Source organism: Tachypleus tridentatus, chromosome 7, assembly GCF_004210375.1.
Source record: "Tachypleus tridentatus isolate NWPU-2018 chromosome 7, ASM421037v1, whole genome shotgun sequence".
In the NCBI taxonomy this organism is placed as follows: domain Eukaryota; kingdom Metazoa; phylum Arthropoda; class Merostomata; order Xiphosura; family Limulidae; genus Tachypleus; species Tachypleus tridentatus.
The window spans coordinates 14476577-14600312 of NC_134831.1; the positions used below are offsets into that span (position 1 = coordinate 14476577).

General features: G+C 35.5%; 1 protein-coding gene across 3 annotated transcripts; it reads right to left on the reverse strand.

Moving 5' to 3' along the window:
• Positions 1-44909: 44909 nt before the first annotated feature.
• LOC143255173 (venom protease-like) lies at positions 44910-93529 on the reverse strand. Of its 3 annotated transcripts, none has more exons than XM_076510424.1 (9): positions 93355-93529; positions 81827-81912; positions 79653-79846; positions 77397-77847; positions 75609-75682; positions 64573-64688; positions 52333-52613; positions 51550-51689; positions 44910-46519 (listed from the first exon to the last, which is right to left on the reverse strand). In XM_076510424.1, exons 1-9 carry the CDS (start codon positions 93384-93386, stop codon positions 46358-46360), a joined length of 1536 nt encoding a protein of 511 aa, XP_076366539.1. In that variant the 5' UTR covers positions 93387-93529; the 3' UTR covers positions 44910-46357. The 3 variants fall into 3 exon arrangements, with proteins under 3 accessions (XP_076366539.1, XP_076366538.1, XP_076366540.1); XM_076510423.1 differs by having other exon boundaries at positions 79653-79849; positions 93355-93528; XM_076510425.1 differs by lacking the exon at positions 81827-81912 and having other exon boundaries at positions 79653-79849; positions 93355-93518.
• Positions 93530-123736: the final 30207 nt, after the last annotated feature.

Consider the following 123736-nt stretch of genomic DNA (forward strand, 5'->3'; position numbering starts at 1 on the left):
TGATTAATATTAAATGGTAACCTGGGAGCATGAATCATTAAAAGTTCATCCCAGGTCAGGGGCTACAGCAAGATAGCAATCACGAGCTGCAGCAGCTAAAAGTAAAACATCCAGAAGAGAACTTCTCCTACGTGCAACTGCTTTCTAGAATGACTATTTTGTCACCGTCACTGACTCTCTTTCTAAATCGTACGCCGTTCTTGATGTAGAAATTTTTATTTCTAAACAAAGAAGTTTCTTCAAACATTTTGATTAAAGAAATCAAGTTAAGATCAGTTCACATTTCAGTAACATTCAACAAATTTTGCTATAAACCGATTAGCGCAGTCATGGCCTAAAATGTCTTATTTATCTTCTTACATTCAAGTGGGTTGGATATAGACCTGAAATTCAATTGGTAGGTCCAACAGGAGATTCAGCAAATAGTATATTCAAGTGGGTTGGTTATAGACTTGAGATTAGCTGGTAGTTTTAAAAGGACATTTAGTGAGTGATATATTCAGTTAGATTGAGTATAGGTTTGAGATTTATCTGATAAGTTCAACAGGAGAATTAACAAGAAAAGGTATTATGAAACACTGCTGAATGTATAGTAATTAGGTTTAAAAATAATTGAAATTAACAAAAAGTATACCATACAAGGAACATAATCTTTATTAAATGCAAAGACTGAAACACAATGTGTGTGTGTGTGCCCGCTGTTTATTTACTTTAGACTGCAGCTTCTACATCAGCTCAGGTTTTGGTCTGATTCAGTTGAGACTTGGAGTATACTATGTAAATGAAAGGTTACCATCGAAAACCAAACCTCGCATTCACCTAGTACGACTGTAATACAACGTCGTTGGTTATTTTCATTCCACATTGGTGGGGCCGTAATCTCTAGACTTCAGCTGTTCAAAAGAAAAGCACATGTTTATAATATTATACAAAATCGTATGTGTCAACGATTTCCATGAGCAATAACAGGTGTCACCTTTTTGGAAAATGACACAGGAATAAATGTAACTCGAAACAAGACCAACTTAGCTGTTTTATTTTGTGCAACCTGCTCATATTCAGAACAAAGAATAAATGGTACTTCATGTTACGAAGAAAGGAAACTCATGATATGTTCTTAAATTACGCGTTCTTGGTGGATATGTGATTTCGAAATCTGTTTTAGTGGTTACATTGTTTTGGTTTGTTTTTAGTTAAGCACAAAGCTACTCAAACAGCAATCTGTGCTCTGCCCACCACGGGTATCAAAATCCGGTTTATAGCGCTGTGCCACTGGAAGGCGCATGGTTTTGGAGTGTGTTACATAACCTTGATCCTGTTTGTCGCGGTTACATTGTTTAGTAATTACTCTGAGAGTATGACTAAAATGTCTTATATACAAATCTGGAACATTATGTAGCTTTTATCATTACCAATATCACAAAAATATTTTCTACACAAACATCTCAGCTCGTGTTTTATTATGACTGGAATTAATTCCACAAACCAATTTTTAGAGTTGATGTTTTAGACAAAACTCTAATTTTTGTCATTAAAAATGACATTTCTGGAAGACATATATAAATACTAGAACACTATTTTCACACTTGATAGTGAGAAACAACTTCTAAAAATATTTCAAACATCCACTTTGTTGCGCATGAAGAATAACGGTTTTATTTGTTTGTTTTATGAATTTCGCACAAAGCTACTCGAGGACTATCTGTGCTAGCCGTCCCTAATTTAGCAGTGTAAGACTAGAGGGAAGGCAGCTAGTCATCACCACCCACCGCCTACTCTTGGGCTACTCTTTTACCAACGAATAGCGGGACTAAACGTAACATTATAACGCCCCCACGGCTAAATGGGCAAACATGTTTGGCGCGACGGGGATGCAAACTCGCGACCCTCCGATTACGAGTCGCACGCCTTAACACGCTTGGCCATGCCGGGCCGGTTTCATTTAATGAATTCATTCATTACGCTTGAAACCAAATCATTTCGTTCTATCGAAATAGAACCCATAGAATGGAATGGATTACATTTAAGAACCACAATAGTTATAATATATCTAGCTCAGAAAAGTCAATGAATATTTGTGTTAAAGGAAAGTCTTAAGTTAGCGCATTCAAAATTTTATTTACAGTTAATTTGTCAAATAATTCGAAATTAAGCCTAACATTGACAAGGATTATTTGTAGCGCTTGAAAGGAATCCTTAAAATAAATGTAAAGTATGGTATTAAAAAAGAAACCATGATATGTTTTCTGAGAAAATAACGACTGGTTAAGATAGTGTTTTCCAACATTTCCCAGCCTAAGGCACATTTACTTAAAAAAAATAGTATGAAACATTAACCTCTTCCCTCCCTCCAGTACCTATTGAAAACTCGGCCCAACACACGCCTCATATTAACACATGAACTAAATATTCACTAGAGCAAAGTATGACGTAAAAAATGTCATTCCTCTACACCAGAAGATCAACACTTTGGTTCTACACACAGATCTCATTTATATAAATAATGTGTTTCATTTGTTTATTTGTTTCTGTATGACTTTCCGGATATTCTGCGGCACACCTGTTCCTGTCTGGTAACACACCGGTTGGTTTAGTTTGTTTTGAATTTCGCGCAAAGATACACGAGGGTTAAATGCGCAGGCTATCCCTAATTTAGCAGTGTAAGACTAGAGGGAAGGAGCTAGTCATTACCACTCATCGCCAACTCTTGGGCTACTCTTTTACCAATGAATAGTGGGATTGACCGTAACATTATAAAGCCGCCACGGCTGGGAGGGCGAGCATGTTTGGTGCGACCGGGATGCGAACTCGCGACCCTCAGGTTACGAGTCGCTCGCTTTAACACGCTTGACCATGCTGGGCTTATATATCAATGACATATGGTTAAACAGTGAAATGTACGTAGGTTTTTATTTAGTTAAAATATCGGTATTTCATGCTTTGAATGACAGTAAAAGTGACTGACATGTAGTCATGCTATTTAATTTTAATTAGAGAATGAGCCTGCCTGTTAACTCAGCTTTATAAAGTAGTCCAAAGACATGATTCTTTTCTAGAAGGTGACGGTCAATCCCACTATTCGTTGGTAAAAAAGTTGGCCGTGGATGGTGATGATTAACTACCTTTCCTCTTGTTTTACACTGCTAAATTAGGGACGGCTAGCGCAGATAGCCCTCGTGTAGCTTTGCGTGAAAATGAAAATAATCAAACTCTATTAGTAAAACAAAGTTACTTTTAGAAACGCGTGTATGTAATATCATAAATATGACCCCAAAGTGGTTCAGTGGCAGATTATTTATTTATTTATTTTTACTTATAACACTAAAAACCAGATTTCTATACCAGTGGTGAGCACAGCACAGATAGCCCGTTGTGTAGCTTTATGCTTAACTGCAAACGAATAAACATAAACATGGATCTTTGTTTAAACATCAGTAACACCTTGACGTTATTGAACTGACAGTTTTAATCTACGAATTTAAGGGATTCGTGTAATAATGAGAACTGTTTGCAAGTGTTTTACTTAATGTTTCCAACCGGTGTGATGGCTCGGCATGGCTAGGTGGTTAAGGCACTTGACTCGTAATCCGGGGTTGTTAGTAAAAGAGTAGCCCTAGAGTTGGCGTTGGCTGGTGATGAAGAGTTGGATTCTTCCTAGTATTACGCTGCTATATTAGGGACGACTAGCGCAGGTAGCGCGAAATTCAAAAACAAACAAACAAAGTTATTGATAGAACTAAAATAGGCAAACAAAAACGCAACTATAATCAATTGTTGCAATTCAACTACGCTTTTAGAATACATACGGCTCATGCGTGACTTCAGCAATTGTAACCAGTGGTGAAGGAAAGGAGATTCATAACCCTAAGGCTTTAGGCGGGAAAACAATGCGCAGTAAACGTATATACAGTGTTAATGAACGCCCTTTTTAAGTGTATTCCTTGTGTCGAGATTGTACAGTGCTTGTTTTATGGGGTGATATTTAGAATTGTTTTCATTTGAAACGGTTTTATTGTTATCCTTTGCACACAAAATAAACCAACTTTCTTACCAGATTCGTTAGAAATTAAACACATATAACGGAGAGAGATAAAAAAGAAGTCGAAGAGACTAAGTGAAAAAGTTAGAACAGAACATAAAAAAGAACTGGAGAGAAGCTAATATTAAATATATCGCTTGTCTTAGAACAAATGGCACTGGTGGCTGGCTATCCGCACGTATACTAGGTTATTAGTAAGTCTGTAATACATTTGTTTGTTTTTGAATTTCGCACAAAGCCACTCGAGGGCTATCTGTGCTAGCCGTCTCTAATTTAGCAGTGTAAGACTAGAGGGAAGGCAGCTAGTCATCACCACCCACCGCCAACTCTTGGGCTACTCTTTTACCAACGAATAGTGGGATTGACCGTCATATTATAACGCTCCCACGGCTGAACACCTGAACATGTGAACAAAGAGTCCAGTAAATAAAGGAAAATATGGCTAAATATGTCAGATATGGCCCACTACATTGTAAACTTGTCGGCCGTATAACAACGTAAACACATTATTAATACATCAAATGTCACGTGGGTGCTCACAAAACTTAGTACCTTAATACAAGCCGGTCAACAATGACCTCATCACAATCATCAACACGTATAAATCGATTGGTGACGTTGAACAAATTGTCAGATCACCCATATCAACAGTAGCACTTGTTTGCTTGGTAAAATCATCGTTTACTAATGTTTTATTATATTATATCGGCTTAATCGCGATTGTTTAAATATACGTTGAGGAACTCATAGAAGTCATCGATGTAGGAATAGATAAAGGAAGTGAAAGTACGGTTACGTACAAGTAGCCATTCTATACAAAGAGAGAAACTGATCATATACAGCGTTTGAGGAGAATATTTGAGTAGAGTGTATGTGTTTTCTTATAGCAAAGCTACATTGGGATATCTGCTGAGGGAATTGGACCCCTGATTTTAGCGTTGTAAATCCGAAGACTGTACTAGCGGGGCATATTTGAGTAGAGAAGCACATTGTGCTAAGATAATAATAGGTAGGCAAACAACGATTTACAAGCAAATTTATGCTTATAAATCGTTATGATTATAATTCAGAGGGAGGAAAGATGATAAATATTTATTACGTGTAGACAGTATTACACAATGTGATGACATTAGTAGAAGACAAAAGAAAAGGAGAAACAAAAGGAAACATAAAGGGAAAACATGTAAAAAACAACAAAAATATATTACAGAACGCATTTAGGAATGTGGAAATATTCAATACAGAAAAAAAAACTATTAATATCAGTAGATTGAACACGAGAAAAGGTGAAAGGTTATAAATATTTGCTGCTTTGTTGTTACGCGCAAAGCTATAAAATGGGTTACCTGTCCAATGTCCATTACGGGTATCAAACCCGGTTTTTAGTGTTATAAGTATGCAAACTTACTCACCTGAGGGAAGAGAAAAAGAATGTGTTTGAAAGTTTATAAAAATAAAGAAAAATATCCGTAATTATATGGAAGAAAATTGGAAAAAGGAGTAAAACATTGACAGTAATTATGTAATGAGTTGCTTTTTTACATAGGTTTGTTATGTGATTGTCGCTTATGAGCTGAATTTGATTATTGTTTTAGGAATTATGAACATTTAGGAAGATTTGCTGAGAAGTAGTTTTATTGCATAAATGACAAACAGCGAATTCACTCCAAGTTAAAGAGAAAAAAATGTGTAAAATATATTTTTACACTTTTTATTTCACTCATTTGAATTTCATATATTTATATCGATCATGTGAGTTTTATCAACAATTTTAAAAGTACATTTTATATTCTCGACTTGCTCAATTTGTATTTTAAGTGCATAAACTAAGCCTAAAAGACGCATGCTATTTTCCCTTAACTTTGTATGAAAGGATTTTCTCTTTACGAGTGGTTTGTTTGTCTGTTTGTTTTTTAATTTCGCGCAAAGATATACGAGGGCTTTCTGCGTTAACCATCCTTAATTTAGCAGCGAATAGTGGGATTGACCGTCAATTATAACGCTCCTACGACTGAAAGGGCGAGCATTTTTGGTGCAACGGGTATTCGAATTCGCAGCTCTCATATTACAAGTCGAACGTAGTTGGTAAAAGAGTAGCGCAAGAGTTGGCGGTGGGTGGTGATGACTAGCTGCCTTATTTCTACTCTTATATTGCTAAATTAGGGACGGCTAGCGCAGATAGCCCTCGTGTAGATTTGCGCGAAATTCAAACCAAATAAGAAGTTGAAAGTTAATTACGTACTGGAAACAATATAATGTATGGTCTGTAAAAATTAGACGTAACGATGTTTTTACTGAAAAGAAAAGATGTGATGTGAAAACTTTTGATTTTAGTGGACAGTTTTTCAGGAAAAATAATCTAATATTCAAAAAATAATCTAAATTTACTATAGAAATGTTTGAAAAATATTGTATTAGAATAAAAAAATTGTTGAATCAGGAAATTGGTTCCGTTACAGAACACGTTTTAAATTGTTTAAATTGAAAAGTAACTGATTAATACTTATCACATATTTTGTTTTATTAAGTTTTTGTACAGTTTTGTATTTATAGTCTATATTAACAATTATTCGCAAAAGGAAAAGAAAAAGTAAAATATCTCTAGTTTCATAATGCTAGCCAAAAGAGGGTGTTTTTGTTGTTATGGGAACAAAGAACTCTTTATTTCGAGCTGCTAATCGCCTTTCAGCGTACCCAGCAGGAAGCCTCGTCTGGCGGAAAAGCTTGTTTTGAGGAAAACTTTAACCCAAAGAAATGAATGGAAGGCAGATTGAAATTATCATATCGTTAATAGTTGAAGAAAAAGAAAGCTAAATTCCTAGATAACTTAACAAATCACTTGAGAAAGTTTATTTTAATAAAAATATCAGAGGACTAATTTACAAAGATTTCAATGAAGTAGTTCTAAAGTAGGCCTTGAACTACGTTTACGTATCGGGACTAACTGTTAATTAGACTACTGTTAGTAATGCCTTTTTAATCAACTATTTGTTTTAATAATTTGTTTGTAGATAAGCACAAACCTATACAACACGGATATCGAAATCCGGTTTCTAGTGATGTAAATCCGCAGAAACTCTGCTGTACCACGTGGAGGCAAGGACAGATTTGTCGTAAATCAGATAAGTATGCATATAAAGGTAATAATGTTTTTATTTAAAAACTGTTGCTGTTATAATTAGAAGTAATTAGTCAGTAGTTATCTAATTTATTTATTAACGTTGTTTTAATAGGATAAATATGAAAACAATAGTAAATAAGAATTTGAGTCACCAAAATATTTTGCAGTTGCATACAGTAGTTACTTGTGTGAAACGATATCTTTACTAAGTTTTAAGCAACTCCTGTCTAAACTACTTGCATCAAACTATGACCTTACCTTCTGTCAGACGTCAAAAGTAATGACTGTGTTAAAATTGTAATAAAGTTGTCTTTGTTTCCCATTGTACCAGTCTCTAAGCTGTATTAGCTCACTTCAAGTTATCTGACGAATTCTCATAAAAAACAATTTCCATAGCTTTCAGTCCTGCATATTTTATTACACCCGTCATTACATATTAGTATTAGGCCTATTATTTTTTAAAACAATCTTCATATCGCCCGTTAGAGAGTATTAAGACTTAGAAGAGTGAATAATACCACTGATAGTAGTGTTTTCAACCACGCTGTATTCGCTATATCCATTATTGACTGGGATACACCAAACACATTAGTAGCCGAAATATTGTTTATGCAAGCCATTTGTTATAACAACAATTGTTATTTTGTGAAGACATTTACACACTAACAAAAAAGAACGTTTACAGAAACAACAAACACTTTTAAACCTATATATCTATTTTAATGTGACAAACTAATTTAATTATTCTCTATCCAATCAAATTTAAGTTGTTGCTTTTTGGCTTAACCACTTAACACCACAACAAGGTTTAAACTAAGGCCTATATAAAAAGAAAGAAGAGCTTGAAAAATCAAGTTTGTTTGTTTGTTTTTGAATTTCGCGCAAAGCTACACGAGGTCTGTCTGCAGTAGCCGGCTCTAATTTAGCAGAGTAAAACTAGAGGTAAGGCAGCTAGTCATTACCACTTACCGCTAACTCTGGGGTTACTCTTTTACCAACCGTCACATTATAACGCCCTTACGGCTGAAAGGGCAAGCATGTTTGGTGCGACCGGGCTTCGAACCCGCGACCCTCAGATTACGAGTCGGGTGCCTTAACCACCTGACCGGGCCAGGCTGATCAACTAATGGATATTTTCAAAGAGTGAGAGACTGGAAGCAAAAAATAAAGTTATTCTTTGATGTGAACACCACATTTCTGAAAAATAAAATCGATAAATACGTTGTTTACAAGTGAAACTCTTTCGACCTGTATGTAAATTAAAATAAATAACAAAATATTTATTTTTCTTTATGAATTAGTCTAAAGAAATGTGATAAAATGAGAAAATATCGATTCTAAAATATATCTGAGTTAAAAGTTTGGAAATATACTTAAAATTAACATACGGAATTGTCTTTAAAGTTTGTTGTTCAAAAAAACTTAAAATGCCGAAAAATTAATTTAGAGAAAATGGAAAACCTGGTAAGATTGGCTCAAGATTTCAGCTACATTAATTTAGAATAAGTTACCTTTAAATCAGAAACTATATTTACTTGATAATGTATTCACAGAGTGTAAATTAAAAATGGGGATCCGAATGTTTATTTCACAGGTGGAAATGTGCACTACAGGCGCATTCATTACGTCGATAATATTATAAACCCCCCACGACCGAAAGGGCGAGCATGTTTGGTGTGACGGGACTTCGAACCCGGGACCCTCAGATTATCACTCGAGTGCCTTAACCACATGATCATGCAGGGCCACAGAAGAATAAACCTACACAGATATTATTTAGACAATCAAGCACATAATATTTTAGGCGTATCTTCACTATTGAAAGATACAACAGACGTAATTAAGAGTTCATTCCACTTCAAGTAACAGAGGATAATAGGTCTATTGTGTTATAAAATTAGTTATTTTGTACGCAACAATATTCCAGTATAAAGTGAGCCAAAAAAATATTGATGCTACACATCTCTATTCATATTGTATATCTAATTATCGCCAGACATTTTGAAAGCCGTATGAAGATAATGATAGCTTACATAAACATAATTAATCTCTGGAATATGTTTTTTTTTTATAATTTATTCTGTGTGATATAAGGAAACAATGAAGAAGGGAAACAATATACATACATGTTGTGTTTGTTTTGTTAAACTAAATAAAATAACTGACACTGGCAAATTTTAATGCTTAGTAAATCATTGATTTTTATTGTTTATTGAAAATCGATCGATTAAATTAGTAATTTATCAGATAGTGCTTTTGCACATACATATGCTGAGTACAACTTTTTTCAAAGTATTTCAGTGGCAAGAACGTGGGCTTCTAACGACAAAAGTGGGTTTCAGTATATGCAGTTTGGAGAGCCCAAACAGCCCATTGTAAACGTTTGTGCTTAACAACAAATAAGGCCCGGCATGGCCAAGTAGGTTAATGCGTTCGACTTGTAATCTGAGGGTCGCGGGTTCGAATATCCGTCTCACCAAATATGCTCGCCTTTTCAGCCGTGGGAGCGTTATAAAATGTGACGGTTAATCCCACTATTCGTTGGTAAAAGAGTAGCCCAAGAGTTGGCGGTGAGTGGTGATGTCTAGCTCCTTCTCTCTAGTCTTACACTGCTAAGTTAGGGACGGCTAGCGCAGATTGCCCACGAGTAGCTTTGTGCGAAATTAAAAAAATAACAAACAGTTACATACAGATATAGTTTCAGTACTCCAATACGCAATCAATATTTTATTATGTTTCTCCAACAAGGAAATAAACGTTACTGATTCTTAAAAAGAAAGAAAAACAGCTACTTTGATTTAGAATAACAACTGGTATCATAAATAAAATTAGTTTCTTTTTGAATAGGTTTCAACGAGAATTAGATATTTGTATAATTAAAAAAAGGTTATTTTCGATTTCCGTCCTATTGTTTACATTTGCTATAAATACAATAGTAATTTTCATAAACGTCTCGTGTTTCTTCCTTAAATAAATGATTTCCAAAAAAATTGGTGTGATAATATATGAAATTATGGTCATTAAAGTGCATTTGCGCCTTTATATTTGCCATTTGATTAATACAAGTTTGTTATCGGAAATATTATTTCCTTAACAATTTAGTAAATGTGGTTCAAAATGTCTACAAACAATCTTAGCTAAAATGTTTAGAATAGTTTTAAAATAAATTATTGTATCCAAACACAAAGCTTTGTGTCATGTTACACGAACATCTTACTGTTGTTCGTTCACTTTATTGAAAGTTTCATTCAACTGAACTTTTTCTAAGTACACGGTTCATGACCTATTGTGTATTTAAGACTGTGAAAGCTGTAAAGGAATATACGTTCAGTTTTCTGGGTAAATTACACCTTATTATCAACACCTTATACAACAATAGCCCTAAGGTGCTATTTTACAATTCTTGAAATAATGTAATTCCATCCACTGTTACTTGGCATTCGTCAGAATTATTGTTGCATAAGTGATGTGATTTTAATAATGTCCAGAAACCTCGTGTGTGCGTTGGATCGATACCACAGTGTATATGTATATATGAGTATTAGAAATTACAGTATCTTTGTTTTGTATTTTAATGTATCTCGGATGAGTCCCCAATTTATTATTGTTACGTATTATAGCTTAGCTCGGATGTTTTTACACATTAAGTGTTACGTTTTGTGTTTTCAAATAGCCTGAAATTTTAATTTTAATTAAAAATTAATTGAATGTCGATATGTATCACTTTTAGATATTTGCCAACAAGATTGATTCACACAGTTTTGGTTCTTATCACAAATATATTTTAATATACAAACAGTAATCTAATTTATAATAACGGTTATTACAAATAAAAATTTATACACAAATGTTTTACAAACTTAAATACAGCATTAAATCTTCTATCTGGTCTGGAACTGAACATTTTATCGACGGTTCACGATGAGCGAATTAATTCCATGTTGATATACAGGTATGCTTCACTTGACAGTACATCAGCTAGTTTCTTCACACGTGAGTTTTTATTTATTTAGAATTAAGCATAAAGCTACTAATTGGCTATCCGTGCTCTGCCCACCACGAGTATCAAAACCCGGTTTTTAGCGGTGTAAGTTCGCAGATATACCGCTGTGCCACTGGGGGGGGGGGCCGTGAGGTTTTCCCGACACAAATATCTAATGCCTTCGTAGAAATACTAACGTCTGAATTCATTTACTGAAGTTAAAAGATTTGTAATATTCGAAATATATATAAACGTTCCTGGTCAAATTCTGTAGTTTCCCAGTTGGCAAGTGTTTATCATAGTTATAGTTTCCGAGATTTACAGCATACTAACTGTAGCAGACCATCAATATAAACTGTCTATCCGCGTTGCTTTGGCTATCTTTTATAAACTTGATAGGAGATTTTCTAAAATTTCATCTAAGACAGCAATACTGGCATTTACATACACAAACGTCGTACCAAGTTAATTGTTACGCTCAACATTCTACAAATTTAGTGAATAGGCGAGAATTTCAGAATACATGTTTACAGTATAAGTTACTGCATTTCTATATCTATATATATACATTAGTCGAGTTCATTTGTGTGTAAATGATTGATTTTGGAGGTCATTAGATACAGTATCTCTAATAAGCAGCTCGTTAACTTGCTTGAAGGTCAGGCTGTACTTGGACTACAAAAGGTATTACTTACTGTTTTTCTTTCTCAGTACTTTACTTTTTACTTGATTTCAGGGCTAAAAATGGCCACTGTGGGTTAAATCCTTTATCTAAATATCATGTTGTGCATAAGAGAATTATAGGTTAATGTGAAAGACAGAAATGTATTTTATTTTGAAAATTCACTGTTGATTAAAAAAATAAAACATCTTTTTCTTTTCATAAAAATGTTTGCAGTGAATAAATTCACCACAACATTGACATGTCATAAACTGTACTTTTGGGTTAAACAGGAACATTTTCAGTTCCAGTAAATGATTAAAACTATTTCATTCTACTCAAACGCGTATTATTCTTATAGGGCATTTCTACGTTGAAATTGTTAATATCGAAAACTGGCTAAGGCAATCAGTTGACGTTGTGAAGTATATACCTGCGCGAGAGAAACAAGTGGATCATCAAGACATAATTGTTAGCGGATGTATGGTTGGTGGTGTGATTTTCAAGAAGTTTCTCCCATTATCATATCCAAATTCAGTGTTGCTATAATGGACTGTAATAAGAACTTTGAATAGCAATCTGGCACCTTCAAGTTGGTTCATTTGATTAAAATACTGCAACCTGTACGTTACTAATCACAGCGTTGAATGCAATGTGTGGGCTGTCATGATGCGTTGGGAAGTGTTGTAATTGGGATGAAAGAGAATTTTAAACTATCACGTTGTGGAACGATACATTTATGTTCTCTGCTTTTTGGGAAGGGAGGGTTATTTATTCTGTCTTCTAGAAATCTTACCACATCTCATTTGGAACCATGTTAAATAAGTTCTTAATAAGGTGATTTGAACGGATGTCATCTGGACTTAATGCAAAACAGGAAAATATTTCGAATGTGTCTGTTTCCTACTAACTCTGGACAAAAGTAGGATAGTATTATGGTGTGGTCTACAATAGTTGGTTTGAAGTTTGCCCATTGTTGAGTTGAGCGTGGTCAAAATGTTAACGTATTCGGAATATGAATCTGAGACTTAATTGTTTGAAATCTATTACTCCATAAACGCACTATGGACTTTTGAGGTCGTTGGTGTGCTATAATACTGAAGATCAAAGCCTACTATTCGGTCTGACAAAATAAACGAAGCGTTGGCGGCTGGTGATATTGACTAGCTGATTTCTTTCTTGTCTATCAGCTCAAAATTAGGTATGGTTGTGTGCTGATAGTTCTTTGTGTAGTTTTGTAGGAAATTTCTCAAGTAAAAGTGGTTCTTTGTTAACAGTTAAGCAGTGATGAATATTTTTACATATATTGTTTTCTGGGCAATATTATGCCCAGCAGCGTTCTAAGCAAATAACTCCCAGAACATGCCTTGACCAGCTGAACCTCAATCTATTTGAATTTGAACTATTTGTGAATATATAGAGAACGTTATCTCATAGCTATGAAAGATAGATTCCAGAACCTAGCTGTGCTCAGAGTTGTTTTAGAAGTGGAATAACGGTCAATTTGGACAGATGTGGGCCAAACGTTGGTGTTAAAAAAAAACGAGTTCAAGTTGTAAATAATGCCAAAAATGGGCCTTCGCTTTATTAGCATGAGGCCAAGAGGCAAAACTTAACCCAGCCATTGTTGTAACACATAATGGCCCAATAGTTTCCACATACTGTGCCCAATATTATAGTGACAAGATATGTATTTATCTTATCTTCGACAGGCAAATCCAAGTAACAAAACAGCGTTTCTTAGCATTTCTGTTGCAAACACAAGTGACAAAGCAGCGTTTCTATAGCAAAATGTTCATTCGAAATTAACTGCTGAAAGTAAGATTAATGTTATTGTTCGTGACATTAATATGACAGTCGCTCTTATAGCATATTCACGGAACCGACGTGTGGCACATGTTTATGTGACGATTAGATGGGAAGCAAGAACCTCCAGACTGACATTCTAGGCACACTAACTTCTAGGCCACGCTAACAGTTTCTACGGCTACATGGTGCTATTTTGACTGGCGATATGTTTTAAGCGAATTAATCGGGTGTCAGATATCGACCCGTAATTATTCCTTTACGTCGGATGCATTAATACGTTTTACTATGAACTTCATAGATTATCTGATTATTGTAGTTAAAAACGTAATAGAAAATTCTAAAATATTACATTATTACGTGCAGCTTTAAATAAACGTGGCCCTGACATTCCACTACCAGTCTAATGTCTGTGAGACAGCCTCGGTGATACACAAAATATTTAAGTATCTGAGCAACCAAAGGCCAACAGCTCAACGTAGTGTCCTTCACAAATACGCATTGTATAATAAAATGGATTATTACTACTCATACTTTAAAGTTTCTCAAGGTAACTTGGCACACATAAAAATAAGAGTAAAGTAATTTTTCTTGTCTACTATTCAGGTCCGAACGACCTTTCCAGGCGTCTGTTGTTGTTTTGTTTTTTTAACATGTACAGAAGTCTGTTTAGGAAAGATTCATTTTGAAAATAAAATTATATATTTGTTTCTTGAAATAACTGTTTATTCACCTTGTTTACAAAGGTAATTACGAGTACGTTATCTGTATAAAATTTAAATTTTTCGAGCAGTGGAAATATTTACTGTTCTCATATACATTACATTATAAAGTTCGTTGGATCTTGAAGAGTTTTATTGAACTGTGTAAAAAAACACACCATATAGAGTTATACAAATGTACTTCCGCGTGGTTCCTGGAGAGAGTAAATAAAACAAAAATAAAAGTAACAAATATTGTGCATTTCCTGCTTTTCACGTTCATATATCATGCTGTGTTTTAGCTTAAGTGCATAATCCTTGTCGTAATTCATGGCACGTGCACGTTTTACTGACGTAACGATAGTACAAACTGCATCGTTAAGCATCCATTATGTGACTTCTTTTTAGTGGCTACTGACTTGCTGACAAACGACACCCTACTGTATACTGGTATGAGTGGCTATAATAAGTGATCCCTGCAAGCGGCCTTTGGCTCTCTTTCGGAGAAATAATTTTTAACACAGCGAAATATAGAATTAATTGAATATTTAATGCAGTTTGTTTTTTACATGCAGATAAAAGATTAAACAAACAGTGACTAAGTGGATTAGTATCCAAAAGAAAAGGAAAGCGATATTGACAAAAAGGTCACTAGGTGGTGTTACAGTTTTCTCGGGTTCACTGATTGTTTTTCGAGTAATTGAGTGGGTAGTGCAGATTAACGAAATGCTCACCAGAAGTTCTAGTACGAAGCAGAAATATAACTTTCTCAAACTTCAACATAGTTTGAAGAAAAGAAAACGATAAGACTTAAGTCATACAGTAAAATAACCTTTATTTCAAATACCCAAACACTGTAAAAGTTAAATGCAAGTTTGAAATTTGGCATTTTTACAAGAATGAGATGTAATCTTAGGAAGAATATTCTGGTGAATTATAAATTGTTTCAAACTGGGTCTTTATAAGTTGTTCCACACTGAGAAAAACATGGGAATATGTAATAGAAATAACAATGCTATCGTATTCAGGACGGAAGCGCTACCACGTGACTAACAGTCACTCTCCTTTTTAAAACAAGGAACGTTGTATATCTGTGGCATCACTTGACTTCCCAGTGGAAAGAGTCACTCTGCTTTTTATATATAATAGTTTCAATCTTATAGAAATCAGAAATCTTTCCTACGAGAAAGTACATATGACACTTTAACTGCTTGACCAAGTTCCGTGAGTAACTAGAGCGAGAGGAACTTGTGGGCTCTTTTTATCGACTTTTCCACATTAAAAAAAAACTTCGATATGTACATGAATAAATAGTGTTAGTAATAGAAGTAAAGAAAAGGTGACACTGAAAAATAACTAATTTCACAACAGCAGAAAAGGAAACAATCATCAGGTGACATCAGAGATGGAGTTATAGAAAATGAGACATTGACAAAAGAAACAATTACTAGATGCTGTCAACAGCAGTAGCAAAAATCAACTTTCAAATCACCTTATTTTCAAAACCTTTAGATTCTTAACTCAAAAATTGTACAATTTCTGGTTGAGAAATCACTGTTACAGAAAATGCTATCGTAGGAGATTACTTTATTTCTTAGATTGTTTAAAATGTACTCAGAATATTGTATTCTAAAGTAAGCAGTACATAGGCGATGCTAATACTGCTATATATTGTTCTAACATCTTACATTAAACATTAGAAATACGCGTTAAAACCTCAAGTATTAACATTCTTATTTTTGAATATGCACTAATGATAATCCTTTTGCAGCTTTGTTTGAAGTAGTATTCTGCAAAGTCATCAAACTATCCTATTGTTGAACTGACTGGAAGAAAACCTGTCAGTTAACGTCACCCACCATGTGAGATAAAGGACTGACTGTCACACTTATAACGGACCAAAAGTTGAAAGTGCAAAAATGTTTTATACTACTGGATGAATGGGCCCGGCATGGCCAAGCGCGTAAGGCGCGCGACTCGTAATCCGCGTCGCGCCAAACATGCTTGCCCTCCCAGCCGTGGGGGCGTTATAATGTGACGGTCAATCCCACTTTTCGTTGGTAAAAGAGTAGCCCAAGAGTTGGCGGTGGGTGGTGATGACTAGCTGCCTTCCCTCTAGTCTTACACTGCTAAATTAGGGACGGCTAGCACAGATAGCCCTCGAGTAGCTTTGTGCGAAATTCCAAAACAAAACAAACAAACAAATTGGACGAATATCAATCCAACTGGCCAACTCCCAAATCCAGAGTTCTTCCACGAGGTCAAGATTCTGCAAGAAAGAATCCTTTATTAATATATTATTAATCATTTATTATATATTGATTTATATATGTGTGTGTGTGCGTATACAAATTTCTGTCACTGGTATTGACAGTCTTCAGCTATGCAAACTTGAAAAATCCGGAAAAGTAACGAGATGGATACGGTGTTCATTTTAATATTTTAAAACATCATTTTTAAATGTACATTTTTTAAATACACTATGACAAATGACAATCTCACAAACAATATTCCTGATTTTCTTATAACTTGTAGGTGAATAAATATTTTTTGTAGTTGTTACTTTGTTATTTTCTACAAAAAAGGAACCTTTAAGAATTTAACACTTTTATATATATATATATGATGATTGTCTTTCTTTTGTAAAACATAATAAGTGTCATCCTACGAATTCACTTAGCATTATAGTGCTAACTTTGAAAATCATTATGGGAAGAAAACGCACTGGTACAGGTGTCATTTCAACCAACTGGAAATTGATATAAAATGCGATGTGTTATGAATAACTAATACAGAATTTTTTTTTTTGCACAGTGACCAAGTTCTAGTCTTTGGATTTACATCAACAGCCTTAGTCATTTGTAACTGTCCTGTTTACTTTACCACACCTACTAAAAATATTCAAAAACCTTGAACAAGCTCGTTTAGCAATCTGTGAAGTAAAATAAAAAAATGTCATAATAAGTTATAGGATATCAAGGAAATGCTAAATGTCAACATTCACAGTTTCATCGTTTGAAACAATATTTATTACACACTGGTTTGTAAGAGCGTTCTGTATGCATTTTTGGCCGAGTCATTGTGGCTCATATAATGGCTTTGACTTTTTTTTTTCTTTCAAGTACAAACTTTTAACTCATTGCTGGATCTCTTGATCGATTTGAGATCTAATTATAGCCGCAGCTATTGAGGACTCCTCTTGTTTAAAGATAGGAATTGATATAAAAACCGTCATAGTCACATGAGCAAATAATTCGATACATTAGAAACTTTAAGTGCTCTTAGATTATAGACACAACTAGAAGGACATCAACTGACCGAGTACCTTCGCTACGCAGCGTTGATCATTTTCGGCTCTCAAGAAATGTAAAAAGGTGTTTGCATGTTTGTTATTATCAACGTACACGGGTCACTTTTGGTAGGATAATAAATAATAATATATTACACATGTCCACTATGTTTTTTAATTAAGTTATAGAGCAAACATAGTGTAAAAATCGGTCCCCATGTTAACAGATAAATATTTGTTTTTATTTTGTGACCTTAACCATCCAAAAGCTAATCAATTGTAAGTTGGATCATAGTCCAAATGTATATCGACTTTCGTTTAACTACATTCAGCCACTTTTGAAAACACATACATACACACAGGGTGAAAACATAACTGGCTGAAGCAATAAAAGTGTATTTTAACCGCGTAGAAATCACGAGTAAAACGTTACAGAGTCTAAACATAAAGTAGAATTAGTGTTTTTAAATTAAGCAACAACTCTATGGGCTAAACCATCATGCCAGAATACTCTTTCTACTATAATATAATTGTGAACTAATCTTATCAGAAGAAGGGTAACCAGAAATCTACATCTGCAACCAAAGAGTTCTCTTAAACGAATAATGGGACAAACTATAACTTTTATCATATATCCACAAATACAAATATGGAGTGTGTTAAAGGGTACCTGGTCTCAAACTTTAGACCTTCCCCAATCCACAGCTTATTTTGTTGATCATTACACCACGCCCAGTACATAATGAAAAGGAACAGTTATTACTTGTCTGTGAAACGGGGTAACATGTTTATTTCTTCAAACTGAGAGATTCATCGTTATTAATGTTGCAACTCTTTAGAGAGACACGGTAGTTGTTCTACAAGTTTCAAATGTGCATAATATTATGCACAGAAAGTAGGTCCGTTTTATTACTGTCATAAATGGAGATATCACATGACAAGTTTAACACAATATTGAGTAATTTATAAAACTACACGTTTTCACACTTACCTTATTGTACTTCCTCAAGCGCCCTTTTTCTTTGCTTCCTCTGTGTAAGGCCCGGCATGGACAAGCGTGTTAAGGCGTTCGACTCGTAATCCGAGGGTCGCGGGTTTGAATCTCGGTCGCACCAAACATGCTCGCCCTATCAGCCGTGGGGGCGTTACAATGTTACGGTCGATCCCACTATTCGTTGGTAAAAGATTAGCCCAAGAGTTGCCGGTGGGTGGTGATGACTAGCTGCCTTCCCTCTAGTCTTACACTGCTAAATTAGGGACGGCTAGCGCAGATAGCCCTCGAGTAGCTTTGCGCGAAATTCAAAAAATACAAACAAATATCCTTTATGTATAGTTCCAAACATTTTTGGTTTATTGTAAAAACAAACACAATGAGTGAATGTGTTTATTACAGTAAAGTTTCCCTAGTTATTGGTGTACAGTTACTTTCCTATTTAAGAACCCAACAAGCTATTTGATTCAATATATTAAAATTTGTTTACGCTATTGATCGAGCAACTAATAATTAAAGAAACAGTTAAATCCACTGGTGACTTAATAATTTAAGAGACGACGTGAAAACGAGGATGAAAGCAGATTAAAAAATGATATTGAAATGTTGAACTTGAATAGCGTCTGTTTGTGCAGAAGGACTGAACGACAAGATAGAGACACCTCTAGGATTCAAGTGTAACTAACCCTAATGTTCAAATGTTTACCAAAGGTAGGTAAGCCTTTAAGTACTAATTGTCACAACGAGGTATGAATTTGATTCCTTGAATCAAGGAAAAACCTCACTAACATATTTGTAAGTCTCTTACCAGCTGGATGTGTGAGCTATGTTCAAAGACATAACGTCTCGAATCCTAGACTTATCAACCACTAGCTTACGCCAAAATCTAAAAATAAAATAAAGGTAAAGAAAAATTCCACTGAAATGAACAACCAAAAATTAGGAAATGTTTCCAAGCTATTAAAGATCACGATAGAAGGAAAGTCTATGAAAGATTCATTCGTGCTCCGTAGAGAAATGTAAATATAAGTTTAAACCTTTTTCGTACAGAGGAATTTCTAAATGTACGCAGAATCGTGGGTCTATTATAAGAGAGATGGTTAAATCTCACTGTTTGATTATAGTAGCTAAAGAGTTGGCGGTGGGTGGCGTTGACTAGCTGCTTTCCCTGTAGTTTATCGCAACAAAATTAGGGATGGCTAACGCAGATATCCATCAAGTAGATTAGCTTGAAATTCAATACACGACATGTAGGAATGTATTTTTTTTTCCTTGACACCAAAATTTACAATTTGATTACAGAAAGCCACAAAACAACAAAAAAGAAAAACGAAAGGCCCAATATACTCTTTGATTTTTTCAAGAGCTACTGCATTGTGATGAGTTCTGAAAATTTCACCCTTTTTTTGGTAATCATAACCACAAGTAAAAAAAAAGCTAAGCCTTATAGATTAATAAATGTCTTTCTCTCCTTCCCCCACTGACATAGCGGTGTGTTTACGGACTAACACCGCTAGAAAATGGGTTTCGATACCCGTAATGAGCAGAGCACAGATAGCCCATTGTGTAGCTTTGTGCTTACTTCAAAAAAACAAACAAATAAACTCTTTCTCTCCACCCCCTGTACGCCTCCAGCTAGTATAGCAGTAATTCTACTGATTTACAACACCAAAATCAGCTATAAGAATAAGAAACCCACTTTGCATATTTGTGGCAATTATAAAACAATCTACACAAAAATACAAACATTGCATGTTACTGTTTTAAAAATATGTATACTTCAAATCCTCTTAGCCAGTGTTTTATAAACATTAAATAGTCACATCCACTCTAACACATCCGAGGATCACGAGTTCGAATCCCAGTCACATCAAACTTGCTTGCTCTTTCAGCCGTGGGGGCGTTATAATGTGACGGTAAATCCCACTATTCGTTGGTAAAAGAGTAGCCCAAGAGTTGGCGATGGGTGGTGATGACTAGCTGCTCTCCCTCTAATCTTACACTGCTAAATTAGGGACGGCTAGCGCAGATAGCCCTCATGTAGCAATTCTCCCTAACTCAACAAAGTCACCGTTGTGCCCTCTTCTTCACATTAACATAATTTTCACAAGTGATAACAGTAAATTCAATATTTTTATGATAAAATGCTTGTAAGGAATGAGTAAATGCGAGAGCAAAATGATAGTTTTATTAGGTTATCGTCGTCTACAACTTGTATGTTTCTTTCGTCTTTATTTTTTGGCCGCACCCTTCCGAGGAGGGAGCCCCTCTACAGTTTGGAAAACATTGCTCTAAGCATTATATATTAAGGTCTTGAGTGTTGTTAGTTGTGAAAATGATGTTGCTGATTTACAAAAGACTAGCTCATTTAGTGAGTTGGGCTGTTAAATAGCGAATGGGTTTTAATTTTTTGTTTGTTTTATTTGTTTAGATTTAAGCACAAAGCTACACAGTGGGCTATCTGTGCTCTGCCCACCACGGGTATCGAAACCCGGTTTTTAGCGTTGTAAGTCCGCAGACATACCGCTGAGCCACTTAGGGGGGCTACATATATATATATACATGCAGTGATATTAGACAGGAATAGACAATTTTAATGCAAAGATAAAGGGCTCCAGTTACCAAAATCCAAGTGGTTAAGGGTGATTAAACTCAGTTTTAAATTCCTGGGAGAGTCTCAAATTTTTGTGTTGCCCGCATTAGTGTAGCAACAAAACTCACAAAACATTCACTTAAAATTTTTTTCGATTCCTCTTACTGTGATTTCCTGCAGAAAAGATTAAATGAGTGTAAAGTATTGGTACAAATCCTAAATTTTCTTTCTAAGGTGAACTGGGAGTTGTAGTGTAGTAATAAAACATTCTGCAGAGCCGGAGAAAGATATAGAAAAGTTTGTTTGTTTTGAATTTCGCGCGAAGCTACACGAGGGCTATCTGCGCTAGCCTTCTCTAATTTAGCAGTGTAAAACTAGAAAGAAGGCAGCTAGTCACACAACCCACCGCCAACTCTTGGGCTACTCTTTTACCAACGAATAGTTGGATTGACCGTCAGATTATAGCCCCACCACGACTGAAAGGGCGAGCATGTTTCGTGTGACAAGGATTCGAATCCCCGACCCTCAGATTACGAGTTGAACGCCTTAAACCACTTGGCCATGCTGGGCCTATATATCAATGACATATGGTTAAACAATGAAATGTACGTAGTTTTTTTATTTAGTTAAAACATTGGTCGAGCGCTTAAACCACCTGGCAAATACAGAAAAGTACCAGACCCATCAAATCGTTTCCCTCATAGTAGCTTCTGTATGAGCCAATAGTAAGTCCATGTTACAGTGTGGGAATTGAATTTCAATTTGCACACACTTGTTCACATCGTGAATAGCTTGTCGTTCATACTTTGTTTCTCAGTCATGATTGTCAAATTAGTAATGAACATGTAATTAGTATTGTTTTTATAATATTGCTGAACAGTTGCCGCCATAAGGTAATTTCTGTCTATGATGAACTTAAAAACAGCGGAAGAAAAACGTGAAATGGAAAACGTGCTTCAATACAAATTGACTAACACGAAGTTCAAACAGTTTACGAACTATAAGGTACGGTGTTTATCGTTCAATATGCATCGGCAACATGTAAAAAGTAATATTCAACGTCTATTATACCTCTAATCATCTTGGTACCATAATCTGACTCAAAATGTTTGGTTCTGAAGTTGACTTCTCCGACTTCATTGAATGAACAATTTGCTTTTATATACTTGTTCTATTATGGTGTTTTAGAAGAAAAACGCATTTCTATAGTATCGTAACATATTCCAACAAACTGAACCAGAGAACCATCTCTTACTTCGTCTGACAAGAAAGTGGCACATATAATTACCGATTACTACGAAATATATAATATAAAGCCTAACATACAGGCGCTCGAATAGTAATCTGTGGGTCACGGGTTCGAATTCCTATCACACCAAACATGCTCGCCCTTTCATTCGTGAGGACACGATAACGTACGGTCAACCCACTATTCATTGGCAAGAGAGTAGCCCAGGAGATGGCGGTGGGTGGTGATGACTATCTGCCTTCCTTCTAGTCTTACACTGCTAAATTAGGGACAGCTAATGCAGATAGCTCTAATGCTTCTTTGCGCAAAATTCAAAACAAAAAACTTAACATACAAACAATGGTGTTAAGGAAAGCGATAATGCCAGTATTAAAACTTACTTATTTCAAATAATTCAACAAATTACTTCGTATGTATTCAGTATTTGCAGTTAAAATGGCTCAGTATTCAATCTCATAGCATTAACTTTTAAAAAAGTTTTCGGGGGAGCATGCCCCCTAGACTCTCCTAGAAATGGCAATGTGGAAGTGGCCTGACCACTTCCAAGTTGCTTCCTGCTGCAATGGAAGATACAGCGTCGTATCTTCGAAAATCAAGTTGCATAGCAACAACTTCGTATTGTAGGAAACGAATACTTAATCCTTTCTTAGTATTTTTTTTCTGAAAAATTATTTAAATTTATTTATACATATAGAACAATCAAGCCCGCATAAAGTGACCTAATGCCGAATCTACATTTTTGATTTTCTGGTAGACCTTATACTGGTAACTTACTTAAACATTTAGGATATATGTTTCTTACATTAGCTTTGGCCTCCACCGGGGGAGAGGGGTGGTAATAATTCCTATTTGTTTCCTATATAATAATTTCGTACCCGGAAGTGATATACATCAAATAAAAACCAAGAGAAGCTGGTACCATATTTAGTTTTAAAATCTCGTTATTTTCTCACATTTCGTTTTCTCAGTTGAGTGGTTAATGTGCAATTACCCTAAAGATAGCACATTAAGATAAGAAAATAAAACAAACAAACAAACAAACAACCAAAAAACCGTGATACAACTTTCCCTATCAGCTGTACCAAAAGTAACGGCACGTGCAGCACTCGAGTTGTGAAAAAAGAAAAACTAATAACAAGGCTGAAATACATTTTTTTCAGATGTTTGACAGTCAAATTTAAAATTTCGTTTCTTCTTTCTGTTGAAAAATGAAACATTTCCGCTCTCGTCAGTTTGTACATTTGGTGGATTTGTGAAGAGTACACTGGTGATCTGTCGAGATCTTTAAATCTGGATCATTTATTTGTTTTTGAATTTCGCGCAAAGCTACACGTGTGCTATCTGCGCTAGCCGTCCCTAATTTAACAGTGTAAGACTGGAGGTAAGGCAGCTAAACATCACCACCCATCCCAACTATTGGGCTACTCTTTCACCAATGAATAGTGGGATTGACCGTAACATTATAACGTCCCCACTGTTAAAAAGGTGAGCATGTTTACTGTGACGGAGATTCGAACCTGCGATCCTCAGATTACGAGTCGAGTGCCTTAACCACCCGGCAATGCCGGGCCATATCTGGATGAATCCAATTAAGAGTGTATAAGTGAGAATCCGAATGTACTGAAAATACATGACTGAGCGACCGAGAAACTGGTTTTACTCTTATTATCATTCGTAAGATTTGTGCTCTTTTTAAAGGCTTTTGGAAGTCTTGCATTTGTTTGAATCAAAATTCTTGTGCAAAGCTAAACAGAGGGTGCTGAGCCAACCTGAATTTTGAGCTGATGTACTAGAGAAACTTAATTTTGTGTGAGCTCGAAATATTTTCTACATTTTTTTTTAAATTTCGTAAACTTGTTTTTAAATTTGTTGTTATCTAATCGGCTGTATTTACCTTTCTACCAATTTCAGTGTAAATTTAAAAGAGTAGTATATTTTAGTATATATTATGCCATCTACCCCACTCCAGTGGTAAAACGGTATGTCTGCAGACTTACAGTGCTCAAAACCGTGTTTTTATAACTCATGGTTGGCAGAGCACGGGTAGTCCATTGTGTGGTTTTGCGCTTAACTACAAACAACCAGTATTAATTACACTTGTTGCTTGCTGATAAAACAACTTCTAAAGAAAAAAATTAATGGAGCAAGCATGCGCTTCCCTTGTTAGATGTTATGTGTTGAAAACCTGAGAGGGTCAAATGCGTTTGACTTCTTCCTTCTTTACTTATCTCTGGCCATCGTATTTAACAAATATTTAATTTATAATCACTCAATGAGAAAATTACTCTGCTCAATGTATATAAAAACTAACCAACAAAGGTTAAATCTTTACTGAGTTTTCTTAATTAGTGGAAAGATTAAGCAATGTTTAGGTGCTGTTACTTCCTTACTCATAAATTAATTCCTAGCTGTAGCAGGAAACTATGAGGACAACAAACATACAGTAAGGGTCACCCTATAATTACAGAACTTGTGGTAGCAACCACTTTTAACTGGGTTCCTGATACAAACGAATTAAACCAGCAGCCTTAGCTATGACAAAATACCCAGAAGAGCGTACATACAGTTCTTAGCTCCTGTTAACCATGGATAACAAAAGTTAGAGCTATTGTTTGAAAACCACCTATTTATTTTTAAATCTGAGAATTCGACTTATTTTTTGTGTTTATTCAGGATATACGTTATTTAATATGAATATTGATACAGTTAAAAAAAGCCTCATTATTTGCTTAATTCAAGCGCTAAAAAAGATGTATACATCTTAACTACGCTATGCCCACTTCAGAAGTCGAACCAAGAGTTTGGGAGTCATATGTCCCCATTCTCACTGCTGAGCTATCAGGAGAAAATAATCCTGTTGCTTTAGCGGAATGGCCAAAATGACGTATATATGACAGCCTTAAAGAGGTTTATGCTCCCTTAGTGGCTCAGGGGTAAATATGAGAGCTTGTAATGATAAATAAATAAACAAACAAGTAACAGTTTTGTTGTTAAAAAGAAAGTTACGCAGCGGGTTATCAGTGCTATGCCCATAACGGATATCGAAATCCGGCTTTTGACATAAGTTTCAGATTTACCGCTAAGCCACTGGCTTCTTCTGTTCAGGAGTTTTTCAATATGTAATACTTTGTTCGTCAGCAGTAAAAACAAAAAAACCTATTAGACAAATGAGATTTAGACGAAAGCTTTGATATTACAGTAGATTGTTTGTTATCAATTTCGCGTAATAGCTACACGAGGGTTATCTACGCTAGCCGTCTCTAATTTAGCAGTGAAAGACTAGAGGGAAGGCACCTAGTCATCATCGCCAAGTCTTGGGCTACTCCTCTACCAACGAATAGTGTGATTGACCGTTACGTTATAATGAATATAAGGCTGAAAGGCCGAGTATGTTTGGTGTGAAGGGGATTAGAAACCGCAACCCTCTGGTTGCGAGTCAAGCGCCCTAACAACTTGACTACACTGAGCCCATTTCAGTAGAATACAGTTGCTTGCTTAATCATTAAATCCTATTTAAAAAAATATTACAAACTGGTTTGGCGTTTTCTTTAAGTTGTGTAAAAATCACTTATGGAAAACACGCCTTCCATTTTCTGCATGTTCTCTGAAACGTATCGAAAACATTTCGTGGTGCCGGCGATTCAAATTTCTGTTTGCCTTCATTTAACGTGAAAACATCGTTTTTGTCTCTTCCTATTACAATGGTAGATTAACGATAAGCTTGGTGGTTTATAAGGTTAAAAATGGGGATCCATACCAGTTGTTGTCATAGCACTATATATCCCACTGTATGGTTCTGCGCTTTAAGAAAAAATCCTACCATTAAGAAAACTCAAAAGTAACTAAAACAAAATTGTTAAATTGCGATACTTCTTGTTTCGCACTATTTGATTCGAATTATTTCTAACTGGCCCTGCATGGCCAGGTGGTTAAGGCGCTCGACTCATAATCTGAGGATCGCGGGTTCGAATCCCCATCACACCAAACATGCTCACCCATTCAGCCGTGGAGGCATTATAATGTGACGGTCGATCCCACTATTCGTTGGTAAAAAAGTAACCCATGAGTTGGCGGTGGGTGGTGATCACTAGCTGCCTTCCCTCTAGTCTAACGCCCTCGTGTAGCTTTGCGCGAAATTCAAAATACAAACAAAACAGACTAACTCTTTCTAACTATTGAAACCTGGTTCAAATTACGTTTATTTTTATTTTTCCCTTTTATGAATGTATATACAACAAAAAATTATCACGTTAGTGCTTTCATTAAACCTCACGTGTACGCTTACTGGTAGGAACAAATACGGACAAAACACGTGTTATACAATTATTGGCGCCTGTGTTCTTCCTTTTTGATGTGCAAATATATTTGTCGAGTTGGGCCTTCCAGTGGCACAGCGTGATGTATGCAGACTCATACCGCTATAAACCGGGTTTCGATACCAGCGGTGGACAGAGTACAGAAAGTCCACTGTGTAGCTTTGTGTTTCATTTCAAACAATCGTCGAATCGGTTACCAACATTTCCTATTGGAGGTCTACAAATATAATATTAATAAAGTAATGATATAACAAGCATGCAGCTTAAACTTATTTATTGTTTGCCTCCATATGTATTTGACCCGGCATGGCCAAGCGTGTTAAGGCGTGCGACTCGTAATTTCAGGGTCGCGATTTCGCATCCCCATCGCGCCAAAACTGCTCGCCCTTTCAGCCGTGGGGGCGTTATAATGTGACGGTCAATCCCACTATTCGTTGGTAACAGAGTAGCCCAAGAGTTGACGGTGGGTGGTAATGACTAGCTGCCTTCCCTCTAGTCTTACACTGCTAAATTAGGGACGGCTAGCACAGATAGCCCTCGAGTAGCTTTGTGCGAAATTCAAAAACAAACAAGCTTTGTGGGAAATTCCAAAAGCAAAACAAACCATATGTATTTAGTAATACGAGAGATACCATCTGGACAATTTTAATCTGTCTTGTTTGGTAACGCATTTATTCAAATCAGTATCCATTCATTTCTTTTATTTTTTATTAAAAATTACATAATCGGTATTTATGGCCAATCAACGCTTTATGACCTATAATAGAAGGGTTCGAACGAGTTTTTATTTATTCTAGTTAAACATTTCCTTACCGATATGTTATTCGAGAACTACGTGAAAATTTTGACATGGGAAAAAGTAACATTATAATCACTCTATATCAAGAAGCATGTTTGGTGCGACGGGCATTCGACCCGGCGATCCTCGCATTACGAGTCGAACGCCTTAACCACCTGGCCATGCCGGGCCTAATATTATATGATCTAGGAACAAAATAATATTACATTATTTAGATAAATTGAGCAATTAATTAAAAACACTATGTAGCAGAAGAAATAAAAAGAGAAAAATTCGAAAACCGATTCTTAACTCTGATTCAGTGTTTTCGTTCTCCCAGGTTGGAGGTGTTATTGGAATTTGTGCTAAATAAGTTGTTTAAATTTTACTAAATTATTGGAAGAGTAAACGTGAAATTAAAATGTTTATTCCTGGGGAAAAAAAATGATTAAATGGTTTCTTTCTCTTTATTTTGAAGTATTACATAAGACATTTCTTGGAAACGGTGGTCTCGTACCCTCAGAGCTTATCACACTGATTTAATAATCACAAATCCATGTTCAAAATATCTGTCTCTATGGGTTAGTTTAAACTTCACACAAAGCTACACGAGGGCTATCTGTGCTAGCCGTCCTAATTTAGTAGCAATAAAAAAGAGGGTTTGTTTTTTGAAGGGAAGGTAGCGAATCATCACCACCACCGCCAACTGTTTGGCTACTCTTTTACCAACGAATAATAGGATTGGCCATCATATTTATATCACCCACACAGCTAAAAGGGCGAGCATATTTGGTGTGACGGGACTCATACCCGCGACCCTCGGATAACGAGTCGAGCGCTCTAGCCAACTGGTCATACCGAGCTAGACTAGAGGGAAGGAAGCCAATCAACACTACACACCGCCAACTATTGGGTAACACTTTTACCAACGTATAGTGGGGTTGGCCATCACATAATAACGCCCCCATAGCTGAATAAGCGTGTATGTTCGTTGGTAGGGGTCTGTATCGGAACCAATATGTTAATCAAAGTAACAGTGGAAACTGAATAGCATTAATCACTCAACTTATTGTTATATCTATCATTACCATTAACCCATCGTTGATAGCAAAGATATTTTGTTTCTTGACTGTGTCTGTCCTCTTCTCCAAAATAAAGCTGCACAACAACCCTCGTTGTAAAACAAACACAGCAAAGAAAGAAAACTGGTGTAATAAGTGCTGCTAATTAAAAAATGAATTCTATAGTATAAACAACAAAATACTTTTCTCCAAAAGAATTACAAACTTTGTTGTATTCAATTCTATTTTGGAAAAATAAACAAACAAGAAAGCCTAAAGGCAGCAAGAACACTAGTCTATAAATGTTTTGCCCCCCCCCCTAGTCAGCGGCACAATGGAATATCTGCGGATTCACACAACTAAAAACCGGATTTTGATATCCGTGGTGGGCAGAGCACAGATAGCCCATTGTGTTGTTTTGTGTTTAATTATAACACAAAACAAACAAACATAAACGTGTCGTATAGCTCTGGTTGCGAACTATATTTCTTCTTTAGGATTGAAGGAAACCTTTTTTTTATAACACAATGAGAATGCGCCACAAATATCGTTTTTCCGGAGCAATAACCTGAGTATAGTCACACTGTTCTTAATAGAACCTTTGAAACTGAAGTCGATTCCTTTACATTTCTTGTATCGATAATTGTTCGTGAGTTTTCCCTAAATAATCACTACTAGAAAAAATCTGTGTCATTGCCTACTGAAAATAAACAATCTATATTAGTCACAGTTTCAGTACATATAATGCTTCTTCACACACAAATTGTTTGCTCCTGACGAAGAGTTTTAAAATATATATATCAGTAATCACTTGCAACAACTGGATATTATAACCCTCATAGACACACCAAAACAAGTACAGTTAGATAAGAAAGAAAAATCATTGAAGCATGGTTAAAATAATAATCACTCATAGCAATATTTAGGAAGAATTTGTTTGTTGTTGTTTTCTTCAATATTCGTGTAAAGCTGCTCAGGGGATACTTACGCTCGCTGTCCTAATTTTAAACTCGTAAAAAAAAAAAGGCAGAGCGCCATTTTGTTTGATTGTTTGGTAAGATATTGGTCAGTGGTTTATTTGTTTTGAATTTCGCGCAAAGCTACACGAGTGCTATCTCCACCAGCCGTCCCTAATTTAGCAGCGTAAGACGAGAGGAAAGGCAGCTACTTATCACCACCCACCGCCAAGCCTTAGGCTACTCTTTTACCCACTAATAGTAGGATTAATAATGACATTATAACGCTCTCACGACTAAAAGTGCGATCATTTTTGGTGTCATGGGGATTCGAATCATTGACCCATAAATTGTGAATCGAACGTTTTAACCACGTGGCTATGCTGAGTCAGCGATTAATGGGTCCTCAGATTCGTAGTCCGTCATGTTAACCACTAGACTACCTTCGGTCCGTTTAGAAACGAAATGTTTTAATGTACTTTAATCATTTGCTGAAAATAACACGCGCATACTGTTCTTCAGTTTGTATCAGTTAATCATATAATATCGTTCTTGTGTTTGAATTGAAAATATCTTATACCGGCGGTAGTCCCTCGATAATGTTACAATTTTAAAACGTAAATATCCATTCTTGATTCGATCAACCACGGTAGCACAGCAGGTAGCTCGATGTAGCATTCCTCTAAAACAAACAAGCTTGTACAAGTATTTAAAAAAAAATTAAAACAAATGGATGAAATTTTCTTTATCAATGGATTTGAATCATAATTCAGCTAGACAAGTTTGCAGTCTCTGAAACAAAGCGCGATATAATCATTTATTAATTGACAAATAATAAAAAGAAATATGTTTCAACTTTGGAATGCTATTTCAGGAGTTAGCGAGCTGAAAACTTCCCAGCATCTGTGGTAAAACGTTACCTTGTACGTTCTGAAAAGCGTTTTTTATTGTCAACCTAAATTAATTCCAAAAAGACTGACTGAATCAAAAGAGTTACGTATATATTAAGTCAAGACAAGTTAAAACAGTAGAAAACTTGATGATGTTATTCGTTATTGCTATTACATGGTTGCGTTAACACGGGATCTGTTGGTGGCAAGGATAGAATGTATAAAAAGAAATTCAGGAATTATCCGGTTTTGACTACACTTAGTCAGAATGTAGCACACAATTAGATAAGACGATTATAAACAGTTTTCAAATTGCATACAAATTTCCAAGATAGTACTGGCCAAATAATTATCAGAAGCCCCAAAGTAAATGCCAGTACTTCTTGTTGTAACTGGTCGCTACATCTGTGTTTCAGACTAGAGCACAATAGATGTTCACCAGATAGCCCCAAGCCCCGCTGACGATGACAGAAACTTTGCCACTATTTGGCATCTCATCATAAATGAGCATTATCCATTCGGTTATCCACAGTTGCAAAGTTTTGAAGTGTTAGACTTGGAAGCCGTGCAGCTGTTGCAGATAAGATCACTATAGACTTTCTTAAAAAATTTTGTGTGTTTTTGTTTCCGATGGGTAAGTACTAAGCAAGGTATTTGGAAGAAACATAATGAAAATTTGATTAAATGAAAATCGGCCAAAAGAAAAGAGGCTGGAGTTGTTTCACTATGAAACAAAGCAAACACTTTATTTACAATGTTACAAAACATAACTGTAGTTAGTTCTCTTCACACGTTCTTCTCTGGATCTAATTCACAAGCAACAACTGCACAGGACATTGTTACTTTGTATGAGAACAGGACAAAATTACTAAGTACCCTGACAGGTTTGCAGTACATTAGGACAGGCCAAGTCAGCTTTGTACCAAAATAGAACAGGGCAAGATTACTCGGTACAGATCTGCTCTGTTCCAAAACATGACAGGTTTGCTTTGTACCAGAACAAGACAAGATTACTCTGTACCAGGACAGGACTGCTATGTATCAGAACAGGACAAGACTACTCTGTATCACAACAAGCCTGTTCTGAACCAGGACAGCATATGGCTGTTCTGTACCAGTTTCACAGTCATGTTATTGTATACGGTATTTTCAAGTCGTGAATGTTCTTTCTGTAGGCTTCATGAACGTTCACAGCAGTGAGAACATCCAACATTATAAATAACTCAGGATATGTATGGTTCTTTGTCTCAGGTTCGATAGTCGAATATATCTCGTCGCAATTTTATTGAAATTTCTCCATAAAGCCTTTAAAAGATCAATAAAATTAATAAAATCGGTTTTTCAAAATAATATAAAGTACAGAGAGAGGTAAATGCACAAAACAGGAATTAAAAACGTAATAAAGGCTTTGTCACTACAAAGTTAGTTTTGATTAATTAATCAGTCAGATTAGTCGGTCCCCACGTGATTAAGTGACTTGAGTAATTGTAAAAGATTATACACCTAAACGATCTGAATGTATGTGCCAGTTTGCACTTCGCTTAACAAACTATGGATGGCTTGAGGCAAATAAGTATGATTAATGTTGACAAGTGGATACCGAGGTAGCAATGTAACTGTGAATGCTATGCTGGGATCTTTTATTCTCAACGTTTCGACTACGAGACTTATTCTCCTGAAGAAAACCTGTAGTCGAAACGTTGAGATAAAAGATTCTGACATAGCGCTCATAATTACATTCCTACCTTTTTGTTTGTTCCTTAATTTCGCACAAAGCTACACGAGGGCTATCTGCGCTAGCCGTCCCTAATTTTGCAGTGTAAGACTAAAGCGAAGGCAGCTAGTTATCACCACCCACCGCCAACTCTTGGACTACTCTTTTACCAATGAATAGTGGGATTGACCGTCATATTATAACGCTCCCACGGCTGAAAGGGTGAACATGTTTGTAGCAACGGGGATCGAACCCGCGATCCTCAGATTACGAGTCTAACGCCTTAACCCACATGACCATGCCGGGTCCATTCCTATCATCGTAGCCAAACTACGGTTTCTTCGGCCAAGTTCTTAAATAAAATGAAGTGGTAAGGAAAGGTTTATGTCTTGTAATAAGAAACGTTCAGGTAAAACTGCAAATAAAGAAGTTGAAACCCCTTAGCTTGACCAAATTTCTGACGCGTAAAAGAGATCCTTGGAACTTATCACCCGGTATTGTTACGTAGTTATCCAGTAAGCAATAAGTATTTAGTAACCCAGGAAAGGTGAAATATTATTTATCTCTCATACAAAGCTCTACTTGGCAACTTTGTAAAAACCAAAAGAGCTAGGTCAGCGCAAATCGCAGGAGCATCTCCTGTTAAAGAGAATCGGGGGGCGTGTTTCCCTGAAAATTTTGAAAAACAAAATAGGGTGAAATAATTCGATTTCCTGCATTCTGTGCCACAAAATTAGCGCAATTAAAGTTTCAGTAATCGCCCCAGTAAACTATGCATATCTGTATGTTTCTTGCATGTGTGAAACGGTTACTTGTAATATATACCCGAAAAACAAAACTGGCTAACATATTGTCGAACGGTATAATTACCTCATACGATCAATAAGCGATAGAAGGGTCCTGAAATATATAGGACATTAGCTACACCGTGGATAAATAAAACAGGAAAACACCCTGTAAGCTACGGTTAAAAATTTCTTCTTAATACTTTAATACTTTAGTAATGTAACTCTCGAATAAAATGAAACATGATAGACATGCTTGTCAGCTTTGGCTTAAAATCATTATACGTAGACTGATACTTCGTGATGACAAGAACCTCACTTGAAGTAAAAATGTATCTCAGGACGACAGGTATGGTGTTAGAACTTTTATTAAAACAAAGTATAGAACAACGTTTTGACCTTCTTAGGTCATCTTCAGGTTAACAAAGATGAATAAGTAGTCATAAAGATAGATGAATCTCTTAGTTGCAAAACAGGAATCGGTTGTACATATTTGTCAACTCTAGTTTAAAAATCTTATATGTAAGTTGAAACTTATTAATATAACTCTCCTAGCAGTAATACTGAAACGAGTTAAACATGTTTGTTAGCTATGGCTTTAAAATCCTCACATATATGTGTATAATTTGTACTTAGCCATATAAAAGTTTTAGTGAAAGAAACAAAAACAAGGCAAATATGCCTCTCAGCTTTGACGTGAGAATCTCAGATATGCTTAAGTGATTTTGTTTGTTTTAGAACAAAGCCACCGTTTAGAACAAGTCTACCTGCTGTGTTTACCACGATGAATCGAATCCCGGATTTTAGCGTTATAAGTCCCTAAACTTACTGCTGTCCAACTGAGGAACACTTTTAAAATAGTTAGTCATAGATTATCTTATAAGAGAGAGTAAGTTTGGTCAACATAACACATGTATATGTTTCATAACTGGTAAATGCATTTCATTTTCAGCTTTACGACTAGTTACACTAAACAAAGGTACGTGTTAATCAAACAAGCCCAAATGAAAACGCCAATAAGAATAGTCACCTGTTTGTGACAGGTTCCACGAACTAGGAATATTTCACCAAATTTATATGATTAAGAGTTGTATTAGCTTGATACTCATGAAACATTATAATTACACAACTATTATTGAACTAGTAGGAAAAACGATAATAATGATTGGAGCATTCTGATGACCTTTCAGTTTAAGGTCAACATTTGAAAACACTGAAGTAAAATATGATTATATCGAGAAAGGTGTGTCATTTTGTAGGAATCGCTGTTTAATCATGAAATAATGCCCAACAAACCTTTGACATATCAAAGACAAATAACCTTCAGAGTTTTATCCTTGTTTTTGTGGCTAGTGGGGATCCCCTCACGATACCACAGATATTGAATGGCTGGGAAAAACCTTTAGAGATAAATTCTCTTTCGTAATTCTTCAGATATTTGTGAAATCCGTACTTGTTTTATTGATAAAAAACTATCACTTCCGGATGACACACTTGTTATCGCTTATATTTTATTTAATATCAGGGGAGATACGTTGCCAAAACCAATTCCAAAATGAGAAATAGTGTGTTATGCTTGGTTTCTGAACAAATAGGTGTGTCAATTTCAATTGAAGATAAAAAAAAGAAAAGAAATTTAGATGAAATACTGGGCTTATTTTCTGAAAACTAAAATGATACAAAACAATTTGCCATGATATAAAGCAAAAACTAATTCCTGGCGAACACCTTACTAAAAGCCACGTGCTCCCTGTATATTCTTATATGTCAGTCAAACTAGACGTCCTTGAATATGACAAGGGTGTTTTCCATCTCCATGGTGACTAGATAAACGTGTTTCCTTCAACAAGTGATGAATGTCTTGCCACGAAACTCCCACTATTTTTGTATACAGTAACACGTAACTTTTAACTTTGGACTATATTTTGCTTGTTACCTTTAAGTATAGTTGTAAGTTGCCAGGTCTTATCACATATAAAGTATTCTTTTAAACTATATTTACCTCATTCTGTTTTATTTTCTCTGCAATAAAACATAGTTCTATGTCGGTAGATAATTAAAGATAAACAAACTATGTAGGACTACTTTGTACACTTTTAAATCCAAAATAGCTGAAATTAAATCTAAGTCCTATTCAAAATGTGCTGAGGTCCGCATTAATGTACATTATTGATGTGTCATTGTCGAATTCTGATAAAAAATAAATATTTTTTCTTGTTAGTATTTCGTTTGACTTATAAGATCATACAGCAATCTAGAATTGTTAATATTTTTGTCATGGTTAAAATGTCGTTTGAGACGTGATTAGACAAAAATCTAGAATTGCAAACATTTTTGTTATTAGTATGCCGTTTGAATCATGTGTGTGATCAGCCAAATATTTAGAATTATAAATATTTGTGTTGTTTGTATTTTTTGACTCATGTGATCATACAACAATCTAGAATTGTAAATATTTTTGTTATTGTTAATATGCCGTTTGAGCCATATGATCAGACAACATTCCAGAATTGTGTTACTATCAATAAACCAGTTATAAAGTCCATTGCCTAAAATGAATGTAAATACGAGGGCTGTTCAAAAATACGCGGACTGTTTGAATTGCGCGGCTCCAGTTGGTTCCAGGGGAATCCGCTTGGTGTCGCTAGGTTTGCACAGATCAGCTGATTACGACGCCATTTCCCGATTGCAGATATCTTCATTTGTGTATTAGCTACGCGGTTTTAAGTGAAGTGCGATTTTTTTGTTTGGCGGATTTCAGAATGAATGACCTGAAGGAGCAACGACTTGCTGTGAAATTTTGTGTTAAACTTGGAACATCTGCGACTGAAACTTTGGCTATGCTTAACACGGCTTACGGTGATGTTGCTATGAAGCGTACGGCATGTTTCAAGTGGCATGAACGTTTTAAGGATGGTCGACAGTCCATTGAAGATTATGAGCGTCCTGGACGTCCTTTCACGTCAACTGACGACCCACACGTCGACAAAATCAACACCCTGGTGCGGGCAAATCGGCGTCTGACTGTCAGGGAGCTTGCTGAAGAGTGTGGGATATCAGTTGGATCTTGTTACGAGATTTTGTCCGAAAAATTGAAGATGCACCGCGTTGCTGCGAAATTCAGCCCTCAGAACTCGTGAGTTTTTGGCCAAACACTCGATCACTGTTCTTCCCCACCCTCCCTACTCACCTGACCTTGCTCCTTGCGACTTTTTCTTGTTCCCCAAACTCAAAAGACCCTTGAAAGGAAGAATATTTGAGACGATTCCCGAGATTAAGGCAAATGCGACGAAGGAGCTGGAGGACATTACAAAAGAAGCGTACCAGGATTGTTTCAACAAGTGGAAACACCGTTGGGATAAGTGTGTGCGTTGGGGAGAAGAGTACTTTGAAGGGGTCCCAGACCTGTAACTTCTAAATAAAGTACATTTTGTTTTATGACGTCAGTCCGCGTATTTTTTGAACAGACCTCGTAATATGTATTAGAGCGCCACTAAAAATGTTTTGAATAATAACTTTCAAACGATTTTTAATGTGGAAATCAGTAAGTCAATCACAGAGTTATTAGGTCGGAGCACACGGAATGTATCTGAACTATATTTTGGCATTTCGTAGGTAATGTGATACCGCCAAATAGTTATTCCTTTTGGGAAGAGTGTATAACAAAGCTTTTTGACACAAACTGCTCAAATATAGAATTTTATAGATGAGAACTTCTTTCGTATTTAACTGCATTAGAAAACAGAAAAATCTGTATCAACTTGGGTATTTACGACCAATTCAAAAGAGACCTACAACAGGTCGTACTCCATCTGTGGTAGGCACTCTGTGGCGTCTTGTATCCTCTGTGAATTCATAAACACATAGTCATCTACGTGTACCACATACGCAACGTAATCAAGAAGTCGTTCTCTCCAGGTAAAAGCGAAACAAAAGTCACGTGTACACAAGCTGTTTCCTCAGGTTATTTGTCCAACAAACGCGCACCTCAACAGCTGTCGAATGGAACGGGTATTCATGATATTTTGTACAAGGAAGTAATGGTCAAGTCGGATGCAGTGTAACGTTTGCGACCTAGTGAAAGATCCAATTCTTGAAACAGGTGTTGAGAAACCGTCGATCATACATATTAGATGTCTTTTTTAAAATGCGTAGAGTGGAAAATTGGGCTTATGATATAACAGTTTTATGACAGAGCTTTCTGCAATGTAAACCACGCTGCAAAACTACCGTAAATTTTCACGGCGACATGTACTTTAACTACGAAGTGAGGCTTCAAAATCGTTTTAATATAACGTATTCAACCTGTGTATAAATAGTGTGTTGGTACCAGGGTGTCATAAAAGAAATATAGTGCGTATATTTTATCATAGCAAAGCCACACTAAGTTATCTATTATGTCCACCGATGGGAACCGAATCCCTGATTGCAGCGTTGTAAATCCGAAAACTTATCGCTCTCCTACAAGGGGACAAACATGACGATATAAGTTTGTCCAAGAGGAGTACTGGTATCAGTACTGGTTTGTCAAGCATAAATAAAAATAATGTGTCCGTATCAGGATGTTGTTCAGAGCACGCCATCGTATATCACTGAAAAAAAATGTTGTCGTTGTGTCTTAAGAATACAAATAGTATAATCGGACATCATTTGGAGCATACATATTAACAAGAACTTAACTCAGACCCAAATGTATTACTGACTACAACCCCGCAAAAAGTCCTTCTGACGTCCGTGATATTAGAAGACATACAGAGAGCTGAATATGTTGTTTTAAAACAACATGTATCCTCACCACATCGTTACATTCCATCTCACATGTCCGGCCACACGTAATCGGCCAACCCTACTGCTTAACATTAGCACTGAAGCACAATTTCTATTGCAAAAAATCTACGTCGTAAAGAAGTCACGTCCAAAGCATACCATTCCCTTTTCTCCTTTTTTATAAGCGATCCACTGTACGAATATAATGGCTTCCCATTACCAATTTTTGACAATCCGATCGCATATAAATATATAGACGAAATTATCAGTACGGATTTATGGATAATAACATAAACATACATTTTATTCTCCAGTTGTTTGAAGAATTATTTTAATAAACACATACTCTCTTGGTCTCTTTTCAAAAGGAGATACTGCTTGATTATTCTGCACAGTCCTGACTGCGGTACATTATGGTTCTTGTATCTGACAAGATTTTGACTTGCTTCAAGACATCGCCCTATGCTTACGATGACTGTGGTACGTCTCGTTGCGAATCTCGTTTACCTTGCCACAAGTTAATCCATATTCATATTTTACTATTGTCATTAAATGAAAAGAAATATTTCAGACGTTGAAATTTTAAATCCTCAATCTGAACATATGTTTGTGATTAGAGCGTATAAATATTTCTTATCTAATTAGTTATTTTATACCATTTTCAAAACAATAAAATTTTGTTTGTGTAACACTAATTTTGAAACACCAAACAATGTTAAAAATGTACTTATGAAAATTCCGTTTCACTGCAACTTTGTTACAGTTGCAGATGAGTTGTACATATTCAAAATCGCTTTGCACCCTAATAGCACAGCGGTACGTCTGCAGACTTACAATGCTAGCAATCAGGTTTCGATGCCTGTGGTGGGCAGAGCACAGATAGCCTATAACTACAAATAAACAAAGTCGATTTAATATTACATACTCGACTCGTTTATGTCCATATTGAGCACAAATGGTCAGAAGTGATAAATGTACCGTGTCATTATTAAGACATTACACTTAGCACGACGTCAAGCATCATAATAAATATGTCATTATTAGCATTTTACTTGGACATGACGTTACAATTAAATTGAATCAATAATAACCAAAAATATCAACAAATGCCCAACAAAAACAATTCTTTGAATATACAAAGCTCAACTTTGGGTATTGTAAAATCACCAATAGGTGGTGTTAACAGTTTAAACATAAAATTGGTTTATTTTAACTACCCTTTTTCTTAACGCACGTGTTCCAAATTAGGCATATGACGTTTTTAATATCAGTTCTACTTTTCTAGAAACTATCAAACTTGTGCATATTTCTGCACTTTACTATCTGTAATAATTAAAAAAATATCAAGCTCTTATATATTTCTAAACTTTGTTATCTGTAATAAATACATTTCTGACTAAGCTAAACAAATATCGTAACAATATCACACTTTTTTAGTTGCTACCAATTTCTAGTTAGTGTTTCTGTGTTTTTATCTGAATTGTTGTGTACTTGCGACCAGTTAGAAAACTTTACGATATTACCAGCCCAAGATTCATATTGGAACGTACAGAACTTATTAACCTGGTCCACAGTTAGTGTAATTAGGAGGGTTCACAATTTTTTTCTATCAATGCACGTACTGCTCACTTCAGTATTACCTTCATCAAGATTACAAACACTTAGGTCAGAATTTGTATCGGATCTAGTCATGTCTAATTTTATTGTATCTATGGTACATTTTACTTTTCTTCACGAAAAGTTCAGTCGTTTTGTCACATAATGTTGAGAAAAATTACATAATCAAATCTGAGGGCCCCGGCATGGCCAGGTGGGCGTTCAACTCATAATCCGACTGTCGCGGGTTCGAATCCCGGTCGTACCAAACATGCTCGCCCTTTCAGCCGTTAGAGCGTTAGAAAGTTAGGTCAATCCCACTATTCGTTGGTAAAAGAGTAGCCCAAAAGTTGGCGGAGGGTGGTGATGACTAGCTGCCTTCCCTCTAGTCTTACACTGCTAAATTAGGGACGGCTAGCACAGATAGTTCTCGTGTAGCTTTACGTGAAATTCAAAAACAAACAAACGATCAGATCTGAGCAAATTCCACGTTCACGTTGACTAACGTTTTTATTCACCAATACTTTATCTTCCAACTAAATCCTCGGATCGCCTGTAATCCCTGAAATAAGCTAGATGTGGAAGTATCTTTACTCATATTTATCACCAATATATACATTCTATCTCAGAATGTCAACTTCTCACAGGTTTCAACTAACTCGATTATTACTTTAAAAAATTCGAAAATAGCGTGGAGTCATAATTTGTGAGCAAAATCGTTTTCTTTTATCCCTACTTTTGTGAAACGTATTTTCGTGTATTATGTTTTTTAATATTTCTACTCTCATCCCTGGAGTTGTATTACTCTTATATACGAGCAGATCAGATCATTCATGAAACAATCATCTATATAAGTTCTGACGTTCCAAGTCTGATGATCTAATAGTACTTTAACTGTTTTCGAAGTTTATTTTCACACACGAGAAAATTTTAAAAGGCTGAGAAATCTAAACAAATATCCACAATTCTTATTTGAAATAAATAAATGTTAGTATTGGAGAATTCCTTACGTTAATGGTAATACATTAAATACATGTTCCATGAATATCAATAGAAATCTTACATATCAATAACTGAAACTACAATGAAGATATTAAAAACGTTCTCTATTCTCCTCTGTTATCATGTAACGGCATTATATTTGTTTGAATTTCTTTAGTTATTGCATATTTAATGAAAATTTCAGAATATTTAAATAAACAACTATTTATTCAAACGTGTACTCCAAGAAATACTGCATTCTCAGGTTACCCTTTGACCTATGAATCGCAGTGGGTGTGTATGTGTGTTTTCTTATAGCAAAGCTACATCAGGATATTTGCTGAGTCCATCAAGGGGAATCGAGCCGCTGATTTTAGTGTTGTAAATCCGTAGACTTACCGCTGCACCAGCTAGGGACTAATCACAGTGGAATTAGGCTCGGATTATTTGTTTGTTTTTAATTTATCACAAAGTTAGTCATTCCTAATTTATCAGTGATTAACTAAAGGTAAGGCTGTTACTCAATACAATCCACCGCTAACTTTAAGGATGTTTTTTACCAACTTATAGTGGGATAGATCGTTACATTATAATGGCTCCTTCGAGTTGAAAGGGTAAAAATGTTCGGTAAAGAGGATTCGAACCCACAATTCACTGAATGCGGGTCAGATGCCCTAACCATCAGGCGCTGCTAAGCCTTTTTCTCGAAATTTGTTTCTATAATTGTTCACGATATATGGTAACAGTACAAGGATGAGTGCCTATGACTCATAGTTCCTTCTTAAATCAGTTATGGTATTCTGTGCAATTGCTCTGGTTATGAACTATTTCTTCTGTAACGAAATACCTCATCACATGCCCTCGAAACTCTATCAGTAATGCATGGACAATGACACTTACCGGCGCCGTTTAGACAGCTCAAAGATTCATAAGTCTACAGTAAATGTTTGTGAACGATATGATATGAATGTATCGTTGTTTTTGTGAGGAATAATCGGCATGCTGACTTGGACGTGCTGTTCGGTGGTTCATCTTGATTTAGTCATATCTTATTGACACCTAGTTTATACCAAGATATTTCCTTATGGTATAATTTTGTAAATACGTTGATCTCATAGTATATGCGGTTTGCCCCCCAGTGGCTCATTGGTATGTCTGCAGACTTACAACGCTAAAAACCGAGTTTCGATGTAACTTTGTGCTTAATTCAAAATAACAACAACAATATGCAGTTGATTTAGGATTTTTCTCAAGATTTCTCAATTATTAACTTGTAGTGATGATAATAATAATAAATCCTTTGAAAAATGTTTTGTAACTTACTTTTACATTTTTTTCAAATATAAGGATCACCGTTATAATTTATTATACGGGTTTTTACAAACACATAAGTTGGCATATAGTTCCTCTAATGCGTTCATTTATCACATACCAGAAATCGTTGATGCAGATTTCGGAAATTCCTCTTTCATTTGATACAGTCTAGTGAACATGGATCTGTACTTTTAAATATTAACCTATATCCGTCTGAGTTACTTTATTTGAAGTTGTAAGAAAGGCTCGAATTTTCGCTGTAATGAATTTGTATGTATGTATTGGGTGACCTTCAATGACGAATTATTTCTAAGGGGTTAGCAACATGTCTACGGACTTATAACGATAAATATCACATTTCGATAGCCGTAGTGGAAACGGCATGGATAGCTCATTATGAATCTTTCTACTTAACTGTAAACAACAAAGAAACAATTACAAGCTGCTTAATTTTCTTCTCTATCTCTAGTGCATAACAGGTAGTTGGCAGTGGCAACTGGCAGCTGGCAGTGGCACAGCCCGTTTTCCCACTTGTAATCACGACTTTCTCTTGATTTACCAACAGTGCATAACCGGTAGTTGGCAGTGGCAACTGGTAGCTGGCAGTGGCACAGCCCGTTTTCCCACTTGTAATCACGACTTTCTCTTGATTTACCAACAGTGCATAACTGGTAGTTGGCAGTGGCATAGCCCGTTTTCCCACTTGTAATCACGACTTTCTCTTGATTTACCAACAGTGCATAACCGGTAGTTGGCAGTGGCACAGCCCGTTTTCCCACTTGGAATCACGACTTTCTCTTGATTTACCAACAGTGTATAACTGGTAGCTGGCAGTGGCATAGCCAGTTTTCCAACTTTTAATCACGACTTTCTGGTGGTGGTGGCAGTAGCCCGTTTTCCTACCGGAATCACGACTTTCTCTTGATTTATCAACAGTTCATAACTGGTAGCTGGCAGTGGCATAGCCCGTTTTCCCACTTGTAATCACGACTTTCTCTTGATTTACCAACAGTGTATAACTGGTAGCTGGCAGTGGCATAACCAGTTTTCCCACTTGTAATCACGACTTTCTCTTGATTAACCAACAGTGTATAACTGGTAGCTGGCAGTGGCATAGCCAGTTTTCCAACTTTTAATCACGACTTTCTCTTGATTTACCAACAGTGTTTGATTCGACACTACAGATATCCCCGTATTCGAAACTACGCTAAAATTTTGTGCCTTAAATCATTATAATTACTGTATTGATAGAATTCATGTCAGTAACTCTCCAAACGACAGTCAGTTTCACATACCAAGTTTAGTCACAGGTTTTTAGGGAATGGTCAGTGTGACAAAGTGAGTGAATATGCAAGTTGTTACTGTAAGCCACAAATAACCCTTCACATTATCAGGAAACCACTGTAAGCCAGGAATAACCCTTCACATTATCAGGAAACCACTGTAAGCCAGGAATAACCCTTCACATTATCAGGAAATCACTGTTAAGAAAGAGCAGTGGTCGGACACATTCACTACCAAATATTTCTCTGAAACACTAAGGACACCTATATATATATATAAAAAGAAATTCGAAAGCTAAATAAAAGTACTCTCTCTTTTGGTTTTTACTTGTGTAACAGTTGATACAACTTTATTTTGATGTTTCTAAACAAGTGTGGTTCTGGTATGGTTTACAGTATTCTAAGTAAACCATGCCACTTATATTGTCAAGGAATGTACAACCAAACTGGCATAGCCTTAGACTTAAAATATCTTATGCTGTTCCTAGAATTGTAAACCATTTCCAATGATTTATGGATACTTCTCATTACTAATAACTATGGTAAGCAATTTATGTATACGTTAAGTACGTAGCGGCTGTATCAGTGAAAAATTTTGTTTCTTTGTGTTGAATTTCATGCATAGTTGCTTAAGGCTATCTAGACGAGCCCACTATAGTTTGGAAATGATAGTTTCTTTGTTACTTTGTAGCTCAAAGCCACACATTAGGCTGTTTGTGCTTTCTTACCAGCGGGAAATCGAAACCCAGATTTTAGCGTTGTACGTACCTAAACTTACTAAGGGAAGGTATACAGTTAACATCACTCACCACTAGTTCTTGGGCTACTCTTTACCAACGAACAATGGGATTGAACGTCACATTATAAACACTCAATGACACACTCCTGTTACATAAGCGACTTATTTGAAACACCTCTGGATAAAATAGCTGAATATAATACACACACACATTTGGTACGTGGTGGAACCAGTTTGTGTATTCGTCACTTTGAGTGCTTTTCCGAACATAGATCTTTCTTGCCTATTTTGCTGTTTTCTGGACCACATGAACAGCTTTTGCCATTGACTTTTGTATTAGTGAATTCTCAACTGCTACCAGACGCCTAACATTACTTACCACGGCTGAAGTACGACATGTTCAGGTCTTTTTTTCTGGATGGTCGTCAGTTCCCATGTTAATTCATATTCTTTAATTTTCCAATGCCACTAAGTACAAAGCATAATCCCATCTTTAAAATTCTATGTCCGCAACCTGAACGCATATCTACACACTAAGTGTATGAATATTTTACGTCAGAAGGGGCTGTTCCATACCCTACTCAAAAAACGATAATTATTAGATGACATCACACTACCTACATAGTTTTGGTACGCCTTATTCAACCTTATTCAAGGGTGCGATTGTCTCCTTTTCACGTAACAAGCTCGACCCTGTGTTTTCATTGTATTTAAAATCGAAACAAGTAATTCCTGTGTACGGCAGTTTCTGGCTCTCATTTCTTTCACTTGTTATAAAATGTTCTACAATTTTAAAACGTAAACACAAATGATTAGTTTCTGTCCGCACCGTAACAGTTATTAGATATTTTGATTCTCTAAGCTTTTTCGGTAAACAAATTTACGTCACTTCTTTTTACATTTAAATATTTTAACAGATTGTTTTTCTTTTTATAAAGTTCTCAATCTTTAGCAATTTATTTAAATGGAGGAGGGACATTACACTTAATACACAAAAGTTGGTTTCCACAGAATATCATACTTAGTTCTTTTTTTCAAAAAATTGCATTCGTCTCTGATTAATATTCGAGTGTAAGCGAACAGTACATAAGCTGATCACACAATGAAATTTGTTGCTATTAGTAAATGTTATTTAAACATAAGATAATTATAAGTGGGGCAACAATTTTGGGTAAATATTGCATATCTAAATATAGAGACAGTGGAATACCGACGACAAATTCTCACACAAATAGATCTGTGTAATAAAATAAACACAAATGCTGAAAGTTTATGAAATTAAAGGAATTTTATTTGGTACATGCAACAGAAATTCACACTCGCACAGCCATGAAAAAACGAACAAACCGGGAAAATATGCAACTAATGGATTTCAACTTGCTCGTAGATGAATAATTTGATTTGACCAATGTAAAATTTCCCTCTTAACTGGTGATACTTTAAATGAATACAGTTTTACGTACTTATTACAGTAGAATGCATGCATAGAAAACATGCTAAAAAGTGGATTATCATAAATAATCGAGATGGGAAGTAATTAAGCCTTAAAGCTTTTCCTCCAACTACAAGTTTTCTTATTACTAAATTAATTGTGTATACTACAAGCACGAGGAAAATGATTGGTGATAAAGCATTCTATTTGCAAGGCATCAGATAAATTTGCTTGTTAATGGTAACCTACAGCAATGATAATAAAAACAAAACAAAACCTATTGTATTTGGCAATTAATAAATGATTGATTTTACTTGCTTAGAAATATATATTTCAACTACCTGATACAATACAATGCTATCCATACTTATTAATTCCAGGAAAGAAAAGGGATTCTACATAACAAATATCACTGTTTCTACTTCGTTATGGGGCAAACTAAAATATTTTTGAATTTCACACACATTGGGCGTGTGTGTTTTTCTTATAGTAAAGCCACGTTTGACTATCTGCTGTAAATTCTGAAATTCTGTGTAGTTCTTTAAATAAAGCCTCCTTTTCAGTGGCGTAAGAACGTTTTTTTTTTGGGGGGGGGTAATTTCAACGAACTTGAAACTATTGTAGATATCGCTTACCCATAAAAAGCATTGTTACTGAGTAACTAGTGACGGATTAATTGTAATAAATAATATATGCTTTCTTGTTTTTTATATATATTGACAAATAAAAATTTGAATCACATCTAGGGGGAGCAATTGCTCCCCGGGTTCCTGCACTACTGTTTTATTGTAATGATTTATGCATATAATAAACACTCATTATATTTTTAAAAAATACTTTAACACATACCAAGGAAAGCTAATTATTGATTTAAATGGACTCTCCATCAAAAAATATAATTTTGTGTATGAAAAATCATCTTCCACCAATGACTTATTTGGTAAAACTCAAATTTTATCTTAATTTGATGTACGTACGCATGTAGTACTTACATAATACAAACATGCTTTTCATTATTGATAGACGTATACACTATCTTGATCACAAAATGCAGAACATTTGAATACTGTTGGTTAAAGGAAATTTAAAATTAAAATAAAAGAAAGATTTTCTTTTAAAACAAAACTGTAACATACAAACACAAGTTCATTCACAGTAAGTTTCAAGTAATTTTTAAATATCTAAAAAAATGCGTTATTTTTTATTGGTGTTTAGTTTACACCAATCTAAATGTTTCAAATGAAATAATTTAGTTTTTGCGAAGTTGGACGTTTCGCTCGGATGCAAACACATCTAGATGTCAATTGCTTAGTTTAATCAATTGTGTTTTCTCTAACCCAATTCATGTATTTTGAAACTCTAGTGTAAACTCCAGGGAAGCCCGGTTCTGCACATTTGCTACCAAAGGAGACAAGTCCCACCACTGTCCATCTGTTGTCTGTATTCCTCACCAGCAGAGGGCCACCAGAGTCTCCCTGTATTTTGTGGAAGAAAATACAAAAAACACAAATTCCATGTGAGTATGGAAAACACGTAATACATATTAATAAAAGAAAAAAAAGAAGTTACGAAAAATAGATTTTCGAGATATTTGTACACGTTTTTGGGAATTGGTGTAAAAATGTTGTTTCATACTCAGACGATTTATTTTGCGTGATTAAATACTCATGTTATTAAAACCCTAAACACTTACAGCTTTGCGTTACAACTCTACATATAATTATTTACATTTGGTGTACTGTGACAATAGAACACATAGTGTAGTATAGACCTGTATATTCCTAATAGTTAGTGAAGTGATAATAGTTGGTAAACACTAGTTTAGAGGGTTATAGATTGCATCTCAATACTTTATTGGCCAGGAATGACTAAGAGATTAAAGTGCTCCATTTTGTATCTGACGTTCTAAGTTCACTACATGCCGTTATACACGCTCTGCACTTATGGCCGTGGGTGCTCTATAAAAGTAACAGTCAATTCTACTTCTTATTTATGCACCCAGCCAAGTAGGAGGTAGGCGCTGCTGATAGGTGATCGCTCTTTGTTAAAAAAAATAAAAAGATGTCTATGCCGGAATCTTAAGATATCAGGCCTGACTGTTTAGCCCATGTGTCGTTCAAATTGAACATAAATACCTAACAATCCTGTAAACAGTGTTAACGATGTTTTCTAAAACAACACGTTTGAAGGAGATAAAGGTACCACTGCCTCTGAAAATTAGTTCACCGATTTATTTTTCAACAGGACCTGCACCAAATAATGTCCACAGTTTCTGGTACAGAAAGACAAGATGAAGGTTTATACAAATAGTTTGCAATTCTTTAATGGGTTTGGCCGGTTTGTGGGAACGCCACGCCTTGCCAAGAATCCTTGGTGACGCCAGTATAACAAGGTCTTTATTGAACCTTGGTCAGAAGTTAACAGAGATGGGTTTTGAAGTACATTATAACGCTTAGAGGACACGCAGTGTTCCTGCTGGTATCCGCTCAAGGTTGCCGAGATAGCGTGGCTTTACTAAAGCCTGTCCAGTCCGCGAATAAATGATGAACAAAAAATATAAAACATTAATCAAATCGTGGTTTTCTTTTATTAAAAAGATCGAAAAAGTCCTGCTTTTCCAGGTCAGAATGTCCCACTTAAAACACAATGAAACGTTTTTCGCTAGCACGTGTTAAGTGTCCTCCAATAAATGTAGAACAGAAATAGCTTTTGAAAAAATATTTTTCTACGTAAAATTCTTTCTTTAGAATGACAGATTCTAGTATCCGAAACAGGACAAATGATGGAACTAACTTTATAGCTTTGGCATCTTTCAGTTGTTGTAATAAAATACTCGTTTGTTGTAACAAAGCTTTTACTGGTTTCGTTCTTTCATATTTAAATTTCATTTCTTACCAACGAATGATTTTTACCAAATATAGAAAAAAAAAAAGGAACGTGTTGTTAAGACGGAAACTCCCTGTTTTATGTGTTATATCTGTTTGTTCTTGGGCATGTTTGTGAAGCAAATAATTAAATAATTGTAGAAGCAACATTATAGGAACTGAGTGTATGATATATATATATATATACATCCCTCTTATCAACTCCCATCAGGGCGATAATGACAATTGATGGCGCGCCCTGTGAAAGCTAAATTCTGGGCTCCTCCTAAAAAAAACAACTAATTTATCCTACGGGTCGACGCTCTATGCGGGCGCAACACTTACAATACCATAACTCCCATTACAGTATAACAAAAACTACACGTATATTCCTGCGGTTGTCCTACGAGTCGAACGCCTTAACACGCTTGGCCATGCCGGGCCCCGCACTGATCCAAATATGATTTTCAAACCCTGCCTGCTAGCAGCGAAAATTAATTTAAATCTAGATTCTTTTCAGAATCTAAGAGGGTCAGGTATTATTTAATTGTTATTTGATCAGGCTTAGTTTGCACCATTAATTGGAAAACAGTTATAAATGCTGAACATCTCGTAACTGAAGGTTCTGTATTTAAACTAAGTCACTAACGTAATCAAATTACAATGTTGAGCATTTCCACTGGTGTATACTTTGTCTTATTTAGTACGCCAACAGCCTTCAGTTTCACAATCCTGTTCGCGAAAATTTCAAATTGGTTTTAAATTTCACCTAAAGCTACACGAGAGCCATCTGTGGTTGTCGTCCATAATTTAGCAGTGATAAACCAGAGAAAAGACAGCCAGCCAACATTACTCACCGCCAACTTTTGAGCTACTATTTTACTAAACAATAGTGGGATTGACTGTAATATTATAACGCATTCATGGCTGAAAGAGCGTGCATGTTTGGTGGGACGGGGATTCGAACCCCCGACCCACAGATTGCGTCTTAATCATCACATTATGCCGGGAAATAAGGTTCCTTATCAGTTTTATTATTTATTCACTGGGCAAGTTTTTAGTTTTATTATTCATCTGGGAGCAGGTTTTTATTATGCTGTTTCACTTCGATACTGATAAAGGATTTAGTCTCACAACTGGTGTAGATAACGATTTTGATGAACAGCCAGCAAGAATAACGAGGGTGCACTTCACTAAATTCTGTCAATTACAAGAACACACTCGTGTACGGTATAGTTTAAAAGTAGGTCAATGTAACCAAGGGAACCCTTCACTCGTAAATCATGCAACTAAACAGTAGTTAAAGCTTTCATAGGTCGTACGTCAAATATCCCCAAAAACCAGAATACAAGGATCACACCTTTCCTGACGTTTTGAACAGTTTTGGGTTTATAACCCTTGTCGTTTCCTAATAAGTTTGTTATGAAGAATGCAGGCTAAACGAATAACCCGTGGGAAAACTTACATTACAGAACAATGACTAAGTGGTTTTGAAAACAGCTTGAAGGTTCTTTGTTAAGTCGTCAATTTGAACGAGAAGTTCAATGGAAGATACGTATGTCATGATTTTTACTTCATGAAACACTAAGACTTTGGTTAACCAACGTTCTATTTACATCTTAAATAAATACTACAAATGAATCAGTGTATGGGAAGATTCAAGGTTCGACTCCATGATATGCCGCACAGCACTTTTAACAGTGGCAATGAGTGCACACATAACTTATCCATAATTGTAACTCCCTAAATTACAGAACAACACACTAACTTATGTATAAACTACAAAGAACTACAGACCAATACACCAGCTTGTATACAAACTACAAATGAGCTAAACACCAACATACTAACTTATGTATAAACTACAAAGAACTACAGACCAATACACTAGCTTGTATACAAACTACAAATATATATATATTTTAACTTAGTCCTTCAATACAATTAAAACAAGGTGAACATATTTCACAATGGTAAGGCCAAAATCCTAGTTTGTACAAGCGTAGCTTGGCAACGAAACAAACAATAAGATACGTAAATGAGAAATCACCATATTGCTTCCACTCTTCAGTACCAAAGTATGGCGAAGTGAAGTGTTCTTTTAACCTGTTATCTATCCGGTATTTATGTCACTATCTGGTACAAGTCAAAGTAATTATAATTTTAGTCAATGCTAAATGTATAACTGTTTCATAGTTACAATGTACTTGTCCATAGCTGAACACATTGCTACAGCATATATAACAAAACATGATCTAACTCTGTAATTGAAAAACGGTGACATACTCTAAATTTACATGGTAGGTAAAAGTACAAAGTACCCAAACTAAACACACGACATACTGCAGTTTACGCAAAACACAGCAGTTGGTAACAATATAATTAAGCCTAAATCAAACCATGCGTTACATTGGTAACTTTCTCCACCATTTGTTAAAAATCATTCTTTGAAATAAGCTTATTTTAAGGCAGTATGCCGCAGATAGTAATTGTTATACATATAATTACGTTGTTGAAACTGACATTTGTAACTGAAATATTGTGACCAAAGCGACTCTTATAGACATCTCAGATAGATTAACAATGAAGAAAACATTACCACGAAATAGATTAATTTTACCAAAAAAGTACGTTGTCTTTTAACACCTTATAGCCCACTATGTTTTTATAGTTAGGTTTAATAAAATAAAATACGGTCTTCGAAATCTAAAAAAAACCAAAAACACACAGCTCTGATCGTCTTTCTTTTATTACATCAGCAGTTAAGCTTATCATAAATTGAAGGTTTTCGGGAAAAAAAAGAAAAATTGACCGTCTCTTAAGCATACAGAATGGGCGTTGTTTTGGTATGACAGATCGGGAACACACTAAATGTTAATTGAAGAACCGGACTTCTATATATTTGTGTAACTAGATCTACATGAAATAGAAGCATTCTTTCCTAATCACCTAGAGTAGGTTAGGTTAGGGTAGACTTTGAATCCAACCAATTAGGCTTACGTTTTATTGCAATTATTTTTATTCAAGGAATAAAAGGGTAAATACATACAAGAAGTTTATTCATTTCGAAATTTTGCCCGTAGTTACACGAGGGCTATTTACGCTAGTCATCTCCTAATTTAGCAGCGTAAGACTAGAGAGAAGGCAGTTAGCAATCACCACTCACCGCCAACACTTGGGCTACTCTTTTACCAATGAGTAGTGGGATTGATCGGACCATCACGTTATAATGCCCAAACGGTTTGGTGTGAGAGAGATTCGAACCCGCGACCCACAGATTACGCGTCGAACGTCTTAAAGCCTTTTGAGGCAGGGGCCTTCGTCCCCTTGATATTTTAAATAAGTTCTGTTCCTCTTCCACCTCTTTTTAATCACCTATTACTCTAAAACTTACTTATTTATGGCAGCTACTACCCTTTATCTCCCCCATGCTGTAGTGAACTGTGATGTGCTGTTGTAATATTTAATGAGCATTGCAATACCTGGTTCTTTTACTTTATGTGTAAGTTAGCACTATTTACCTATAAGCCTACAGCAGACACAAAAAATGTTATCTTGTTGATGTAAATGATTTAATTGACAGCTACTTATAACAGCCTGAATGATAAATTACACAGACAATTCTATATCATTTCTTTTACCTGGCATGCATCTTTACCTCCTTCAATGAAACCTGCACACATAAATCCTTCTGTGATTGGCTGAAAGTATCGACGATTACAGTCCTCGTTGGCCCATATAGGTATGGAAGTCTGTTGGAGAGCACCACTGCTTCGACCCCCTGGTGAACGGGGATAGAGAGTAATTCTATAGCATCAAGATTTTTATAGCAATCTGGATGTTAAGCCTTAAACTGACAAAATTAAGTATATTTGATAAAAACAGTTTTACTTAATAAACCCTTAAGAAACAATCCGGAATTAGTAAAAAATACCCAAAAGCGAGAGATTTCACTAGTAATGATATAGAATATCTGATCGCTTAGCAATCTTTAAAGTAAACTTTAAAAAAAGAACAGATTAGGTAATAGAAAAATATCTAAACAGAAAAGCTAACATAAAGTTATTTTGATTCAGGAATATTATTATGCCGGTCTTATGATCCTGACGCACAAAGTACCTCATTGTTTCGAACCAGAAATAGCAGCACTGTTTACTCCAAAATTATCACGTGATCCATTCCCCAAAATGTCAACATGTTGTTTGTTTGACTTAATAGAGCCATCATACATCATTTTGGACCAAGAAAGTCAACATATCCACGTTACCCAAACACGTCGTTATTTTAATATAAAATGTATTTTCCACAACTTCTTTGTGCAAGAAATTCAAAGATATTTCAAAACATGATATATTTATCTACAGAAATTATATTATCAAATATAATTACACATAAATTGGTATGATTAACTAAATTAGTCCTACCGTAAGAGGTCGTTCCCCATCCGAGCACAGTTCCAATATGGCCGACGAGTGGATTTGATTTAAATTCATCTTCTGATGGAAGACAGACAGGTCTGATAAAGATCGTATATACCACCCTTTCTCTCAGCTTCACTAGGCCTATGTCATTGAAAAAGCCATTACGTCGAAATTGTGGATGTTGTATTGTTTTATCCACAAAATACTCCCTGGGTTGAGCAAAATCGTCTGTTTCGAATAAATGGTGATCTCCAAGACGAACTGTTAGTTGTGACGGATGGTATCTGGAATTCAAACGAAAAATAAGCCATTAAAGCAAATAGCGAAGTCTCCAAAAAACAAGCAAGCAAAGACGTCACAGTCTTCCGCTGACAGAGCCCTCCATTTTACCACTCTTACGTCTGGAGATCGATTAATGAATTATGTTACATGAGAAAGTGATAAAATAACTTCTTGTATCAGAGTATGAATTAGTGCAAAAACGTTATGTTAAATTTTAAACAAATAATTGAACATTCTAATGACATATTAAGTTTAGCAGCAGAGGCTAATATAACACTTTATATTACTCGATGCAACATTTTTAGGGGATCCCCTCTGTACTGATCAGCTATCGGTATCGAAATTTATAAATATGTTTTGCATTACTTTGGGAGCCCACAATATGAGAGGCTTGTCGGTGTGGTTACCCTTACTACACCGATGTTAAATCCGTCACTGTTTAGCAGAAGAATCAAATATCTTCTTTTTAACTTTTGTTTAGTTCAACAAACCTTATGGTTTAAGACAGAAAAAAGTGACCAAGTCGTAAGTGTGTTCGATTACAATTCTGTGAGGTCTATTTTATTAACAGAGTAGCCCCAAGGCTGTATTCTACTTTAACTAAAGTAATTAGCAGGAGAGCCCGACAGTTATAAGTTTCTATCTTACTTTAATTAAAGCAATTAGCAGGGTAGTCTCACTGTTATAAGGTTGTATCCCACTTTAACTAGAGTAATTAGTAGGATAGCTCTACAGTTGTAAGATTCTATCTTACTTTAACTAAAGTGATTAGCAGAGTATTTCACTGTTATAAAGCTATATCCCACTTTAACTTCAGTAATTAGTAGGATAGCCCCACGGTTATAAGATTCTACCCTATTTTAACAAACGTAATTAACAGGGTAGTTCTCTGTTATAAGGCTGTATCTCACTTTAACTAAAGTAATTAGCAGGGTAGCCCCAATGTAAGAGGGATATATTACAACAAAACCCAAATTCTAAACGTCAACATATATGAGAACGAAACAGGTCAGTTCAGAGTGATCTATTTCATCCACGAAATTGCTCTTATTCTACAGTTCTGGTACTGACTGGAAAAAAAAACACATTAAATTTATGATGGATTAGAGTCTTATTACTTATGGGCTGCCCTGCGTCATATTCTAGAGCAACATGTTCTGTTTTGTAGTTTCGATTTGGTAAATAGGTTTGTTCTAATAAAATATTCTGTATGTGTATTGACCTAATATACTGTATGACATTATAATGCACGTTGGGAACAATCTAATACTTATAATGTCTCGTATACCATACCAGAACTCTTGCATCTGGTTAGAGATTTTTTCCAATTTTGCAGTCACTGGCATAAAAGGAGTTCTATGTCGAAACCTTCAGAATGTCTTGTCTAGAAACGTTTGTACTAAGACTATAACGTAAATGTATGATTTAAAAGTTCAGGCTTTGAACCTATCCGGCTTGTTTGTTTCTTTCTTTATTTAATTTCGTGCAGAGAGACACAATCTACCTACGTTACCTCTCTAATTTTGAAGTGAGAGACTGGAGGAAGGACAGCTAGTGAACACCACTTACCGCCAATTCTTGGGCTATTCTCCCCACACACATACGAATTTTGTGGTTGTCCGTCACATCATAAAACTCCCATAGCTGAAAGTGCGAGAAAGTTCTGTGATGGGATTCAAACCCGTAACTTGTGACTATGGTACCCTAACTATCAAAATATACCAGGACAGTTTAGTTTACATAGATTTTGATTTGTGCAACCGTGTTAGTGATGTTAGTGATGAATTTAAAATAATGGCTTTTTGAACACAGGAAACTGTTATGGGATTTGGAATCAGGCCCAAATGTCCGGGCTAAAGTCAACCCACTGGGGACCCTAAGGAAAAAGTAATATTGGACCTCTGTGTCTTCCTCATAAAATAATATTTATTGTAACATATTCGCAAACTAAATATAACACGTTCCGGTACACTTGTTACAGAACCATTCGTAATGATCCACTAAGATCTCTAAAGTGGAATGTTTTTCAAATCATGCACACTATGTATGCGCTGCACCTAGCAAAACCAACGCATGGACGTTTGAAAATCACACCAGCAAGAAATTTATTTCTCAATCAAACACTGTAATGCTGTTTATAAATCGTTTTAATTGGTTTACAATACCAAGACATTCAAAGGGTCAAAGTTATAACGATAAAATCCCTGTTAAATCGAGGGCCATTGAGTCGCCTGAAGCCCTTATCAATTGCATAGTCCGATTGTTCCTAGTACTACCATTGCATACGCTCATTAACTGAATGTATTGGACCACTGGGTTGAAAGTGAACTGCTGTTCGGAAATATAGGTTCCTCTGGCTGACAGGACGTGGCCTACTGTAATTTATAAATTTATTATTTTATTAAACATTATGCTATATTGCATCGTAGGCTTAGATGAAACGAGGTGAAATTGTAATAAGCTGCTTCTTCGTGGCCTAGCACGGCCAGGTGGTTAAAGTGCTCGGTAATCTGAGGGTCGCAGGTTCGAATTCCTGTCCCACAAAACATGCTTGCTCTTTCAGCAGTAGGGGCGTTATCCTGTGAAAGTCAATCCCATTATTCGTTAGTAAACATGATAACATTTCAAAGGCTAATCGGGCAAGCATGTAAGGTGCTAAGTTTCGTTTCCACCAGGTCCAGTTTTGTGTGATGCTAAAATTATAGGGAAGAGGTGGAAGTTACAGTTTCATTCATTCTAACCCGACAATAAACTATTAAATAAAACATTAATCTGGCATCAAAAAAGAAGAGGAAAATGAAGAAACATCTTTAAAACATCTAAGTTTGTTTATATAAGTAAACAGGTTCAATAGGAATGGTTTAGAAAACCAGTGAAGTGATATTCTATTCAGTACACTATAGATAAAGGGTCAGAAAATATTGTGAGTAAGATATGTGTATGATCCTGTATTTCAAAGCTGCGCCACTAATGTTAGTGTTCTATAATGTGAGGCCTGAGGGATGTGATCCCCAGAAAAAAAGATTGAAAATGAGTAGGGCGTTGTGAGACAGGAATTAGCAACAGTTACATTCGTTATCCAGGAAGCTGAGATTCAACCCCCTACCGTATCATAGTTTACAACACCAGAAATCGGGTTTCGATACCCGTGGTGGGCAGAGCACAGATAGTCCATCTTGTAGCTTTATGCTTAACTATAAACAAACGAACTAACAGTCGGTTCTGGCATAATTGTCATGCCTGATTGCGTTTTCTAAATGAGAATATTTTAATAGTTATTTGTAAGAACTTGACAATAAAACCGACTGCATGAGTTTCACGATCAGTACTTGGGATTTGGAATATTTGGTACGCTATAGCAATCTTAAAATGCTAATACACAGAGGTGAAGGTATTTAATGTTTTTAGTTGTGTATTACTAATTTCATAATTAATTTTTGTACGTTCCATAATGAGTACGGTTGATATTCGACCAGAACGACAGTATCTTATGCAACATATGGATTATTTTGCCAGGTCAGACACACTTTAAGGTAAAAAAAACAGCATCTTATGCAACACGTGGATTATTTTGCCAGGCCGGACACGCTTTAAGGCTCAGCCATATTCTATTCTAATTTATAGCTGCTGACCAGATAAAGGAAAATCATTTGTCAGTTCCTGCCGCCTACGCAGTTATATTTAAAACTGAGCAATTATAAATACAAATTGTGCATAAGGGTGCTTTTATGGTTGGCGTGTATTTGAATTATGTTTCTTTCCTTGATTGTTGCTAAGTGTAATGTTACACAATATTTTATGGTTGGCGGGTATATGAATTATGTTTATTTCCTTGTTTGTTGTTTAGTGCAATGTTACACAATGTGATATCCATGCTCTACTAACCGCCGTTATCGAAACCTGATAAAGCCTTCGGAGTTCCTACCAAGCCACAAGGGAAGGAGTGGGTTAACTAAGATTTTATTTCTTCTTCTGGGGCGTAATAATAACTTAATCACAGTCAGCAGTACTATAAAATTAAATTATGTAAGTATGTTAGTTTCAAAGTCAGTCAAGATCCAAAGATAGTTAGAATTATTTTGTTAAAAAAAGAGAGTGATAAATAGCGAATGATCTACTAGCTGAGCGGAAAGATATTCAGCCGTTGCTAATGTGCAAGTGTCCCTTGTTATCCCTAAACATTATGTTATATTATGTTAATTCAGTTGTTTCGGTGGGAAGGTAGAGATGTTTTATTTACTTCTGTATAAATTTTTCTTTTACCAACTAGCCTCAAACTGAATTAGGTCAAATCGGATGCATATTTACTTTAAGATAGTTAACATTTTTTCATTATTGAAACAAGTAAAATTTAAACTACTTCTATATCTCTTCTGTTTGTTAGGGAAATGAATAAGAGAAAGTTTGTTAAACTCGTAGTTTTATTGGGAAAGAAATAGGAAAGCTTTGTTTTTCCCTATTAAAACTGCTAATAATTTTTCCATTCATTTCAAAATAATCACAAAAATTATATATATATATACACACACACACATAACACTGGCCAAGTGGTTAAAGCACTTGACTCATAACCCGAGGGTCGCAGGTTTGAATCCTCATCACACCAAACATGCCCGCCCTTTCAGCCGTGGGAGAGTTATAAAGTAACGGGCAATCCCACTATTCGTTGGTAAAAGAGTAGCCCAAGAGTTGGCGATGGGTGGTGATGACTAGCTGCCTTTCCTCTAGTCTTACACTACTAAATTAGGGACGGCTAGAGTAGATAGCCCACTTGTAGCTTTGCGCGAAATTCAAAACGAACCATTTCTCGTGAATTTTATGAAATGAAAGTTTTAAGTGCAGCTTTCCGTCCTCGAAACCAAAGATCTTAAGATCTGCGTTGTGGTTGATATATCATAAAATAACTGACTTTGTTTCGGGACTTTGTACAGATCTACACAGGGGCTACGTGTCAACGTCAATCCCTAATTTTAAATTGGTAGAAAAGGGAGAAAGCAGGTATATAGCAGCACCCACCATCAGCTCTTGGATTACTCGTTCGTGCAAATATTGAGACTAGATTGTCAGTCTTAAAAGCGCATTTACCGATCCAAAGTGCGGAACGCGTTCTTACAGTAACGGGCATTTAACTGTGAATTCTTGGATTTACATTCCGAGCAGGCTTATAAATAGGATACACTCGACTGGCTTAATTTTTTTTATAATAACGATATTTGTAAGTTTAATGCTATGAAATGTGTGTTTTAGATCGAGTGTTTCGTTTACTAGGTTTGCTTATTAAATTGTCGATGCGTTGTAACTTTTATTTCATAAATTATCATTACCTAAAGCTGTCATGTATTCTTAGTATATTAAAAGAATGGTCATTGAATTTCACTTACGCAGTAATTTTTTATATCGCTTGCATCTATGGTACTCTGTGAAAAGGTATATCAAATTAGCCTCACGTTACCACTATGTTTGAAATTTTGTTTTTCAACCTGACTAGTACCTTAAACGACATATGGGTCAATAGTCTGGCCAGATGCCCCAAGGCATAGGCCTAACCGTCAGTCTTCAACTTAAATCTGCTGAGCAAAGGCAGGCCAATTGGTAATCAGTACGTATCGCCTACACGACTATTATTTATTGAATATTATTGAATAGCGAAATTGACTATCACACTTCTAACGCACCTAGAGTCGAAAGTGCGGAATATTGTAGGCCATAATCGTATACTTTATGTCCACAATGATAACCAGTAGGTCACATCCGGTTTTATCTGCTGGTAAATCCCTATTTTCAAACGCTTTTACACGCGATTTACTATAGTAAATTGATATATCATTGCGCCCTTTGGACTTAATAATAACGATTAAATGGTAAAAGAAAAAGCATTATTTTATAATTACACATATATATGTATGTGTGTGTGTGTGTGTGTATGTATGTGTCTATACATATACACATACAGAGAGAGACAGTACTAGAAAAAATCATGGAAAATAACGTTGAGAAATAAAGAGTTCAAAATGCAAATGGCGCAGATAGCGTAGTTGCTTTGCGCCAATAAACTCCAAACAACCAACCAACCTTCAAAGATTAACATTACAGTTACATGTTGATGGCTTGCTCTGTAATAGCTTTTATACAAAATCATTTCGAACCTGCCACTACACTGTAAAGTCTTATACCATGCCCAGTAGTAGCAGTGTGCCATTCATACCTCCTAAGACTGAAGTGTCGCTTGAAAAGCGTGCACAACTAAACGTTTTGGTTGTTCAAGGATACTCCGTGCAGGAAATTGCGTTTTAGTAAACTTTGGCGAAGGTACGTGAAATTAACATCATTAATAACAAACATTGTCAAAAAGAAGAAAACTCCAAAAGTGATGCTAAACATCTTAGAATACGTTCTTTACGAGACAGATTACGGTTGAGTGTAGGTCTTGACAACAACCTTACTGTGAATTCTGGCGTGAACGTTACATCTAGACTAGTAACATACATTCCAGCACAAAATGGTCTCAGTAAACTTGTAGTTTTTATAGAACCCCCTACTGAGAACAAAATAATCAAACCAAATGCTTGAAATGAGAATCGGAGCACAAACAGTGGAATGAGAGTAACTAGAATTGGTTATTATTTTTAGGTGAACTAAGTTTCAAATTCTACGGGTTTTTGAGTCCTTTTTTACTTCACTATAGAATAATTTAGATTTATTTAAGTTACTGTATGATGGCTCCCCAGTGGCACAGCGCTATGTCTGCGGACTCATGCCACTAAAACCCAGGTTTCCATCCCCGTGGTAGAAAAAGCACATGTAGCCCACTGTGTAGCTTTATGCTTAATTCTAAACAAAAAAACAAACAGAATTGTATGGTGGAGTAAATGGACTCAAAACCCATAGATACTACACACGGTTCACCATTACAAGAAGCCTAACTGTATTTCTTTGGTTTGTCGATCCAAGCTGTGCTGATGAGCCATGAATAGACGAAACTGCAACCCACAGCAAAGAGTACGGCTAACCAAAGAAGGCATTAAGCCTTTAGTTCTCAGCTTCATTCAACTTCATTTCTCGTGAAAAAGAAAATAAATATTTAACAAATGTAAGCCTCAGAATTTTCGAGAACAATCAAAGACAGTTTGTTCAACGACGAACCAGAAAACAATACTGTACTCAGTGAAACATGATGAGAGATGAACAAATATTTGGGGCTGCATCTCAGCTGACAAAGGCCTAGCCAAAGCTGACGACACTTCGAGGGCTGAAAAACGCTGGAAGGTTTTGATTCACCGTGTCATTACCTGAGTAAGACAACTAATCGGAAGAGGATTTATTTTCTAGCCCTAAAACTATCCCAACCATACAGTAAATGTAACGAGATGGTATCTCAATGTAAAAAAAAAGAGAAGAGAGTTATAGAAGACCCTCAATCATGGGTCAGCTTACAGAACGTCCCGATATGTAGCTTCCTATGGAGTATGGCTAATAAAAAAGGGAAGATCGGTGGGCAAATAAATAAAATGGCTGAATTTTGGAAACTAATTAACCCAGAATATTTAGAAGAACATTTCCCAACAGTATTGAGAAAATAAAAAATATTGTTGAATTGTAGAAAGTAATTAACCCAGAATATTTAGAAGAACATTTCACAATAGTATGGATAAAATAAACAATATGGACGAATTGGGGAAAGTAAGTAACTATGACTCTCTTAAGGAAACCAAATGTCTCGTCATCTAATTTATGACTCGCACGAATGGATTAACGAGATTCCCACTGTCCCAATCTACTATATAGCGAAACCACAAGTGAACGGGCTTTGTGTACTGATAAAATAAGTAATATGGCTGAATTGTGGAATGTTTTCTTATTTGTTTGTTTGTTTTTAAATTAGCTGAAATCTACACGAGGGCTATCTGCGATAGCCATCCCTAATTTAGCAGTGTAAGACTAGAAAGAAGGCAGCTAGTCATCACCACCCACCGCCAACTCTTTTACCAACGAATAATGGGATTGACCGCTCCCATAACTGAAAGAGCGAGCATGTTTGGTGTGATAGGAATTCAAACCCGAGTGCCTGAACCACCTAGCCATGCTGGGCCAAACAGAACATGTCACAACAGTATTGATAAATCGTATGGAAGCAAGAAAACAAGGTGCAATGAACTGTGTAAGAGAAATAGTTCATATAACATCTGTGTATTGTACACGTTACCCACTTTTAGTTTGTAACTTCTGCATAAGCGTTTCGTGCCATTAATAAGTTCTCCATCTAATTTTCGTTGCTCGTTATTTATCAATTTTTATGTATGTTTATCGCTAGTGTGTTTCCATGATTATCTTCATTACTTTATATACATATATTGTCAGGCAGCTGCAGATTGAAGTTGAAGCTAGCTGACTGTTTCAAATGTCAAACCATTTTATTTATTAGATTTCAAAATAGCATATTTTCAAACTTTAAGATTTTTATAACAGGACCACTTCGAATGGGTTTAGATTTATAAGATTAAATAATCGAGAGCTAATCCAGAGACTGTGATAATAATTTTATAAGTCTGTGGTAAAGAAGTAATGATTTCACTTATCAAAGAGTAAAAACATATTGCTGGAAGCATGTGACAAGAGGTGTAGCTCAAACACATATTAACGCCCTTATTTCTTTGGAATTATAAACTAGTAAAACTAGTGCCAGTTTTTGAAAGGCTAATTAATATTATATCACCGCAGTTCTTAAGAACAATTCCAATGTGTAGATTACAAAGTTCCCAGTCGAAAAAATAAAACTTGTATGCCCACTATTAATACTTAATAAATATGTTGTATTTACCCAATTTTATCTCATTATTTTGAACAGGTGGTGTGTGAAAATAGTGGGTTTATTTTATAAACGGCTTAATAATGTGTATCACACCGCGATAGGTTGTTTTAGATACTTAAATATAAACTACTGACCAATGGTTCTTATTTGGCTTATAGATTGTCGTGTCCTCTATGTACAAAGTCTGTTACTACTTTCAAAAGAACAACCATAGTGACAACGTAATTTTAACTCCTAACATGTCCTTTAAAAGAATTAAATTGTCTGAAGAGAAAGCGATAAGCTCTAAAATGTTTTTTGACACACCATTCATGATTTACAATATGAAAGATAAGAAAATATTAGTATTCTGTTTGTTTGTTTCGAATTTCGCGCAAAGTCACATGAAGACTATCTTTGCTAGACGTCCCTAATTTAGCATTGTAAGACTAGAGAGAAAGGAACTAGTTATCATTCCCCAACACCAACCCTTGAGCTACTCTTTCAACAGCAGCAGTGTGACAATCTTATGTGTGACTTCAGGGCTATCTGCTGAAAAAGCAAGTACATCTGGTGTGACAGGAATTCGAAACCCTGACCCTGAGATTACGCATCGAGCTCCTAACCACATGGCCATTATTATTGTGTAATAAAGAAAAAAAAACGACATGAGATCGTTATTTAACCGTCTTTAAAAGTACATTAAAACGTTAGAATAAAATTTCTAAACTGTATGTAACACTATTCAACAATTTTCAGTCAATAACATACAAAAATCAGTACTCGTGAAAGTTGAACATAACAACAATATAAAGGTTACGAATAAACGTAACAACAATTAGTTTGAAACTGACATGTAGCCTTGAATTATACGTGGAAATACAGAAAATTATAATTCACTGGTATAAAACCAAAACCCTGAAACCAATAAGACCACATGACAGGAAGTTATATAGAATAACTTAGGAAACGCATCCTGTCAATATAATGCAAAACAGGTAATTTTTCTCACAGCGTTACTCAAAATTAACTATGATATAAAAACATTCTGAAAAGAAAAAACACACGAAAAGTTTGTTAGTTTGTTTTCGAATATAACCACAAAGCTACACAAGGGGATCTACACATTGCCATACCTAATTTTGAACTAATATATCATAAACAAAACATCCTGTCAACAACGCTCAGAACCAGCAATTGGTTCAGAAGAAACGAAAACGATCATTTATTACAGTAACATTTTCACATTTTCGAATTTTGTATTTACAGCAAAGCTATTAAAGTCATCGGATTCAGTTCTTAATTTAAAGTAAAGACTAGAAAAGAAAGAAGACAAAAACATTTAACAGTTTAAAAATAATTAATACAACAAATAATACACTAGAAAATAAATAATACAACAATGATAACTTTGTTATAAACTGTAAGACTAATTTTCTAAATTATTTTGATGTTATTGCTAAGTGAAGAGAAAAAACTAGAAGGCAAAGTCTCAGTATATTGTAGAAAGGACTTTTTACACTAAAGTGTTTCTGAATATAATAAAAACTGGTACTATAAAACCTGAGGCAAACACATACAGCTAACTGGTGACTGAAATAACCATTTGATAGTTAACAAATCCGACAATAGGTAAAAGAGGTGTTTGTTTAAGATATAGTTGAATGATGCAAATAGATTTTTTAAACACTTATATGTTTTGGAATTTTTTTCCATCCAGTATTTATGACTGTTAGTGTAGTTTCTTTACAGGTTCAAGTTTCTTTTCTTTGTATATTTGTAAAAGAAATTAGACTCAAAACAAAATATACTGTGTACACAGAAGAATAAAATACAAACTATAATTTTTTTCCAAAATTTCACATACTTTAAGTTACTCAGTTAAACAAAGTAAGCATTTCTTAGTCAACATCTATGGTTGCTAAAATAATAAATATCGCCTAGCCGATACGTAATCATATTTTCAATTATTTAAAACAAATCTTTTTTTTTTGTTTGAAGTTAAGCACAAAGCTACATAATGATCTAGCTGTGCTCTGCTCACATCGAAACCAGGTTTCTAGTGTTTTAAATCCACAGAAATACTATTGTGCCACTGGGAAGTGAAATGGTTTCAAATGTTTCCTTAAATGAAGACTTGTGTCCACCTCTCGTCTTTTGTAATTAAAACAAGTGATCGAACTGCTTTTAAAGTATCTATAAATTTTGTGACAGTAACTCATAAATAGAAAACAAATGTTAAAGTTGATGAGTGAAACCCAACCCTTTGTTTGTTTTCTGAATTTCGCACAAAGCTACTCGAGGGCTATCTGTGCTAGCCGTCCCTAATTTAGCAGTGTAAGACTAAAGGGAAAGCAGCTAGTCATTACCACCCGCCACCAACTCTTGGGCTACTCTTTTACCAACGAATAGCGGGATTGATCGTCACATTATAACGCCCACATGGCTGAAAGGGCGAGTATGTTTGACGCGACCGGGATGCGAACCCGCGACCCTCAGATTACGAGTCGCACGCCTTAACACGCTTGGCCATGCCGGGCCCTTGTTTGGTTGTTTATTTTGAATTTCGCGCAAAGCTACTCAAGGGCTATCTGCGCTAGCCGTCCCTAACTTAGTAATGTAAGACTAGAAGGAAGGCAGCTAGTCATCACCACCCTCACAAACTCTTTGGCTACTCTTTTACTAAAGAATAGTGGGATTGATCGTAACGTTATAACGTTCCCACGGCTGAAAGGGCGAGCATGTTTGGTGTGACCAGGAATGAATTTTGTTAGGCATGAGTTTTATTTTGTCCACAGAGCTCAAATATCAGCTGCAATTATAAATGATTCACCATAAATGTGAAATGTCTACTATTTTTACGTACTCAGTCGTGTTTTTAACACACGCAATCAAAGACATCTTTAAACAGTAGCGCCCTCTAAAAAACAGAAATATTTCGCTTTTCATTAAAATAAGTGAAATGGAAAAAAAAACACCCCAAAACAATCCTACATGAGGTTAGAAAAACATGTAGGTTCAAGAAATCTCGATAGAAATGAAAAAGAAACTCTATAACCCGAGCACTTCCACCTTTGGTTTCTATTTCATTTCTATGGAAAAAACTATTAATTGAAGACCAACGTAAAAGAAGTTTCAAAAACAATACAATCTATTGCAGTTTTTTGTCTTACCTGTAACCGCTAGGATGTGACAGACAATGAGCAGCGCTCAGTACGAACCGATCGTTGATTAAGGCGCCACCACACCAGTATTCTCTTCCACGGCGTTTATTTAGGAAGATGGCTGACTAGCAATAAATTACAGAAATATATAACATTATGTAAGTTTGAAAACAAATCGATATGTTGTGCTCCTACCAAAAATAAAGTTAATGTGAGTAGGATTTAATTATTTTTCTCCTTAAACAATAAATAAAATTTGTAGTTTAATGCTATTGTCAAAAGCATAATTTAGGATTATAAATAATCAAACCATTTCCTTCATCTACAGAGACAAAGTAATTTGTTTTCCTGTTGAAATTAAAGTAATTATTTGCACTCCAACATAGATACGACATAAAAGAACAAAATACATGTTAACTGGACAATCATGGATATCTTAATTAACCACAAAGCGCCATTGTACGTCCTTTAGGCTACTGCTTCGATTTTCTTGGTGTTATGGAAAGGTATACAAATTGACAGATTTATGTATACGATCTACTTTATTAATTGTGAGCAGACAATTTAATTACTTGTGCCTTACCTGACTGCTAATAGAAGGTCTTATACAGTTTCAGTTTTGTTTTCACAAAAGCAGTTCGCTTTTTCCAGTTCTTAAAATGTCAATATTCTTTTCACGTTTCTGCGTTTGTTTTTATTACAGTCGTGAAATTCTCATTGAATAGCGCTGACACTTCAGATATTAAAATAAACAATTCTATGATTTTTTGGTATTTTCACTGTTTACTGTTTTTATTTCATGGTTCATAAAAAATATATTTTTGAATATCATAACGTCATATATGTATACGATTTCAATTTAATTTGACGATGTTTTATTAAAATATTTATAATGTGTACCCTAGCCTCCTCACAGTATTTATTACAAAGTTACATCTCTTTTGACGAGTTCACTTTCACTTGTCAATTTGCCCCCACGGACGTTTGTCGTTGGGAGATAAAATGCAAGAGAAAATATCTTTCATCTTCTTTTACAAATTTCGTAGAAATGCCCTTATATAGCACAAGTAATAAATGTTTTTTTAACCCATAGATTATTGGACTGTGTTTATAACTTTCACTACCTGCTGAGTCCGTATACTGCTAACATACTCAGAGTAAAGAATTGAGCAAGACATTTGGGTGAGATTACCCAGTTTTAAACGAAAAATATGTAGAGAGCTCTGGTAGTTATCATAAGTATTAAATACGATATTGATTGTATTGTTTTACGTATTCAATATGTATGTGTGTGATATTGTTATTATTTTGTTGTTCTTTCCACGCAAATCTACTCTTTTACCAACAAATAGTGGGATTGACTTTACCTTTATAACATTCCCGCGGCTGAAAGGGCGAGCATATTTGTTGTGACGAGTATTCGAACCCGCGACCCTGAGATTACGACTCGAGCACCCTAACCACTCGGTCATGCTAGGCTCATATATTGTTATTAGACATAAACGTTTCAGAAAACACCTCTTTTAAAAGCTGAGGAAAGAAGGAAAGCTCTGTCAACGGAAGATTCCTAAAAATAAACACTGATTTCTGTTTACAAATTAACACTGATTTCTGTTTACAAATTAACACTGATTTCTGTTTACAAATAAACACTGATTTCTGTTTACAAATTAACACTGATTTCTGTTTACGAATTAACACTGATTTCTGTTTACAAATTATCGAAAGACATTTTAGTAACAGAAAGAATGGAACAAATTAAACTGTCAAGTTAACTCCGAGATTTACTCTTATAAGCTCTCTAGTTTATTACCAAGTCGATTGGTGTTGGAGAGTGTAAAAAAATAGTAAAACATAACCTAACACATGTGCCTGAAAATAAATTAATTAAGTTTTAATGGCCTAAAAATGTAATGAGCATTTTATTACAAGTACAACGTTTTCAAAGTACTGCAACCAGTGTTCGTAATCCGTTGTATTTAGTTATTTTAATTGTTTGCTGTTGTTGTTTAAAAAGTACATGTAGCTCTTGAACAACATCCATGTTGAAAAAAAATTTCAACTCTTATTCAAAGACAAGAGCGCCCCCTCAGTAACACAGCAGTATATCTACAAACTCACAATACTGGAAAGCAGGTTTCGGTACCCATGTTGCGCTGAGCCCTGACAGCCCATCGAGTAGCTTTATGCTTAGAGACAAACAAACAAACAAAAACAGATACAAAATTAAAGGTTGTAATGGTTCTGGAAAACACAATCTTTTCGGTGAATTAAAACGTCGTAAAATGAGTTTTTAGGCACCTAGGGGTTTATTTTGTAATTAATAAACGCAACAGGAATATTTTTGTAGTAGTACAGTAAGCAACTGTAGTCTACATTTCAATGTGTTGTGCAAAATAAAATTAGCCAGTTGCCAAGTTACATTTTTATTGCTCCCTGTCGCTTGAGGAACATATGAAGTTCGTGCTACATACACATATTCCTTATGTTTTTCACACACGCAACTTACTGCAATTGCTATTTCACTACGCAAAGCAGCGAGACAGTTAGTAACAGATTGTAGTAACATGTGTTTAAAACCACTCTGGCTTGGAACCTTCTGATTTCGTTTGTTCTTCTCAGGTGCATTAATAATGGTAATTTTACGATCTGAAAAAAATTCCTAGAATATAAAACAAAATAGAAAGTAAAGAGTCAAAACAGTTAGAGAAGTTGACTGATTTATGAACGAATATCAGAATCGACGACAAGTTTGAGAACTAGGAGAAAACGAAGGATATAAATGGTAAAAAGAGAATTCTTCAGTCTCTAGAAACTGTTCAAAAGACTTGCGCAACGAGAACTGAAGACGTGACAACTAAATATGGACAGTCCTACTCCACCGGCGGAAATGTAGATTTTTTTATCTGCTAACGCAAAACGTCAGTTGGAAGCATTCGAAATGTGGTCTTGTAGACATGTGGTGAAAGTTAGCTGCAGAGGAGAATAGCTAATGCGGAAGAATTGGTTAGTTCGTTTGGTGTTTTATAATGCAAAACAACTAGACTATCTGAGTCAAACATCCAATAAAAAATTAAAGCAAAATTATTAAAATTCGTAAAACGCAATCAAGATGAAACAAAACAAAGTTTAAAAAAAACATAAATAGCATGAAACCAATGTGTACATCTAGTCTACAGCAATAAGAGAAAAATACAGTAATACAAGTTGTAAAGGAGTTTCTATAGCATAATTTTAACTCGCCAGGAAGACTAACAGGTAAGTTCAAACAGCAGCGCTAGTCACCTGAAGTTGACCTTTCCAGTCCTAGTTTCTAGTTATTTGACGTTACGTCCATTTTCTAATTTCAAATTGAACTAGTTGTACTTTAATTTTTAAAAAAAGATCTAAAAAAGATCTAATTTATAAATTAGAAATTTAAATAGCAGTGAAAAGATTAACGGCCTTTATAAACTAAAAACATTTCTAAGGTGGACAGTGTCACCATCACCAATAACACTGTCTAACGTTATGCATAAACCTTGGAACAAAACATGTTTAAAATGGTGCCGTTGTTGAGAGTCATAATGACTGCAAGACAGTAAAATGTGACTTATTGTAACCTGAGTGTTACACAGACAACACATTGGTGCATCAGTCCCAGATAAAAGAAACGATGAGTTAAAAAACTGGGACCAATGCGTAGTCTAGTTTGGATAACTTCCTCTTTCCGAGTCCAATAGAGGGTTTTATTTGGAAAACTTGTATTCACGTTGCTCACTCCAAGTCGACTGCCACCTAGCATGGCGCCGAGCCTTGAATACAGGACTATAGTCCATGTATGGAACAGGCACAGTTGTGACAGTGCCAGAGCAGACAGATTTAGCTGCGATGTCGGCGAGCTCGTTCCCGAGAATACCAACGTGGCCCGGTATCAAGAAAAACTGTATAGTAATAGATGTTAAAGAGAAATGGGCCAGTTGGTTTTAAATATTAGCAAGAACAGGATGAGAACGAACGTGAAGCGATTCCAGGGCCAGTAGAGAACTAAGCGAGTCAGTATAAATAGTGCAATTTGAGTACTACTTAGCTTCCATGTGATCCAAAGAAGTGGCGTACAGTTCAGCAGTGAACACAGAAACTGTAAAGGGGATTCTGTGCACAACAACTGAACCACAACAAACCACGGCAGAGCCAACACATTCAACTGATTTCGAACCATCCGTATAAACAGGAATGGAAGGATGGCTCGAAAGATGTTCAGCAAACAACAGACGGTATTTTCAATTTAGAGTGTCTGCTTTTCTCAGATAACTTAAAGAAAGGTCATACTTGGAGACTGTAATAACCCACGTTGGGATGGGCTGACCAATGGAAACAGTAATGTTATCCAAGGACAGACCCAATTCAGCCAACTGAATCTGGATACAAAGGCCAAAAGGAACAATGGCAGATTGTCTGTTCTGTAAAAGCATGGCTCACAAAGGAAGGAAAACACAACCCCAGGTGGGTTGCTGTGGTAAGGAACGAAGCTTCAAAACATACAGTAAAGACAGTTGCAAATGGTGGAGGTGCATTGGAGCTTGACGAGACTCTGTGTATAAGCTCTGAACTGGGGAAGTGTGGAAAGCTCCAGTGCAGAGCCAAAGTTTTTGATGATGAACGGGGTCCGTATCCTCAAGGCCGAGGTTCTGGCAGAGCCATAGACAAGTGACCTATTGTCTAGTTTTGATCAGATAAGAGCAGAATATATCTTTAAGATAGAACATCGAACCTTTCTCCAAGTGGTGGAAGAGAGATCACGAAGGATGTTCAGTGCTCTTCTACATTTGACTCGTAGCTGCTTGATGTGTGGTATAAAGGTTAGCTTTAAGTCAAAGATAATCCCTAAGAACTTTGTCTCAGGGACCACAGGTAGCACAACTTCACCGATACGGAGTTCAGGATCGGGTTGGATACCCCGTCGTCGGCAAAAGTGCATGCAAACGGTTTTAGAGAGAGAGAGAAGTTAAAACCGTTTGCTGTGGTCCACTTCAGTAAACGATTGAGGGCAGTCTATAGCTGCCGCTCAATATACCTCATGTTTGACGACTGCCATGAAATGTGAAAGTTGTTGACATAGAGCTCATTTGCAACAGTAAGAGGGAGTTAATCTTTATACTGAAAAGTGTGACACTTTTGATGGCTAAGAAGATGGAGGATGAAGCAAAAGTGCCAGATACCCGACAAAAGCTTTCACCTAGAGATCGGCGATGCTCTGGATATCCTGGCCATCAGAGAGCAATATCGAGGGGAACAGAATTATATTGCCCACTAACCTTTCAAATCTTGTCCCATATGACTTTGCAACTGCTGGTTTTGAACTTAATCCAAGGTTCCTTTTGGCTTTGACGTGCTACCCGCTGAGTATGTGCACGGGCCTACTGGAAAGCAATGCAGTGCGAGGGTGTGCGCTACCTACGAAAAGTATCCAAAGCCCGTTTTTGAGCCTTCCGTAGATATTGTGGAAAACGTATGGAGATTTTAGGAATACACTGAGCAGCTGCCTGTATAATACAGTCAGTCACTGCTGCCACACATTCGTCAACTAATGGCAGGATCAAGTTATGTGAGGACAGTGAAAAAGGAGCACGCGGGTCGGGTGGCATCGCCCATGACCAGTTTCTCTCAAAATTATAGGAAAATGATTACTGCCTCGTGGGTTATTATCAACCCCCCCATGAAAAGTGGGAGAATAGTGATGGGGAGCAAACTGAGAGATCAATAGCAGAAAAGGGCTAACTAGCTGCATGGAAAAAAGTATAAGAACCAGTATTGAAAAGAGAAGTGTTGTGACCTACAGAGCGACTCCTCCCATCAATATCAATACATCCCCAGAGAGGATATGCCCATTAAAGTCCCCCAGGATTACAAAGGAAGATGGCAACTGTTCCACGAGAGCATCAAGGTCTGATTGATCATAGGTCTCAGGAGACAGGTAGAGAGAACAAACAGTGATTGTACGACCTAAGCAAACACGGATGGCTACGGTCTCCAGGGGTGTGTCGAGTGGCAAAGAAAGAGTGGGCACATGCTGATCAACCAACAGTGCAACCCACCCCTCCATGCACTCGTCCATCACACAATCTGTCATTTCTGTGCAAAGAAAACTGCCAAAAGGTGACTGTATTAGCAGGTTTCAGAAATGTTTCCTGTAAGGAAAGACATACAGGATGGTACGAAGCAATCAGTGCTTTGATTTCATCCAGATTAGAATGTAAACCTTGATAGTTCCATTGTATCAAGGTGGCCATTTTTATTTATATGTAGGCGAATTGGGTAGAGAGCCCTTCTGTTTTGGACTACCTCTTTTTTCTCCATGGATCTCTCCATGGTCTCTCGACCTCCATGGATCCTGCCCTGGGTTGAATGGGCAGGTCTCTGTCGTTGAAAGAGGATTCTAGCAACTGAAAACTTGAACGAAAGATCGTTTTGCATCTTGGGGCGGGAGAAGATGTACTCAAGTAAATGCCTGTACCCAGAAGCAAAGGAAATGGATCTTGGGGTTACCTGGAATGAATGTTAGGGACAGAGATGGGTGTTGACGTTGATTCATCAACTTTTTTAACTAGGGAAGGCAATATACTTTTCATATAGTTTGAGAAGGATTCTTTTGCACTCCAACTGTAGTAGTGGAAGGAATTGCAGAAGCATGCGTCCGAGATGAAGTGGTGGACAGTAACTTTCGAGCCTAGCCTCAGGGTAAGTAATGTTTTGAATCGTCTTCAAATGTTGTACCTCTTTTTCTTCCGACCACTTAGGGCAAGAACGAAAGTAGAATGGGTGGGAGCCGTTATAGTTAACACAATGAGGGTCTGTTTCACACTCATATGAATCATGGTCCTTGTCACAGCAACGAGCACACGTCAAGAAACCACGACATGATGCCTTCGAGTGACTGAACCGCTGACACTGGAAACATCTGAGAGAATTTGGAATGTATGACCATACCCTGCAATTAAGGTAACTGCCTTAATGGTGACAGGTGGATGCAGTGATGTAAATTTTAAAATGAGGACATTGGTCGGCATCATAATTCCATTTTTGCGAGTGGAGATACGCCTCACTGCAGAAACTCCTTGGGTGGAGAAACCAGCGAGAATATCCGACTCGGGGATGTTTTTCAAAAATACCAGTCAACAATAATTCCTCATGACGAATTCTAAGTAGTATGGGGCGTAACCTCAATGGGTATATCTCCAATCGCCTTTGAATGTAAGATGAGTTGAGATATGGATGTCTTCTCCAATATGTCACCAGAGCAAAGCTTTTTAACTGATGTTGGAGAGCCAACAGGTCTCACTAGTCTCTTCTGAATACAAAAGAAAACATTTGGCCTAAAGGTTTATCTGAAAGAGAATGTAATATAAGAAAATGAAGTAAAGGTTTTAAATATGTTGAAGACTGCTGCTCAGAATCATCAAGACGTAGTCGACTACCTATGGACTGTTTTCAATATTTTATTTAAGTTTTTATTTGGGGGATCTATAATAAAAAAGAATGTTTCAGTACCCACTGACCCTAACCATTATAGAGCCTTACGAGGGGATGCACTACAATACCAAATAAGGACACTGCAGCAATGCTAGAGCTTCGTGAGTGCTTTACCTAAACACCAGCATCAGATACAATGGCCACAACACCTGTTGAGAACATCCAACACTGGTACTTGGTTAACTCTACCCCAAGTGTATCAGCTGATTGACCCTAGGGGCAACCTCAAGGCCGTCCTTCTACAGGAATTCAAGGCCAAAGTGGTATGTTAGGGTTGAACCCCTCAACCACCAGGATCCTCTCCTCCCCTCACCAAGTCACCATGCACGGCAAACACGTGAGTGGATGTTTAGATCCCAGAGGAGGTAAACTGAAAGAACAAAACCTTTCCTTGACCACGTACAGGAATCCAAAACGAGGGGGGGGGAGTATTGGAACATAGAAGAAAAGATAATAAGGAAGTAGTGAAACATGCAAAAAAGAACAACAAATTTTGGTCACATGAAGAACACAGATGTGCTCTGCTTTGAACACATTATCTGAAAGAAGGTTTATCGGTATTCTTAAGGACCAAATCTTGGGACGAAATGCGAGAAACTCAATGGCATCAGTAAATATATTGCACATGATAAGTTTGAGTTATTAGACGCAGGCAGTGAGCAATACATAACAATGGAAAAGTCACTGTCATTGTCCTCCAGGAAAACACCATGATGGATTAATTAACGCGGCTAACTTCCTTAGCACGGGTATGTGGTACAATTTGGAAGACCTTTGATAGGAGACATATTTTATTCATTGTAGAGGTCCTATGAACCAAGAACCTACATACCGTTGTCTTTTTATTTTATGACTGGTATTGCAGTTTGTTTCTGTGTGAAAATACGTACTTTAGAATAACGATAATGGCACTAATTTATTGTGGCGGGTACACACTCATCTGCAAACTGATGCAGTGTTGTTAAATCGTATCTGCAACTGATACAAGTATATCCAATCTCCCGTCTTTCATCCTTAGTTTTAACGGTTTTGTTTAAAAGGGTTTGTGAACCTCTCGTCAGCCATCTGATACAAAATTCTGTAGTTCTACTTTATTCCCACAATTCTTTTATAAACATAATTAACTTACGGAACATAATAAGCCAAATAAACATGGTTTTATTTTCAAATAGTTTTACTAAGTATAACATGATATCAGGGTTGCATTAAACTGCTTACTAAGTGATTGCTTAAACAGCAACGTCGACAAATTATTAGAATTGTACACTCATATTTTTAAAATAACCTTGAACGTTTTCACGAGTACATTTGGAAGTACACCCTTGTGCAAGTTAATTGAAACAAGTGATCATTTTACAATATTTGCAGCATGGCGGCCGGTGTAGGCTCGCAGAACCCGCTGATTTCCTTTAATAGTCATTTTTTCACACAGACGGCGTCATTAGCTGTGTTTTGCAGTACGGTCGATCTATTTCGGGGATATATGACGATATTCTGAAGAATATTACGTCATTCGAAATTGCGTTAGAAGAGCAAGGAGACCAGTCAAAAAACAACTTCTTATTAACTCAATGAAGAAAAAACGGTATCAATGGGGTCTGAAATACAAGAACTGGACGCAAGAACAATGGAGGAAGGTGTTATTCGGTGACGAGACTTATTTATTCGTACAGGGTCAAAGAAATCTGCATATTCGCAGATCTCCAGGTAAGAAACTTTGAGAATCTCATTCAATCAGTTCGTAAAACATCCCTTGAAGAAGATGTTTTGGGGCTTTTCAAGCTACTATGGCGTCGAAGGCTTACATATCGTAGAAGGTATGATGCGAGTACCACAGTACATCGAAGTTTTGCAGAGAATAGTCGTTCCAAAATTAAAAAAGGAGGTTTCCAGATGGATTTGTCATTTTTCAGCAAGATCTGGCTCCGTGCCACACATCGAAACTTGTGAAGAATTTTATGACTACAACGCGAATAAAGGTGCTGGACTGGCCTGGAAACTCTCCAGACTTAAATCTTATTGAAAATCTTTTGTCGATTTGTAAAGAAAGACTTCGGGAAAAAGACTGTACTACGAAAGATAAGCTAATTGAGGCCATAATTGAGGTGTAGTACCGCGATCCAAAAATTAGTAAAGATTGCAGTCAACTCGTGGACTCGATGCCAAAGCGGATTAATGATTTTCTGAAAAATAAAGGCGGTCATATCATGTATTAATTTATGAGTAATTTTTTGGATTTTCAGAAATAAAACGCAAAAAATTGAAAAAATCGTAATGTTCCATCTTGTTTCAATTAATTTGCACAAGGGTGTACTATTCTTCTATGGCGCCATCTTACAACAAAGAATTAAAACTATTTAAAGAAGCTTCCAATTTAATTATAAAGAGACTCGTAATCCGAGGGTCGCGGGTTCGCGCCCGCGTCGCGCTAAACATGCTCGCCCTCCCAGCCGTGGGGGCGTATAATAGTTAATCCCACTATTCGTTGGTAAAAGAGTAGCCCAAGAGTTGGCGGTGGGTGGTGATGACTAGCTGCCTTCCCTCTAGTCTTACACTGCTAAATTAGGGACGGCTAGCACAGATAGCCCTCGAGTAGCTTTGTGCGAAATTCCAAACAAACAAAAATTTAATTATAAAACAGTTTTATCAAACTGATATTTCAACGACTTTGGTCTTACCGTTACAAAACCATGTTATTTTAATTGTACCAAAACTCTGAAAAAAAACACTTACGGAACAATGTAAAAGTTAAGGATTTTAAATAATGGACTAATATAAATAAATGCACGTCTTGGCTCAAAATAATATTGAATTATTTTGTATTTTGCCAATGTAAATTGTACATCGCATTTCTGGCACATAAGATGTTTCCAAAGGTAGACCCTGGAGGTACTACAACTTACGGCAGAGTTCACACCCTTTTTATCACAACAGAACAACAAATCTTAAATATAATTTTTACAGATTGTATTACGTATAACAATTATATTTTTTCACAACGTAATTTTAAAATTATTGAAAGTTACTTAAGATTGCCATTCTACTTAATGTCATATTTTTCTCCTCAGCACTGACATCAAAAAATAAATTAAAAGTAGAAAACGAAAATATTTTGATATTCACTCTGTGCGTTTACTGATATCACATAAAATTTATATTAATATTCGATACTAAGACATAATTATCACTAATTTTATTTAAACAGGTAAACATTAACTTGTCCGTTGTTATGGAGACGAAGAACACTTTAACTTCAGAATCTTCGATTGTAACACAATTTACTTAAAAATCAAATTGTCAAGATATATGAAACTATTTCACTAATTCGAAAGCCACAAACATTTACTTTCACATATCTTTAATTAATTTTAATAACTCATATCATAATGAATTCGTCTCCTGATGGCATAGTGGTATTTCTTCAGACTTACAACGCTAGAAACCGAGTTTCGATAGCCGTGGTGGGTGGAGCACAGAAGTAACTTTGCGCTAAGCTACAAACAAACAAACACGATGAATTCTGCTGCACTTACCATCCAAGGCCACTGTCCAGGATTAGCTTCGAATCCACCAACGATCCTCGCACCGCGTCCACCGAGACCACATGCTGTTGAAAAATGTTATTCTAAATAACTAAACGATCATTCTATAAAAGTAAACAATGAACAAATCAAGTAATAAGTGTTATAATTGTTGTAATATTTAGGAAAAGTAGAATAAACAAAGTACAGCATGTTTTTGTCCAAGGTTATATGTATATAACCAATGTTTTTTAGGAACAATCTAAGATGGCGAACTTCGTGAAACAACACTTGTCAAGAGATAAATATAAGTATGTTTTTTATTTTTGTGCAAAGTTACATGAGGGCTATCTGCGCTAGTCATCCCTAATTTTGCAGTGTAAGACTAGAGAGAAGGTAGCTAGTCATCACCACCCACCGTCAACTCTTGGGCTACTCTTTTACTAACGAATAGGGGGATTGACCGTCACATAATAACGCTCCCACGGCTGAAAGGGCGAGCATGTTTGGTGCAACGGGGATTCGAAACCGCGACCCTCAGATTACGAGTCGAGCGCCCTAACCATTTGACCAAATTTAAATATGCACGTTTTTGTACACAAACTGATAATCACCTAATGGAGGCTTGGTATGGCCAGGTGGTTATGATGCTCGACTTTCTATCTCAGCGTCGCGGGTTTGAATCACCTCCCACCAGTTATGCTTGTCTTTTCGGCCGTGGAAGCTTTATAATATGAAAATCAATCCAATGTTTGTTGGTAAAAGAGTTGCCCAAGAGTTGGCTGCGTTACGTTTAGTTTTTCACTGCTAACTTAGAGAAGTCCAGGAGAGATAATTCTTATGTAGCTTTGCGCGAAGTTAAAAACAAATAAACAAAAACCACCTGGTGTTGAACTCAGTATAAAACCTTTACATCGTTTATATTCATATACCACATTATAATATTTGAACGTAGGTATTTAATATTTATACATGAAGAAATGCTATGGTCTCTTATCCAGTTGTAAACACATACCTTGACTTTTTAAGCATGTTTTTAAGCATTTACAACTGGCATTGTAAATTATGTGAGTTATTTTTTACAGTTGAATTGGAAAAACATTTTGTAATTAATATTGCTTTATATTTTTCAAATCTTTATTAAATACTTCATACGTGCTGAATTATTTATGTCCAAAGAACCAATAATTTAACCATTTTTTTTGTAACATTAAAAATAAAATTCCAATGAATCCAGCCACGATATATAATACAATAATGATTATTCTGTTGAAACAGACACGCAGCAAGAGAAACATTTTTAATGAGTTATATTGCCGACCATGTTTACTTTTAGTTTCTTTCTGAATAGACCCAGCATGGCCAGGTGAGTTAAGGCGTTCGACTCGTAATCTGAGGGTCTCGGGTTCGAATCTCAGGCGCACCAAACATGCTCGCCCTTTCAGCCGTGGAGACGTTATTATGTGACGGTCAATCCCACTATTCTTTGGTAAAAAGAGTAGCCCAAGAGTTGGAAGCGGGTGGTGATGACTAGCTGCCTTTCCTTTAGTCTTACATTGCTAAATTAGGGACGGCTAGGGCAGATAGCCCTCGTGTAGCTTTGCGCGAAATTCAAACAAATCTTTCTAAATACATAGCTTTCTTCGATCGGAATATATTATTGTCTACTATAAATGTATGTCTAAAATAACGAAGTGCTTATACTAGGTTTAAACATGTTAGAGAAGTATTATGGTACTCACTGACATAAAATTATCCATTACTTAGTTCCATAAAATAAATTAGTATATTTGGACATACCTTGATTTCCAGATAGGCCTAATGGACGTACTGGTTTAAAATCAGCAGCGGTTTCCCCCGGTGTTTTTGGATGTTTTGTAGCTAAAGACGTTGATGGTTGTTTTGTTGATGACTGTGTTGAATCTGTTGTAGGCCTTTCTGATGTTGTTGTTTCTTCGGACGTTATAATAGTTGTTGGCTTTTCTGTTGTTGTAGTAGTTGTCGGTTTTTTTGTTATTGTGGTTGAAGGCTTTGCTGTTGTAGTAGTTGTCGGTTGTTTTGTTATTGTGGTTGTCGTTGAAGGCTTTACTGTTGTTGTTGTTGTCGTAGTTAATGATTTAGTATCCTCTGAGCCTGTAACTGGATTTTGTGTTATGGAAGTCAGGGCTGTAGTTGTCGAAGAGGCAGAAATGGTACCAAACAGTATACTTAAAATATGAGGGCGCTGCGTCGAGGTAACTAGCTGGCTATTCTGTTCAGATAATAAAAAGAATAAATACAAAATATATTTGTTTAAAATATTGTACAATGGTAATTTATTTGTTTCATTTGAATTTCGCGAAAAGTTATACGAGGGCTATCTGCGCTAGCCGTCCCTAATTTAGCAGTGTAAGACTAGAGGGAAGGCAGGTAGTCCTCACCACCCACGGCTAACTCTTTGGCTACTCTTTTACCAACGAATAGTGGGATTGACCTTCACATTATAACGTCCTCACGGCTGAAAGAGCGAGCATGTTTGATGTGGTGGGGATTAGAGTCCGCGACCTTCAAATTACGATTCGAGTGCCTCAACAATCTGGCTATGATGGACCTACGCTGCGATAAACAGTCCACTGCAATAATAAATATTGCAAATATTACTCACCACCACCCATCGTCAATTCTTGGACTAATCTTTTACCAAAGAACAAGGGATTGACTGTCACATTGCAACACTCTTCGGCTGAAAAGGCGAGCATGTTTGGTGCGACGAGAATTCAAAACCGCAACCTTCAGATTGCACATTGAGGTCCCTAACCATCTGGCCATGCCGAACCTTAACATTAGGATCGGCTGTGTGCAGACAGCCATCGAATAGATGTGCACGATATACTAAAACTACTATCAAAAGATAGAAAAACATTACATAACCGTAACATAAATATCTAAACAGTGCCCGTTATGTAAAAGTATGCAATCAGCTTTTTAAGTTGTTTTGAATTAAGCACAAAGCTACACAATGGGCTATCTGTGCTCTGCCCACCACGGGTATCGAAACCCGGTTTTTAGCATTGTAAGTCAGCAGACATACCGCTGAGCCACTGGGGGGCCGGCTTTTTAAGAGTATTTTATAGGATACTAAACAAAAGGTACAGCTGAAGGTTATGCTATAAAATCAACAATAGTTAACCTTCTAGTTCAAAGCTAGTTACTCAGCCCTACCCAAATACGGAGAACGGGTAACATTTAATATGTGAAAACATTTTCTTCCTATTGTTATAAATATTCACTTTTTTCTCCATAACGGTTTGTTTGAAAATACACAATACTATACACATATGTTAAAATAAACATTCGGTCAGTACCTTCAATAAACATATTTGTCAACTTTCTAAAGCACTTTTAGATAATTTGCCTTGTTTAGCGGACAGTATATTCCTGGCATAAAGAAATTTGTTTACGCATTGTTCATAGGACGGCATTTTCCTCGCATAAAGACGTTTTTGAAGCATTTTTAGATTACTTACTTTGTTTAGAGAACAGTGTATTCATAGCATAAAGTTTTTCAAGCATTTTTAAATGACTTACTTTGTTTAGAGAACAACATATTCATGGCATAAAGTTTTTAAAACATTTTTAGATGACTTACTTTGTTTAGAGAACAACATATTCATGACATAAGGGTTTTGAAGCATTTTTAGGTGATTTACCTTGTTTAGAGAACAGCATTTTCATGGCATAAAGTTTTTGAAACATTTTTAGGTGATTTACCTTGTTTAGAGAACAGCATATTCATGGCGTAAAGTTTGTGAAGCATTTTTAGAAATATTTACTTTGTTTAGGGGACAGCATATTCATAGCATAAAGTTTTTGAAGCATTTTTAGAATACTTACTTTGTTTAGAGAACAGCATTTTCATGGCATAAAGTTTTTGAAGCATTTTTAGGTGACTTACTTTGTTTAGAGAACAGCATATTCATGACATAAAGTTTTTGAAACATTTTTAGGTGATTTACTTTGTTTAGAGAACAGCATATTCATGACATAAAGTTTTTGAAGCATTTTTAGGTGACTTACTTTGTTTAGAGGACAGCATATTCCTGGCATAAAGAAATTTTTGAAGCATACAGATTGCCGAAGTTTGGCTAAATCAAAAATCAAGTAGGTGCAGTTTTTTATATCGCCGCAAGCTCCAGGAAGACCGTCTGGGGTTCGACATTTGTTGACAGTTGCTAACGTTGACTGTAGTAGATTGTTGGCGTTAGTGAAATCTGCTGTTAACAGAACAAAATGCTTTCGTACATTATCGGATTAACAGCAAATCGAATGAACAGGTATTTTTTATTACTTATACAGAAACATTGTATATAATAATTAGCTGTTCCATGATTCTTCATTGAAAAGTATGCTTTAATAAGCCAGTAATGAAAAACACATTCAAACATAGAATTAAAGGTTTGTATTGTTTGTTTGTTTGAATTTCGCGCAAAGCTACACGAGGGCTATCTGCGCTAGCCGTCTCTAATTTCACAGCCTAAGACTAGAAAGAAGTCAGCTAGTTATCACCACCCACCACAAACTCTTGGGATTCTCTTTTACAACTTATAGTGGGGTTCACCGCCACATTCTAATATCCTTACGGCTGATGTGACGAGGATTTGGACTGAGGGAAAAAAATTAATTGTTTTTCAACATGTTAATAAGAATTAACTTTGTTTATAACTATAAGCATTTTTTAATCAAGAGATGAGTTATAAAAAATTCATCAACGGAACAGTGGTAAGTAATAATAATAATCTAAGGTTCGATTCCCTACGGTGGACACAACAAAGCGTCCAGCGTGTCTTTGCTCTAAAACAACCAATCAAATGAAAATAAATGTGAAAGAGACTTACACTGTTGCATACCATATATTTCCGATATTAGCGAACAAATAACGAATATTTGAAAAAAAACAACTTATAACACAACATTCCAATGCACACCAAATTTATCCAAAAACTAGAGATAAAACTAAAGTCCATGCTATGTAAAAACTCACTGACAAACACAACACCAACATAATTTATAAAATACAATGCAACAACTGCCACAACTTCTATATTAAAAAACAAGCAGAAAAATGGAAACTGGGTTCATAGAACACTAACAAAAAAAAGCACCTTCACCTGTTTTTGAACACTGCAAATCAAATAAACACAACATAATCACAGAAAACACCCAGATATTAAGTAGAGAAACAAATATAAACAAACGCAAAATCAAAGAAGCCCTTCTTATACAGCAACTAAAACCAATATAAAGGAATACCTTTATACCTATGCTAATTAACAGCCTAACAATCTAGCTGCAACGCCATCTATAATCTCGTATCCTTTTACACTCTTGTCCCTAAAACATGTGTGCAGCAAAAACCAGTTGCAAACTCTTTTTGTTAACCTGAAGATGATTTAAGAAGGTCAAAACGTTGTTCTGTACTTTATTTTAATTAAAGTTTTAGTACCCTTACCATCTGTCTTGAGAACATATTTTTATTTTAAGTGAATGTCTTGCCATCATTAAATATTGTTTCTTTATTTCTTTGCAAATAACAAAAAACACTTATTGCCACATATCAAAGCTAGAATATTTTAAAACTTATTTTGATAGATTGTGCTGCTGGTTTTGATAATTGGCATTTTTAATAATAAAAAGAGTTTTAGAAAGATGTTTCCTCATCCATATGCTGAAAACCGCCAGTTAGAGTCCAGTTTATTCCGGATTTAAATTTCTGGTTGCATACATATTAAAGTCTTCAAAATTAGCACATCTCAGTAATATTAAAAAATAATAGACAACTGATACCACATAGGATAGTTGTGGTTGTAAATATTCGCACGGACAAAAACAGGTAGCGGCACCTACTTGTTTCCTTAACACGTTTATAGACGTTTTAAATATTTTGATTATTGGACTAGCGTATCCAGTCCTATAAATCAGTGTTGAAATTGTGGTGTTTTTGAATGTGCTTTTTTGTTCTAAGACGATACGATACTTATAGTTTTATGATAATTTAGGCAAATCAGGTTTACATAGATAAATACATTTTTTTTACTCCAAATGAACTTTCTTTGAAAGTTTTTCGTGAAAGGTTAAAAAACAAAATATTATTTAAATAAACACAACACAATAGTTTTCTGTAATCAAACACAACGCTATTTTCTTACATTAGGACATATAAATACTGATGAAAACACATACAAGATACTTACCTTGGCGTTTGTGTCGACTTTCAGACGATGACACAAGGTGGCCAACAAGCAATAAAATAATGGTCACTTTGATCAGCCAACCGACGCTAAAGGACAGAATATAATACTCATATTAGTTAGTGATATTGAGATAAAACGTGCGGACGATGCTACGTTTTATAAAAATATTCACAAGCGAATGTGATCATAGAATGTAGAATTAACAAGATATCTGATAATTAGAAGAGGGAAGGTGAGGAATATGAAATTATCAGAATACAATTCGTGATCGGATCTTTGAATTTATCGTCATTAAAACAAATCCGCCAGGTGGATAAGGCACTTGACTCGTTATCTGAGGGTCGCGGGATCGAATCCCCGTCTTATCAAACATGCTCGCTCTTTCAGCCGTGGGGGCGTTATAATGTGACGGTCAATCCCATTATTCGTTGGTAAAAGAGAAGTCCAAGAGTTGGCGGTGGGTGGTGATGACTAGCTGCCTTCCCTCTAGTCTTACACTGCAAAATTAGGGACGGCTAGCGCAGATAGCCCTCGAGTAGCTTTGCGCGAAATTCAAAAACAAACAAAAAAACAAGCATGCTAAATTATGAACGGCTAACGCAGATAGCCCTCGTGCAGCGTTGCGCAAATGTCAAAAACAAGCAAACAAAACAAACAAGGTAGCATCTGAATTATTAACATCTAAAGAAAAATAGTTAACATTTTTTAAGATCGAATAAATGAACATTTTAGTTAACGAAATTTCATGATTTGTATATTTCTGCCTATAACAGCCTATTTACGTAATCCTATCTGTATTAGTAACTGTTTTTCAATAAAAGTAGTTATTTCATCTATACATATATAATAGCACAATTTGTTGTATGTCTACGTTATTACTTCGCAGGGTGTGGACTGATCTTCACACAAGTCAGTGTGGAGTTTCATTAGATCCATGCTGTGGAAGGGGATGTACATACAGTTTCAGTTTTGAATTTTGCATTTGTTTTAACACTACTTCGCCATCTGATGGATATTTACTGAATTTAGCACGAACGTTTGTTTTTATAGACATTTGCTTCTTTTCTTTTTTTAATTACACGTAAGAGAAGCAACTTTTCATTGCCTTAGACAACCTTTCATTAATTCTTAATTTACATAACATCCGTTTAGGAGGCAAGTACTCCAGGTAATTAATATATAAGTGTAATAACGATTAATTACTCTCCCCCTAAGGTTACGAACTTACGACGCGAACTCCGGAATTCTATTCCCCTCGATGGAAAAAGCACATGTAGCCAATTATGTTGTCTAGCACTCAGACAAACAAATAAACCTTAGTTTGTGTATGAGATATTAACCATCTATACGCGTTACTCTGAATAGTATGGACATTGACACCATTTTAGTATTATGTTTCTGGTTTGATACCTAATTAAGAGCAGTTAAAGTGAATTATCTCTAACAGCATATTTGTATATATATGTTTGTATGTATGTATGATGTAAGTTACTTATACTTTTTGTTTTCGGTAGTATTCGTACCTAAAATTATTTTCAAAGATTTGAATATGTCCTCACGTATCTCGAAGCTGCTTCCCAGAAGTTCAGTGTTAGTTAGGTCTGAAGGATTATATTTCTAAAATCCTACTCGTAGTAAATTAATCGCCCATTGTGTAGCTTTGTATTTAAAAATAAACAAATTTCACACTTAGGTGCTGGTCCAGAGGAAATCGCTTATAAGGGGTCAAATTAAGGCTTAACAAGGTTTCGATCAGTGGTCGGAGTTGTAATACAAGGAATGACCAGCTTTAATTGATAGCCGAGTCAGGTATAGGTGAGGTAGATGACAGATAGATGCCCCACGCTAATACAGCGGTATGTCTACAGATTTACAACGCTAAAATCAGGATTTCGATTCCCCTCGGTGGGCTCAGCAGATAGTCCGATGTGGCTTTGCTCTAAGAAAACACACATATATGGACAGACAGATAACTCTCAATTGGAAACAATATAGTAGTGTAATTTGCTACGAGATGGCGCTATGAAATAAGTTAACGAAAGGTATGAAATTTAACTGATTTATCATAAGTGCAATCAAAGTAAAAACACAAATAATTATTTCGATTCAACTTGAAAACTAATTAAATAATGACACAACGTTACGATTAAGACTTTTATCGTAAATATTGCAAATATCTGTTACAACGTTGTTGGATGATGTTATACCTGTTATAAAAGTAAAAACTAAATATTTTTCTGACCTAAATTTCAAATCGCTTTAAATATTTTTAAGCATCTCATTCACAAGAAGAATATACATCATAATGACTAGAGAAAAATTTAATTGAATAATAATAAGTGTTTTTTTAGAATAAAGTTACATTTATTTATTAGACATATTAATATATGTCGCGATATTTAATTATTGCTTCTCTCCCACTGTGGTGGTTGAGTAGTGAATCTGAGGATTTATAACACTACATTTTAGGGTTCGATTCCTGCCGTGGGTACAAACACATTGTTTATTGCAGGAGCTTGTACTTAACATAATATAATTAACACTTATTGTGATAAATACTTGGTGGTTGTCACGACCTAAACTATGTCTTATAATGTTTACAAAACACTGTCTCTAAGACCTACCACTCAGTGGTTTAGCGATATGTTTGAAGACTTGTAACGCTAGAAACTGGGTTTCGTTGCCTGTGGTTGGCACAGTACAGGTAGTTTATTGTTCAGCATTGTGCTCAACAACAACAAACATCTAAAATGAAGCTATTCTGCCCTTTCCAATGGCTCAGCGGTTAGGCAGCAAATTTGCGACGCTAAGATACGGATTTCGATACTTGTGGTTGACAGAGCACAGATAGTCCTAGGTAACACTTTGTTCTTACAAAAGCCAAGCCAAACTATTCTGTGAAAGTACAGTAACTAGCCACCCAGGAGCATAGTTATATGTTTGTGGATTTACAATACTAAAACCGGGTTTCCATACCTTCAAACAACAACTCAGTAATTTTAACGTTTGGCTTTTGTTTTACTTATTACCGTATTAGTGGATAAAGTCAGCTATTTAACACAACTGTTTTACTATAAAGCTATAATGCTAATTATTCAATTACTAGAAAAACTAGATGTGTGTTTGTAGTTTTGGTCAATTTAAAATTAAAATATCATGCTAGATTTGACCAATATTATTGTTTCAAGACTGCGCTAGATGGCACTAGCAAGCAGAATCTCGATAAAGCGTTGGTATAAAAATAATATCAAAATAAATGAATGCGTGCTACCATAATATTTCGTGGAGCACTTAAACCATTATTATGTACTTATATATAGCCAGTTAAAAGTAGAAAAACATATTATCGTTTAACTTTACACATAAAACAGATGTGAGATGCTACAAAACTTCTGGAAATAATACAGTTAATGACACAGCACTAGGCGCTTATACCATATTTTAGATGTGTGTTTTCACTAGTTAAAGTGGTTAAGGCCCTCGTTTCGTAATCTGCGGGTTCGCATCCATGTCACACCACACATGCTATACTCGCCCTTTCAGCCTGTGTGGGCGATATAATCTAACGGTCAATTCCACTATTTGTTGGTGAAAGAGTAGCCCAAAAATTGACTGTGGGTGGTGATAACTAGCTGCCTCCAATTTAGTTTTACACTGCTAAATTAGGGACGGCTAGCGCAGATAGCCTTCGTGTAGCTTTGCGCGAAATTAAAAAAACAACAACCCACAAACAAATACTAGTTAAAAATCAACAAAAACATTTCTTTAAGCAGTTTTATTTTGGATGACCATTTCTCAATTAACGTACTAAAATCATGATAAGCTAACAGTTCACTAAATACAATATTTATATTAAAGCAACTACAACTAATACGTTAATACAAAAAATTCCCATCTTCTGTTATTTAGCGATCAGACTTTAATCTCTGAAAATTAAAGTAGGTCAGTGTTCGAAAATAGAGATAAAATAAGATTTGCAAATACACATTGATAATATGTAAAATATAATAAATATATTAATGCTCCAAATACAGTCGCGAAATTTATTAAAGTTTACGTTTAAACTACGAAACCTGACAAAACATTCGAAAACGCGAGGCCTAAAACTTGGGAATAAAACTCACGTAAGTTACACACGTTTTATTTTCTACACACCTTTTAACTTAACCATTTTTGATTCAGCGTGTGTGTATTTTTTTATAGCAAAGCCACATCGGGCTATCTACGGAGTTTACTGAGGGAATCGAACCTCTGATTTTAGCGTTGTAAAATCCATAGACTTACCACTGTACCAGCGGGGTACTTCTGATTCTCTATACGACTGAGAAGTGTAATAAAAATTCTGTAGGTTACAAATTTTGGGCTTATAAGATCGATCGTTAAAAAAGTTTATTTGAATTTTGCGAATTTGAGCTACTTGGGAAAAGTACAAATAAATTGTTGTACTAATAAAAGTGTTTTGTTTGAATAAATTTTTATTTTAATTAATAGTTTCAAATTCAAATAAGTCTCGTAATAATAATAATACACAATAATATAAACAACTAAAACTAGCGCTTAGCAGCTTCATGTCAGAGGTCAGAAATCACGTGTTTTAACATGCTTGAATAATACTTTATGCTCTGAACATATGAATTACTGACGAAGAAATTGTATGCGTCATCTAACTAATAGTTATTTACATATAATTCAAATAAAAATACCCCCCCCCCTCTTAGTGGCTCAGGAGTAAATCGTTAGAATCGCTAAAAAAATGGGGCTTTGATATCTACAGTAGGCAAAGAACGAATGTCCCTTTTTGTGTAGCTTTGAACTCGACAATACTAATAAAAATTAAATAGTTTTTGATCATGAAGACATATAATCAAATTTCAATTTTTAAGTTTGTGCTTGAGCAATATCACGACTATAAATAAGACGCCTTTGTGTTATCATAAGGTCCCAATTTATGTTATTGTTATCTCAAAACAAAAAGGAATTAGCTTCACCTTACGTGGTGTTCCAGTGTTTTTGTTTGACTTCAGTTGTCTAGCATAATTCTCAATATCTACAGTTGGTTTAATTAAGGTCTTGAGTTCAAGTTATGGTTGTATACAACCATTTTATTTCCTCTACCTCTTCATTCTTTACACGTCTAGGTACCAAAAATAAATTTACCCGTGGAGCATAAATCACATTTTGTGTGCTATCTAAGACGATCTATTCATGAACCTGTACTGGTATAAGAGCGTTTTAACAATCATTATGTATAGATGTGCAGTTGTACGACACAAAGTGTTTATAGTGTCAGTGCAACTCTCGAAGCAGTGTAAGCAAGGTGACGATAACCAACAATCTGCATCTGAGGTGTCTTTATTATTCCAATTGTATATAGCGTGAGACTTGAATTACTTGTTTCTCGTGTCGCTATGTTATCAAGGGAAAAATGTTCGTTTGTGAGACGAATGGTGCAGGTGCTCATTACGATCCAGTGTATTCCACTTAGAGACGTGACTATCTTCTTTTTTGACGAGTAAAAATTTATCCACCCATTACCTTTTAGGTTGGGTAGCTTTCTCTTTTATCATCCTTCCATTTAGCTATGTTACGTTTGGTACTGACGTTACACGAGCTGAGCTTGTTGCTCTAACAGCTTCCTTTCAACTATATTTAAGGTTAAACCACAGCTTCTTAGTCGCTCGTTCCTGTATTATTATCTTTTTCATCGTATTGGTCGAATATTCATAGCTGTTGGTTTATTTATCCATCAGATTTAAGTTGAAATATTGGTAATCAGAATTTAACCACTATCATTATTTCTTTCATCTAATTGACTCGAAACGTGTGTATTTGGTTACATTCACATGTAAATATCATGGCTACTAATTTAGCCAATCCGTCTTCGTAATGCTATTTGAAATTTACGTGTAGAAACTTAATGTTCCTGGACGATACTTTTGAATAAAACAAACAAGAGAATGATGTGGGTCAGGACCATAATTTGTTTCCAGGGAGTTTGTAAAGGGACCTGGAATGGCCATGTGGTTAAGACATTCGACTCGTAGTCTGAGTGCCACGGGTTCGCACCTCCGTTATACTAAACATACACGCCCTTTCAGCCATAAGAGTGTCATAATACGACGGTCAAATCACTATTCGTTGGTGAAAGAGTAGCCCGAGAGTTGGCTAGTGATCACTCCCCTTTAATCTTACGATGCTTGCTTATGGACGGCTAGCGCAGATTGCTTTCATGTTGCTTTGGGCGAAATTCAAAAAACAAACAAGCACGTTTGTAACTTTTTTAGTGTAATTTTAAAGAAAACCTCATATTTAAATAAATAAAATTACCGTAAACACCACAGACTCTTGCAAGTTGTTTTATTTGCTCAACGTCATGACTTTATGCCGTCATCAGAGACATACAGTTTTTGTAGCGAGCTCAATGACTTAACTACAGACCGTTGTAAGATTAAGTCCTCTGGTTAAGTAAATAAATATTTTTAAAAATTCGAAACTTTATTTAAAGCGATATTTCAAACTTATTTGTTTTATTTGAAAAGGCTTCTTTTCTACAGATAAAACTTTATATTAGTGTTTTTTGTCTTACTCTAGGTATGTATTTGCCAGTTAGTACGTATTAAAAGAAGCCACTAAACAAGATAATTCAAAATTGATAACTTAAATTCCACAAATAAAGATCACAAGAAAAGTAAGCAAATAAAGCTAGAGATCTACAGCTTACAGTTTGCTCAAGGTATATATTTATATTGTGACTCCATTATAAAATTATTGCAAGTGATATCTACTGTAGTCTAGGATTACACGGGAATTTTACAAAAACTAAGAGAGCATTTTTAAACTTAATTCAGCCTTCTTAGTTTTGTATTGCTGACACATTTTCTAAGTCCTTCATTTTCCTCCATAAGAAAGGTGTTTTCCTAACGTGAGCATTAGTTAAAAATTTTCAGCTTGTGCATTTCTCACGCAATAATTGGAAACTGCCATGTGAAAGGTTAGTGATTTTGCTGCTTATATCGTTATCATTACTCAAGGTGCAACGTTCATCGTTACTCGAGTTTGTTGTCTCTACTGTATTTTTGCGACTATACTTCGGCAAGTTTTTAACAGTAGACGATTTGTTTATTCAGACAACAGTCGTGATTCTTTCTACTGTTTCTTACACCTAGCTGAAATCGTAAGTTCTTAATTACTATCTATTACCACTGCATTTAGCGCTATTTCAAACAGCTATTGCTATTTTTAAATAGTTGGGGTTAAGGTAGCTGTTGTAAATGTTGTGTTATCTGAGAAGCAAGTTAAGTCCTTTATTATGAGGTTGTTTTGTAACTGCTCGTCTTTTGTCACATTACACAACGACACTGATGGAAGTCGATCATTAAATTTGGGACGGTACAACCTTTGCCTTCAAGATGGTTCTTTGCAAACAACTTTACATTTTGTTTGTAGTTGCATACAAGTACATGTCTTTATTTTTATTGTTGTAGCTTTGTTGTTTATTTTGAATGAATTCAGTGTAGTGGTTGGGTGGAAGAAAAGCCAACGCAGCAGTAAACTGTTGAAAAACGCAACATTCAACAGAACGCATGTGCACGTGTGTAGCTTAAAATTTATTCTCGATAAAAGAACATAAAAATCTAAGATACGATATTAGTAAAAATCGTTGATTTAAACAGGGAGAAATAGGGATCGTCAAAAAAGTTCAGAAACAGTTAGAACCAAAATGTAAAGATTATATTTTCGAGCCTATAACTAATTACTCTAAAAAAGTAAACAAACAAGATTGAACATATTGATTTTATGACTATACCAATTCCACCATGTTTAAAATTAACAATTTTTACTAATCTTGTCTCTGTTGTTTACAAATTTAATTGTACCTAAATCTGGTAATCATTAGATACAGTACCTCTTGAAAAACTATAGCACATCATGATATCATGAACTTCAAATTCTCATAAAGTACATTGTTAATAATACATCTACGATGAAAAACTATATTATATCCTGATATTACGAACAACAAACTTGCACTAAAGAGAACAAGACAGAATAATACCATATTAAACTTGAGCTTGCTACTCAGTGGAACAACAGATATGTACATACACGTATTTCGTTGTTGTCAGAAACGGAGGTGCGCGTTCTAGATACGCTGTATTTGATTACTCTAACTACATCTTAACTTTAATTGTCTACTAATACCCGACAATCAGATATGTTCTATTTCCACAAAGGGAAGACAACGCTTTACATTTAATTCCTGTAGCCTGTTTATCAAACATACAAAGTTAGGCATAAGGTGTGTTATATTTCGGATACAAATTTATCGACTTTTAACCTTTAAAAGCTCTTATTTCGAGACTGTTAAAACTTGGTGTTCTAGAAACTAGTAGGTGTGAGAAAGAAATTATAGTATTCTATAGAGCAAGTAGATGTATAGACGGCCGAGGACATCCCTGTTCTTGAATCATAATTTCTTGAAATACATTATACAGTCTTACATATAATAACGTGTCAGTTTTTAACGTTTCATCCTTTATGTATCTATATTGTGATATCATCAAATACTTTCGACTATTGGGAGCTTCTTCTCAGCGTCGAATATGGGACAATCTAGTACCAAAACCACTACATCACATGCCTCGATAAGTATTTTCAACTACTGATAACTCCTTTCTGCTGTTAAGTTTGGGATAATCCAGTTTTTAAACGAATACTCCTAGTTACAGATTACTTCAAAGCGTCTTTTTTTACGTTAAAGGTGTTTTGTTTTAAAAATGTTTCGAAACATTGCTTAAGACTAATTAACTAAACCTTTGAAGTACTATTAAAGGTAATGATATAACAAAATTTTCTAGCATACTGTGTATCAGCTACCTAAGGATATTCCAATCTAAAGTTAATTTCGAGAAGAAATGAGTTGTTTTATGAAAATCCAACTGGATATAATACATCAGAATCAAAGTTCATTATCTATTCGAAGGTAGTATACTAACATATGTGCATACTATTTTCACGACTTTCGCGTCCCGTTGGGTTTGTTTGTTTAATTTTGCGCAAAGCTACACGAGCTAACTACGATACCCATCCCTAATTTAGCAGTGTAAGAATAGAAGGAAGGCAGCTAGCCATCATCACCCACCGCCAACATTTGTGCTACTCTTCTTCCAACAAATAGTGGGATTGACCATCAGTTGTAACACCCCTACAGCTGAAGGGGCGAACATGTTTTGTGTGACAGGGACTCGAACCCGCGACCCTCAGATTATGGGTCGAGCGCCTTAACCACCTGGCCATGCCGGGACCGTCCTGTTGGGATGAGTTAGCCTAATTCTAAAATACACTTCCTTAAGCGATGGATTGCTAAAGATATTTACAGTCACTTACGCTTGTAATTGATGAAATAGTAGAAATGCGTAAACACTTGAATCGCTGTTGTCTTTCGTGTTCACATCCATTACGAAAGTCATGAATTAAAAACTTGCCAAATTGAAAGGTTTTTAAGTCTCATTTAGTGACAATTAATCCATTGTAATCTTATCTCGAGCTCTGCTACGTTTGAGTACATATGAAGGAGTACAATTAACATTATATACACGTTTTTTTGACGGTTATATTTAAATCATGAGTTTACATAATCAAAACCAGTTTCTGGAATGATTCCTTTCTATTAAAGTCCTGTTACGCTCAGGGAGAACCTGACCTACTTTGATGTATTTAAATCCATAAATTCCTAGTTTAGAGTGATTTTTACAGTTGCTTGTCGCGGTTTGTCAGTGATGTAAATAAGGGCTAACTTTGTCATCAAAGTAACAAAAAAATTGAGAGAAAAAGGAAATGGCGACAAAGAAGACAACTATATTTTCAGATGTTTTTAAACCTACTGAAATATTCGTAAGTTTGGTTCAACCACGTTGTTTCTTCACCGTAAGGCTTAGTATTTACCTGATGGTAATGAATTATCTCTGTTATGACTGTAATACTACCATCAAGTGATAACACTAAGCTATTTCAGAAAGGTATAACGGTAACATCACCATCAAATAGTAACACTGAGCTATTCCAAAGAGGTACAACGGCAATAACGTCATCAAGTGGTAACAGTAAGCTATTCCAGAGAGGTACAACGATAATACCGCCATCAAGTGGTAACATTAAGCTATTCCAGAGAGATATGACTGTATTACTGCCATCAAGTGGTAAAATTAAGCTATTCCAGAGAGCTACAACGGTAATACCGCCATCAAGTATTAACATTAAGCTATTTCAGAGAGATATGACTGTAATACTGCCATCAAGTAGTAACACTAAGCTATCAGAGAGGTACAACGGTAATATCACCATCAGGTGGCAACATTAAGCTATTCCAGAGAGATACAACGGTAATACCGCCATCAAGTGGAAACACTAAGCTATCATTAGGATAATCGTTATCATTAGTAGTTTATAAGATTAATTAAGTCTTCTTAATTGGTGAAACTCTTCGTTACTAACTAGATACTAATTACTAATTAGTTTTTCCACCTATATTTCGGCTGTTAATCTTCTACCAGCTTCAGGAAAATCGTGAGCAAAATTATTTTCTACAATGTTAATGGCTAGGATTCAATCCTGGGTATACATGATTTCCCTCGAGACGACAACGGTTTAGCAGCTGAATCGTGTTATTATTAAAAAGTTATTAATTAATAATAAGACTAAAGTGAAAAAAAAATCAGGTAACAGCCGTGACAAAGATCGAAATTCAATCTCCACAAGTTTATTTCAAGTATCAACTTCAGAGATGTTTTGCTGACAAAATACGACCTTTAAAATTAACCGGAATCATATATTTAAAGCCACCATTAAAAGGTAAAGCCTTAATAAGTTAAGATCTAAGCGAATGTTAAAGCCTAAGAGAGGGAAAGCAGCCCGATAATTCTACGGGTTGAGACAAGAATGACGAGTAACCAACCTTAGAATACACTTTTCGCAAGCATGTTATGGATTATAAATTTACAGATTCGTCTAACTTTAATTAAGGTTGTATACCAAGTTTGAAGGCCCTAAACCTAATGGATCATTTGAAAGATAAGTCATATACACGTGTTATGGTGATTGAAGCTCACACTTTCTATACTACAGTATCCTCTCGATGTGAAAAATAATCATAATAATGTTAACATAAAAATTTAAAAAAAATCCAAAAATTTCCATGCGAATATAAGATTTAAAAATATATAAGCCTGTAAAAGCTACTGATTCGAATATGGTTTTCATTTCTTTTTGTAAAACACAACAACGAAACAAAAAAAAACAAATACCACTTGCTTTACATAAACACCGTTTGTGTAAAATATTATGGACAAAATAAACTTATCATATTGAAAAAATTTAAACACTTAATTTCAGTTTTAAAGAATTAGCAATTCCTAAACTGGCATGTGTTTTCACCTAAATTTAATGTAACTACACATTAGGGTTATATCTAACTTAACGAAGCTTGGCTGTGCTAACCTTAACTCCATCTACCGACAACTACCACCAACCTGAGTTTCCCTAATTCATCAAAGTGTAACATTGGTCTTGACTAGAAGAATATTTATCAGCCAGTTGTGATCGGGAGATTTTGTTCGAAGTCCACTATAAAAAGCACATGACGAGAAGAACTAATGCAGCTGAGAAACTGGCCTATACCTGAGGAAGCAAAGTTCTGAAGCCAGTCACTGACATAATTTTAGATCTAGGCCGTTTCAAATGTTGATGCTCTCTACAGTAACACTGACCCAGTTTTGTCATCGACTCCTTGATACCTAGCTTCAGGGCTACAGTAACGTTGACCCTAATACAGGATCTGCCGTTTCTACAAACTCCTCCCCAACCCTTGTTTATTTCACAAACTTTCACAAAAGCCATAATGCACGCACTTCACTGTGATACTGTTAGGTGTAATCCAGTAGATTACATGAAGGCTGTGTGTTTGTCTAAGAACTTCCCTTTATTAAACATAAAATATTATTATTTTCATCCGGAAATACTTAATTTTAACCTATTACAAACGTTGGATCGCCTGGAGCACTTTCATTTCATGTTCAATTTGTTTGTTTAAGCGCAAAAATGCAGAATGGGTTAACTTGGTTGGTGCACTCCTCAGGGATCGAACCCTTAATTTGAGGTTTACAAGCCCTAAAGCTTACCACTGGACCATTTCGTCTATTGCTGGTTTTAGGATAGAGGAAAGTGAAATGTGGCTTTGGTCTAAGATAACAGATAACCAGGAGACATATCCACGATGGGTATCAAAACTTGATTTTTAGTGTTAAAGACTTACCGCTGAGCCACCGGGGTATGTGTATATATATATATATGTATGTATTTTGGAAACAATATGCTTGAATGTTTTACTTCTTTTATCTCTTCTATCCCTACCATAAATTTTCTTTTACTTCACTTCAACTTACAACATACAACTTAAATCCTTTTAATATTAATAGGCATACAGCTGCTTTGTTGCACATGCTGCACTTAAATGGCCACATGTGAGTCTGATCAAGTTAAAACTCTTCCACGAGCAAATTCTATCAACATATTTCATCTGTTTTCTTCACATACAGATGGTGTCTAATAAGTCAACTTATTCAGTTATCCTCTCGGAAGTAGTAACGTGTTTCATATTATCTTTACATACAAATGGTATTTAATAGGTCAACTTATTTCTTCTCGAAAGTAATGGGACAATGGTAAATTTACGGTCTTTTCACTCTAAAATCCTGTGCTCGATTCTCCGTAGTAAACAGAGTGAGTATAATCCATTATAGTTTTGCACTAGAATAAACAAACAAACTTTAGCCCTCTGGTAAGTAAGCGGTAAGTACACGTCTTTAAAGTGTTAAAATCATATGTTTATTCCCCACGGTGAGCAGAGTGCATATAGCCCATAATGTAGCTATGTGATGAAAAAACGAACATGAGCACATCCCGAAATTAGTAACCATATTTTACAACACTTCTATCTACCAGTGTTTACTAACTTTATCTGTGCATCTTAGGTAACGTCGTTAAAAAGACCATCATGGTTACTTTTCTGTCACAGTTTACTAATTGAGTGGGAATTTTTTTTTTTTTTTTTTCTTATACCAACTGACATAGTTGCTGTCCTATCTTTTTGTTCTGATAGTCTTAAAGATACTTAGTATTTCCTAATAGCATAATAGCCTCAAGGTTTTTGAAACGACGGAAATATACAAACTAAAAACGTTTACACGTTACGTTAATACTATGAACCTTACCTCCCGGAACTAGGCATGCCCTAAGACGTTAGTGCTAGTAGAAATCGAATTTAAAACTTTGGTATCTTCCAGTTACTGAAACCAACTCAAAATTTCCACACAGTTATTAAAATTTAATCAGGCTTAAGATATCTGATGTAAGTAACTAGCTCATAAAAATTTCTTCTTGCATTAAGATCCTTTTCTTTTTTGCCCTCGGTGTTAGTCCTGATACTTTCTATATGTAATCAGTCCTGAGTATTTGCTTGTTTTTTTTTATTTCGCGCAAAGCTACACGAGAGCTATCTGCGCTAGCCGTAATAAATTTAGTAGAATAAGACTAGAGGGAAGGTAGCTAGTCGTCACTACCCACAGCCAACTCTTGGGCTACTCTTTTACCAACGAACAGTGGAATTGACCATCCCATCATAACATCTTCACGGCTGAAAGAGCAAGTATGTTTTGTGTGATGGGGATTCGAACCCGCAAACCTCGGGTTACGAGTCGAGTGCTTTAACCACCTGGTCATGCTGGGCCTAGTCCTGGATATGGATGGAATAAAAACAATATTCAGAGAAACATTACATTCATATTTATGTACGATTAATATCTGGGTAATGACAGAATATATTTGAGAGACAAAAAGATTCAAACCTTTACTTCGTTGTGAAACTTTACATTGAACTGTGTAAAACGCAAAAATTGTATCAAAATTCGATTCAATTTTTTTCCAATATATTAAATGATAAAAAGTTTAAATATTTTCTCTAGACCATCTTCTTCGTTTGTTTGTTGTTAAGCACAAAGCGACGTAATGATATTGAACTCGGTTTCTAGCGTTATAAAGCCGTAGACATGCCGTTGGGGCGCTAACTGGCAACAATGATAATACAGATTTTGTTTTTCAACTGCAACTAGCTAATAATTATTCGAACGGTTCTAAATAGTTTCCGGTGGTGGTAAACATTAAGTTAGAATAATTTTAGTAAGAAAAAGAGGTTGGTGAAAACAAAGACAATACCAAAATATTGTAGATAGCGGTACTGCTGACTGTCTTCCTCCTTATGAACAGTCCTGATTTAAGGACAACTGCACTTAGATCTTACAGGCAACGATACTTCCGAGCGAGGATACCATGATTTTATACACTATTCAAACATGTATAAATATCCTTACCTTGACACACGTATTTTGTAAATCAATAACAGATTTCTTTTAAAATCTTTTGTAAGATATGCTGATCATCAACTTGATATTTCATTGGCTGTTACTACCAAAGTCATGATCATTCTTGATATTTCATTGGTCATTCCTACCAAACTAATGATCACTCTTGATATTTCATTGGTTATTCCTACCAAACTAATGATCACTCTTGATATTTCATTAGTTTTTCCTACCAAAGTAACATTTTTTGTTTGTTCACTTGAACGATACGTTATACACACCACGTAGTAAAAACGGCTTTGTCAGAGATACTTTATGCTTTAGGCTTAGCGTCTCTAACTTTGAATGTCCACTTGAAGGCAAGGAACCTAACTGCTAGCACTCACCACAAAGCCGAATTATTAGTTTGTGTTCTAGAGTAAAGCCAACATGGACTGTTTGCTGTGTCCACCGAGGGGATTCGAAAGCCGAACTTAGAGTTGTAAGCCCGTAGACCTATTGATATCTTATCGGGGTGATTAGTCGAACTGTCCGTCAATCCTTATAGAGTACTCATACCAATAGTTCGATGTTTGGTGCGCACCAAGTCATGAATCCAAAACACTTGGAACATTCTATTAACATATAAATCACGTGTTAATAACATTTTCTTTTTTTCTCAATCTGAACTGTTCATCAGAAGAAGAACAACCTGTCAGCCACACTCATCATGTGTACGGACACTCTGAAAGTGCAAAATATGTTAGCGACGTATCGCGATTCGAACCTTGAATACATCAATTGACATTTCGACCCACTAACCATCGGGTCATACTCGACCTTATTAATAATCGATACCTATTGAAGAAATATTGATTCTTTAATATACCAATCCAAAATAAACACCTGACAGATATTACTTGCACTGTGTCTACGGCTTACCTCGAAAATAATTTATTTACATGAAATATATTTGTCTACAAGTTATTTCAGAGCTCGTTTCAATCATAGGAACACCGAATTCATTGAAATAATTACTTGATCTGTTCATATAAAACATTCTTGTCCTATTAATAGTTCAGACACATTTAATAAGCGCCATTTTTTTCACACTGAACAAAACAGACTTTATCAACAAATACGGACAAAACATGCTAAAATCAGGAGTTCGATTCCCTTCGATGGACTCATCAGATAGTCTGATGTGGCTTTGGTATAAGAAAACACACACTGGCCGCAATTCTTTCCATTACATTTTTACGAGGCCCGGCATGACCAGATGATTAGGGCGCTCGACTCGTAATCTGAGGGTCACGGGTTCGAGTCCCCGTCGCAGCAAACATGCTCGCCCTTTCAGCCGTAAAGGCGTTATAATGTTACGGTCAATCACACTATTCGTTGGCAATAGAGTAGCCCAAGAATTAGCGTTGAGTGATCATGTCTAACTGCCTTACCTCTAGTCTGATAAATTAGGAATGGCTAGCGCAGATAGCCCTTGAGTAGCTTTGCATAGAATTCAAAAGCAAACAAAACAAACGTCTTTGTGGTTTAAATACTTTATTCGTATCGTAACTTCTTGACTTCGCTAGCTTGCTGTAGTACACTCATACAGGTGTGATTTTTAATCCATTTTATTGGAAGATTTTGTAATTCTTTACCTTGAATAACGTAACTCTAATTATCGTATAACACGTAATGAAAAGTTTCGATATTAATAGGGTTTTATACTATGATAATTATAGTTCTAAATATTTTCATTGTTGTAAACTTTGTAACCCGTCATCAAACATGCTCACCCTTTCAGTTGTGGGGACGTTATAATATGACAGTCATTCCTACTATTCGTTGGTAATAGAGTATCTCAAGAATTGGCGGTGGGTGGTCACTTTTTCTTAACCTGAAGATGACCTAGGAAGGTCGAAACATTGTTCTCTCCTTATCAATGAAAGTGTTAATACCCATACCAGCCGTTCTGAGATACACGTTGGTAAAAGAGTAGCTCAAGAGTTGGCGGTGAGTGGCCTTCCCTCTAGTCTATCACTGTTAAATTATGGACGGTTAGCGCAGATAGTCCTCTTGAGTTTTTGGGCGAAATTCAAAACAAAAACCTTTAAACATTAGAATATTGTGTGCCCATAACGCTCACCTATCGAATAGCAATGCATTTCTTTAATACAATATCATTGTGTCTAAGAGGTCGTGTCACTCACTATACGGTTGTCCACCATGTATGACAGCTGTTATGAACTCACAATACTATCGGCAGTAAAATCGAGTCTGACAGCAAGTCAGGAGCTAATGATCTTATTAAGGAGAGCAACATTTGACTGTTTTACAACTTCCAAGTGTCAGATTTTTTTTTAAATTGAACTGTAAAGCTGCCAGAAAAGCACTTTTGTTTAAAAACTAAAGTTTAATCAGAACTGCTTTTCTAGCACTTGTGTTTTTGGTAAATATTCGTAATTTACCCACGTCGAGTTAATAACGTATGGTAGACAAAACGATGGGTAGACTAGGAATTATCACATGAATTTCTTATGTCTTCTTTCTAAAAAATTACCTTTGAATTTAGTATTAAAATCAGTCTTTTACTCATAAGTATTCCGTGTTTGGAGAGGAGAAAAAAACAGAAAAGGTCATTGGTTCACTGTACGTAAACATATACTGTATTTGGAAACAAAGACCAACAATGTTAACACCAGTACGAAAGTCTTATAAACATTAGGCTTAGTAGAACTTAAAGATCAGTAGAGCATACAGTATTCACTGTTGAATGGTTATTTTCAACATTACCAAGCACTTCTTTAGACGGTTGAACGTCTTTTGTTGTCTTTTCTGAATTGTGACCAGTATCGAAAGACCACCAAGCTTTGACGTCAGTTAGCACCAGAAAAGCCTTCTTTTATAAGTGTAAAGTTAAGAACTGTGCTAAACCTGGCCAGCTGTGCCAGTGAGTAACAAAGTTATTCTTTGTTCTCGAGTTCCTCGTTCAGGTGTCATGTGATCTTCGTTACTCGCCCTCGCTGCACAATTAGGGCAACAGGTTTTAATTCCAGGTTTTGCTACCTCTGTACTCGGACTCATCACGGACTCAGTCAGTCAGTAAGTAGGCGGACGAGTAAACTTATACCCTGATTGCATACGTGCGAACACGTAAACGTAAATCTTGGATTGGTATGGATATAACGAAATTGGAAATTTTATATAAAATCGTTGGATCTCTATAATTTTTATAGCCAACTGAAGTTACCTGCACGTAAAATAATGTTTCCAAATAGGTTTCACACTAGTGTTAACAAATATTTTAATCAAACTAGCCGCGAAAATTAAAATATATGATCTGAGAAGAGTATAATGGCCACCCTGGCCAGGTGATTAATGTGTTCAACTCGCGATGTGCCGGTTGCAGGTTCGAATCCCCTTCCCACCGAGCACTAGGGGGCGTTATATGTGACGGGCAATCCCAATATTCGTTTGTAAACGAGTAGTCCAAGGGTTGGCGGAGAGTGGTTACAACTAGTTGCCTTCCCTCTAGGCTTACATTTCTAAATTATGAACGGATAGCGCAGATAGCTCTCGTGTAGCTTTGCGCGAAATTCAAAACAAAGAAACAAACACCATATGATTATTAGTAATGACCTTGTGTGTTCTTTTTGTTTTTCTCGCAAAACTACATAGTGGAATACCTGCGCAGTGTTCTTTCGCAGTGAATCGAACCACCTATTTTTAACATTATATGCATATGACTTACCGTTGGCCCATCGAGGGCAATTAATAACGATATTTCTTGGGAGAATTTTCAAATGTGATTATGGAAAGTATGAAAACTAGAAAGAAACTGAAAAATCTCGCATATTTGTGATGGAAATGAAAGCGTAATTTAAACAACACATAAACATTTATTTATTCAATTTTCATTACTCGGCGAGTTTTCACTGGGGTGCTCTTCATTTCACCAACGTGACAAAATTGTTTTCGTAACAAATTAGTGAAAACAAAACCGACCGTTAAGAATAAAAACATAACCTACATCACAACGTGTATGATTAGTTTGGTTTGTCTTGTTGTTAACAAGGGAATTATTTTATAACTCCTGCATTTCAGGAAAAAAAAAAAAGTGAGACCTGAAATAAGCTTTTTTGAAGTTCTAAAAGTCACAAAGGTCATCTCAATATGGACGGTGTTTTATTTTCGTAGCTAAAAAATGTACATGTTAGTCATGAATACATGTAATTAAAGAACATAGGTATAATATAAATATTTATGTTTAATATAAATCGTGACACCTCGATCCTATTTGAGACAGCCCTGAATCTCCATCAGCCTCGATCCTATTTGAGACAGCCCTGAATCTCCAGTTGGTATCTTGGAAAGTCAAAATAAAGCATTCATAACCGATATCATACCGAAACACTAAAAAATCTCACGCATGTGGGTCTGAGTCCCGAAGTGTTTAGCAACTGGGGACAACTCTGACCAATCATCTGGCGGTAAACTAAATGTCTTCCTCTGGCCTACCAGTTCAAAATTAGGGGCGTCTATGTGTCAATAGCCCTTTATGTAAGTCTGCACAAAATTCTTAAACAAACTTAAGTATTCCATTAACTAAATATGCTATAAATATAATGACTTCTTCTTATCCTTTCTTACAAAACAGTACGTAAGTAATATTAACGTTTGCCATACAAATTATTATTTTTTCCTTTTATCAGGCATATATTTTGAGGAAAAACACACACTTAGAAACTTTCATTGACATAATGACATGTCTGTGTCAATACTTCAAGAACCGATGAAGCTGCATCAAAAGTAACGAACGAAAATAATGAGATGACCCCTCATCGATTTTGGTGTGACAAACCATTACTGTAACCTCGCGTTGCTCTGAACATTTTCTCGAGTTTCGTGTTCTTTAAACATTTATTCTAGTATGTTAAAAAAAAACCTGGTTATTAACACTCTCAACGTGCTACACAAAGTCATACCACTTAATTATCCTTGCATAAAATGTTGTTAGTTATTACCTTTTTTGTCTTTTACTTTCTTACAATAAATAAAGTAACTTGAAGTAGTTATGTTAATGACACTGACTCAACTCGTTTTCAATTATTTTGAAGTGTCTGCGGGGTGTATTAATCATAAAACCCTGTTACAGACATCTAACATGAATATTTTATAAACAGTGCAGTTGAAACATATTATTTCTCACTTGCTAAAGGACAGAAGCGTTTCATTTAGTTTGTGAACTAATAATAATAAATGACTGAAAAGAGTATCCACCTGTTGTGAATGAAACTAGTCACGAGGCTTAAGTACGTTCAATGCTTAATTCGCCGATCAGTACGAGGCTTATTTCTCTGTCTGCTGTGCAAGCGCATGGCAAAAATCTAAAACGAAATCAAATCTTTTTACTTATGTTTTAACAAAAAAGTATATCCAAAAACATTTGAACAATAAGAGCAACAAAAACGGAATAATTCAAAAATACACAAAAATGTCACTTAAAATGTTTACTTTCCAATTAATGATAACTTTTATCTGAACGACTAACCAATAATCATTTATTCGTTCCTCTGATAAAGGGATGGCATTAGACCAAATACTAAGGCTTCGAAATATTGGTGAAACCTGGTCATTTAATTATATGCTTTAATTATATTATCAAATATTATATTATGTTAGTTTGTTAATTTGTTTCAGAATTTTCAGGCAAAGCAATACAAAGAGGTGTTTGCGTACATCCGTCTGTTATTGCGAAGTCACACACAAGAAGACAGGCACTCTTGTCTGACCAACTATTGGGCAATGACCGTACGCCCATGGTCTTTAAGAAATTCATTCTTACGACAAGGTCCGCATAACCAGGTGGATTAAGGCGTTCGACTCGTAATCTGAGGGTCACGGGTTCGAATCCTCGTCACACGAAACATGCTTGTCCTTTCAGCCGTGGGGGCGTTACAATGTTACAGTCAATCCCACTATTCCTTGGTAATAGAGTAGCCCAAGACTTGGCAGTGAGTGGTGATGACTAGCTGCCTTCCCTGTAGTCTTACACTGCAAAATTAGGGACGACTAACGCAGATAGTCCTCGTTTGTGCGAAGTTCAAAACAGAAAAACAAATCTTACTACAACATCAGAAGAAGCTTGAATCTCGGATTTTACTGACCGGGAACCTTAACTACTGTGCCACGCCCAGTCGACCGGATTTCTACTTCCACATTTATCTGGTTACATAAAATGTATTTTTTATTCCGCATGAAAATAAAATTGAGAAAAGCTTTTTATCAGATCTGTCAATACGAAAACTGTGTTTCTAAAGAGAACGGTGTTTTTGTTGTTTTACTTTATCGAAATAAATAAAATTATAAATTTGTTCTTGAGTTATGTGTCTATGTTGATGCCAGATAGCGAGTAAAAGATAAGAAACAAAAACTATATCGTCATTTATCGGATTCTTTAAGATTTGATATCTGGATTTCCCCGCGCTTTTATTGAAATATTTATACTTGGTTGGTTATCGGCTTCGTTGTCGTCAAACCATTCCAGTCTTGTGCTCTGACAAGTGATGTGTCGATTTTGTAAAACATGCGACTTAAGGCTCTTTCTCGACAGGACAAAGATATTATAAATGCGCTAATTAATCATAAGTGTCACATAATGACAACATCAATAGCAATGAAAAAGTTACTTCTCGTGACACGTGCCATAGAATTAAGTTTTTATTAACTGTTTTCTACACTTGCTCCGAGGTACAATCGCTGAACATATAAACGTATATGACACTTGTGTAGGTAGCTTTCGCCTGATATTGGCAACTTATTCTCTTTTAAACTGAGTGATTCCTACTAGGTATCCGGGTGAAGGCCTAACGACCCATATTTCTTGCTTTCAGTGCTTATAGCTCATTGTTAGCTTGGGTGGACATAGAAGAAAAATTAGAACCAGGTAGAAGAATATTTTCCAAGCCCACTTCGCCGGGAAAAACCCAAATAATTGAGAGCGGAGGACATATATGTTTGCTAACCAACTTGCATGGGACGCACCTTAGCTTTCAACAACCAAGTGTTCTATAGTAATATATTTTACCGCAATAATAGATAACTAAAAATAAATTATGCAAAGTGCCATCTGCGCATAGCCGTCCCTAATTTTGAACTGATATTCTAAAAAGAAGAAAGATACCTACCACTAACTCTCGTGTAACTTGATAGCGATTTGAGAGGAATGGATCGCGAACCATGTACCCTCAGATACAAAGTCTAAGTATGATAACTTCTGGGCCACATCCAGTTCTATTAACTTACTAAAACAATTTATATATTATCGTATTATTTAGTCCCCCTCTGGGACAGCGGGAATTCTTTGAATTTAAAACGCTAAAATCAGGGGTTTGATTCTCCTCGGCGGACACAGCAGATAGCCTGGTGTGGCTTTGCTATAAAAAATACAAACATACACACCTATTTCTTAGCCGCTCACTTGACTCCACAACCATTGATGAGTACTTCCATTATTGTATTTTGGAATGGAAAAAAAAATATGTTGGGGCCTGTCACAATTAGAACACTCGAGTCACAGTCTGCGGATCGTAGAATCGAAACCCGTCAATGAAAATACTCACCATTACGATCGTGGGCGTTATGATGTGATGGTTAACCCCACTATTCGTTAGTAAAGATTACTTAGTGAGTTGGCAGTGGATTGTGTTGACTCGTTGCCTTTGCTTTAGTCCATTACTTAAATTATCGGGGGCTAGCGCAGATATAACTCGAATATTTTTTTTGCACGGAATTTAACAAACAAACTATTTTATGGACATGTACAAAGTATTCCAGGTAAAGTTTCTTTCATTACAGACAAATCCTTCATTATACTCCATCACATAATTAAAAGTCTTTAAATCTGAAGCAGTTGAACAGAAAGTTATTTTTGAAAAAAAACAAATATATTTTCAAAACGCCCTCGTGTTTCTACTAGTCACACTAAAGAAACTGCAAAGTGAAATATTAGCAATTCATAAATACGACACATAATTTAGACACCCAGTTTTAGGAATATCAGAATATACAATATCAGATATGAATATTATTGAGTATGTAACTAAATATGTTTTGAAAAATAAAAAATAGTAAATTATTCTAAAAAACTGGAAAATGTAAACAAAAATTATGTAATCACTTTAAGGTATGTTTTACATTATTATTTAGTTTTCTTAATAAATATGGCTCCTGCTAATGAGAAAATTAATATCAGACAAAAACTTATTGACTTGCATTTAAAACATATACAACAGATGGCGCTGGTAAATATCTTAGAACTTTGTTATCACGATGTGAAACTATACTAGCTAACGATATAATAAGGCATATTAATTTTTTTCTGTTTTATATTTAGAATTTTTTAGCAAGTTTATTATAATTGAAAATAGTTTTGACCTAAAATTTTCAATTTTTTTAAAAGTTTTGCAATTGTATTTCTGAAATGTCTGTTCTGATTAAGATATTTCAATGTAAAAACAGTATTGAGGGAGAGTAGTAGATTTTTAAACTGTATTATTTCATAACATATAATTGTTGTATTTTTAAACATTTTCAGCTATGTGAGTATGAAAAGTAGAGGATATTTTTAAGAGAATGTTTTGCCTTTAACATTTTATTCTTTTCAATATATTAATAGTTGAAAAGTATTCAACAATGCGAAATATGAAAAGTAAAGGACATTTTCAAGAGAATGTTTTGCTTTTTAAAGTTTTTGTTTTCAACATTTGAATAGTTGAGTATGAAAATATCTAATAAAGAGAGATGTAGCATGGCTCATTTTTTAATTGGTAGTAAGTTTTGGGGTCATTAATGCTTTTGCATTTCAATATTTTCTCCAGTAGGACATTTTGTGCACGTGAGACATTGATACCTCTTCGTAACTTACACTTTAAATCTTCGGTCTTTTCTTATAAGCAAAAAGTTTCAGATTTCCACTACTAAATAAAATAACAAGCAACGAAATAAACGTTTGATGTTTACATCGTTTGTTAACAATTTCTAACGTTAAAAACCGGCCTTCGATACCCGTAGTGGGCAGAGCATAGACAGCCTATTGTGTAGCGTTGTACTTTAGAACAAAAAAAGGGGCCGGCGTGGCCAGGTGATTAAGGCACTCGACTCATAATTCGATGGTCATGGGTTCACATCCCCGTCCCACCAAACATGCTCGCTCTTTCAGCCGTGAGAGCGTTATAAAGTGACGGTCAATCCCACTATTCGTTGGTAAAATAGTAGCCTAAGTGTTAACGGTGGGTGATGATGACTAGCTGCCATCCGTCTAGTCTTATACCGCAAAATCAGGGACGGCTGGGGCAGGTAGCCCTCGTGTAGCTTTGCGCGAAATTCATAAACAAATAAAACAACAAAAAATATTTAAATTCACCATTTTTAGCAGGACATTTTTTTACTTCTCGTTGAGTATCAGCGACTTTTTAACGATAGTTGCAGTATTCAACAAAATATACTTGCATGTTGTTTAGTAAAAAGCAATTATTAATTTTATTCTGATTTTTGATTACCGTTAATAATAGTTGCTTGAAATGATTTTTATGAGTAAAAATTGTCCCATGTTGGCTCAACGGTATATCTACAGGGTTATAATAGGTTTTGATACTCACAATGGGGAGAGCACAATTAGTCCATTTTATGTCTTTGTACTTGACAACAAAACAAAGAAGCAAAGAAAAGAATAATTTATGATTATTTATAATACGAAAATTACTTTATGTAAGTAAACGGATTTTCTTGTTTGTTACTTATATATTAAACATTACCAACAAAGTCTGGGTTTTTTTAAAACTCATTACATTTCCAAGGTCCACCGCTGGTACAGCGGTAAATCTACGGATTTACAATGCTAAAAACAGCTGTTCGATTCCCCTCCGTGGACTCAGCAGAGAAACCAATGTGGATTTGCTATAAGAAAACGCACACACACATTTCCAAGTTGCGAGAGAAGTCATTAAACCTACATACGTGTGGATGTTAATAAACTATTTCCTAACAATTGGTCGTGTTTATAACTTGTGAATGGATTTGTCCTGTGGTATGCCTCTTTTATTAAGGAACTAGTAATCCGGGATCGAATATATGCAATTCATAAGTTATCAGTAGGTTCTAAGAGCGACAGTCAATCCATTAACATGAACTGAAAGGCGCTGTGACTGGATTTTTTTCCTTTGGTCAGTAGTCCAAAATAACGGTATAGCAGCAGATAACCTAATTAATTTTACCACGAATACAAAATCACAAATGTGTAAAGTATCTAGAAAAAACCCGAAAACTGCTATTGAATGTGTGTTAGTTGCCTTGGTAACACTACTCAAAAGACGCTTGTTCCAAGTGACATTGCGTAAATGTATTATTCACATTAAATATTGTCTTTTCTTACAAATGTTTCTTAGTTTCTAATTAATTTTTTTAATAATTCATTTCTTATTCATCAAATAATATCGGTTAGCTCGTGTTCAAATCAAAGCTTGGTTTCAAGAAAACTGCTGATTTGAGGTTATGCAAGTCTTCATTTTGTATTCACTCCAACTTATTCCTAGATATATTTGTCTATTAGCTATAAATATTTGCTTCATATATACAAATAGTAAAACTAAAAGCCTTTTTCAAAGGTATAAAAATGTTGCAAAACTTGTTATATGAAAATTTAAAAAAATGTCTGTAAATATTTGGAAAATGCAATATTTCTTTTTAATATTCTGAATCCTGAAACTGACTGACAAATGACTAATTAATCATAACTTACCAAAATAACATTAATCTGAGGGTCGTGGATTCGAATCCCCGTCACACAAAAGATGCTCACTCTTTCAGCCGTTGGGACGTTATAATGTACGGTGAATCTCACTATTCCTTGGTAATAGAGTAGCCCAAGAGTTGGCGGTGAGTGGTGATGACTAGCTGCCTTCCCTTTAGTCTTACACTGCTAAATTAGGGACGGCTAGCGCAGATAGCCCTCGTCTAGCTTTGCATGAAATTTGAAACAAACCAAACAAAACCGAAATAACATGTAATTGTGCCTCAATACTACCGTGTTTTAAACTGGTAACTAGTAATTTAAGTCGTTATAAATACTATAAAATGTATTTATCTTGATTGGAAACTATTGTGGATTTTATTCCCCATGGTAAACACAAAAGATAATCCAGTGTGGATTTGCTTTTGAATAAACAATATATTTGTGCATCTCTTTAAAATGTTTTGTACAATGTTTAGAGATTTCATAAAGTTAGATTGGTTAAGTTAGGTACTTCAAATATTGTTGACACGCGGATGTAGTTGAGAGCTAGTGACTGGAATCTTGAAATATGTAGGAAAAAAGAGGAATTGAAACGTGGAATAAATTGGTATAATAGTAAAAGGGGGCGTATTAAGTAATTGATCTTGCAATGAAAAATTCTGTAATATATATTTCAGAATCAGTTTAGTTGAAAAGGAGGTTTTAAGCCTAAATATTTAAATAAATATGTATAGGAGTGATAGACATGATAGAAAGCGTATGTTAGGTTTAGTATCACTCATTAAAGATAACATTAATACAAATTTAGCCGCTAATATTATCTATGATGCTAGCTAAGTAATTATTACTGATATATATATTTCAGTGCATATAATATACATGTTTCAAAACCTTATAAATTCAAATCTAATTATTCAAGAAGATTCAAACAGTAAACGTTTAGCCTCTGGCTACAGGAAAACTAATGTGTGTGATGATCAGGTATTTGATATAATTAATATGCCCGGCATGGCCAGGTGGCTAAGGCACCCGACTCGTAATCTGAGAGTCGCGGGATCGAATCCCCATCACACCAAACATGCTCGCCCTTTCAGCCGTGAGAGCGTTATAATGTACGGTCAATCCCATTATTCGTTGGTAAAATAGTAGCCTAAGAGTTGGCGGTGGGTGGTGATGACTAGCTGCCTTCCCTCTAGTCTTATACTGCAAAATTAGGGACGGCTAGCGCATTTTGCCCTCGTGTAGCTTTGCGCGAAATTAAAAAACAAACAATATAATTAATAAATACAAACTATTTGCCTAGACTAACAAACATCATATACATATTAATAGCATCACTGGTGGATGATAGTTAATATGATTAATGCAAAAAATAAGGTTATTCCACAATGTGAAAAAGTGATCTAAGCAAAGAAGAGACACAAAAGGATATACGTGAAATACCATGATCCTTACTATAGAACCTTATTTAATAAAAACAATACAGATACAAGATAAAACATTCTTAATAAAAAATGAATAAAACTAAGGGGTTTAACGATTTAGACAGCGAAGAAGATATCGCAAGTATTCGGAAAATTATAACAATTGTATTAATGATATTAGTGGTTAATGTAAGTATCATTTCATATTTGTTTGTTTTGAATTTCACTCAAAGCTACACGAGGGCTATCTGCGCTAGTTGTCCCTAATTTAGCAGTGTAAGACTAGAGGGAAGGCAGCTAGTCATAACCATCCACTACTAACTCTTGAGCTACTCTTTTACCAAAGAATAATGGAATTGATTGTGACATTATAACGCCTCTACAGCTGAAAGGGGATGTGAGCCCATGATCCTCAGATTACAAGTCGAGCGTTCCCTAATCACATGACTATGTCTGACCAATCTGAATCTGAAGTTTAATAATATGGGCTACAAAGTGATTTTAGTTAAACAGGTACTTTTGAAAGTTATTGGAAGGTATAAATAAAAGATTGATATAAATATGTCAATGACTGGAAAAATGAACTTTGTCGAATTGAATTGTTTATTTCTCTATTAGTATTGATCTGACATGGTCAAGTGATTAGGGTACTCTATTGGTAATCTAAGGATCGCGGGTTCGACTTCCCGTCACAGCAAACATGTTCGCCCTCTTAGCCGTGGGAGAGATATAATATGACGCTCAATCCCACTATTCGTTGGTAGAAGAGTAGCCCAAGAGTTGGCGGTTGGTGGTGATGACTAGCTGCCTTCTCTCTAGCCTTGCGCGAAATTATAAAAAAAGAACAAAACATACATCCTATTAATATTTTTAGTTCTCAAACTTCTTATTACAGTTATAGATCTCTCATATTTAGTGAGCAAAGTATTGATCAGAAAAGCACTTTAACATGTTAAATACTATATCTGATTAGATAATTAACCAACCATCATGATAAAATTGTTCTTGTGAATTTTACGAAGATTTCAGATTTTTCTAAATTGTTTATTAAATCTAAACATTTTTAATTATTTGTCGGAAGATGAATGTTATTACCACGTTTCCAAACCCTAATGAAGTTAAAACAAACCCTTTAAATTATAGACTTCTAAGTCTGACAAGTTGTTTATCTAATAAATTGTTGGAATGTTTAAAAAAATCATACTGTGTTGTGAAATTATTTGGATTATTCTACGAGCAAACAGCAAAATATTAATCCTTTCGTTAGGTTAACAGAGAGTGTAATTTGTTTGTTTAACTATAGATAATTTATATGTGGAGTCTGTTCAAATAACGTAACAGATCTGATAACATCCGAATGATTATTTCAAACAGCAATACTGTCAAATTTAGGTTCTACTCACTCTCTAGAAAAGTAAGTGATTATTAGACGTCACAGATACAGGAATAACCATTCACACCCATGAATATCCTGACCAAACTAAAGGAAGTTTTAAAGCACTTCCCTTGCGTTGAAGGCTACTCGAACTACTAGAATATCTACTTACCCACATCATCTTCTTTATCTTATATATCCTCATCATTGTTTCCTATTCTCCTCCTATTTTCTGTAAATCAAATTCCAAAATTCCGGTTATATAACTTCTCCTTAGTGGGTAGAGAGGAACGTTCATCTCTGAACATCTTTGTGAAAAATCATTCATCCCAAAATTCCCGCTTTTTGCTTGAAAACGTTTCTCATAATGAATTAATACACAATTTTAAATTATATACTCTAATCACATGGATGATAAATTTTATTATAAATTGGAAAAACATTATCAAAATCAATAAATCTCAGTTGGATATTGAAGATCCTCGAGGTACTGTTTTCAACCCACTTACAATTATTACATATACTAATATTTCACGTCTCTTGAACAATGCTTAAAGTGTTAACTTAAGTATTCCTCAATATAATGAGGACATTCGTCACTGCGCTTCTTCGACACTTTTTCATGTGGTAATTAATATTAATCTGGTTTTTAATACAATTGAATGGACTAAAATTACTTTAAAACTTTGAATGTTGGCGTTTTATAAATCTGAAATGGCTGGTCCTGTTTTGTAGTTATATTGTCTAATGAAAATTGATACTGTATGATTTTATATGGTTAGATATAACTATTCATAATTACAAATCTGTTAACATTAGGTGCATGTTATTATATTTGGTACGAAGTTAACATATCAAGAACGTATTGTTAAGAACAAAGGAACAGGTTAATTTATTAACATAACACAATGTTTAGAGGCAACAGGGACCTATCGGCTTATCTTGGCTGTCCCATCATCTAAACGAAACTAAAACTATAAGATAAATAGATTTTAAAAAATAACCATCTTTAAGCCAGCACTTATCGTTCATATACTTATAAAGTTTTCTCTTAAATTTACTTCATCCATGGTACTTGAAATGAACCCATTCGTGAGGCCAACCACCCTGTTATAAAAATAAAACTGTCTCAGCTGAACGTGATTCCTACTTTGCCAAAAGTTATATTTATGTCCCGTAGTATGATAAAGATGATGCATCAGTACTATTACTTCCATTTAGATCGTCTCTAATTCTTCTTTCTTCAAGAGAAAATAATTTCAGAGATTCTAATCTCTTCTCTAAAGTTTTCTCTACCTATTCACCATTATAGAAGTTCTCTGAACCCTTTCCAACAATTCATTTTCTTTCCTGAATACAATACTACACATCTAGCCTAACCATTAGCTCGAACAATAAAATTATAACCTCTTTAGAGTTAGATTCAATATTTCTGTAGATAAAACTTAAAATTTTATTTGCTCTACCACTAGCAACATCACGCTGCTCGTATTGACTCTTACGCCAAGATCCCTGTCTTTCATGACACTGTTAAGATTATTTCCATTCAAATTATACTTATAATTCAAATTATGATAACATATGTGCAATATCCTGCATCTATCGTAATTAAAAACCCATCTGTCATTTAATTGCCCAAATCTCTAAATGATCTAAATCCTTTTGTAAATTAACAGCATCCTCTTCACAGTTAGCACCACTCAGGATCTTAATATCATCAGCAGTTTAAACACATTAGTGACAAATCTTTCATCTATGCCATTAATACTAGCTGGTCAAAAGTTTAAGACCATACTGAAACAAAGTGTTAATCGGTAAACACGTAACGAAATTTAGTTATTTGTGTTCAAGCATTAGCGTTATCAATATCTCCCACTGACATCTCCTGTGTTACATTGAGTAAAAACACGGCAAGGGCTAAAAAGTTGACACAGTTTGAACGTGGCAGAATCGTCGAGCTGCAAAAGCAAGGTCTCTCTCAACGTGCCATCGCTGGGGAAATTGGGCGTAGTAAAACTGCAGTTGCAAATTTCTAAAAAGTCCTTGAGGGATACGGAACGAGAATTTCAAGTGGTCGGCCCAAGAAAATTTCACCGGTGTTGAGCAAGAGGATTCGACCGGTTGTTTGGCAAGACACCAGGCGATCGTCGAACCAGATTACGGACCCAAAATGCAACTCAAGAACAATGAGACGGCATCTACGAGAGAAAGGCTTTTAAAACCGTAAACATCTTCAAAGGCCACGCCTCCTTCCACTCCACAAAACAGCTCGAATAAACTTTGCTGAGAAGCACCAAACATTGGACGTAGAAAAGTGGAAGAAGGTTTTGTTTCTTATGAGAAAAAAATTAACCTTCGATGGTTCTGATGGCTTCTAACGTTACTGGCACAATAAGGATACAGTGGAGGAGGTTCCATCATGATCTGGGGTGCTTTCTCCTTCCATGGAACAATGGAGTTTCAGGTTATACAGGGGCGTCAAACAGCAGCTGGCTACATTGGCATGTTGAAGAGAGCATCCTTATTGACTGATGGCCCTCGCTTGTGTGGAAATGGCTGGATCTTTAGCAAGACCTTTTCAAGGCGAATAACGATTCTTTTGGACCATCCAGCGTGTTCGCCCGAACTGAACCCAATTGAAAATGTTTGGGAGTGGATGGCAAGATAAGTTTATAGAAATGGTCGTCAATTCCAAACAGTGCATGATCTTCGTGAAGCCATCTTCACCACTTGGAATAACATTCCAGTCAGCCTTCTGTAAACGCTTATATCGATCATGCTAAAGCAAATGTTTGAAGTTATTCGCAATGACGGCAGTGCAACTCACTACTGAGACCTCTTGGGCATTTCCTACCCTGTTTAGGACTTCTTTTTGCTATGGTCTTAAACTTTTGACCAGCTAGTATTTAGGCTAATTTCATAGTATTCACATTTTCCTATTAAATACTAAAAAGATTTTTCCCCCTTTTTTATTTTCATCTTTCGAAGCTATATTCAAATAAGTGGTTGTGTCTAATAACGCAAAATGCATATTTTTTCTTTATGTTCATTGGCCTTAAGATTTTGGCCAGCAGTATATGTTCTCTTCTATCCAGTTTCCTAACTTATCTTCCACATCTAAACAGATAATTTTTGAAAGACTTTTATGTAGCACTTTGCCAAATGCTTTCTAAAAAATCCAGATACGCCAGATCTACGCCCTTACCTCACCTACATAAGCAGTGATCTTTTCAAAGAATGTCAAATGATTTGTGAGGCAAGAACTTCCTTTAGGGAAACCATGTTGACTATCCGATAAAGTTCTAAACTTTGCTAAGTGACTTTTCAAATCCCCGTCCCACCAAACATGCTCACCCTTTCAGCCGTGGGGGCGTTATAATGCTACTGTGAATCCCACTATTTCGCGCAAAGCTACACGAGGGTTATTTGCGTTAGCCGTCCCTAATTTAGCAGTGTAAGACTAGAGGGAAGGCAGTTAGTTATCACCCATCGCCAACTCTTGGGCTACTCTTTTACCAACGAATGGTGGGATTGACCGTCGCATTATAACGTCTCCACGGCTGAAAGAGCGATCATGTTTGGTGCTAGAGGGATTCGAACCTGCAACCCTCGGATTGTGAGTCAAACGACTTAACCCACCTGGCCATGTGAGGCTGGATAAAGAGAGAGAGAAATTCGCGTTTTTCAAAACAAAGCCTCTAAGTGAGAAATCGAACATATTACCAGAGAAGAGCCTAAGCTATGGAAATATATAAACAGTTGATTAGTATGGTGTGGAATGAAGTTCTGATATCAGTCAAACATGAGTTCCCATATTCAGTGTTCGTTCAACGACATTTTGGCCTTGGGAACAACCTGATTCAGGCCGAAAACATCTGATAAAATCCTGACACGTTTTGTTATCAAAACTTGTATAGGTTTGTAAAACCAACATCGTTATGAATTGTTTTTGTGTACGGAATTGTAAAATAGCTGTTAGAATAAAAACAAAACAGACAACTTTTAATAAACGTCACTGTTCGATTAAACATCCAATAAGTTTCATACCTTTCACCTACATTTTGTTTTAAAATAATAAACACTAATCTATAGAAGAAATGGTTTTGTAAAATAGCTGTTAGAATAAAAACAAAACAGACAACTTTTAATAAACGTCACTGTTCGATTAAACATCCAATAAGTTTCATACCTTTCACCTACATTTTGTTTTAAAATAATAAACATTAATCTATAGAAGAAATGGTTGACATTATGTTCAAATTCTCTTTATCTTCCACCTGAATTGTAATATATCAAACAACTTTTGTGAGAAAAGAAATTTAGGCATAGTGATGATTGTAAAATAGAAAGTTTTTTTCCTTCATATCTTGGTATTAAATGTAATATATTTTCATATATTAAACACAACTTCATACTAGCACTAGAAATAAAGAAGAATTTAAAAATAACAGCGAATAACATATGTGCACTATTATCGCGTGGAATCGAACCTCGGAGTTTCGTATTATAAATCAGTAAACTTATCTCTGAATCATGGGGGTATAAAAATACAAATATAGCAATAGAGTTCTTAGTTTATTGCTGAATGAAGAGATGATTTTAGAATACTATCACTGTTCAAGTCTTTTAATTTTGCTTCTGCAAAACATTATAAATTATACTTAAAACTATTTTAAAATGGCAAGCAAAACATTTCGGAGTCTACGACTGAAACTGTGCGCAGTTTACAGATAACATAATTTAACAAAATGGTATAATGTTTTACAACCTGCGCATAACTTTACGTAACATTAGGGCTTAATTATCAGGTTAAAGAATACAGAACTACAAAGCGTATTCTGTCACATGATGCGTCTCAAATTGCGGCCCCCCGCTAGTACAGTGGTATGTCTACGCATTTACAACGCTTTTGTTTGTTTGTTTGTTTGTTTGGAAATTTCGCACAAAGCTACTCGAGGGCTATCTGTGCTAGCCGTCCCTAATTTAGCAGTGTAAGACTAGAGGGAAGGCAGCTAGTCATCACCACCCACCGCCAACTCTTGGGCTACTCTTTACCAACGAATAGTGGGATTGACCGTAACATTATACACCCCCACGGCTGGGAGGGCGAGCATGTTTAGCGCGACGCGGGCGCGAACCCGCGACCCTCGGATTACGAGTCGCACGCCTTACGCGCTAGGCCATGCCGGGCCTTTACAACGCTACAACCAGGGTTCGATTCTTCTCGGTGGGCTTAGCAGATAGCCTCATGTGGCTTTGTAATAAGAAAACACACAAACATACACTCAAACTGTGGATCTTCTGATCTGTATCCTGGCAGAATAATCATTAATCCAAGCTCGGCCCAGAACGTCATAACCTGTTGGCCTTACGCGTTATGTGTCCAAAAACTTGAGAGAAAGATAAAGTGAATACATTTCAAAACCTTAATCTGTGAATAGGATGGTAGACAATATGCACTTTGTTTGACGTCTAATATCTTTTTTTTCTCTAATTATCCCAATTATGCAAAACTTCATTGGAATTAACTAAACAAATCTCTCTCGAATCCCCGAAAGTGTACCTCGAAGACATTATATTTTTTAAAGGGGTATTCACTATAATATACTGAAATGTACAAGGCAACAGTTGTTGTTGTCAGTTTTTGAACGTTATAACAAAATGTATTTGATAAACTGGTAAGGTATTTTTAACTTGAACGACATATTAGAGACGCATGAAATCAGATCAGAGATAATTTTCTTGAACTAAACTGTTTTAAGACGCGGACAGACACATTTTTAATTTAGCGCTAAACTTAAATTTGGGTAACTCGATATGTGGTTTATGCGCTTATATATAAGTTTTTTCAATATCGTTTAGTTATTTCTGTATTTTTAAGCCTAATTATTTTTAAATGTATAGTTAATTTACATAAAAATGAAGCTTTTATATAAGTAGTGAAGTTGATTTTTTCAATAATCAATTTTCAGGAATATCATATTCCCCAGAAAATATGTTTTCTGAAAATAGTGTCGTCTTTTTTACAAAATAAAAATTATGTTCTTTTAAAACTTATATTCGGAAATATCACGTGCCTGAAAACAGTGTTGTCTTATTTACAAAGTAAAAATTGTATATGTTCTGTCAAAACTTCTATTCAGCTTTAGAGGTCATCTTTTATTATGTTCTATACAATAGAAACTCTTGCACAAGAAATTCGTTTTTCATTTTACAATGTTATATATTGGGATCTCTGTGCTCAATGTCCACCATGAGTATTGAAACCCGACTTTTTAAAGTTATAAGCCTTTAGACTTACCGTTGAGCTACCTTGGGGGATTTTGTCAGTGGCAATCTGAAGATAGTTAGACATAATAATGATCAATAGAAAAAGAAAGAAGTATTAATATTTTATAGCAGTATTAGCGGATAAAACATAATACATTTATTTATAATATCAACATGTAGATACATTTATTTACTAATAGGTGAGTCTGTAAAACTACATAACAGTTTTCCGTGTTCTGTTTACCAAAAGGAATCAAATCCCTTTACAAGTCCATAAACTTACCTTTGACCAGTTAAGGGTACACTTTTAATAGGTAAAAAATATTTTCAATTCGAGAAAACTAATAAAGATATTAAATTAACGGTAGATAAAACGTTTATTAATCGAACTGTTTTATTGACTTGCTTTTTAAGAGATCTATCAACTAGTCAAGTCACACAAATTGTATTTTTAACAACTGTTGTCAATTGTGGCAGTGTGTTTAAATTAACATTAAGTTCTATCAAGATATTTTGTTTTTTTTATACAATTCCATATTAAAGTTAATTTAGTTATAGAACTGAGAAAAAACAAAATTGTTGTACGTTTCACAAATACATCATTTATTCACCATTATGTAAACATAAAGGTAAATAAATTATGTATTTTTGAAAGGTGCAACTGCCTTGTTTTTCCTCAATTCTGTAGTTATGGAGTTTCACCAAGAACCGACGTTTCCAAGTATCAATTGTATGTTAGTTTCGTTCACGACACTTTAGAATTAAATAATTTTCAATAACTTATTATGTTTTAAACAAGTAATAGATAACAAAAATACATTTACAAGTAATTTGTTGTTTTTAAGTAACTCTGTTATTATGCAACGTGCACGTATCTCATTGTGTAGCTTTGCACTTAACAACAAATAAACAAACTGTTTTTGTCAAATATTGTAATAACTTCCTGTTCAAAAAGGTTAGGTATAAAACTTACAGTGTCAAATTTAACCCTAGATTATCGATTGGCTCCCATTAGCTTTCTAAAGACGTTTGTTTAAACCACTTCTGTACCAGCTTGCTTACGGGTATCCACCGTTTTGTTGTCATAGATTCTTCAAAGAAACGAGTCTTGTTAACAAAGTTAAACAAAATTATCATGAATAGTGTCATTATTCTCATTATGTTTTGCCATGGTGTATGTATATATTTGAAATAAGTAGATCAATGAGTTCGCACGCAGTTTTGTTCCACTAAGACTCTCACAACGAGTGGTAAAGCAAGGTAGTGATGTACATGAAAATCAACCAGTAATATGAAGGCTGATCTCGACTGTAACTATGCTGGAAAACGTTATAGACGTTTTGAATCAAATATCGAGAGTGTTGTTCCCCAATGGCACAGCAGTATATCTGTGGGCTCACGCCGCTAGAAACCGGGTTTCGCTACCCGTGGTGAGCATAATACAAAGAGCCCGTTGTGTAGCTTTGTGCTTAATTCCAAACAACAACAACAATCAGGTTAACAACGCTATTCTGTACTATATTTAAAGTTTTAATGCTTATACCAGCTGTTTTGAGAATACATATAGTTTAAAATATTATAGATTTTGGGAATTTTGGATAAACCAGACCTAGCGAAATGCGCATCAAAAGTATTCATTTGTCAGCTAAGAACATTTATACTTTATCCATATGGAATAACTGACAACATTATTAAAATAAGTTTTTTGTTGTTGTGGTTGTTAGGTGAAATAAGGATAATTTATTTTCACATCTTATCAACTGGGATTTCCCAACGTAACGTTTTCCTACTTTATGAGTGTAGACGTCACTCTTTCTTTCTTTTTTTTTCTTTCCAAAGGGATTCGACCCGAGCTTAACATCGCTCGTAGGATGATGATAAATGATTAGCAGAAGATAACTTTTATTCATGATAGTCTCCTACTAAGGCTTCCAGAATGTACAAGGGCTGCTGAGGGAATCCCCCTTATAATCCGCCAGCTGACCCTATCACTGTTTTTATCTTGTCTTGAGAATAAAGTTAATTTCTCAGGCAAAGTCTTCTAAGTAACAAAGCTTAGCAACAATGAACGTTATTTGCATATATTTAGTTTGTATTATCTTTCATTATTGTACATCTTTGGATGAAGAATAAACACTATGTGTGTTCCTATCCTTTAATCGGCTAATCCTCTGGTTTCAGTTTTTATATTTTTGTGCAAACCTTTTAAACAGCACGAAGAAACGCAAGGTTTGGCCTATATTGTAACAGTGTTTTATCAGATATTATTGGTGTACACGACTAATTTACAGCATGCAGTAAATAACATAATTGACAGCACAGAAAGAAAAATGTAATATTGTATATCACATGATGATGACTCTGGAAGATTTTATTTTTGCACGAACATTACTGTTTACCTGTGAAAAATATACAGGTGCGTTGAAATGCTTACTAACTGTATATATATCTTTAAAAATTAATAACTACATATTCAAACAGAATCATTTTATACCTGAACACTTATACGTAAGCCTAACATGACTTGGAGGTTTACTTCTCACAATTTGCATGTAGCAGAATCGAATCACGACATTGAACACGTTCGTCCTTTCAGTCGAGGGGTGTTATAATGGTTCGATCAATCCAAAAATTCATTGGTAAGGAGTAGCATAGGAGTTAATGGTGGGTAGTATTGACTAATCTTGCTCCTCCCAGTTTGTCACTTCATTATTATGGATGATTAACACAGGTAACTTTGAGCGAAACTCTTAAAAAACAAACTGTGTGTTTTTAATCGAAAACAGTGGAAGGCGTATTTAATAATTAATGAGAGTTGCGATTTGCTCATCACTAATTATCAACAAACCATATTTAACTTTTCTTAAACCATTGCAGCGATAGTAGCGAAGCATTATGTTATAAGCACCTTGTTTTTCTATACAGAACTGTTTAAAAATTCAACTCATCGAGAAGTTTGATCTATTTATCTGCATGCCCTTAATACCAAACAAAACTTTTCAATAAATGTAATTGTAAAAACGTGGGTAACTTGTGTGTTGTTGAATTTCACGCAAAGCTACATGAGGGTTAGGTGCGCTAACCGTCACTATTTAGCAGTGTAAGACTAGAGGGAAGGTAGCTTGTCATTATCACCCACCGCCAACTCTTGGGATTCTCTTTTTACTGACGAATAGAGGGATTAAACGTCACATTATAACGGCTGAAAGGGAGAGCATGTTTGGCGCGAAGGGGATGCGAACTCGCGACCCTCAGATTATGAGTCGCACGCCTTAACACGCTTGACCATGCCGGGCCGGCTCCGAAAAGATTCGATGAAAATCATAGAATGTTGTTTTGCCGTTGATGAGAGCTGTTCAGCTTAGGGCCATTGCATTTGACCCTTGATTTATGCTGTGAAATCAATAGATGCTAATGGCACGTTGGACACTAAAACCCTAATAGAAACAACCATAAACATTTTTCAACTTTTTCTCATGAATTTCATTGGTTGAGGTCTGATCAATTATATCTAAGTCTGTTAATGATGACTAATGGGACGAAGGCAACAACAACAAACATTTGACACGTGTATGTTCAATAAATAACATTCAATTCTTGGAAGCTACGGGTTATTCATATTCCTTCTTGAATAAACTATATCAAGCATGGTAACTTATTAAATACAGACTATTTATAAAATTTAAAACTTTCATAAAAATAATTAAAATACGTCATAAAAGTATGAAATAAATTAAGAGACAATCAAATAAACAGAGACTAGAATTATGCTTTGTTTGTTTGTTTTGGAATTTCGCACAAAGCTACTCGAGGGCTATCTGTGCTAGCCGTCCCTAATTTAGCAGTGTAAGACTAGAGGGAAGGCAGTTAGTCATCACCACCCACCGCCAACTCTTGGGCTACTCTTTTACCAACGAATAGTGGGATTAACCGTCACATTATACGCCCCCACGGCTGGGAGGGCGAGCATGTTTAGCGCGACGCGGGCGCGAAACCGCGACCCTCGGATTATGAGTCGCACGCTTTACGCGCTTGGCCATGCCGGGCCAATTCTATCTGCTGAGCTCACCGAGGGGAATCGAACCCCTGATTTTAGCGTTGTAAATCCGAAGACATACCGCTGCACTAGCGGGGGGCTAGAATGATGCAACGATGTTGTACGGGTATTCAGAATAGATTTATTTGTAGTGAAGTTGTGTCTCATTTGACCTATCTAAATATATTGTTTATCATATTACGTACTCAGGTGTTCGGTATTTTCTTTCTGTTTCACTGACTTCATCTTGGTTTTAATATTCATATTGATCACACTTTTATTTCATTTTATACAAATCCAGCCTGATGAGTCTTGGTATTGACGAATGGCCTCTTCGGCACTGGATATAGCAGATGTAATGTAACCGATGTGTCATAAAAAGTTCTATTTATTTTCACTAGTGGGTTTTTTTTAGCTATTTTAACACCTTTGATGGAATTGTTGATACCAAAAAGTCCATCGATCATACAAAGAAAAATGCTTATTTTGGAAATAACACATAAACACGTGTTGTTTGTTGTTGTTTTCAGTGAATCTGTTGATCTGTTAATAATGAAGAAAAAATGAAAAGGCTTAAAGTATTACAATTTATACTTTGAAGAGTGTTTGTTTGTCTATTGTCAAGCAAAAATACAACAACTAAACAATGGGCTATCCGTGATCTACCCACCGCGAGTATCGAAACCCACATTTTTAACGTTACAAACCCTCACATTTATTGCTGAACCTTTTAGAGAGGAATTGCGTAGATCACCTTTTATTAAACTTTTGGTCAGGTGGTAAGAGCGCTCGACTCGCAATCTAAGGGTTGCAGGTTTCAAATCCCGTTCCACCAAACATGTTCGCTCTTTCAGCCATGGGAGCGATATAATGTGGCTGTCAATCCAACTTGTTTTACTTGTTGGTAAAAGAGTAGCCCAAGAGTTGGCGGTGAGTAGTGATGACTAGCTGCCTTTCCTCTAGTCTTTCACTGCTAAATTAGAGGCGGATAACGCAGATAGCCCTCTTGTAGCTTTGAGCGAAATTCTAAATAAATAAACGTAAACTTTTCGTTACCAGCGGCAGGCTCATGTCTCGTTAAACTATGACAGACTAGTAACACAAGTACAAAGAAAAAAAACATTACGGTTTACATACGAATGTATATATATATATTCAGTTCTCATTTGTTTGGTTCTGTGAAATATGACGGAATAGCAAGATGGCTTGTAAAGAATTGGCAGTTGAGAAACACACTGGCCCAGAGTATCATATGCGTATCTTACTCTACTATATATTTCATAAGCGTAAGATTTTTTTTTTCTAAGCTATATTTGGAATATTTTAAATGACATTGACGTATTGTCCCAGATTAGGCCTTGGTTGTTACTTTCTGTAGATTTTCCAGTCAAGAGACATCTGTAGTATTTTATTGAAAGTTAATTTAATTTAATATTCCTTTACCTTGTTAGTAAACGACTATCTTGCGGTTGTTAAAGATGGATCAGACATAACTTACTTATTCCGTTGCCCACTCTTCCATTGATCAGCAAAAAATGAAAATGGGTATGTGAATGGTGGATGCAGTTTAACATAATATTTTGGAACAACAAGGGGACTACTGGCCCATCTAGGCTACCCCATTCCCTAGACTACACTAAAACTATTAAATAAAAAAACTACCTCAAAGCTAGCCCTTATTATTTATATAATTATTGAACTTTTTCTTAAACTCAATTAAATTTATTTTCTTCATAACAGCTAAAGTTAATCCGTTCCAAAGGCCAACCTCCCTTTTAGAAAAATAAAGCTGTCTTGGGTGAACATGATTTCTACCTTGCCACGATTGATATGTATGTCCGTCTAGTCCTACTAAGCTCGTGATTAAGTGTGAAGAAGGTAATGGATCAGTGTTATTAGTTCTAGTTACGATATTAAACACCTCAACTAGATCCACTTTAACTCTTCTTTTCAAGATGAAACAATGTCAGAGATCTTAGCTTCTTCATCCGAAGTACCATTTAGCAGTCCTCCTCTGAGTCCTTGCAAACAATTCAGTGCCCAAGACTGAACACTATAATCCAAATGTAGCCTAATCAGTGGCCAATACAATGAAATTGTAATTGCTTTCACAATTGAGGAATTTTGGATCTTAGAGTTTCATGACTTGCTGTATAGTTCTAGGTTTGTTTCACTGCGTTTTCTATCTGCTGATAATTTAGTCTTCATTTTAAAGTTACATTTGTTTTAAAGTTCTCTACTCTAAGAAGTAATAACTCGACTGTTACAAACAATCTTAATTTTATTAACACGTATTCTTGTCTGAAATATTTTATTTCACCTTGACATTATACCTATCTCTTCTATGTCACCTGTGACAAATTACTATCCCCCACTTCACATATTAGATGCAAGAACCTCTAACTGTCGATAAAATCGAAGGCCCATTGTGTTAGCTTACGTTAATCCTACTTTTACCATAAGAGCACTTGTTCTCAACCAAAAACGTTTATTAATGGGTTGGGGCCAAGCGTGGTTTATTTGTCAGCGTGCTCGAATTTTAAGATTCTTGGTGTGCAGTCCGTACTTTGATGCCAAAAGTACGTTATAAGACTGGCAGTCAAAAACACCCGTTGATCAATCAAAAGGAAACCCAAGAATTGACGGTAGGTCAACTTTGCTTATAATTCTAAAAAATAAATAGATAAATAGAAAGTAGTACAAATAGTTAGTAATTTCACAAAACTAACATTTATGTATGTAAGTTAATGCTTTAATTAAGTTTTACACCTGTAAGTTCCTTGCCATCAAGAAGTTTCTTTTTATCGTTAGTACTTATAGACAAACAAAACAAATGGTTATAACTTTAACAATAAGCACATGATCACTAATACTTTTATCCTCTATCAAGCTACCAGTTTGTTATTCAAACTTGTATAGAAACAATGACGTGGTAGAACAGCCAAATAGTTTTATTTTGGCTAAAGTAATGAAATATTTTGGTGTCGTAATCATACACACTCATTTTTACGTGACTTTAAAATTGTTGAAACAGTTAAAATGTTTTTAAAATATAAGTTAATTGATATAACGCTGATGCAGGTCTTCCAAACTTAAATCTTTTGAACTGTTTTAAACACATTTAGTACCGTACTATAATGTCTGTCGAAAGTATGTAATCTTTCGTTTATGTATTATTACCTAGTGTCATTCGGTTATTCTCTTCAAGACTAATTGCTTTATGATAAGTGGTTTATAATAGTTTTATATATTCTCGCTGAACTGTGGGATCAAAGAGAATTTCACTTTGTTCACATTCCCACTGCAGAGATTACTTTTAATTTAGGTACAATTTTCGATTTTTTGTAATATTTGTATATTTAAATATGTTTATATATTGATTCAGGTTTTAGAACATCTAGAACTGAAGTTACATTTTAGTTATAAACCACAATTATAAATAAAAGTTCAGAAGTAGCACTTTTGACTAAATTGCATTTTTTAAAACCTAATTACAACTTTTCGGCTACTCGTGTGGACGCCACCAGGTGAATATCGTCTGTTTTGTGAAATACTTGGCCGTTAGAATTTTTTAGTCTCGACAATAACTTAAGACAATTTCATTTTCATTTTTGCAAACA

What these genes read in the sequence shown, in the direction of transcription:
- LOC143255173 (XM_076510423.1), bottom strand. Translation starts at nt 93,386, where the DNA reads ATGTTACACTTTGATGAATTAGGGAAACTCAG. An exon ending in TCACATCCTAGCGGTTACAG is followed by an intron (nt 52,614 to 64,572) that starts GTAAGACAAAAA and finishes TTTGAATTCCAG; the next exon opens with ATACCATCCGTCACAACTAA. An exon ending in ATGGGGAACGACCTCTTACG is followed by an intron (nt 51,690 to 52,332) that starts GTAGGACTAATT and finishes CCCGTTCACCAG; the next exon opens with GGGGTCGAAGCAGTGGTGCT.